Source organism: Colius striatus, chromosome 1, assembly GCF_028858725.1.
Source record: "Colius striatus isolate bColStr4 chromosome 1, bColStr4.1.hap1, whole genome shotgun sequence".
NCBI lineage: Eukaryota > Metazoa > Chordata > Aves > Coliiformes > Coliidae > Colius > Colius striatus.
The window spans coordinates 133,234,659-133,370,015 of NC_084759.1; the positions used below are offsets into that span (position 1 = coordinate 133,234,659).

General features: G+C 43.9%; 4 protein-coding genes and 1 pseudogene across 10 annotated transcripts; 3 read left to right on the forward strand and 2 right to left on the reverse strand.

Annotated features, from left to right (window-relative positions):
• The first annotated feature begins 3,471 nt into the window (after positions 1-3,471).
• On the forward strand, positions 3,472-8,357 carry LOC104561916 (C-type lectin domain family 4 member E). The gene is made up of 6 exons (XM_061988826.1): positions 3,472-3,633; positions 4,515-4,610; positions 5,627-5,719; positions 6,893-7,044; positions 7,254-7,384; positions 7,662-8,357. The coding sequence occupies exons 1-6, from the start codon at positions 3,594-3,596 to the stop codon at positions 7,819-7,821; spliced, it is 672 nt and encodes a 223-aa protein (XP_061844810.1). The 5' UTR covers positions 3,472-3,593; the 3' UTR covers positions 7,822-8,357.
• Positions 8,358-37,896: 29,539 nt separating this feature from the next.
• On the reverse strand, positions 37,897-49,346 carry LOC104562393 (TRPM8 channel-associated factor 2-like; annotated as a pseudogene).
• An 11,993-nt stretch (positions 49,347-61,339) lies between these two features.
• FKBP4 (FKBP prolyl isomerase 4) lies at positions 61,340-83,572 on the forward strand. Of its 2 annotated transcripts, none has more exons than XM_062007897.1 (10): positions 61,340-61,570; positions 64,523-64,667; positions 65,900-66,042; positions 70,244-70,364; positions 72,567-72,723; positions 73,638-73,728; positions 74,068-74,151; positions 74,841-75,026; positions 76,198-76,437; positions 82,912-83,572. In XM_062007897.1, exons 1-10 carry the CDS (start codon positions 61,487-61,489, stop codon positions 83,008-83,010), a joined length of 1,350 nt encoding a protein of 449 aa, XP_061863881.1. In that variant the 5' UTR covers positions 61,340-61,486; the 3' UTR covers positions 83,011-83,572. The 2 variants fall into 2 exon arrangements, with proteins under 2 accessions (XP_061863881.1, XP_061863886.1); XM_062007902.1 differs by lacking the exon at positions 61,340-61,570 and adding an exon at positions 62,014-62,098.
• A 2,378-nt stretch (positions 83,573-85,950) lies between these two features.
• On the forward strand, positions 85,951-100,780 carry ITFG2 (integrin alpha FG-GAP repeat containing 2). 4 transcript variants are annotated; one of them, XM_062007913.1, is made up of 12 exons: positions 85,951-86,112; positions 89,103-89,198; positions 89,628-89,669; positions 90,459-90,636; positions 90,952-91,091; positions 91,527-91,675; positions 92,562-92,656; positions 94,643-94,696; positions 96,358-96,449; positions 96,982-97,099; positions 97,684-97,857; positions 98,020-100,780. In XM_062007913.1, the coding sequence occupies exons 1-12, from the start codon at positions 86,017-86,019 to the stop codon at positions 98,166-98,168; spliced, it is 1,383 nt and encodes a 460-aa protein (XP_061863897.1). In that variant the 5' UTR covers positions 85,951-86,016; the 3' UTR covers positions 98,169-100,780. The 4 variants fall into 4 exon arrangements, with proteins under 4 accessions (XP_061863897.1, XP_061863904.1, XP_061863909.1 ...); XM_062007925.1 differs by lacking the exon at positions 85,951-86,112 and adding an exon at positions 86,463-87,059; XM_062007926.1 differs by lacking the exon at positions 85,951-86,112 and adding an exon at positions 86,463-86,579.
• Positions 100,781-101,652: 872 nt separating this feature from the next.
• NRIP2 (nuclear receptor interacting protein 2) lies at positions 101,653-120,577 on the reverse strand. 3 transcript variants are annotated; one of them, XR_009819771.1, is made up of 7 exons: positions 119,945-120,577; positions 114,638-114,814; positions 112,431-112,513; positions 111,846-111,973; positions 108,999-109,051; positions 108,065-108,216; positions 101,653-105,003 (listed from the first exon to the last, which is right to left on the reverse strand). XR_009819771.1 is itself a non-coding variant. In XM_010203022.2 (6 exons), the coding sequence occupies exons 1-6, from the start codon at positions 120,173-120,175 to the stop codon at positions 108,124-108,126; spliced, it is 765 nt and encodes a 254-aa protein (XP_010201324.1). In that variant the 5' UTR covers positions 120,176-120,577; the 3' UTR covers positions 101,653-108,123. The 3 variants fall into 3 exon arrangements, 1 of the variants encoding a protein (XP_010201324.1); XR_009819772.1 differs by having other exon boundaries at positions 101,653-102,246; positions 102,423-108,216; XM_010203022.2 differs by having other exon boundaries at positions 101,653-108,216.
• Between the last annotated feature and the right edge of the window lie 14,780 nt (positions 120,578-135,357).

Sequence of the window (135,357 nt, forward strand, 5' to 3'; positions counted from 1 at the left end):
AAGACTCTCTCCAGCTTGTTTGTCAGCCCTCTTTAAGTACTGGAAGGCTGCTGTAAGGTGTCCCCAGAGCCTTTTCTTCTCCAGGCTGAACAACCAAAACTTCACATAAAAGATGCTCCAGCCCCCTGAACATCTTCATGGCCTTCCTCTGGACTCACTCCTGTGGGAGAAGCAGTCCACATCCTCTTCCCTATAGGCACTATGGGGGGGGTCTCCTCCCAGAGTACATAGGGGTTTTGTTTGGGCAGAACCAGGATCAAATGGTGTTGCTGTGCCAAGATACAGCCTTATAGAACTACTGCAGTAGAAGTTGCATCCACCCAGTGAAAGTAAACTCTTAAGGACAACCTGGCTACACAATTCCATTGCACACAGCCAAAGCTCTAGAGAGGACTGGGCACAAGAAACCACTTCTAGGGATAGTGTATTTGTTCCCATGCTTGAAGATCTTGCCCCAGAAAGTAATAGGACCCTGTGCCAGGAGTCTGACCATGCTTGAACAAGTATGAGGAGCTGTCCCCAGTGGTGACATGACTGGGACCTTCAGTGCCACCCAAAGGAAGAAGTCCTCTTCCTACCTCAGAGCTGATCCCAGAGTCACCTGATGCAGTAGGTTCCCTTGGAAACCAACACCTCAGTGGGCCCTGTAAGAGCACATCTGCCCAGGCCAGACCATGCTGCAGGAGAAGTAGGGCTGCTGCTGCATATGATATCCCTTACTGAAGTGCACTTCCTGTTGAAATATGTGTGGCAGGTGCACCCACCCTGATAAGACCAGAACTTCTTGTGGTCTGGGGGTAGAGTGTCACCTGGCACATACACACCTTGGTCAAGTGCTAACTGCCACTCGTTATAACCAAGTTCTGTTCTTTTCAGTAGTTCAGAGTCAGGAGTCTCTGTCAATTCTGCACGGCCAGGTGCCACTCTCTTCTTCCAGCACACTGATCTGACATATATATCTGTGAAATAACTAAAGGTCACCCATGCACCTCTTCATAACTGAACCATGTAGAAAAGAGATGCGGATCTTTACTTAAAGAATTGTGGAAAGACACACAGGAAAACAGTGTGCTGGTGGTGTTCGTGCTGCAAGAAAGAGAAATAAGTTCCTGCCATTTTTAAAATATAAGATATTTGCAGTGGTCCCAGAGCCTTCTGCTGAGGAGGTAACCTCTTCCATCACTGGTCCCAGCTGCCTGGCACCAGGACTACTACAGAATTTCTGTGCAGGCCAGTGCAGAGTTTGGCTACCATCACTTCGAGACTCTTTATCCTAGAGTGGGACAGAGCTGTTAGTCACCTGAATGTTGTGAGGACAGCTGTTGATTTGCTGGGAACATTAACTTGGTTTGTGATACTGGAAATAATTTGCTGTCTCTCTGCTTCAGACCCTGTACACACCCCAAAATGAATTCATGTGAGAGTGCTCTCACGGATCTCCGTCTTGGTCAAACAGTCTGGACAGCAACAACTGATAAAATAGGAACGTGCATGTAAACAGCTGTGTGAATGAATGCCTGAAACTACCTGGGCATTTGCCCCAAACCCACTATTGTTAAAGCAGGACACAACCACCAGCCTAACAGTAACTAGGGAATTTATAAACGGCTTTTGAGATGGAGAAGAGTGAATCTGAAAAAAAAGTTTAGAAGCAGCAAGAACATTTTTAACAGAGAGAAGAGACAGAATTGGGAAGTTGCAGCTGACATCCAGTTTGACAGTTGCCCTGCAACTTCGGAACCTGTCTGTAACAGAACATTCTCCCTGTTGGACACAGTGAGTAGCCTGCATGCCTAACAATATGGGGTGCAACGTGTATAGACCTACAACTTCTGTGTGCATATGCGACCTTTCCCACTGCCCTGTGGGTTAGCAGTCTGTAGGAAGTGGCAGAAATACATGCAGACCCTACATATTCAGCAGGAAGTACATGATGATAGGGGATGCCCTACTTGCAAAAAAAGGGATGTGTTCTTCAGCCTGCACTTCCTGTGCTGGGGTGGGAGACAGGAAGTTGCACAAGCAATTACACAAATGTGTGTATATGTGGGGGTTATAGCCATTGGGGATTAGTTAATTAAGGATGTTTAGAAATGTGTAGGTGCCTATTAATATTTTGTGTTAAGCATTGTGCTTTATATACTGGATTGCTGATCCTGAATATACAGGTCATGGTTTGTCAGTTAATTATAAGATCATGAATAAATAGGTAAACCACTTAGATCCACCCTCATTAGATTTAAACCACAGGAACTGAGGCATTTTTTCCTTCTGACAGTTTTGTACACTCTATGTTCTCCATACTGAGGAGTCAAAGTCAGCTTCCTGCCCATATGCACAAAGCGAGTACATTTTAGAACAGCAACAATTAAAGTGCACTCTTACTTGGAGGCATCTGAGTGCAATTCAGTTCTCCTTCATGACAGCTGATAACATTGTAAAATGTCACTTGAGAATCTCTCACCATGCTGTGAATCCAAGTAGCTAGTGCCTTCTAGTAGCTCATACCTTCTACAACAATACCAGCAAGGACACGTAAGGACAACCTTTCCAATGCAGCAGAGCAATTGGGTGGTTCCAGCGCATCTGGAGCCTGTTGTGCATGAACTCAGAGGATATTTTCTACATACAGTTTAGGCCTGTCCTCATTTGTAACCATTCTTGTGCCCTGCTGTTTTGTGCTATTGCATTAGCTATCCCATCCCTTCCTCAGTCCATCCATACTTGCCTCTTCACAAGGAGAAATTGGCTGATGGAACATGGAAGAGCAAAGGCTGGGTACTCATCCCAGTCCAGTCAGAGTACAATGAGATCCCGTAGGGATTCTTGAATCTTAGGGACATTTTATCCTGCAGGGATTTGAATAAAGTCACTGAGCAGTGCTAGAATCACCATGTATGTCTTTTGGTAGTCACAACAAAAACACCCTTCAGAATCTGTAATGCACAAGGATTCTGGCATTGTCTAGTGATTCCTTCTGACCTTAAGCTCCATGACAGGTCCATCCTTTTTTTTCCTCAGCAATTAATTAAAAACAGTCTTGGCAAGTTCTTTGTTGTGCTCTGGGTTACTTGGGCTCATATTGGAACTTGACCAGACTCAGTCACGGATAAGCTTTCCTGCCAGTTTTTTACTCCATTTTGCAGAGGTTGTGATGAGTGGGTTTAGTCCTTGAGTAAAAAATGCCAACAGTGTAGGCATCTTCACACACATACTCACCAGGAAAGGACAAACACCAAAGAGGTAAGGCCAGTTGCATACTCTGTGAAGCTGCTTGAATATGTGCCAAAGGGAGTGATTTGAGCTAGAATGATGCTACTCTTCATCTGTTTTCATTTCCCTCTGTGAGTTTCTGTGTTGCAACAAGTATCTTGTGAAATGTTCTGCTAGAGAAATTATGAAAATTCCCGCATCTCCATGTGCTGTCGGAAACACCCAGGGTATGGCTTTATCTGCACACAAGATTAGAGACTGTGAATGCCTCTCACCAATGTGGGAGTTGCCCTAGTGCAGACCCCTGTGCAGGAGGAAGGCTGTATTCATGGCCACATTGGTAACGTGGGCTTTTGGAGAGGAGTGATACTGTGGCAGAGATGATGAATCACCAAGAGAGAGTCAGTCATGGAACTGCAGGTAACCACAAAGCCTTCCTTTCTGTCCTCCTGTAGAAGAAGGAGGAGGTGGGGGAAAATACAGGTCTGGGACAAATAACGGGTATGGTACAGTGGCTGGTCTCAGACCAGGAGAAGAGGCTTAAGACAAGAGCAAAGCAGCAGATGAGGGAACTGGGTAGTGTCTGGGCTGGGAGAAGGACCTCTTTCCCAAGAGTCAGGGGGAATGAAAGTCAAGGCAGACTATGGTCTGCCAATCCCTTCAGTGTTTTTTTTTTTTTTTTCTATAAATTATGGGACTGAAGACTACTATCATTATTGAGATAAAGCTGTTTGCATCAACCTAAGCATAAGTCACTGCTCCCATCTCTGAAACTCTTGGGAGAGCCTTCCCTTGGTTCTCTGTCATGGAAACACCAAAGTGCCTGTTTTGTCCTGTGGAAACAATCATTCCTTTGAGTGTATGCTACTACATAAAAGGGCTTGGGGGATAGAGCCAAAATAAAGGTAGCTGAGAGAAAGAAGCTCTAAAGAGACGTGAAGAGGAGGGAGGTATGGAAAGAGCATTCAGTGAACAACAGGGCTAATGGAGGGCAACAAGGGAGATGTGTTGACAAGAAAGGACGTGTGACAGAACAAAGAAAGGAGTGCAGTTTGGGAAAAGTATGGGTAAGATTTGTAATAAAAAGTGAAATGTAAGAGCAGCTTCAGGTCAGTCCCTGTCGTGCTCTACTGTGTAGGTTTGACCAATTGCTAGAAAGAAGCAGCAGGACCTGGTTACAGCAGGATCTTGTTACAGCACTAGTGAGGCTCCTCATTTCTTGGAACAAGGGTACCAGTAGGTTCTTGGGACCAGTAGATTCTGGGCTGGGTGATTCCCCATTCTTGCCTTGTGTTTTTCAGGACCAGCAGAAGAGAGAAGTTGCTCCTGGCTGAAACCCTGGGTCTTCTTTATTTCTGTCCTTGTGATCAAAACTGTCTTCGTCACTGTTTGCCTCGGTGGGTTCCAGGGTCTTTTAACTCCTCTGGGTTGAAAGGAGCAGTTGACTGCCTTTTGCAGGCAGGAAAAAAGTCCTAGTCTTTCTGCCAGCAAACAAATGCCCTTCACCAAAACAGCCTATTCTGCTGCCCCTCTCCTGCCTTTGTCAGGGAGTGAGGTCCTTTCCACAGTTAAGATTTGATCCCTGGCAGGGTCTTCCCAATGCTCCTCTCCCATTTGCCAGTCCTGGAGGAAACCTCTCAGTTTCTTCCCTTCCACTAAGAGCTGAGAAGTGTCGTGTCAGAGGGCATCTGAGTAGATTGTCCAAAGGCTGGCTGTTGAATGTTGGTTCTCATGACGTGATGTTTCTCCCAGAGCTCCCTGTAACAATGCTGCAGCCAAGAAGCCAGTGTGATGTCCTTGTAAATACTGGTACCAGGATGCCGATATTTTATTAGAGTGGGGGTGAGTCCATCAAAATGCTCCAGCTGCATCCCACCCACACTGACTGGACCAAGCAAAAGGGAAATCCTTTGTATGTACTGTCCTGGAGTGTTATATTGCTCTGTGATGACTCTTCGTGTTTCTTCTTAACTCCCTTGGGTGAGGCTTCAACATTCAAAAGTTCTACCCCTTCTTGATAAAGATAAAAGTGGTGCTCCAAAGCTGCAATGCCCAGGAAAATTAAGAGGGAATGTATATTTCACCTTTATTATCTACTGACTTCTTTGACCCTTTCCTGACCTTATCCTCAAAAGATGTCTAAGCTGGTTTTGTCAACTGAGAAAATGAGATTATAAATGAGAAGAGGTGAGAGGAGCTCATGCAATTAATGCCAGCTGAAAGGACGGAGTGACCAGCCGTGGGAGAAACAGCCACTATTTCTCATCTCCTTGTTCAACACAGATTTCAGAGCTTGTTAATTTAACAGAGTCTCTGTGGGGAATGTAAAACAGAAAGTGGAGGATAGGACAGGTTGCTTATGAATGAGGAAAGAATGACAGTGGCAGTTTCCTTCTTTTTATTCTTCTACCAGTTGTTTTCCTTCATGGAAGCTATGGCCAGTACAAGATTCTGATCCAGAATGCTACAGAGTGGCACTGTGTCCTCAACATATCTGCAGGCAAAGGTGAGTGATGCTGAGAACTTTATAAGCATCAGAAAACAGAAAATAATCCAACAACAACTAAAGCATAACCATAAAACCCCAAAATATAACCAACAGAAAACCACACAGAGTGGTACAATGATGAAGAGTCCGACCAGCCCTTTAAGACCATCCACTCTCCACTCCTCCCCTCTTCCCAGGCTCAGAGCTCTGATCCCGATGTCTTTATCTCCTCCCCTCCTGAACGGCTCATGGGGGCAGGGAATGGCAGTTTCAGTCAGTCTATTCCTGATAGCTTCTGCCTTTGTCTCTCCTCAGGGCAAGTGGGCTCCACACCAGTCCTCCCTGCACCTCACACACCCGGCAGCTCTGCATGGGCAGTTCCAATGTCTGTTCATCCCAAAGGCTGCAGCTCATCTCTGCCTCTTGTGTGAGTCTGCTCTGTGGCATGCAGGCTCTCCAGCACGGCCTGCACCATGGCCGCCTCCCCACACAGTCTCTCACCCATCCGGGTGCACTCACCCAGAGCTGCTGGTGGCTCTCAGTCCTGCCATGGCCCTGCATGGGTTGCAGGGGTACAGCCTGCGTTCTCAGCATGGCTTGCAGAGGAGTCTCTGGTTGGGTGCTCCTCCTTCCTTCCTCCTTCTCTGACTGCGGTCTGTGTGGTTGCCTCCATCTTGTATCCCTCTTACACCTCCTCCCAAGCACTTCAAATTCCCGGCCTTAAATAGTAATGGCAAGAAGCACCAGATTGGCCCAGCTGGGCCAGAGATGGTTCTGAACCTAAGAGCCAGGGGAAAGTCCAAGAACTCTTTACCAGGTCTTCACTGCAACCCCCTCCCTCTCTTAAAAAGTGGCTCCTTGCTAAACCATGGCAACCATGACATTTTTAATGTTTTCTTAATCCATCCACTTTCTGGCTGTAAAGTAGATCTCTAGGGAAACTTGACTAGTGTAAGGAACTGCCTTTGGTGGCAGCAAGGCTGTCAGAGCAGTTTACTGTACACGTCTCTCAGCCTTCATGAGTTGAGAGCTAAACACTTCTCTAATGGAAATGTTCCCAGAGGAATGGGAGCCAACTACCAAACAGAGGTTGCATGGACATGGCAGAAGAGATAGAGACTAAGACCCGGAACCCTACGGAGATGAAGAACAGCACATCTTGTTAAAAATCAGAATGTCTTTTACCCCCAGAGGAGGTCTGGGCATGCTGCCCGAAGGGATGGAGACGCTTTCAAGAAAAGTGCTATTATCTGTCCACTGATAAGATGCCCTGGGCTGAGAGTGAGCAGAACTGCAGCGGGATGGGCTCCCACCTGGTGGTGATCAACAGTGATGACGAGCAGGTACATGCAGGGCTGGAGAGGGGCACAGCAGCCAGGACATGGTGCCAGGCCCTTAAGGGGACTCGGAGCCCCCTTTGTCCTATGAGGGAGAGGGATGTCCTTCCTGCATTCCTTCAGCATGGCTCCCTCTGCCACCAGCCCCAGCCCATGGGGACTCCTGCTGCCTCCCTCTGCTTGGTCCTGCACCTCATAAACTGTGTTCTTTCCAGGAGTTCCTCTTCAACTGGGCAAAAGAAGTACCTACTAAGGCCTATGAAACAAAATACTACATAGGTTTAACTGCTTATGTAAATGGGCAATGGCAGTGGGTGGATCAGACACCATACAAGAAGGCAGCCATGTGAGTATCACAGGGGAGTGAAGAAGGTCCCATAATTCACACCTCTCAGTCCAAGTGATCAATACACTGTGTAAGGCAGGTACATGTCAGAGGAGGATTTCTGTCTCCACTGTCCTGTAGGTCAGTGAAAAACTTGACTGGTTTTCTAGTCTAAACTATGACTCCTGATATCTGTTACAGTAAACCTCCCCTTTCTCTTCCACAACTGTTTGAGATGACTTCAGCCCCACTGTCACATGTGCCAATGCATTCCCAATAGAAGATCTTTCCTTTACAGGTTCTGGAAGCCAGGGGAACCCAATTTACTCTTTGCAGAAAAATGTGCTGCAATTCACGTCAAGGGAAACAGAGATTCCAATACTTACAGTAACTGGAATAATGTTCTTTGCTTCACAAATTGCTATCGGATTTGTGAACTGACAGTCAAATTTGTCTGAAGAAGGAAATACCAGTTTGGATGAAGGATCTGAAAAAGTATCCTTGAGAAAGGGCAGCTCATGAAACAACTAATTGAAAGCTGGCCAGAGCTCAAACAAATGGTTTATTTTTGTGATGTAGGATGAGAAAGCCTGCCACAGAATCATGTCTCTGAAAGACCTGAGTTCCCAGCCTGTGCCCTTGCATCTCTTTCCAAGCTAGACATCAGTCCTGAATGAAATTGCTCAGGCTGATGTCAAGTACTCTCTGTGCTTCTTTTCATTTTTCTCCTTCACAAGATGGATTCCCTGATCCTCCAGTACTCTTCTTGTCTCCTTGTCCAGTTGGTATCTCAATGATGCAGTAAATACTCTCTCTCCATCATGAAAGGAGTCCCAGCCCTCTGCCATCCCAGCCTTCCTGCATGGAGGTTTTTAACATTTCAGTGTGTTTCACATCTGCAGGTAAAAGTGTTACTGTGAGTGTGCTGGACTGTCCAGGAGAAGGAACAACCTGGTGTTCATCTGCAGAGCATGTGAGAAAAGCTCTGAACACTTTTGGAGAATCATGTGTGAGAGAAGCAACAGAGCAGACTGTGTAGTTGTCAATACCAGTAACAGTTTGCCAAGCATGTAGCAGAAAGGAGATGGATTTTGGGGATCCTGCTGAGACATGTGGCAGGATTAAGCATGATAATGAAGGGGAGAGAAAGCAGGCAAATAGCACATGAAGGGCAAAGCCAGAGTCTCCCCAGGAGGGATTTCTAGTGTGAGAAAATGGTAGAAGACCCCAGTTAGTGCAAATCAGACACACAGAAGTCTTAAGCAAGTGCTCTGCTTCCCTCAGATTCATCAAACATCTGTCTATATATGCCTACCCTTTCATCAATGATATTCATACTCTGTAAGAACTGGGAGTTTCAGTTTGGGACTAAACTTACATTGCAAAAAATAAATTCTGAGTGATTTTTTTTTAATTCATCAAAAATCTGCGTATAAATTTGTGTCATTTCCATCTGAAGCAATGTACTTGACAGGTTTCTGGCTTAGCCATTGTACCAAAAGCTTGGCTGTTGCAAGGTCTTGGCTTTCTATTTTCTAAAGTGGCTCCAATATGACAGCAAACAAAAACATTGCAATGGACTTCTCTATTTCCCTCAACTCTGCAGCAGGGTTTTGTGGAAGAAAAAGGGGCACACAGAGAGTGACCAACATTTTACAAGAGGCTTTAGAGGCAGCTGCAGTTCTGGTTTCTGGGATGTGATGTGGGACAGGGCAAAACTCACACCAGAAGACTGGTTTGCAAGCAAATATAACTTGCTAGGAACAGTATCTATGCCCCAAATTTTCTGAGCAAGAGTTTTTGACATTTTTCTGAGCAAAGCTAATGCCCTGGACTAGTTCTCCCCAACAGCAGCACTCAGTGTTTAGGCATGGATGGACTCTGTACTCCTTAAGTGTCTATGCAGCTATAGAATAATGCAAAAGCCTTCCTCTTGATGTATTCAATACAGATTTATCTGAAAGAGATAACCTTCTCCAACAAATGAGAAACAGGTATTATGTCTCAAGTCTGTCTTGGTTCAGGAGGCAGCAGGTGTCATAGCAAGAGGCAAAGGTAAAGATATACAGCCTGATATAGCACTTTTCCCCTGCACGTTGAATCAGGAGGCTGAGTGGAAAAGACAAAATGTTTACTGGATAAGCATACTGCATTTGCAGTCCTCGTTTTCAGGTGGACATCCCAGCTACATCCCAACTGTCTGTCAGGACAAGACCACTCACCACTCCCTGGCACATTAGCTTTTCCTTTGGAAAGGAACTCAGGTCTGAGGGTAGGGAAGGAGCCACAGTGACATTCACTTCTGAGGACACATACACTGAAGACGTGGTCTGACTGTAGCAAAAAAAAAAAAAAAACCTGTCATGGTTCAAACTTAAGCTAGCTTCTGGTTTTCCTCAAGAAACCCTGTGACATCCAGTCATTGAAATGCTGTCTTCACCATGAAAAACATCGGAACACCCCTATTGGAGGGACAGCCTGGGAATACATCTCATTTCTCTGCATATTGCTATCCTTGTGGGAGAGGTGCTGGTGTGTCATGCTGGTTTTGTCCCTCATGCTCAGAGGTAGCTCAGGAAGAATGGGAGGTTGGTTTCCTTTCTGCTACTGCCAAGCACTATGTCCATTGATGACATCATCCTTCTCCCTTGTCTTGACACCAAAACCTCTGAGAATTCACAGTAGTCAGTACTGACAGTTGGGCAGTGGATGTGTAAAGCAGTCAGTGTTCACAATTCTGGTCAGAAATGTTTACATCTCTAAAAATCTCTGCATGCTGCTCTCTTCACGTTTAGTTCTGAAAGCTGATTCTTCTTACTTGTCTCTAATAAACAACGGTCTTTGCCAAGCCAAGTGAAGAAATAAAGTGAAATGTATGCATTTTTCAAGACAGCCACTGTCTTTTTTTAAAGGATTTTTCTGTAAAAATACCCTCCAAAGGTCTCTGATCACTTTTAAAGCAAAGCAGAGATTTCCCTCCTATTCTTGCTTTTTCTTTTATCTCACCTTAAATTCTTCCATGTTCCCTAACAACATTTGCTCTCCTTTTCTTTATGTTTCTTTGCACTTCTGCTGTCTCTCATACTGTTTTCTCCTATATTCCTTGGGTTTTTTTTTCTTTTTAATTTGGTTTCCTTTTACTTTTTTTTTTCAACACCACAGACGAGGAACGTACAATGTTGTTTGGGGAAATAAAAGAGAGAAATAGCATTTAAAGAAGCTCTGACACTGGAAGTACATCTGTTCTGTCTTTTAAAAGTTTATAAGAAAAGAGGAAAGAGAAGAGTACTTAATATGTGAAGTTTGCTATTCCTAGATACACTCATAATGAGATGTGACACTTAACCTAAACCTTTAATCTGCAGTGATTTCTTTTGATGGTACATGGGACATAACCTTTTTTCCTTTTCTCCAATCCACTACTGTGGGTAGGTCCTCACAGAACCAGTTACTAGATATACCCTTAGTAGGTCAGAAGGCAGTTCTTGCCCCAAAGAGCTTACAGTCTAAATGTGACAGAAAAAGTAAAGATGAAAAATAACAGACAATTGAAGTGAAACTGCTGTTTCTGACCTGTAAGTTGGACACAGGTATAAAGAAACCTCTCCTGTGGAAGGGCTTGTGTTAGGTAGGATAAGATTCTTACTGCACTGGAGTTGCTTCACCAGGAATCACTATTTGTACCATGCTGCAGTATGACATTGAAAGTAACCATCACTATTCCTGAGCCACTGACATCTTCTCAGCAAGTCACAGATCAGGGAATAGGATCTCCACACAATGGGAAGCAGAGCCCAGCAGGGTGTCTGTCTGAACTGAAACTCGCTTTGCATGAGTTTGTTTTCGTGGACATCCTTGCTGTGTCCCTTTTTTTGGTGGCTTGAATTGAATAGTGAGTTAATTTGGTACCTCCATTGGCTGCAAAATCCTCCTTGTACAGCTTACTTGTGTGAGGCTGGCCATGTTTGCTGTACAACTCTGTTACAAGAGTAAGTCTGGAACACAGAACCTTTAGAGACTGGGAAAGAGGAAGAAAAATACTGGAGTACTGCATTTATCATAGACATTTCCATGAGCAAAAACCCATTTAGGAGATATATTGATTCACTGCATCATCTGATCAGCTGGGGAAAGAAACAGCCAGCTGCTGGGAAAGGTTCTCCTTGACTGGCCAGCCCTAGGGCTTAAAGAAAGGAGTCAGATTCCTCTTCACTACACACGAAAAGGTCTCTGCCATAGATTCATTTCTGAGTCATTATCAACTATAATCTCAAACATATTTTAGTATTCAGAAAAGATTTCAATGAAGGCTTCCCGTCCAAATGCCTCCTGCAGCTATGAATCATAATAGAAACAATACAAAATACATGGATGGATGTTTAGAATTACAGAATCTTTACAAAATATTTACTCAATTCAGTTACTGAACATTTTATAAGGTATTTTTCTTTAATAAGTGTAGCTACCCAACATGTTCTAAATGCCTACTGAAGAATCAGAGTAGCTCTTTGACACCATCAGACTATTCAACAATATTAATGCAAACCCAAAACTCAAGTATCTATATAAGTGCTTTTCAACATGAAGGGCACTTCTGTGCTTAGCAGCTTGATTTTTGGTTTGTTTGTTTGTTTCTGTTTTTTTTACAGTTGTTACATTGTTCGAAACATGAGTGATATCAACAAATATCAACAGAGCTCTGCATACTTGTAAGTATGTATAATAATTACCAATGATCAGAAATCATTTCTGGCAATGCCCAAAGGCTGTGGTTTACCACTGCATCCCAAAAATGGTACATTCCACAGATCAATGACCTTTACACCATGCTAAGATCACAAATGACTTAAAACAAGTACATTTTTGAGGACTGCTTCAAACACTTTTCCCTGCAGCCCTGGATCTCCTGCTGAAGCGAGCTCCTCAGAGACAGACAAGGACTGACTGACTGACTAGCAGTTGTGCAGGTCTGCCCTGCTTGCCTCACTCAGGTATTGTAGGATGGCCTCCAGCTAGGCTACTGCAGCTGCCTCCTGGCTCCCTGTTCCTTGGAAAGTAGCTGGTCTCTGCTGTGCCCTTACAATGTCTATGGTACCAAAGACAAAATGTGAACTGGTATTTTTTTATTCTGTTTGTGAAGGCAGGTTCTTGTCAGTGTTTTTAGTAAAGCAGCTGTATACTACTGAAGAATATTCTACAGTTCACCTCAGCTTGAAATAGACTTCCTGGTGACAGCTACAGTTAGTAGTTCACTGCATTTGTGATCATTTCGTTTTGCTTTCTTATGCTGTTTGTAAAATCTTTTTTTTCAGACAAGGCAAGGATCTAACATACTCCTTAATATCTCCTGTGAGCTTCTCAATATTGCTGACTACCATATCCATTTTTAAAAATCATATTCCAGCAGCTTTTCATAGAAATTTACTGTCTTTAGTTCTTTTTCTTTCAGTGACAATTCAGTAGGCTCAATGGATCCTTCACTGGTTTCTTACAGCTCCAGAACAGTGCAGGGAGGGTACAGAGCCATTCACATATCTGGAATGGCACTACTCTCTATTTATTTCAGCAAGTGTGATAGAAACTGGAAGAGTTTTACATACTGGGTTCTGCCAGTGTGGCCTCTGGTGAACATAGCTCTCCATCACATTATGAGTATGTGCAGAGAGGGCTGCACATGAAGAGGAGCCACATAAATCAGTAATCCAGAAGTCCTTGTTTATAAGTGCAGCTTCACCCAGAGAACAGCAAGTGTTTCTTGAGGTATGTCCTCAGTTGCTGCAAACTCATTCAAAAAATCTGATTCACAGCACTTGTGAGTTGTCTGCATTCTCTACAGGTCAAGGGAAGGGAGAGCTAGTGGCTTAAAGTTACTTCTATCTGTAGACATTTGGAAGTCAGTTCTTCCCGTGCATCAGTAAAAATTACTGCAGAACAGCTACTTGTATCAGCAAAAAATACTGATTGGCCTGGGTCATACAGATGCCATGATTTGCTTACTAGGCTTACAGAGACAATACCGTACAAAACAAAGCAGCTTCTACTATCTACTCTCTGGCATGCACTGCCAGATGAACTGCTTGCTCATCCTTTATACCTCTACAAAACTGTTCATGACAATTACTTTACCTTTGCATCCCGAGTCTGAATTTTCAAAAAGAGTTGTCAGTAATGGTGATAACAAATGAGAAAAGTATAATACTCCCATGTTCCTTGTTAAGCTTGAGGGGCTAGCAGTTACAAAAATTAGCAACTGATATGGAGTCTAAATGCAGTCGTTGCAGAGTCACTGACAGAGTACAACTTCATTGTTAAATTCAGACCCATATGTGGCCATATGCAATGATAGGTTACTTTGATAAAATCCTTCTTATGTGAATGTATGCATGGAGAAGCATATACAGCACAGAAGCCTAGCACCTATACGTCATGGAATCATGAAATGGTTTGGGTTGGAAGGGACCTTCAACAGTCTTCTACTCTAACTCCTTGGCAACAAGCAAGGACATCTACAGCTAGATCAGGTTGTTCAAAGCCCTGTCCAAGGTGACCTGGAATGTTTCTAGGAATGGGGTATCTATCACCTCTCTGGGCAACCTCTTCCACTGTTTCAACACTCTCATGTTAAAAAAAAATATAAAATCTTTCTTATATCTAGACTAAATCTACCCTCCTTTACTTTAAAACCACTATCACTACAAGCCCTACTAAAAATTCTTTCCTCATGTTTCTTATAAGTCCCCTTTAAGTATTGAAAGGGAGACAATTATTAATTTTAGTTATATTTCACTAGTGATTATAATTAACTGGTTATTAATAACTGAAGTGCAAGTTGTTTACACTCATGACAGCCTTTCTTGAATTAGTCTGACTTGACTGACAGCAGCTACACTAGCTGAGTTGTGCTGCTAGAGTGGTGGCCTCGGCAGCTGATAAACTTACCAATTCAAATGGTAGAAAGTAGAGCTGAAAGCACACGCCAATCCTACTTAGAAAAGTGCAATACTTGAACAAAGAGTAATTGCAAATAATGGTGAGATTTGGTCTTTAGTAATCATAGAATTATAGAATCATAGAATGGTGGGGGTTGGAAGTGACCTCGAGAGATCATCTAGTACAACATCCCCTGCCAAAGGAGATCCACCTAGATCAAATCGCACACGAACATGTCCAGACAGGTTTTGAAAGACCTCCAAGGAAGGAGACTCCACAACCTCCCTGGGCAAGATTGTGCCAGGGCTCCCTCACCCTCACAGGAAAATAGTTTTTCCTTATGTTTAAATGGAACTTCTTGTCTTCCAGCTTCATCCCATTACCACTCATCCTGTTGCAAGATACAACAGAAAAAAAGGGATATCCCAACCTCCTGACATCCACCATTTATATACTGGTAAATATTAAGGAGATCCCCCCTCAGTCTCCTACAGACTAAACAGCCCCAGTTCCTGCAGCCTTTCCTCATAAGGAAGATGCTCCAGTCCCCTGATCATCTTGGTGGCCCTGCGCTGGACTCTCTCCAGCACATCCCTGTCCCTCTTGTGCTGAGGAGCCCAGAACTGGACACAGGACTCCAGATGAGGCCTCACCAAGGCAGAGTAGAAGGGGAGTAGAACCTCCCTTGAACTGCTGGCTACACTCTTCTTGATGCACCCCAGGATGTCATTGGCCTTCATGGCCACGAGGGCACATTGCTGGCTCATGGTTAGTTTATTGTCAATCAGCCCTCCCAGGTCTCTCTCTGCAGAGCTGCTCTCCAGCAGGTCAATCCCCAGCCTGAACTGGCACTTGTCCTTGTTGAACCTCATGAGGTTCCTCTCTGCCCAACTCTCAAGCTGCTTGAGATCCGGCTGAATGGCAGCACAGCCTTCTGGTGAATCAGCCAGTCCTCCCAGTTTAGTGTCATCAGGGAACTTGCTGAGGGTACACATCACAGACAAAGACAAAATGTTCTAGTTATTATACTTGCCATGAGATATCTGGACATCTGCTACCATCCTCCACAGCCTTGGAACAGTTGCTGGGATGACTGCCAGTCTGGCTATTGAATTCATCATTTTATTCCAGAAGAGCAGACTCTCTGGGTTGTGCATGCCATTGTATAGCTGCTGTCAGACTGTGTTGCACTCACTGAAAGCTGTACAGACATAAAGAAACATACTTGTTACACAGAATAAAGATTTATCATTAGTCTCATTAGTGCCTTGACAGGGTAATTACAATACAATATTCATACAAAAATATCAATCCAGTTAAAATCATACTAACATACATAACACAAATTACTTAAGTATCCCAATAATGATACAGTTAAAACTGATATACATGAGCTCTCCAGTATCTAACAATTTCCTCACTGTTGAGTCCTGATGTTCAGAAATGGTTTGCAGTGTGCCATCAATATCTGTTCTTTTGGTGTCAGTTCTTTGCTGGCAGGAATTCAGTAAAGGAAGAGAGAGGGGGTTTCTTCTTCCTCGATCTTAGGTCCTCTTGAAGTTATTTTTATATTTCTTAAACAATTTGTCTCTTACTGGCCCATGGATTATGTACACAATGACTACTTAGTAATGTTAGACCTCAACCATATCGGAAAAATATGTAGTCAATGTTAAGCTCTAGGAAACAGCTCTCCAGACTCTTTCCTGGCACATATAAATTTCTGAAGTTACACCTAAAAGAGACCTGTGGCCACTCAAGACAGTTACTGGTGAGTCTTGAGCTGTTAAATTAGTACAAGGTCTGTGGCTGACCTCTAGCAATAACAACAATGCATTTACTCTGCATCAGAAAAGATCAAACCACTTCCAGAACATTATGTATGGAGTACTGAAGAATTAGACAGACTCACTGTTTTACAAGGCTGTATGTTTAGGGACATGTTGTCTTGGCATAAGCAGTGTGGTCTTGTTGCCTCCCCACCTAACTGCCTCACCATTAGGATTGGTAACTGTCCATTCATGACCAGCATATCTCCTCTGGGGCTACACAGGTGTAGCAGGTTTCACATAACTCCATCTATCCAGACAGTGAAACTAACAAGCAGGGTAAAGCTGTGCTAACAGAATTTTTTAAAATCTGATCCTGCACTGGATGCCATCTTTAGTAAGGACTTTGTCAGAGTCTCCCACAGCATCCTCCTGGAGAAACTGGCTGCCCATGGTTTGGATGGCTGGGCCCAGATAGTGGTGGTGAATGAAGTTAAATCCAGTTGGTGGCCAGTCAGCAGTGGTGTTCCCCAGGACTTGGTGTTGGAGCCCGTTTTGTTTAGCATCTTTATCAATGATCTGGATGAGGGGATTGAGTGCACCCTCAGTAAGTTTGCTGATGACACCAAGCCGGGCAGTTGTGTAGATATGCTTGAAGGTAGGAAGGCTCTTCAGAGGGACTGAAGTGATAGGCCAAAGCCAATTGTATGAGGTTCAACAAGGTCAAGTGCACCTGGGCCACAACAGCTCCCAGAAGTGCTACAGGTCTAGGACAGAGTGGCTGGAAAGCTATCCAGCAGAAAAGGACCTGGGGTTGTAATTGACAGCCAGCTGAATATGAGCCAGTAGTGTGCCCAGGTGGCCAAGAAAGCCAATGGCATCCTGGCTTGTATCAGAAATAGTGTAGCCAGCAGGACCAAGAAAGTGACTGTCTCCATGTATTTGGCACTGGTGAGGCTGCACCTCAAGTACTGTGTTTAGTTCTGTGCCTCTCACTACCAGGAAAGACAATGAGGTGCTGCAGTATATCCAGACATGGGCAGCAAAGCTGGTGATGGCTGAGTGGCTGAGGGAACTGGGCAAATTTAGCTATTTTCAGCTGAACCAAAAGGCCTTAATGGCACCAAAGGACAATTTCACCTGGAGCTTTCACCCAGTCTCCTGCCCAGAGTCTCAGGGGCTCTATTTTGGCTCAGCCTGAGCCTCCACATGTTGCTGACGTGTCTGTCTCTAGAACTGTCTCTGGCCCTGCCTCTTGGTTGGCTCTCCGAAACTTCTTGTGGATATCCTTTCTGCAGGACGGGCCTTGCATGCATACACTACAGCTTGTCTCCAGTCCTGCCTCTGACCACTCTGCTTTTTGCTCCTGATTGGACTGCCTGATGGACCCTGGCTGATTGCCTGCCTTGCCTGAGATAGTTGAAGGACTCTGCCACCAGCATCCTGCTCTGCTTGCAGTATTCAGAGCCCATGAACCAGGCTGTGCCTGGTCCACGAGGGCACTGCCTGTGCTGCTGTCACCCTCAGCTCCAAGCTTGCTTGCTGTTCCCTCCCTCACACCACAAAGCCAACACCTTACATTACCATGGAGCCCTCCTCAGCACACAACTCTGGGGCACACAACAAAGGGCAGGTGGTTCATTCAAGGGACAAGTCTAGGCCCTACTCTCAGAAAACAGTGATTTTCATCTTGATCTAGCTGTGGCTAAATAATTTATCTTTTAAATATCTTTTATTCACTTAAGTAGACCTTTAAGTAGAAAGGTATAATTTGTTTCTGTGTGTCCCTTGCAGTACCCTGATGGTCTAAAAAGAATAATTATAGAAAAATGTCTATCAAATCCTAGTCTGAACCTCTTTGATGAGGTACATGTCTTTGCTTTCTAGACTAGTCAGTTAGCTGGCTTCAGTGAACACTGACATACCTGTTACTGTTTATTTTTAAGGTCAAAGTTTTGGTTTTTTTTTTTTTTTTTTACTTTCTATGCACATCTGAGGCTCCACATGAACTGCCAAACCAAAGATAATACGAATCATGTCAAACCAGATCTGTTAATTCCTCACTGAGATCATGCAGTCAAGGTTTTTTCCTTTCCACTGTTTGCTATACTGTTGAGCCTACAAAGCAGGAACAGGCAAAACCAGGCCACTGAAGGCAGCACAGCTTTACACCTGTCCTTATTTCATCTGGGATAAGGTTAATTTTCTTCTTAATAGCTGGTACAGGACTGTATTTTGGATTTAGTGTAAGAATCATGTCGATAACACAGGAAAGTTTCAGTTGTTGCTAAGTGGCAATTATCCTAAGTGAAGGATTTTTCCATTTCCCATGCTCTGCCAGCAAGGAGATGCACAAGAAGCTGGGAGGGAGTGTGGCCAGGAGAGCTGGCCCAGAATGGCCAAGGCAATACTCTGTACCACCAAATGTCATGCACAGTATATTAACTGCTGGGAATCGGTGTGAAGAGGTTGATCGCTGCTTGGGAATAGTCTGGGCATCAGTCAGTGCATGATGAGCAATTGCATGGTGCAGCACTTGTCTTTCCTTGGGTTTTGTTTCTGGTTTTGTTATATTCCTTATCATTACTACTCCTATTATTGTTATTTTTTTATTTTATTTAATCTGTACTTATCTCTTATCTTGGGGTTTTTTTCTGATTCTCCTCCCCGTCCCACTGGGAGGGAGAAGGAGTGAGCGAGCAGCTGTGAGGTGCCTAGTTGCTGGCTGTGGTTAAACCATGACACATTCACATGCATTTTAGTGCATGCTGGATGAGAAAGGTCCCACCTCAGTGGCATAAATGGACTTGGAATAAGCAGTGTCTTTGGCACTGCAGTTAGACAAGCTATCCAGAATAGGAGGATTAGAGAAAAAGGACAAAGTAGAGACCACAAACATCAGGGAAGTTGTGGAGTCTCCTTCTCTAGAGGTCTTCAAAACCCACCTAGACGCATTCCTGTGTGACCTGATCTAGGTGAACCTTCTTCTGCAGGGGAGTTGGACTAGATGATCTCTAAAGATCCCTTCTAACCCCTACCATTCTATGATTCTATGATCAGAGATAGCTTGCTATGGAGACTCTTACCTCCCTCTCCACCCCAGTGCTGCCTGTCAGAGAAGTGCACTCCTGGTCACATGCACCAACTAAGCCTGACAGGGTGCAACACGGTACCCACACACCACGTGGCCATCTCTGGAGTTGGATTTCCAGACATAGCCATGTGTGTCAGTTGGGAGAAATCAGTAGGAGGATGCTTTAGTTGAAATTTGCCCTGACATGCCAAATCATCTGTTACAGTTTAAGCCACTTGTCACCAAGTCTTTTATAATATATAGATGGCATTGGCCTACGCTACAGGAGTCAAGCATTTCCTTACAGACTACAGAAGTTTGGTAGGTGCCTGACTTACCCATGTCCCCTTCCACAGCCCAATGAGAGCCATGTCCTTCCCCTCTGAAGCTGCCACTATTTGATACATCCTTGAACATCTCATTCTAGGACATCTCAAAGCATAGCTAAAAATATACATCTCCATCACAGAGGTTTTCCCTCTGTTCTACAATATAAACAGAAATGAATTTTTTCTTCTGTACATCTGTTCCTCCACCGAGCAATTTAGTCTGTGGAGCTCATGACGTTGTTACTTTTTTCTGAGGTACTGTAGAAATTTCAGAGATCTGTTTCAGAAACAGATTTGTTGGGTGTACAGAAAAATGCTTCTTTACAAGATATCTTAAGATTAATCCATTGGATACACTTATGTTTTTGTGAGATTACTTCCTCTGTTTCACAGCCACATAAGAATGTTTATTTCAGTCTATGCACCATTCAAATACAATATTTAATCCCACACTGGTCATAGGATTTCTTTCACACTGGTCTAATCCTTGGAGTTAGGACCTGGATCACAGTTTAGATGTTGTACATCCCACACATATCTTTCACATTGTGCAGAAGCAGCAGTAGTGTTTGTTTGATTCTATATCTGGCATTGTATTTTCCCACTTAATAAATGGCAGTAGGCCATGCATCCCAGCTCTGTAGGTTTCAGGTACATTTTTCAACCTATTACCATGAGCTGGACCACGTTCAATTTTCCCTGGGTTTATTCATGGCAAATTTGGTGAGCCTAACCAATACCAAATGCTGTGCACCTGCAAGTCCTGTTGATGATATCCAACATAACTGTTATACATCTTGGTCATCCTGTTTATCTTTGGGCCTTCCATTGCCTACGAATCACCTCAATCACAGGTCACAGAATCTTAAGGGTTGGAAGGGACCTCTAATCTAGTCTAACCCCACCTTCCAGAGCAGGACCTCCTAGAGTAGGTCACATAAGAACTCATCCAGGTAGGCTTTGAATGACTTCAGAGATGGAGACTCAATTACACACTTGGGCAGCCTGTTCCAGTGATCTGTAACCCTCACAGTTATGTTACTCCTTATGTTTCTTTGGAATCTTTTATGCTCCAGCTTGTACCCATTGCCCCTTGTCCTGTTATTGGACATCACTGAGAAGAGCATGGCTCCATCCTCCTGACACCTGCCCTATGCATATTTACAAACCTTAATGAGGTCACCCCTCAGTCTCCTCTTCTCCAAGCTAAAGAGCCCCAGCTCCCTCAGCCTTTCATCATAAAGGACATCAATGCTCCACTCCCCTGCAGGTGGCCCTGCACTGAACTGTCTCCAGCAGCTCCCTGTCCTTCTTGAATTGAGGGGCCCAGAACTGGACACAATATTCCAGATGCGGTCTCACGAGGGCAGAATAGAGAGGTAGGCAATTTCAGCCTAAAAACAATGCTCTGATCTGGTATGATGATTACAGGGTAAGTAAGGCAGCTCCCTCAGAATAGCTCAAACATCTGCAGTCCCCTGCAGCCATTCTGTGATGAACTCTTGTCAGTGATGAACTCTTGTTAGCATGCATGTTTCTGTCTCACCCTGCACAAGCTTTAGCCAAGCAAATACTTGCAACTGTTAACCCGTACAGAGCTCTGTGCTATGGCAACTACTCATAAGCAGCCTCCAACTCATGACAGTTTAATGGTGGCTCTGGTTTACATGTAGCTGGAATTCTACCAGTAGATCTAGACTACACCACAGAAACAGTGCTTTTGCCACAGCCTGAATATTCAGTGTCATGCTTTGCCTCTGAAACACTGTAATGAGGAACCTTTTCTTCAGTGCATCAGCAATCAGAAAAGTTTCTTCTCCATTATATGACCTGAAATCATAGTCATAATAAAGTTCTCACTTTGAAGATCCTACATTTGCATGGTTAAATCTGGATTATCATGGTGAAGAACAAGGAATAATTCATTAAAATAATCCAGATCTATACATTTTCCTGCTGGGTTTTAAATGTCAAGTATGTCTGACCTGAAAACATCCACATATCTTGAATTAAGTCATGGTATATTTTATGGAAAGAAGCAACCAATATCTTAATAATGGAGGATCATAGTTTATACTTCAATGGCTACTTCCAATCTGATAAAGTATGTTTACACACATAACAAAATCCCTGGCTGACACACACATTATGCTTCATGATTAAGTCACTTCTTTTCACTTCTCTCTGCTATCAACTTATGTTGTGGCTTAACCCCAGGTAAGTACCACGTAGCTACTCATTTATTCCCTCACCACAATCCAGTGGGATAGGGAGAAGAACCAAAAACAAGTAAAACTCATGTATTGATATAAAAATGGTTTAATAATGTAAATTATAATGGAACTAATGACAACAATAACAAGAGAGAGAAAGAAAACCCAAGAAAGATAAATGATAAACAGTGCAATTGCTCACGACCCACTGAGCAAGTCTCAGACAGTTCCCAAGCAGTGGGAACCGGCCCCTCCTGGCCAACTCTTCCCAGTTTATATACTGGGTACGATATCCTATGGTACGAAATAGCCCTTTGGCTAGTTTGAGACGGCTATCCCAGCTGTGCTCACTCCCAGCTTCTCATGTCTCTCCAGCCTTTCTGCTGCCAGGGCATGAGAAGCTAAAAAATCCTTGACTTAGTATAAACACTTCTTAGCAACAGCTAAAAACATGAGTGCATTATCAAGATTATTCTCATACTAAACCCAAATCACAGCACTGTACCAACTACTAGGAACAAAAATAACCTCATCCTGGACAAAACCAGGACATCTTACTAAATCAATTTCATGTTTCATACTAAGGCAGACTGTCTTGGTTTAGGCCCATCAGGGAACAAAGACCACGATTAGCCTCAAGTACCGAAGAGGCTGAGAATTGCTCAAGGGCAGGGAGAGCTTAATTGCCGCTTCAGGTTCAGGACAAAACAGACCAGGCCACTCGGTTTGGGGAAGAAAACAGAAAATAATTTAATGCAACATCAACTAAAACATATCCCCAAAACCCAAAACATAACCAAAATGAAATAACACAGAGTAATGCATCAATGAAGAGTCCAACCAGTCTTTTTAAGAACACCTTCTTGCCACACCTCCCCTCTTCCCGGGCTCAGAGCCCTGATCCCGGTGTTTTTACCTCGTCCCCCCTTGAACGGTTTGGGGGGGGGGGGGGGTGTCAGTTAGTCTGTTCCCGATAGCTTCTGCTGTTTGTCCTTCCTCAGGACGGGTGAACTCCACGCCAGTCCTCCCTGCAAGTCCGTGGGGTACCTCACACGCACGGCAGACCTGCACGGGCTGCTCCGACGCGCACTTATTCCAAAGGCTGCAGCTCCTCTTTGCCTCTCGTGTGGGGTTGCTCTGAGGCACACAGGCTCTCCAACACGGCCTGGGCCATGGCCGTCTCCCCACACAGTCCCTCGCCTGTCCGGGCTCACTCACACGGAGCTGCTGGTAACTCTCGGTCCTGCCATGGATCTCCATAGGTTGTAGGGGCACAGCTTGCTTTCTCGTCACGGCTTGCAAAGGGGCCTCTGGTCTACTGCTTCTCCTTCCTTCCTCCTTCTCTGGCTGAAGGGTCCGCGTGGTGACCTCCATCTTGTATCACTCATACACCTCCCGCCTCGCATTTCAAATTCCCGTCCCCTAAATAGTGATCGCAGAGGCGCCAGATTGGCCCAGCCGGGCCAGAGGTGGGTGTGAACCCAGGAGCCGGGGGAGAGTCCGCAAACTCTTTACCAGGTCTTCACTGCAAAAGGAAAGGAACCACTTGTTCAGTAGGTCTTCCTGAGGCACATGCATAGCAATTACTATGATTCAGGCTTTACACTGTATATTTAAACCCATTCAATCTAGGCATTTGCATCTCCATATCTTGCTTCAGTCTCAAATGTTTACGTTAATTTACTTCAGTTATAGTTACAATCTGTGGGTCATTTGGTGGGTCTCATGGTTTTATTTTAGGTAATTTAGTAGGAGTTGCTATCCTTTGGCTCAGTCCGCTCTTTGATTTCTACACTACAATCCTGAATCCCTTCCATTTATATCTGCTCCAAGTTCATAGGTTCTATCTGACAAGCATTAAACTGTATAGTTTGTGGAGCCTCCCTGTTAGTTACATTTATCCATAGTTTAACCAAATACTACTGTCCCCATGATGCTGTCCCCTGGATTTCCAACAAACAATAGCCCATAATTACAATGATCTCCCTCATTTTCAACAATTAATGACATTTCTATTACTACCACCTCATCAGTTAGTAACATTAATGAGTGTCCTTGTTTCCATTGGATTCTTATTGTTCTTTAGTTTAAGACACAAGGGGTTTGTAGTCTGACATACGTGCCACTGCCCATCCTCGAGTGGAGAGTCCCATTAGTCCTCCGAGTCTGATGTAATAAATCCAGTCTTTTTTTTTTTTAAGCCGTTCTTACTGCTGTCTCAGTGGTCAGTAACACCTGGAACAGGCCTTGCCATTCGGGTTGCAGTTTGGTTCCTTTTCAGGACTTGCTCAGGATCTGCCCTTCAGGCTGGATGGTGTGGGCTGCAAACTCGAGAGATGTTGTTTGGGCCAAAAGCCTTTTTTCCTGAGGAAAGACAAAATAAAACCCCGGTATCTAATTCTTTTAATAAATATTTTTGGTTTAAAGAGCCTTAGGCCAGGTTCTCTCATCATTCACAAATCTGTTTGGCAACTGTGTACATTCCTACACATACATATTTTCTTAAAGCTAAATCACACTTTGCTTGCATACCCCAGTGACTTCCTTGATGTAAAATAGCCATTATTTCCCTCATAGCTTGTTCATTTAACATCTCTTTTCCTGTGAACACAGGAGTTGCCTTTGGTGCAGGTACCTAGGAGGTGAGATTATACATACTCACAATCTCATGGCTTAATGTTGCCTCTTTGGCTGCTTCATTGGCCAATCTATTTCCCCTGGCCCTAAAAGAATTCCATTTTTGATGCCCATTCACACAGACCACAGCAATCTCATTGGAAGTGATAAATTCTTTAATACTTGTTTAATTACTTCTCCATGTACTAATACTTTTCCCTTGCTATTGAGTAATCCTCTTCTCATGCCTTTCCAAAAGTTTATACCACTTCAGAGGCATACCTTGAATCAATATAAAATGTTCATCTTTTCCTTCTCACAGTTGTAAGGTTCTGTTTAAAGCATATAATTCACATGTCTGGGCTGACCAGGTATTTGGTGATCGCCCTGCTTCTTTTGGCTCTTGACTCATTCCTTCAATAATTGCATAGCCATTATGCCTTTTGCCTTGAATTACTCTCAAGGCCTGTATGTAAAGGTATTTCTTTCAATTCAGGTCACACTGATACTCTATTATATCCTAAACAATTGTGCTCAAAGTTTTCACATGTCATGACTCCCTTCCATAGGGAAGTGGATAGATTAAGGCATGGGCTGGTAATCAAGATTAAAGTTGAGAATATTGTCTTTTATATCATTATTCTAGAATGGGTTAGCCCTTTCAGCTTTTCGAGTTTTCACTTATTGGGAGGTATTTATTACTAACATCACGCCAAACTTTAGTTTTCTGCTTTCCTCTACTAAGAGGGCAGTGGCAGCTTTTGCCTGTACACAGTCTGGTCATCCCCTCAATATGGGATCCAGAAGTTTAGATATATGTTCTATTGGTTGTCATTCACCCCCCCCATTCTTAACACTCCCTTATCTACTGTGACAAACAAAACAAGCAGTTTACCTAAGGATGACAGTGCTAACACAGGAGTGGTGATTACACTTTGATTCCTAGATTGGCTTTTCTTCTCCTTCTGTCCAAGTTAAAACATTTGTCTCTTCATTTAGCAATTTTGAATCTAACCCATTTGTTTTCTGTGCATAAAAGTTTTACCCACAGAGGGCCACAGTCAATCACAAACATTTTCTTAATTTCTTTTTGTTTATTTATTGGCAAGAAGGGCAATTCCACAACTCCCTTTATTCTCTCTGGTTTCATTCTGTGTTTCCCTTCACAAATAAAATGTCCAAAATATCTAACTTCCTTTTTGACAGATTGCAATTTGGATTTTGGTACTTCTTGCTCTCCTAAAAAGTTTAATAATCAACAAAACAAACAAACAAACAAAAAATCTGTGGCTTCTTTTACCACACTGTTTTCTTTGCCCAAAATTAAAAAGTCAACAATATACTGAAGTAAAATAACATCAGAAGAAGGACTATAATATTTATTTGTTCTTATATTCTTTCTTAATCTTAATAACATCAGTTTAAACATAAGGAAAGAAAATCTCTCTCCTTTAATTCCCGAGAGTTTTATTTGTTGATAACTTTGCCCCATAGAGTATACAGTTTAACGAGATTCTGGCAGTTCCCGTGCCAGCCAAGAGGATCACCTCTTCTTCCTGGGATCCCACCTTTAGATTTATCAAGGGCTCCCAATTGGACTTCTAATTACAAAACCCCAGACCTCTCCATTCAATATCTTCAAAAGACAGTAATGACATCACCTTTTCTTTTTCCTTTGACTTGGGGCATTCTCTCTCAAAGTGCTCCGCTTCCCCACACTTAAAACATCCCGCTGGGGAGGAAAAATCTACATTGCCTGCCCAGGCTGTCCTTTACCGTCCCCCAACATTTCTTCCCCTGACTCCTTTCGTACCTCTTTCTTTGTTCCATTCAATACACTCCTGTCTTCCTTCACATTCCAATCACACATATCAAATTTCCAACCATTATCCAACAAACTCTATCCATTTGCCATAATCCCAGCCTAAACTCATTCTGAGGCTAAATTAAAATTTCATCCCACATTCCTGTGAATTATCTTTTCTTTCTCTTCAAACAAAGTAAGTTTCACATACATTTTAACATCAACTTTAGATTATACCCTGAACATCCAAAAAAAAATAACACACACTGACTTCCTCACACACACATAGTGTATCAAGGGGTCAAAAACCTTCCACAAAAACTCACTCACTGATTGCAAAACATTTTACACAAACACACTCCTCGTACATACAGTGCAGAGACCAGCTCTGCAGGCGCCTTTAGTTAAGAGCACATACACAATTCCTGCAGCTTAATTTTTTTCTTTTTCCTCTAATATTTATAGCATACAACCTGAACTGCAGCTTTTTTTGGTTACAGTCTGATAAGTGTTTAACTTATCAGAAAACAATTTGTTTTGAGATTGCAATATTACAATTTGACTTTAGAAATCTCATTGTCATTCTATATGAGTGTTTTAATAACACCTTCTCCTTTTGTTGGAGCTGGTTTCACTATGTTGTTAACAAACTCAATTCCTGTCTTCCTCAGCCCACAAGATCCTTTTCTATTTCAATAGACAATTTTAATTTTTCTTTTTTTCCTCATTCAGGAACGTTACGTTGAACTGATGCGTTTAGTTTATAAAACAATCCTCTCTGTGACACTACATTTGTTTTGTCAAATGACAGGGACAATGAGAAAGACACAGACATCAACAAAAAGACCAGGCCCACTTTACTCTCTACGTCAAAATGTCACAGAAAAGAAGACAATGCATTCAGCCAGCACAAAAAGTCCACTACGCTCTGAGCAACAACAACAACAAAAAAACAAAACAAAATGACAAAAGAAAACAACACACGTAATCATTTATATATTATGCAAGTTTTCAGGTGAGCTCACTCGATGTCAATAATTGGATGCTTGGAGGCAACAAAATCTAAGGTCCACAAACACTCATGCTGCCAAAATATGTTTCCTCATCTCTTTAGACCACATAAAACAACAGCACTGTATCCTGAGTACCCGACATGTCTTCTCAGCTTTCAACATCCTCCCAACGGACTATCTGGAGGAATGTTCCCGGGACCCTTTTCCTCATCCCTTTTACTTTCCTCAGGTCTGGCACTTCTATTTCCCATTCTGACTTCCCGAGACTTTTACTGTCACTCTGTGCTTTTGCTTCGTCCTTCTCCGGCTGTTTTCCTCACGGAACAACAGAACCGCGGATCCGGACTCTGCACTCACTTCGTACCTGTGGTATGTCTCAAGCACACACACGCACACAGAAAGTCTCTCAGAATGCCCCATCCAGGTAATACTTAATAGTCAATTTTCTTACCATGGATACCCGACCACCAAAGTAATACTTAATAGTCAATTTTCTTACCTTGGTCCGTGCACAGAGTTTCCTGGTCGATATGATTGTGCCTACTATTCCTATCCTTCCCCCTAGTGGTTCACTGGGTCTGCCTTTAAAACTTGGTCTCAGGATCCGGTCGGTCTCCTCTGGAACCCCTGTTGAAGATTCACAGGACCATTGAAATCAACGGGACGCGTCTTCCCATCCTTCAGCGACAGAGGTCCCCCAGGAAGACGACTTCATATCCCGGACGAGCCCCCAACTGTGAGAAACAAAACAAGCTTTCTCGCAAAAGACTCAGGTCAGACTCTGCAGTGAAGCACTTTTATTAAGCGTTCTTGCAAGAGCGGGTGTCCTAGCTAGTAGGCACACCCGATGGATACAACATTTGGCTTTTTATTCCCTATCCCGGCCACAAGGTCCCTCCCTTGTTTCTGCATTGATTATGTACTCCAAGATTTACAACTTCTCGAGGCGCCTAAAATCCTCCTCAGAGGATGTCTAGCTTTTGTATCTTATCGTGGATTCCCCCACAATCTTAAGATTTAAACTCTAATTACAAACAAACAGATAACAGTCTCATGGTTAGTCCACTGATTTATATTACACAGAGGCAGACAGCCGTCAAAATTCCTTAATTTCTTTCGGATTCTGCAAAAGCAACATCAATATTTCTCACAGTACCAACTACTAGAAACAAAAATAACCTCATCCTGGCCAAAACCAGGACACTAAATCAATTTCATGTTTCATACTCAGGCAGACAAATTTGAAGTAAAATAATGACTGAATTGTTTATAACTGAACAATATGAAACTGGGAAAGTTGAATATATTTATATGTAAAAAATTCAATGCATAATTATATTCCTACTTGGTTATCTTTATACACCTGGATACATACAAAAATGTATAAGAATGCTAAAACAATCACGTAAGTAAAACAAAAGTAAGACTGCCAGATTTAAGGATGCCATTCCACTTTAATACTGATTGCCCACCTCTGTTATATACTGAGTTTTTTCTTGGGAAGAAAAAAAAGCATCTTAGATGATATAAATTAAAAGCTGTGATCATGTATAAAGTCTCATAATTCCTACATTTAGTGTTTCTGATGGAAAAAATGGGGATCTAAAGTAACACATGCAATGGAAATAGCTTATTACAAAAATAAACTTGTAATGCTTGCTGTATATTTTACTTGCAGTATTTTACTCCCATTCTCATGTAACAGCCCCCTTTTTATCCTAAATATATTTATGAAAACCCACAAAACACAGAAGGCACGCAGCCTCAGACAGCAGTGACTTTGATAATTTGACTGATAAAAAGAGACTATGTTTGACAAAATTCAGGAGGATATACACAATACGTTAAAAAAGTTAGAATCAAATCACAGTGGACAGTGAGAAGAGTGAATGATCACAGCAAAATTCCATGTAACTGCATTAGAAAAAAATGCAAAAGTCAAGATGAAAAAATGGAATTGCATTTTATGACTAGCTGATTGAATTATTTCAGCTTCAGTTCTGACCCAAAGACTACTTAATGCACTCTGTATAGCAGACCTCCACTGATTTCAGAAGATTTAGAATCAGGCACTGTTGTTGCTGTTTAGTTCAAACATGTGAATGAACCGAATAAATTATGTTAAAAATAATGGTTACACCTTCAACAGGGTCTCTTTGGGCTTAACTGAAGGCTGCTCACTCAAAGTAGAGTTGTAACTTGAAAACAGAAGTAGCACAATAACTTTATTAAAAGGTAATCCTGTATGTCTCTTACTGGCTCCTCTCTTCACTATCCTGAACTTTTATCCCAGAGTAGGTGTCACCAAAGGTGAGAACTTCTCTAAAGAAGAGCCACTGTGTGATGCAATGTTCACACCAAACAGAATTGTTTCATAAAATATTGTGCAAAAACAACTGTATTTGCTTAAAGAAAAGAGCCATTTTGTATTTCAGAAGAGTCTTATTTAGTGAAATACTGTGACCCATTCAAACTTCAGTTCAGTCACATAGCTTGTGCCCACCACAGTTCCATCTCAGTCTAAAATCTGCAGCTGGCTTCTTTTCTTTCCCACGTAGCCTTAGGATATCAAGTATTAAACCACAGTAATTTTTTTTTATCCCACAGAACTCCCTCAACCATTAGTACCCCACTGTTCTGCCACAAAATCCAACTTCTGCTCAGCTCTGGCAGTAAGTAACTCATATTGAGTGTTTTCAAGTGTCATTCAGCCTCTCTAGCCATTATTCCCTATTCTCAGGTGCATTCAGCTTTCCTATTGTTGGAAGATTGAGTGGGAAGAACCTTCAGTTCCACAAGACAGATGCACATAGCACTGACCACCTGAGGAAAGTAGTCCAAAAACCATGTATGCCATTGTCGTACCACAAAGTTCACTTTCTTTCATGCCAAGGTGATGATCCATCTAACCTACCTTAAAGAGAAACGGAGACCTCCAAAGGGCAAATCCTCTGCACTATCTTAGGGAATGAATTGCCCTCTGCAGATGCCTGCTTCTCTGCATTGGTCCTAAAGGAAGCTTTGGGTGAGCAGCTTGGATTGAGATGCCTAACTTTCAGAGGTCAAACCAGTGCAGATGAATCTCATTTTAGCTAGGCTAAAGTTGCTGCCTGAGAATCAAAGGCTAAAATAATCAATACAAATAGTACAAATGTCTTTATTTTCTATACTACCAACAAAAAGAAATGCCATGTTTGAAAACAATTTACTGCGAGCTGGAAAGCTTTACAAAAGAAGTTGACAGTGTTGACATTTATTTCACACTTGCTCTTAAAGTATTGTGCTTCTATGTGTTCCTCCTAGTGTCTTGGCATATGTGGCACTTCATACAATTAGAAAAATCACCCTTAGCCTGGTAATAAAAGTATCAGATTTTTCTTGGGCTTCCAGTTCTTTACTAGCAGAGGGAGAATATAGCAATAGACTTGCCACTAAACGCAAGCCAACTGTAAAAGCGAAGCCATTAAGTCTATATGTAATTTCAAAACCCCACCAGTGAACCCACTCATAACTAGTTTATCAGAGCATGAAGATCTTTTGTTTCTGGTTTTATTTTTGCTAAGGTCAATGTGGCCTCCTCATTTATGTTGCCTTTTTTCCACTACAACTCCTGTTCAGACGATCTCAGGTGTGACCCAGGATTTTTCTAGGCTTCATGCTGAATTGCTCTGTGACTGCAGTCTGAGCTGCACTTTCACAGAATTTTTTAAGCATTTTGTGTGTTATTTTGCAGTCTGCCTCTGTGCTAACATTTTCTTCCTGTTGCTACAGCTGTATTTTGCCTTGCTCCTTTGATGGGCTACTCCAGCGGGCACCACAACTAGTGGGTAAGCAATTGCAGTATTCAGTCTAAATATTTTAGGCTGCATTTAGACCTGGTGTAAATTGTAGCATCTCCATTGGAATCCCTATGGTTGGACAAATGAGTCCAGAATCTAACGCGTCACCTTTTTCTTTTGTCTTTTTTTCTCTTAACTATTTACAGATCCATTTTTTTGTGCCATTCATTAAAAAAACCCTAACAGATCCTACCATATTTAGGGAACAGACCTGATAATATTTTTAGTATTTTTTTAATGGACATGAACTCAACTTTTTTCATAAACTCATTAGGGGTGAAATGTACTTCTGTAGATAGGGTCAGGTTTAAATCTTTATCACAGAATCACAGAATACTAGGGGTTGGAAGGGCCCTCTAGAGATGGTCTAGTCCAACCCCTCTCTTAAAACAGGTTAATCTCAATTAGGTTGCACAGGAATGTGTTCAGGAGGGTTTTGATAACTTCCAGAGTTAAATTTTCTTCTGAATCGTCAAGCCAGGGCCAAAACAGTATTGAAACACTGTCTAAGCTCCTGTGTCTATTTTACTGGAAAAACAAATCACACTTTACTGGGCATAGAGACATGAAAGTAGAACCACATACATAATCTGCACCTCCACAACAACTATTCCATTTATTACTGATACACACAAGAAATGTGTTGGGACTGGTATGTTATTAGGCTAAGCATTAGCATACTTGCCAGTCCGTGTAACATCCAAGCAACTATCAATGAGGTGGGAGAAATGTTAACTTCTGTTGTTCCTTGGAAAAAAATAGTCTGCTGTCTTGAACCAGTCTTCTCTGCTTCCTCATGCTGTCATATCAGCACGTATTTTTTTACCTTTGATGAGTCCACAAGTTAAATGATTACTATAATTACTGACTACAGTCAAGTAATCTCTTTAGTTTCCACTCTCCCATCTTGTATGGCATGTATCTTGCTGTCAGAGTAAGAGTGTCAGTGTAAGAGTGACAGCTACATCTTACAACTAACTTATTCACATAAACCTGGACATTGGGTCACACAGTCATACAATGTAGGGAGAAATGCACAGCATTCCAGTATCAGATATGTATCATATAAGCTGTATATAAGCATTATAAGGTCACTTTCATGATAGTAGGTGTGGATGTGAAAGTTCTGCATATTTAGAGCAATTAAAAATTAGGGATTTTAGAGTAACCAAAACCACAGCGAAAATCTCATATTGCTGAGATGGTAAGTGAAGAATATAATATTATGGAGGCTACCAGTTCCTTTAATGTTACATAGTCTACTGGTATTGTCCTTGAGACCACTCCAGTGACTGCTCCACTCTGAAAACTTCTATTTCATCAGATGAAGATTTTGCAGGAACTAAATCTACTTGGAATTACATTCCTCCTGAGGTGAAGAACCCCAAACAAAGCTCATTCATTATTTAACTCTTCAGAAGATGGCTTAGATAGCTGCTGATCACATAATTTTCTGTTGAATTTCTGTTGGGGTCAGCCTCCATTGAGAGCAAGAAGCTAAAGAATTCAGCATAAAGCTAAGAACTCAGCAACCTATCATGCAGTCCACAAGGATAAAAACATAGGCCATAGCTAGTATGACAATCAAGGCTTAACATTTTTCCTTCATTGTCTATAGGATCCCACTGGGTCCTGTTCCTAGCTGGGTAAAGACGACAGCTCCACAGACAGCTCTTTCTTGACAGGCCATCCCTGGGCTCTAAAAAATGGAGCCAAGTTCTTATTCACCTGCTAAGAAAACTTCTTTGCTCATAAGTTCATCCCAGAAGAGCTGTCTTTTGGAATGGTGAACATTTTCTGTTAGTCAGAAAAGAGCAATGAAATTCTCATTTCATTGGCATTATTTCTGTGTCATAAGCAATAGAAAGCTCCACAGGTTTTTGCAGTGCCTTTTAGAATGAATGAATTACAGCACTAGAGTACAAGCGAAATACACCTTCCCATGACACTGGTCTCCCAAAACAGAGATAATAGATGCACTGGGAGCAGCCTGCACTGTCAGCAAGATATCATACAAGCTGCTGCGTTGGGCATAGGAAAGCTTCTTGTGCAGTGAAAAAGCATCAGAGAAGACATTGACAGAAAATCCAGAATGAAGGAGCAAGAGAAGTAATCAGGAGACAGGAAGGAGAGATTATGAGCAAAAGTGGTTCAAACTGCTGTTGAATGAGTAATGGGTTTAAAGAGAGATGGAAAACCTACATCGCTGCTCAAGGTGAGGTTAATATGAAAAGTTGACTTGGAACAGTATCATGATAGGACGTAGAATGTCTACTCAATTTGCGTAGTTCTTTACCAAGGCATGACCTACATCTCACTTTCTGATACTAAACAGATTGATATTAAATTGCATTCCACAAATCCTCCATCATGCTGGAACAACTAAGCATGAGGTAGCACTTCTACATCACACAGAACAAACAGGCAGGTTATCTACCTTTGTTAATCCCCCATTGATATGGAAACTCCTGATGCTGAAACTATCAGACAAGGAGGTTGAGTGGAGGGTGAGAGACTAAGGGGCCTGGTCTTGTGCCAGGTCAAAAGCAGTAAGACACCTTATACTGGAGGAGGCTCCACAGTATGTTAGGTTATGTCTAAAGTGTAGAATGCAGGAGCACCTCCGGGACTGCTCACGTATCCATGACAAGACACTTCCCAACTCACTCCTTGTCACATCATGTCCACACTGAAAACTGTGTTTCCTCCTGTCACCAGTTTTCTATGGGAAGAAAAAACAGGTACTTGTGGGGGTCAGCTGTGGCATGTGGCACATCCTGGACAACTGGGTGAACCATCACTCTGGAGCATCCTGCAAGTGCTTCTTTTTCCTAGTCTAGACACAACCTTGGAGGTCTCTCTCTAAAGCAAGGAGTGAGAAGGTGGAGATAGAACAGTACAGACAGGAGTTTTGTTGCTCTATTTAGATCTGTAACTCTCTTGAGCCAATTTATTGATTTTCTAATTGTTTATAAAACAACTCTTCTTTTGCAAGAACTGTATTACAGATTTTAGTGATGATTCTGTAGAGGTAAAAAGGTACCCAGGCTGAACTCTGAGAGATGGCATGCTCCATCGGGTAATGGCAAGACCACACAACACCATGTTGCCAGGCAAGTGTAAGAACCAGACAGCAGTTGGACCTAAACAAGGCCTAAAGAAGGCTGAAGACTTCCTGAATTGAAGGAATGTGAAGAATATCTAGATGGCAGCCAAATGTGAGGGTCAAAGGAAAGTGGAGACTATTCCACAGAAAAAAAAAAAAAAAGAATCTATGTCTGTCTATAGACAGAATTGTAATTATTCTATTATGTCTCAGCAGCCCTATCAATAGCCAGACAGGAGATAGGAGATCCCAGCCTATAGGGTGTGGTGAGGCAGTGGCAAAACTAGTAAAGTAGTAGTAGGAAAATTTTCCCTTTTGAAACTTCCACTCCATATAACTATGTTGGTATTTGCTGCACCAGAGAAAAGAGACTGACTCTTCAGCTTGATGATTCGGGCACTTCTCTGGGATGTGGAAAAATCAGGATCGATACACCTCCAAGAAATTTTTTTTTGTTCATATAAGATGCAAAGGCTTCCAGACAAGGCAGTTGAGGGAGACTCACCTCACAAGAGGCAGTATCTTAAGCTGCCACAATGGACAGTTCACAAGTCAGGTTGAGTGCTCTCTCCATTAAACTGCTACTTGCTATGAGGATTAAGAGAAAGAAGGAAAGGAAAAATCTCTCTTGCATGCTTCACAAAAGAGTGCACTTGGCCAGGATTCATTATTTAGTCTTGACCACAATGAGAGATCCAGTTACATATACAGGAAGTCCTGGGACTTCTGGAGGACAGACTTTGGCCTGTTTAGGAGACTGGCTGACAGAGTCCCATGGGAGGCAGTCATAAATGGCAAAAGAATTGTGGAAGGATGGTGCAGGAGCAGGCTTGTCCCCATGTGCCAAAAGATGAGTTGGCAGGGAAGAAGACCCACCTGGCTGATCAGAGTGCTTTGGCTGGAACTCAGAGGGGGAAAAAAAAAAGTTTATGACCTCTGGAAGAAGGGGCAAGCCACTCAGGAGGACTACAAGGAGATTGTGAGGTCATGCTGGGAGAAAATTCCATGAGCCAAAGCCCAACTAGAACTTACTAAGGAGACTCTCTATCCTTTATTGGATGTGAAGGGGAACATAGTGATAAAGAATGAAGAAAAGTTTGAGGTACTTAATGCCACCTTTGCCTCAGTCTTTAACAGTAGGATAAACTGTTCTCAGAGTACCTAGTCCACTGAGCTGGAAAACAGGGATGAGGAGCAGAGTGAAACCCTCATAAACCAAGGGGTTAGTGACCTGCTCTACCACTTAGATACACACAAGTCCTTGGGGCCGATAGGATCCACCCAAGGGTACTAAGTGAGCTGGCAGAAGTGCTCACCAAGCCACTTTCCATCATTTATCAGCAATCCTGGCCCACCAGGGAGGTCCCAGTGGACTGGAGGTTGACAAATGTGACAAGAAGGGCTAGAAGGAGGATCTGAGAACTATGGGGGTCAGTCTGACCTCAGTGCCCGGGAAGGTTATGGAGTAGATCATCGGCACACATGGGACACATGTACGGCACACATGGGACAACCAGGTGATCAGACCTAGTCCACATGAGTTTATCAAAGGTAGCTCTTGCCTGACTAACCCAATTTTCTTCTATGACAAGGTGATCCACTTCATGGTTGAGAGGAATTTTGTGGATGTGGTCTACTGCTGTGAAGTTTTCGGCTCTTGGCCTAAAAATCAGACTCGAAGTCTGCAAACCAGGCTCAAAGCCTGAAACCAGGCTCGAAGCCTGAAAAATAAACCAGACTCGAAGTCTGCAAACCAGGCTCAAAGCCTGAAACCAGGCTTGAAGTCTGAAAACCAGGCTCGAAGCCTGAAACCAGGCTCGAAGCCTGAAAAACCAGCTCTAAGCCTACTTCGTGCGGCTATCAACCCAGGGTCTGATTCTCAGCTGGGTGGGAAGAAATCAGTCCTACTCAATGTGAGTGACAGCAGAAATCTTCACTTTATTAAAAGCAGGCTCTAACTTATATACCCAGCAGCTTCAAAGCTAGCTCAGCAACAGCAGCTAATAGATTACATTCTCATGTTAATCCTACTTGCGGTTTCTGCGATAAGCAAGCTCCCTCACATCTTCCCATCTTGTTTTTCTCCGAAGTTGTTTTCCACCTTGAGCTGTTAGCTCGTTAGCTGAAAACAGCCCGACCTTGAGGGAGCAGAAAGCGGCCTGCTGTCTGCGTGACAGCAACTGCTTTAACCGTGGCTCTGACTCTGGTCTTGATTGTGCATTAAATTCATATAACTAGAACTCAGACTGCCTTGCCCCATCAGGCCTAACATTATAACCTGGGATCCATGTCCATTCTCCCTTAACCATTCCTCCACAATCTACCTGGACTCTAGTAGAGCCTTTGACACTGTTTCCCATAGCCTTTTCTTGGAGAAACTGGCTGTACACAGCTTGCATGGATCTACTCCACATTAGGTGGAAAACTGTCTGGATGGCCAGGCCCAGAGAGTAGTGGTGAATGGAGTTAAATCCAGTTGTCAGTCAGTCAGCAGTGGTGTTCCCCAGGGCTCAGTGTTGGGGCCTGTTCTGTTTAACATCTTTATCAATGATTTGGATGAGGGGATTGAGTGCACCCTCAGTAAGTTTGCTGATGACACCAAGCTGGGCAGGTGTGTAGATCTGCTTGAAGGTAGGAAGGCTCTTCAGAGGGACTTGGACAGGCTGAAGTGATGGGCCAAGGCCAAATGTATGAGGTTCAACAGGGTCAAGTGCTGCGTCCTTCACCTGGGCCACAACAACTCCCAGCAGTGCTATAGGTCTAGAGCAGAGTGGCTGGAAAGCTGCCTGGCAGAAAAGGACCTGGGGGTTATTAATTGACAGTCAGCTGAATGTGAGCCAGCAGTGTGCCGAGGTGGCCAAGAAGACCAATGGCATCCTGGCTTGTATCAGAAATACTGTGGCCAGCAGGGACAAGGAAGCAATTGTCTCTCCGTGTTTGGCACTGGTGAGGCTGCATCTCGGGTACTGTGTTCAGATCTGGGCCCCTTACTAGCAGAGGGACTTTGAGCATGTCCAGACAGGCAACAAAGCTGATTAAGAGTCCAGAGAAGAAGTCCTGTGAGGAGTGACTGAGGGGACAAGTCTTGTTTAGCCTGGAGAATAGAAGACTGAGGGGAGACCTTATTGCTCTCTACAACCACTTGAAAAGGGATTATGAGAGGTGGGTGTTGGTCTCTTCTCCCAAGTGACAAGCAACCACACAAGAGGAAATGGGCTCAAGTTGTACCAGGTGAGGTTTATATGGGATACTTGGAAAAACTGATTCACTGAATGGGTTAACAAGCATTGGAACAGGCTGCCCAGGGAAGCAGCTGAATCACCATCCCTGGAGTTATTTAAAAGATATGTAGATATGGAGATTAGGGACATAGTTTAGTGGTGGATGTGGCAGTACTAACTTAATGGTTGGACTTGATGATCTTTAAAGGTCTTTTCAGATCAAAAGGACTGCATGATTCAAGGATAAGTTGAACCTGTCACCTTGCCACTTGATGAACTACACTGGCTCCACTCAGTGCATTCATTGATATGAACACTCCACTCTGCTATGTTTAGTGAAGAGGAGCCTAGCCATGTAACACATTAGGATACCACTAGAAGTCCTGCTCTTCTAGACACTTTACAATGCCAAGGAGTTTTATTGCCAACTAGTCCCAAGTTCCACAGGAAATCTGCAGAAGATTAAACATCTGTGTCCAAGTTTGATAATCTATTTCCCATGTTGTATAACAAGAAGTAGTCCTGTTTGTCTCCTAGGAGGAAGATTAATATATTGCACTAAACTCTCTCCCCAAATGGTTAAGCCCAAGTCTGGCAAAGGAAGACAGAACACATCAGCATCAGATGCTCTGTATACCTCTCTCGTACTTTCTAGTCCCAAGCATGATTACTATAGTCACCATGTTGCAGATTCTTCTGATACTGACTGCACTAAGAATAAACCCGCTTTTCCCAGTTACCTGCAGGTATGTCTCCAGAGCAGTCCACATCTTCCAGTTCTTTAGCTAAGCACCTTTCTTCAGATACTCTTTTATTCTTTCCTCACAACACTGTGACTTTTATGCGTCTGATGCCTGGGAATCCCCAACACCTTCTCATGAACATAGACAGACCAGAGGTTGCAGGTGGCCTCCATGGTATGAGGGGGAAACTCCCACACTTGCTGCTGTTGATTGTGTCCCAGCTCATAGGTAGGATCCCAAAGACCAGTAGTTTGCATGTGCTTCATGTCTAACATTTCCTTCACTGAATCTAGGTGGCCCATGATGGTGTAGCCAGCACTCATCTAGCCTGCAGGAAAAGATAGGTATCAATACACATTGTTAGTGCTCACCCCAGTGTCTTTTAGACATAAATTACTGTAATTTTTTTTCATTTCTCTAGTGCCTTTCCTCCATCTCACAATCCATGTGTTGCCATGAATAACAAATTTTTCCCTTTGTGAGATAATGAAATACTACAAGTTTCACCCTAAAAAATGTTCAAATAAGCAGTGTAAAAGTAGTACCGAACTATCAGTTAAACAGAGTTTTTCCTGCTTTCCCTTTTTATACATGAACATACACTCAGTGGGACCAAGGCTGAGATTTTAAGATGAGGGAAAAAGCCTTGCCATTGTCCAGAATACACCTGAGCTCTCACAAACTGAGCACAATTGCTACCAATCCAATCATGCAACAATGGGTAGTTCAGCACTCTGATAGACCTTGAGTCTTCCTATGTAGAGTGTGGATACTGCAGCCATTTACACTCACTACATAGGGAGCTTATTTAGCTGTCTTTGACTGAATACTATATTTGTAGACTACTCAAGTTGGAGAATATGAATGGCAACCTCCTTTTTGCAGGAGCTATTTAAGATGTGATTTTATATGATTTAGGATCAGCTCAGGCAGTGTGGCTTACTTGGCGGCAGAGTGGACGGTGAGGTGGATTGAGAGCTGGCTGATTAACAGAGCCCAGAGAGTGGTGATCAATGGCACAGAATTGAGTTGGAGGCCTGTGGCCAGTGGAGTTCCACAGGGATCGGTTCTAGGGCCAGTCTTGTTCAACATCTTCATCAATGACCTGGATGAGGGGACAGAGTGTACCCTCAGCAAGTTCACTGATGACACTAAACTGGGAGAACTGGCTGATTCACCAGAAGGCTGTGCTGCTGTTCAGCAGGAACAGCTTGAGAGTTGGACAGAGAGGGAATTTCATGAGGTTCAACAAGGACAAGTGCAGAGTCCTGCACCTGGGGAGGAACAACCGCATGCACCAGTACAGGCTGGGGATTGACCTGCTGGAGAGCAGCTCTGCAGAGAGTGATCTGGGAGTGCTGGTTGATAATAAACTAACCATGAGCCAGCAATGTGCCCTCGTGGCCAAGAAAGCCAATGGCATCCTGGGGTGCATCAAGAAGAGTGTGGCCAGCATGTTGAGGAAGGTTCTGCTCCCCCTCTACTGTGCCCTGGTGAGGCCTCATCTGGAGTCCTGTGTCCAGTTCTGGGCTTCCCAACTCAAGAGGGACAGGGATGTGCTGGAGAGAGTCCAGCGCAGGGCCACCAAGATGATCAGGGGACTGGAGCATCTTCCCTGTGAGGAAAGGCTGCAGGAACCCAGGTTGCTTAGTCTAGAGAAGAAAAGACTGTGGGGGGGGATTTCATTAATATTTACAAATATCTAAGTGGTGGGTGTCAGGAGGTTGGGGCATCCTTTGTTTCTGTTGTAGCTAGCAATAGGATGAGGGGTAATGGGATGAAGCTGGAACACAAGAAGTTCTATTTAAACACAAGAAAATAAAAATTTACTGTGAGGGTGACAGAGCACTGGCACAGGCTGCCCAGGAAGGCTGTGGAGTCTCATTCCTTGGAGGTCTTCAAAACCTGCCTGTGCTACCTGACCTAGGCAGACCTGCTTTGGCAGGGGGTTGGACTACATGATCTCTCAAGGTCCCTTCCAACCTCTACCATTCTGTGATTCTATCATCTCGAGTTCCCTCTGTTTTAATAAGAGTGATGTAAACATTTAGCAGCCACTGGCATCCAAAATGTTCAGGTCTAGAAACCATTTCATCCACCCAAAACAGAAGGGAAAAATATAGTTGCAGACTTTTTAAACTGGCATTTCATTAGGATAGCGAAACTTAACACCTCCAAGATGTGCAACAAATTCTTTCCATTGGCTTAGCAAAAGTTTAGGACATCAGAGTTCATGCCAAGCCCTTTTCTCATTGTGGGATGATGAATGTATCCAGTCTATTTTGAAAAACAATTTAACAAAATTTGCATTGCAAAGTTCCACATTTATCATATAATTTAGATCAAATGTACTCAGCTCAACAACTGGAAAAGCTGGGATTGGGGAGCACCAGCTACAAAACTACACACTCATGAGCTTTGACAGAGATGCCAGTTCTGCTCCATTGCTATCATCTCAGGTACATATGTTTTGAGGCTAAACTTTGCCCAGGTGGGCACAGATAAGTTTAACAATGGTAACTAAATGCATGATAACTGTTCTTTGGCTGTGGCAGGGAAAAAACAGTAATCAGGCCAGCTGTACTGACTCTGCAGTGCATTCAGGAGCAAGAATGAGAAACTTTATGTGAGTCAAAGTCAGTGTAGTCAGCAGCACTGCCTTGAAACACACCCAGGCAAAAGATTAACTGAATGAGATACCACCAGTTTTGAGGGCAGGGATGCATCTGAAAGAGTCAATACTTTTTTTTAAGCCCTGCCTTACCATGTTTCTATCCTGATGTAGTAGCTCACAATTATGCAAAGGTTACAGTTATTTAACACCTTACATATGTTGCCAGTCCAGTTTTAGCACAATAGCCTTGAAGGAACAGACATTGCTGCTAGGGGCCACTTTGTCTCTCTTGGCACCTGAGAAGGCCATGTGGCAATGTACCTACCACATGACATCTGTTACAATCCTCTCTGGCCTTGGGAATTTTGTTGGCATGGTTGCCAACTTGCTTATTGCCACCATGATCTTATTCCACAGGGTCAGCAGCGGCTGTGAGTTCTCCATGTGGCAGATGCTGTCAGATAGCACCATCAGGATGAGATTCTCAACAGCCAGTTCTGCCCAGGGAGCAGGCTAGTGCCAGATACAGGCCTTCAACTGGCTTTCACAGGTCTCTCCTGCATCAACAAGACAGAAAATTGGTTAAGCACAGCTCTGACTTTTGTGCACACTCCCAGACGCCAAGCTGGAGAAAGGGACCACAATCATCACATTCTCTTGGAAAACACTATGTGATAGTTGCATTACTGGTGGTGGTGGCTGTTAACTAGTTGATCCTCATCCTGTGCTTCAGAAATCCCCTCAGGCTCTTTAGCAAAAGTTTAGGATATCAGGGTTCATGCCAAGCCTTTTTCTCATTGTGGGATGATGAATTTATCCAGTCTATTTTGAAAAACAATTGAACAAAATTTGCATTGCAAAGTTCCACATTTATCATATAATTTAACTCTAGATCAAATGTACTCAGCTCACAATTAGAACTACCCAGCTTGAAGAACTGAGCTCTGACTGTCCCTTCTACTGTGATGGTCAGTTTCCCCAGGACACTCCTTGGTGGTACTAGGATGCAAATGAGACCACCCCAGTGGCAGGAAATAGTCTGTCTCTGGCAGGTAATATCACAGCTACATATTACCACTGGGGCTCTCTCAGCTCTGTGGCATGAGAGAGGTCATCCATGTGACACCTAATCTGTACCTGGCAAATAGAAGGGCAGGAACAGCTGATCAAAGGGCTCCAACTGTGACCTGGTAGACCCAAGGAAACACCCTGAGCTGCCTGCTGCAGCACTGGCCCTGCAGAGTTGCATGCAGAAGCAGACTTGTGACTCCAGTCTAGTTCAAGTTTTCAGCCTGTGGTGACTAGAAGCAGTAAATACAGTGAAAAAAGGCTGTTTAAGTTCATGCTATGCCTGTCTCAGACAGTCTTAAGAGCTGTACTCCCACTATTACTGGCTCAACTACATCCTTCACTAGCAGTTCAGTTCACTAGCAGTGACTTTTTTCACAGCACTGTATTTGCATGGATCATTCCTTCACCCTTCACCAACATCAAAGTCACATCCTGTAACACAGGAGTTGGAGAGATGTGATTGTTATTGGCTTCTTTTATCATGCCTATTACTCAGTCCTCATACAGTAAAACTGATAGCATGTGGCTACAGGATCAGACAGAAACAACTTTGTGTTTCAGCTGCAGGAAGCAAACTGCAAAAAGTATCCAAGCAGTTAAGCATTTATCTGCTTCATACTTCGCAGAGAACTTAATCCCAAGTAACTAGATTCTATCTGATCTGGATACATCTACATAAGCAATAGTGACGGCACTGTGAAAGTACTTTAAGACAGATCTGGAGAGACATAATGAAGTTTGGTGCATAGAAGGGACCAAGTACTTATTTTGGATCTCAAAATCACCTTGATCAGTTCTCCTTGCATGACAACAAAACAAATACAGCTGCCTTCAGGTGGCAGCCACACTCAATTATCCTGCCAACAAATAGAAGAAGAAGAATGAAACAGAAGACAATGAGAAACCAGGTAAAAAATTAGGCAATGCATTAGAAGTGCCACAGAGTGGCAGCATTAGGGAAAGACTTGAAAAGGCAGCAAAACTAGTAAGGATAAAACCCTTCTTGGTGCTGTTTGAGTGCTCACCTGACCAATACATAGGTATAAACAGAAGCCAAAATAGAGACAACTTACCTTTAGGCCAGCATTGACCACCAGGCAAGGGAATGTAATAACTGCTGTATGCCCTTCAGAGAAGTAGAGTCCTGTACTCCTCCAGGCTGTCTTACCTAAAAAGTAAGTGAAAATAGTCCTAAACAGTTGAGCACTTTTTTAGCTCAGTATTATGGACTCTGTAGATTTCAAGCTGCAACAGAAGAATCTTCCATCCTTTTCTTTTCCCTTGCTCCTACAGTCACAGAACTGTCTCACAATTTACCCAACTCATCAGAAATACAGTTTTATAGCAAAATGGTTGCAGCATGAACAAGATCATCACACCATTACCAAACAAGACCAATCAAATTTGAACTTCTTGAAACGCAAAGCTTAAATGTGTTTACTAGTACCTTCTAAAAATACGGAGAAAAAAAATAAAAAGAAAACCAAAATCCCAAACCCCAATGCCTCCTCCACTCATCCTCTTACCCTAAAGGCCTCATAAGAGGTGCATGCTGTGGTGGTACTAAACATGGTTAAAGTTATAATTCCCTAACCACTTTCTAAATAATATACCAACAGTGACATCACATTTTTCCTTACTGACTAGTCAACCACAATGACTGAAGTTATAAGAAAGCCTAAAAGTACTGTTCTGTACTAGGTGTAACTGTGAGTACCCTACCACACCACTACAATTCAGCAAGTTCCTGGACAAATCTTCCCATGGAAAAGCAAGTCTCCTCTGTAAACACTTGAGATACACAGTGCAAAATTCATCGAGCCCTACTCTACAGATCAGACACAATCCATTCCTTAGTTCTAACATAAAGTTTACTCAGCTGTATTTTAACACAAACAGCAAAAGTCCTACAAAGAGCTGAACTGTCATAAAGCACCCAACTTACAAACTTTCTTGCCCTTCAAGAAAGCAGGTCCAGTCTAGCAAAACCCAATCCAGGAAAAACACAAATTTGACCACATCACTATGTTCATAGAGTGGTTTGAGTTGGACAGGACCTTAAAGATCACTTAGTTCCAACCCCCCTGCCAGAGGCTAGGACACCTTTCACTAGATTAAGTTGCTGGAAGCCCCATCCAGCGTGGGGGCTGAACACTGCCAGGTACGGGACATCTACAACCCCTCTGGGCAACCTGTTCCAGTGACTCACTGCCCTCACAGTGAAGAACTTCTACCTTACATCTAATCTAAATTCACTGTCTTTCAGTTTGGAGCCATTACCCCTTGTCTTTTCACTACATGGCCTTGTAAAAAACTCTTTCTTGTAGTCCCTTTTAGGTACTGAAAGGCTCCTGTAAAGTGTCCCCAGGGCCTTCTCTTGTCCCGGCTGAACAACCAAAATTTCTCAGCCAGTCTTCGCAGGAAAGAAGCTCCAGCCCTGATCATCTTCCTGGCCCTCCTCTGGACTCACTCCATGTCCAACTTATGTAGGGAGTCCAAGCTGTACTCAGTACTACAAGTGGGGAGTAGTTCTTTCATCAATTCATGTCAGTTTTGCTGAATTTGCAACAAAAGCAGTTTTGAAATGGTGCTCAGGGTTTGCTAACATTTCCTTCTTGTTTATATGAAATCACACAAATTCTGAGTATTTATGGTCAAATAAAATACTGTGTTCAATCAAATACATTCAGTTTGGCTAACTCTAAAATTTTTTCCCCCTTTTATCCTGACTAATTAGTGCTAAAACCAGTGTGTGGTTATCCCACAGCTCTTCTCTCTGCATATCCTCCACACTCAGACATCACCACTCCAGAATAGTCTCCTTTATTGCATTTGAACAGTTTTAAAACAACTTCTCCCAATTATATTCAAACAGATACACACACAAAAAAAAATCTGTCCAGAGCACAATATACAAATAATGGAATTTAACCTATGGTTAAAACATGTCAACTGTGAGCAGGAATATCAGCAAGGTTGTATAGATAAAAAGCCTACCAAAGCTCAGACAAATCATTCAAGTGTCATTACCAAACACCTTGGCATCAGTCAGATGTCAGTCCAAGAAGTTCGCACCATGCTTCCAGCTTCTTGTTTTCACCCTCAAAAACAGACTTTCACACCATCAATTTTTCTGACATAACAAGTTGTGAGACAGCACTATAATGCAGGCTGAAACTATTTAGATTAAAAAAATAAACATTTGTTCCTAACTCCTACCTCTTTGTATAACTATGGCAACAACTTGCCCTACAGAGCTCACCGTTTCTCACATAAACTTTCTTGCCAAAACCATTGTGCTGTGCCAGTACCTCTGAAACCCCTCTGTTATGTGGTTCTTCTCCCCCAAGCAGCTGTGCACCAATTGTGAGGATGCAGGATTTTCACAGGGTGTTAAAAAAGCGCAGAAATCAGGGCTAGCCACTAAAGGAGCTCACCCGCCATTACACAGGGGTCAGCCTTCTCACAAACCCACAGTGAAATTGCACGTGTGCCCATGTTCAGACATACACAGACACATGCACACTGAGGACAGACATTCCACCAATCCAAGCAATAGAATGCCTTGAGAGGAAGGGAGATACACTCCTCACCTGGGTTTGTACCGTCATTTTCCACAGTGACTGGGAGGTCATAGACCCCAGCTGCAGATTTCTGCACTAGGGCTGAACTACCCGTCATGGTGAGGGACAGGTCAGTTGCCATGCAGAGAAGAACTGCCTTTTTGGAGTTGTTCTTGACAGGGCAGTGCATGCTGACTTGTGGGATCCCATTTCTCTGAAGCACTTTGGTCAGGATGTGGTGGAGCAAAGTATATGCCGGGCAGTCATCATCTGGGATGTGCAGAAAGGCACTGCAGCCTTGTTCTAGCCTTTGCAGCCAGTCCTTCAGGGGGGCTTAAGCTCCTCACACTTCTGTACATGCCTGTTGAAGACCACAAGCGCCTTGTGGAAGTGGTAGTGCTCCTCAGATCCCATGGTCGGGTGCTTACCTACCTGGACATTCTGCCCCAGTATGCTCAGCCCAAGGCAGTTCAGCATCTTGTTGCCTGGGTATTCTGCCATAGCAGCTTTGCTGTGGTTCTGGGAAGCCCAGTACCAGGCCTGGCCTCCAATCAGTAAGCGGTCTCCCTCTGCCACAAAAGCATGAACCCTCTCTGCCTCTCAGTTGCTATAAGTGCAGCTCTGCCTCTCAGTTGCTATAAGAAGTACACACTGATGTCATCTGTCGGCTGTGACACCTGCAACTTCACCTCTTCCTGAGAGAGGAGGCTGCACAATTTCTTCAGTCTGGCATCCACACTCACCAGCCCCCTTTAGTCAGCATCCAGCCAGCAGACAGCATTGAGCAGGAATGGGGCCAACTTTGGGGAGAACAGTTGGCTCTCGTGGGTTGCCACTGCCAACACAACCTTGGCCATAGCGTGCTGCAGCTATGAAGCAGTGCTGTGAGCTATCCAGGCAGAGCAGGAAGGAGAGTTCACCATGCACCAGCAAGATGGAGGGTATGCCTCCTGTCACCAAATCCAGCTCTGACACACCACGCAGGAGAAACTCAGCATCAAGGCTGAGGTTGGTCTGGTGCCTGCAGAACCAAGAGGTCCAGGTTAGTCCCTATCCCAGAACCCTTTGCACAAAAAAGACATCTTGTCTATCCCTGTCTCATTCCAATACATCATATCATCAGTTATTTCATGTAAAAATAAATCCATGCTTCATTTTTCTCCTGTCAAAGCCTCAGTCTCTGCAGACAAGCAAATCTGTAAGAATTTCAGCATTCTTTAAAAAAACAGAATGAAGTGATCAAAACGAAGTTTATAGACCTTTGAGGAGCAGCTTCAAATCTAAACACATTGCAGAAACTCAAAACTCAGGAAACTTTTCACAAGTTTTAATCTCCAGGTTTAAATTGCAAATGATGTGGGAATTGGCACATCTCCTACAACAGAAACTTTCTGCATTTACCTCATCCTAGTCATTATCAATCGGGCAAGCCCAAAAGGATTCTCCATGTTTTCTCCCAACCTCGGTTACTGTTGAGAACTGAAGATAGCTAGGCCAGACGGACTAGATGGACAGGCAGACACACAGCTAGACAAATGATGAGTGACTAGAAGTTGAATCAGGGCTCTAACACATAGTCCTCACATTGCCACTAGTTGGTCTCCACAATATAAAGAGATTATACTGTGCATTATACTCGTATCTCTATTTAACTCCTGCATTTCACGCTGCTGAAAGACATGTTGAATTACTATCATTTGCTTTGTTTACATTTTTTCCTGGTTCAGCCAAACACAGTTTATCCCCCAACACCTGGAAAGAATCTGTTGTTATGTGACCACTGCAGACAATAAAAATAAATGATGCTGCCCTTCTGCATGCCCACAGGGCAGGAATCAAGTTTACAGCTCTCATTTGGTTATTACTTTACTGAGGCTCTTTGTCACACAAAGTAAGTACCCAGGCATATGTCGCAGCACCTGCTCCAGGCGGTAGTTTGGTTATCTGGGGGTTAAGCACAGGCCAGCAAGAAGGCCCAGATTTACAGAGCTCTTATGTGGCATGGAACTTAGGTATCTAAATTTCTCTGTGGGTCTGGATCCAATCAAAACCACCATGAGAACACCCTAAACAAGGTATAATTCACCCTTAGTTACCATGTAAAGGCTTGTCAACTGCTACTTAATTTTTCTCTGCTGAATTCTCCATCCCTCTCTCTTCCACTCACTGTGCATGAGGCAGTGGGCACATGCCCATGTAATGCAGGTGAGAACAAGAACTAATTGCCAATTTTTAAGTAACTTTGTTAGCTGTGTCGTAAGCACTTTGCTGAATCAGCAGCAGAGCTTTCCATTACCTTTACCAGAAAACAAACTGAGTATACAAAAAGTATCAAATCCAATTATTTGTTCAAATGCATTGGAAATGTAGTATTATATATCCACAAGGAAATATCTGTGAAGGAAAGAGTTGCAGGGAATTTTACAGTAATTGTTGCAGCTTTTGTGCCTGTGAAATGAAGCTGCCACCCAGGGGAAGCACAGCAGCACTTGTGCTCCTCAGAGCTGCTGCAACTTGTGTCACTTGGCAGAAACTGGCAGGAGACACAGGCTGGCACACCCACTGGCAAAGGGAGGTGGAGGAAAATGGCAGAACAATGCCTAGGACTCCATTGCCTGGTTGGATGTGCAAAACAAATCACAGTAGCCCAGAGTTTTACACCTGCTGCCCCAGGATCCAAAGGGCCACAATGGAATTCCAAACAAACTGGGAACGCAGAGATTTTCTGACCACAGCCCTGTCAGAAGCTGAGAAAGGAGGTGACACCTAGCCTGTCTCCTCAGCTCTTTGATGGCTGCAGGGTTGCACTTTTGGGAGATTAATTTCTGCAAATAATAGGATAAACAGGTTTAGCAGCTACCAGGCAGAGGCTGGCCCAGAGGGCCGCTCTCCTCATTTCCTTCCCCTTGACTTAATTCCCTGGACTTGACCCAGCTGCCCTAGAAGCAGTTAAAGACATAATTTTTTCCAATTGTAAAGAGCAGGAAGGTCTCCCTTAAACGCCAAGACAACAGTTGCATCCAGCTATTAAAGCACCAGCATTCTTCATCATCCTCCTCTCTTCTTAAGAACTTTCTATAAAAATCTGCATAACCCAATTGGCTGTTTAAATAGAGAGCAAGTCAGATACTCATGGGACAAATAATGGGATTTTGGGAATCTTCTTGGCAACTCTGAAGGTGCCTTTCTCCAGAGTGTTTCCTGTAAAGTACACTCCAGCCATGCTGGTCACCTGGTTCCCAGGGAATTCAAAGGGCATCTTCTCTTCAGACTAGCCCAGTGCCAGGCCTGGCCACCAATGAGCAGCCCTCCACCTCCCCTTTACAAAACCAACCAGGTCTTTTGCCTGCGTGCTGTCATAGCTGTCCATACAGTACACCCATAGGGTGAGGCTGAGCTCTGCCCCAGCCTTTACTTTGGTGCCAGCCCTGAACAGCAGCTGGGAGAGGGAATCCAAATGAGGATGGACCCCAACCAGGGCCTCAGGGGAAGGCTTGAGCCACTCCACAGCATTTCTGAGGAACTGGGAAAACTTGCAGTCCTTCAAGATTCCTTCATGGGAAACAACCATCATCCGACCCTTCCCATACTGTGAAATAGCAATCAGAACCTGCTTCTCAGAGCTCACAAGCACAGGGTAGGCATCCTCTCCAACAAGCAGCAGCTCACAAGGAACAAAACCGCTAGTGAATTCCCATGGCCCAACACCATTCACTAACAGCTGATAGGTAGCAGAAGGTTTCATGTTCAGGTCACTCCTATCTGGCAGAGAGAAGACCAACATTCATTATAGTATGGCTCAGCAATAAAGAAAAACTGTAACAACCCTGTGGAGTAATTTCTTTGTTAGCCAGTGAGAACTCCAGACAAACAGAAATCATTTACCAAAGGCACATCTGTATGCACAACTTTTTTCAGGGAATTGATTTCCCTGTTTAGCTTTGTGATCACATTATTTACCATTTAGACAAGAAGTGACAAGTATGTCAAGATGATGGAGGAAAAGAAAGTCACTGTTTCAACAAATTCTGACATGCATTATGGAAGAGAAGAAGGAAATAAAGATATTCACTTTCTCATTAATAATAATCTGGAGAGGGAGAGAAAGGCTCCAGGAATTTTACTGGGAAATTGCGTGGTAGAGGTAGTTTACATGGAAACAGCTAGAAAGACGTTATCAACACAACACATAGCAAAATTCAAACATGCAGACTTTAGTTCCTAATTGGATATGTACAGAGCTACAGACAATTGCTGCAAGATAGTATTCCAAAGCTGTACTTTGCTACCTCCATTTAGGCACTATAAGCCTGATTAGTATTAGCAGGTGCTGTGAGGGGGAGGAGAATTGGCAGAACAGGTGGAGACAACCAGCTCCCCTGGAATAACTTGGTTTAAGCCACAGAGTAAGTAGGAGAGAAAATCTGAGCACAGGAGATTCTAGTTCTCTGATGTGCCACATGACTTTAAAAAAATAATTCCCCTTTTCTATAGCTTTGTTTCACCTGTTTTCCCATTTACAAAGTAAGGAGAGTGGTACTGACCTTGACTGCAAAGCCCTTTGAGGTCTATGGTTGACAGACCTCTATTTAGGCTCCCTCTGTTTGAAAGTTCAGCTTAGCTCTTCACCACAATTCTCTTTTGCTGAGCTGAGGCAGCTGTGATCATGCAAACAAGAATATTTTGAGGCGGAGAGCATGACCCAGTCCCACTCAGTTCTTATAATTCAGGATTCACAAGGTTGACTTAAAAGTGCCTATGCCTATGGCAAGGGAGGAAGTTACTCCAAGGCATGCCTGGCCCCTTCCCTGGCAGCATCCCATGTTGACCCAGGAGCTGCAGTCTCTGTTCTTCACATGCATTTCACATTGGGCTGTCCTGAAAGCAATCCCTTAGCATGCAAACATGGGAAAATGGGGAAATCCTGGAGAAGCGGCATCCTTGATTTATATTTGTCACAAGCTCAGAAATCAAGAACAGAATCGAGTTGGAGGCCTGTGGCCAGTGGAGTTCCATAGGGATTGGTTCTGGGGCCAGTCTTATTTATCATCTTCATCAGTGCCCTGGATGAAGGGACAGAGTGTACTCTCAGTAAGGTTGCTGATGACACCAAACTGGGAGGACTGGCTGATTCACCAGAAGGCTGTGCTGCCAATCAGCAGGATCTCGACTGGCTTGAGAGTTGGGCAGAGAAAAACATCATGAGGTTCAACAAGTGCAGGGTCCTGCACCTGGGGAGGAACAACCCCCTGCACCAGTACAGGCTGGGGATTGACTTGCTGGAGAGCAGCTCTGCAGAGAGAGACTTGGGAGTGCTGATTGACAATAAACTAACCATGAGCCAGCAATGTTCCCTCATGGCCAAGAGGCCAATGGCATCATAAGATGTACCAAGAAGAGTGTAGCCAGCAGGTGGAGGGAGGTTCTCTCTATTCTGCCCTGGTGAGGCTTCATCTGGAGTCCCGTGTCCAGTTCTGGGCTCCCCAGCTCAAGAGGGACAGGGAACTTCTGGAGAGTCCAGCACAGGGCCACCAAGATGATCACAGGACTGAAGGATCTTCCTTATGAGGAAAGGCTGCAGGACCTGGGGCTGTTGAGCCTACAGAAGAGGAGACTCTCATTAATACAAACACTTAAAAGGTGCATGTCAAGAGGATGGGACAACACTTTTTTCTATAGCGGCCAGTGACAGAACAAGTAGTAATGTACAAAAGCTGGAACACAAGAAGTTCCACTTCAACGTACGGAAAATCTATTTTACTGTGAGAGTGAGGGAGCCCTGGCACAGGCTGCCCAGGGAGGTTGTGGAGTCTCCCCCTCTGGAGGTCTTCAAAACCCATCTTGGTATGTTCCTGTGTGACCTGATCTAGGTGGACCTGTTTTAGCAGGGGGATTGGACTAGACAATCTTTAGAGGTTCCTTCCAATCCCTACCATTCTGTGATTATGTGAAAGGTTCTTTTTCTGGTGGCTCCTGTGGATTTGATATTAACATGGATATGTACTGACCATGGTGTAGGGGAGAGGAAAAACGGGTGGATAGGTTTCAGATAGTTTCTACCTGAGGACTACCCTTCAGGACTAGGTTTCCAGTAAATTCAGCAAAACAACTCTTACTTCTTAGCCCCCACCCTTCTTATCACAGAATAAGAAGGACCCATAAAAGGATGAGGTGCTCCCTGGCATTTGTCCAGAACTAAGCACAGTTTTCTTTGGGAGGATTTAACTCTCTTAACTGAATGCTATTATCATCACATAACAGAATTCCCAACAAAGGGATGTGGTGCAAAGGAAAGGAGTACACCTTGGTCCACTCAGGAAGAATATCCATGGGAGACAGATGACCTGGAAAGGCTCTAAGGGTAAATGAGGGAATAGACACTGTGTGTCAAGTGCTCAGTCTCAGATTGAGTCTTCAAGGTTCCTGTAAAGCCTGTGAGAATCTCCAAGAGTAGAAAGTATGGGATTGCAATATATGAGAGTCACTGGAGTGGATCACTTGTTAAGAACACAGGCAGCAAGAGAGAAATAATTACTAGGGATTTGGCTGCTCTTCCTAAATGGATGGGACTCTTAGGGTTTCCAGTCTTTCCTCATTTTAAGATCTACAGTTTAGCTGCTCACACAGCAATGAAGCACCAAATACGCTGCAAAATCTATAAGCAGTAAAGAATTGATAGCTCTTGCTTTTGCACATGCTTATGAAAAATTGAGCAAGGAGAGGAATGCTGACATTTGGCATTTGCTGAAGAGACAAAAGAGTATTATATTATGTCAGTTCATAATCAATAAGGTTTTAAACTGAAAAGGGTAGATTTAGATTGGATATAAGAAAATTATTAATATGAGGGTGGTGAGACACTGGAATGAGTTATCCAGAGAAGCCATGGATGCCTCATCAGTAAGTGTTAAAAGTCATGTTGGTTGGGGCTTTGAGTAACCCGACCCAGTGACACATAACCCAGCAGGCGAGGAAGGTTGGACTACATTATCATTGAAAGTCCCTTCCTGTAGGAAATTGGCCAGAGTCAAGACATACACCCAATGTGAGTTAAAATTCTTGCTCCCTTTACTGCTGTGGTACACGGCTATTTATACAATTCATGGCTATTCATACGACCCAGGAAAGCGTTCTGATTGGTTGCAATGCCTTGTCCACGTGCCCCAACTACTAAGCCCACTGGCTAAAACATGGAGATCATGCTTCTTGTTGTAACATTGTGAACTGCCATATTCTAAGTCGATTCAAGGACTTTCAACCATTTTGAGGCCTGGATTGTTCAAGCCCTCAACCAGGCCATGACCTCTATTAACCATTCTTCTACAATTCCCCCTTTTTTCTTTTGCACAATCCAAGCCTGTTTAGAACTTGCAATACAAACTTCTTAGCACACGGCATTATACAACTTAATATACAAAGTCCAACCAGTACAACAATTAAAACCAACAATCCTGTTTTCAGTAAGCTTGCCAACCATCCTCCTAGACCCAACCAACTTGTGAGTGTCTATTCCAAAAAATCCCGCGTCTTCCTTAATCTTTTGACTATAAGTTGTTGTATCTGCTGGTGGATGGCTTTTGAATGGTTGCTAAGATCCATACAGCACATACCAACAAAATGCTCGCAACCGTGGCCATGAGCTAACAATAAAAAATCAATGGCAGCCCTATTTTGCAAGACAGTATGTTGAGTAGAAGAGAGATCATTGGCCCATCCTGAAAGGATTCTACTAGTACAATTAGCTTGTTTTACAACCCAGCAAGATAATTTTTCTATGTTTCTGTGAGCTCTAGCTGCAGCAACATCTGGTGCAAGAATAGAGGAAAATTCTATTCCACAATTCTAAGTTATCATCACACTCAGCAGTGATGGTTTATGCCACATCTCTTTTCCATCGTGTTGGGTGAGTAACATTAGGGTGATGATGAGGTAGGGCTAAGCTCAGTTACAATTAAGCTCAGTTGTACATGGGCCTCCTGTCAGGTGCAACGGTATCCCAGCCCATGCTCGATTTCCACATATCAAAAAATACCCCGGAGGAAATCACCGTGGAAGGCTTGTTACTGAGGTTACCTTGGTTTTCGTTATTTCACATCAAAAATCCCATCTGCTTTTGTTCCCTATGGGGTATACCAGTGCTGGAATCGCAGGCTTGGTCTGGTGACTAGTTTTATCTAATTTTTGAGACACATTAAAAAGGATACAACGAGATGCGTTTAATGAATCCAACAACTCAAACTGTTGAGGTTCGGGGCCAACAGGCAACGCATCATCCCAAAGGCATCTGCTGGGGTCATGTTCGGTTTTGTTAAAACGAACCCCGGTTGCTTGAACAAAACCCTTCCGTGTGACATTGTTTACAGGCACCCCTACCAAACATGTTACAAAAGGAGTACTCAGTGTAGCAAGGCTAGCACAAAAGGTGGTGGTATTCAGGGTACAGGCCAAAGAGACCCCGATATTCTGCCGCGGGTCGAAGAGTCCCAGGGTAGCATCACACTGTGCCACACTAAGAAAACATGCAATACTCAACATATAAACCTCTGTCTTGCTCAGTCCTTTGCGCCACATTTTCTCACTGGTCATCGTCCAACAGTAGGTGCAGGATCGTGATCCTTCAATACTTCATACAGCACTTCATACACCCCCCCCCGCCACTAGTGGTTATTTGCGTGTCCCCTACTGGTATGCCATCCACTATTCCCATATCTTGCATCTTTAATTCTACTTCTGCAAACAACTTGTCAGATGGTCGCCGTTTTTGTGATTTTTTTCCTGGGATTTAACATCGGTCGGAGGAGCAGGAAGTAGACATTCCTCATCAGAAGCAGAGTCCATATCAGGACTTCCCTCTGCCTGGCTGGTATTTGCCCCCACTGCCTCTGCAACCTCCTCAGCAGAGTTTTTTTACCAGGACAATTATGCCTTTAGCAGTTCGGGAGGAGTCATTATCAAAAACTCGGGTGGAATCAGAGGTTGGTGAAACTTCAGCCCCCAGCATTTTAGTAGCAGCCATCGCCATTTTCTTTTCAGATACGATTTGTTCCAGATTGTTAATAATTTCCCTCCAGGTGCCCCCAAGTTCTTTAGCTGTCTTATCGCCTTCAATTGTAGCGTCCCATAACGAGTTTCCAATCTCTCGCCACTCTGATGTGCTAAATAAGAGTTGGGGCTTTTTTAGGTGTCCTTTCTCCTTTGCCCATCGGCAGAGCTCACGAGCTTTTTTGTGCTCACACTCGTCTCTCGCCTAGCAAGTGTACTTCAAAGTTATACGGGATATTCCTATCAAGAAAGGCAGTGTCTACATTGCAAGAGCAAGTGAGTGCTGGAGCTGGCTTAAGCATGGAAGTAACTGACTGAGCTGATGTTAAGACAGTAATGTGCTCAGGCTCTGCACTGCTGGAGGACCAAAACTCAGTCTTTGTCAGTGTATGCTCACATATATACAGCATCCAGGATAACATGAGAATGGACTCAAATTTGTGTTAGCCTGAAGATGGAGACAAGGATTCTTGGGGCTTAACATCTCAGGTATGTTCTGTATGCTGCTCCATCCTTTCCAACATCTGTGAAAACATAAGCACCATGAAGCCACTGGTGGAGTAGGCTAATGCAGTAAGCCATGAAATTTAAAGATCAAGCCATGTGCAAGAAACATGGTGAGATGAAGCAATAAATTCTAGTGCAATAGCTTGCACGCAAAAGAGAATACGACACTTAACCTTGGATAACAGCCTTTCATAAAGACCTGCTCAGAACAGTGATAAAATAAGGCACCTAGATCATAGAATCAAATAATATCTCAAGTTGGAAGGGAACTCTTAAGGATCATCAAGTTCAACTCCCTGCTCCTTGCAGGATGATCCACAACCAAAGAATACAATGAACAGCATTGTCCATATGCTTCTTTAACTCTGACAGGCTGGGTGCCATGACCACTTGCCTGGGGAGCCTGTTGCAGTGAGCAACCACTGCTCAGTGAAGAACCTTTTCCTAATGTCCAATGTGAACTTCCCCTGACATAGCTGGAGAAGTGGGATGGGGAAATGGAAGGTAGCCAAGCAAGAAAGCTTGCATGCAAAAGACAAAGTCAGACAAAATACAACACAAAAAGTCTTTCTAATGTTATATTAAAAAAGACAAAAAAACAAAGCAAAATACTTCAAAGGGAAATAGAGCCAAAGAAAAAGCAGATTAGGTTGTAAATTAATGACAACTCCAAAATTAGGTCAAGAAAGCAATTATCAAAGGAAGTTACTGTATTTTTTTTACAATTATATTAGAAAACAGACTGAAACCAAATAAAAACTAAACCTATATTTTTTAATGCAAATGCAACAGAATCAATCAGGCAATCGACATTTGTAATTACTGTTGTTGGTGTTATTTTCATATGGCACTTTAAAGCAGTAGCTTGCAAAAACGCTGCAATTTCGAAGCCTAGTAGAATATTGCTGGGTTTTAAGGTAAAAAAAACAAAAAAAAGGAACTGCCCATCCTTTCTGGTGATGCCAACATATACACATTAGGGTACGCTCACTGGCTAACAGTATGCAAAGAAATACAAAATCTGATATCTGTCCAGAAATTTTAACCGCTTTTAAAGATAAGGCAAGGGAAGAACAAAATTAAAACAGATGACAACATTTGTCTGGGTATTTTAAAATAACTTTGTATCTGGAAAGGTAACTAACATCTTAATGACTTTTACTATCTTCCTATGAACTGAAAGTTAAGACAAACTGATCAGAAGAGATGTCTATAGAAAAAGTGCTGTTTAGTCTTCTTTAAAATCTACATCTGTGATCTAAAAAGGACAGACCATATCACATAAATGAAGTTAAACAATAATACAAAGGAATATGAAGAATAAATCACAACTTTACTAAAACGTGTTATTGTAAAAATGCTAACTTACCTAAATGCAAGCCCTACAGTCTGTGGCTTTAGCAAACTGCTGGCATCTGTTGGTGAACGTGGAGCACAGCAGCTCAGAAATCTTTGGGAACTGCAGGTAAAGAGCCAGCCCTTTTTCATGCTACGCAGGAGAGGCTGTGCCTCATTTGCATGCCTGCTTTATAACAGCTCAGATCACTTCCCTTCAAATGTTGCTAGGTTTAAAAGCAGAGGACGAGCATAATAGCACTGTTTTCATTTGAAAAAAAAAAAAAAACAAAAACAGAGAAGTCTAACACTCTTAGCATGTGAGCCATGCCAATCTACTATGGTCTGCACCAACATAGTAAAGGATAAGGAAAAATGTTTTCCCTTATAAACTAAAAGGACAACGCAGGATTTGTTTTGCTATATACTTACTACCAGGGAGCAAGGGAAAGCAGAAACAGTGGGACAGCTAACTGAAGCTGAGAATGAAGAACAAGCAGGCTGTAACTCGGCCCATCACAGATCTGTCACAAAGGCTAACACTGTAGTGCTAAGACAGGTGAAGGTTTGTGCCCTACTGTGGACTTAAAGAGTAGCACCACTTATTGCAACAAAAAAAGGCCAATTCACATAAACTGAACATTGTTTCATCCTTATTGTGCACCACTGTATTTTATAATGTAACAAGCAGAAGTATGACAAGCTATCCCTGATCTTTTAAACCATATTCTTCCCCAACTCAGTTCAAGTGTGACATATCACCACAGGTGCATACAAGCAATCACTCAGAAGAAATATATGCCAAGTAAAAAAACTGAACAAGTTTACTTAGCTGTTACTGCAGCTAGATATTCACAACCAATGTTTTAAGGCCTTATTTCAAATAACATGAGTGCACAAATTATCGCTCTCACTCATGCCCAGTATCAGTTTCCCCAGGAATGCCCTCATCATACTCCAGTCATGCTGGGCTAAATCTTGTCTTCCCTGGCAGTTGTTATCAGGGGCATTCACTGCTGATGATCCCCCTGTCAGCTGGTAGTGAATCTGAGTTCACAGTGTGGCTTCCGTTTTTATTCCTTTCTTATGCTCCATGCTTGTCCCTCTCGAGTCGATCAACCTGAATGTAGTGCTCACAGATGAACTTTAATTCAGTTCATGTTCTAATCGCAAATGAATATTCAGGGTAATTTCCTTTTTTTATATTGTTTGCTATTATCTCACATTGCCATCTTTGAGCTTGTACAGACCTGCACTCCTCACTTCTTACCCCAGTTCATGTGAGCCTGAAGTGCCAGCTTGGTCCAAACAACTAGGCAAGTGAACTTCTAGAACATAGTCTGGCATGGTTGGGCTTCAGCCAACCTACACAGCACAGTGGGTCAAGTCATAACATATCCAGGAAATTGACCCTCTGACAGCACTCCAAACATCCATCTTTCTTGATGAGCTAGGCCACCCCGAGTCACAAAATCAGAGAATGGTAGGTGTTGGAAGTGACCTTTAGAGATCATCTAGTCTAATCCCCCCGCTAAAACAGATTCACTTTGCAGAAATATGTCCAGGTGGGTTTTGAAAGCCTCCAGAGAGGGAGATTCCACAACCTCTCCGGGCAGTCTGTGCCAGGGCTCCCTCACCCTCAAACAAAAGTTTCTCCTCAAATGGAACTTCCTGTATTCCAACTTGTGTCCAATATCCCCTCTACAGAAAAAAGACTCATCACATCCCCTCAATACCCACTCTTTGAGTAAGATTTGGATAAGCATTGATAAGGTCTCCTCTCAGTCTTCTTCAGGCTAAAAAGTCCCAGGTTTCATAGCTTTTCCTCATAGGAGAAATGCCCCAGTCCCTTGACCACCTTGCTGGCCCTATGCTGGACTCTCTCCAGAAGTTCCCTGTCCCTCTTGAGCTAAAACTGGACACAGTACTCCAGATGAGGCTTCACCAGGGCAGAGTAGAGGGGGAGGAGAATCTCCCTCCATGTTGGCCACACTCTTCTTAATACCCCCCCAGGATGCCACTGGCCTTCTTGGACATGAGGGCACATCACTGTGTGCCATTGATCACCACCCTCATTCAGCCAGCTCTCGATCCACCTCACCATCCACTCATCCAGCCCATACTGCCTGAGCTTTCCTAGGAGGATACATCCTGCCCTTCCTGTGTAGGACCTGTCAAAAAAGCTACATCTGAGCTATGTTGCCCTATGTCCAGTGCTTGTAATCTCTACCAAGTCTTCACATAGAACTATTCATAAATCTAGCATGTTGCAGACCAGTTTTAGATGGGCTTCATGTCCTCGGAGGCTGTACCAGACTCCTGCTGCACAGTTGTTTTTCAGGACATTTTACTGCTCAGGCCATTCTCTGCTGTTTTAGGAAATCATCTCGCTTGTTTTTTGCTCTGCCTGAAAGCTACAGCCAAAATTTTAATTTTTAACTCTCCTAAGTGTACTCAGCAAGCTCTGAAATCTTTGTATTGTCCCCACTTTAGCTACTATCTTTAGTAAGTTTCAAAATTCTACCATGTATTTTCTGAAAACAGGTCTCACATAACACTAAGGCTCCTTTCAAATGCTATGGATCTATAAATGTCCCTTTAGAGACTCAAAAGACAGGAGAGTCTTTTGGCCTGCCTTCCACCCATACATACCCTAGCAAAAGCATAATGACATTGACAGCATGTAAAATACTCACTCCCTTTTTTCTCCTATCTCTGCCCCCATTTTCATAAAGACCTCCACATACAGGCGGCTTTCAACTTTTATCTGTTGCACCCTAAGGGAGGCCCTTAAACTCTAAGTGATCTTTGAAAAGTTACTAAGGGACATAGCCTGCAGCATTAGGTTTAAATTACTTATGCAGGAGTTTGTACTGCTACACTGGAAATGCGAATGGCTGAAAAAAATATCAGATAAATAACATCTCTAAGGGATATCCATTAAAAGATCTTATTTCCTTTTACTATTTTTCACTTTCCTAAACTTGGTTATAGCGTATTTGGCAGCTGTAGAGAATATGGCACCATTTCTACAGACTGCAATTTGGAAACGCAGATTATGAAGTATAGAACATGCCGCTGAAAAAGTACTAGTTCTGAACAGAAACTTCATTGCTAAACATAAGGCAGATGACCAGCAAAAATCTATTTTATACCAACATATATTTGGTTTATTATCATAAAATCTAGGCGAAGAGAGGTCAGACACAATGAATGGGGAGTGCGGAGAATTTGTATGTTAGTGCTTACTGGAGATTATTAACTCAGTAGCATACAGATTCAAAAGTATTTCTGATGTTTTTACTGTGCCTCCCCTAGCAAGACCTGCTAGACCAGAACGAGCTTAGATGCTTCTCTCAGTGTTTCTCAGTGTATCAGGGTCTGTGGTCTATGTGCTGAACTAGCTTTGTACCTCCTACAGATTTAATTTGCAATAAAATAACTTATCCACATTAAACTGCAAATTGACTGCAGCTAGAATCTTCCAGACCAAATGCACCCAGAAACCACAACTGTTTCTTTCTTTTTCCACCTTCCCCCTACTTACTGAATTTGAAAGTGCAATAAAGTTTATGTTTGCTTGAGGTTGAAAAACATGCTCTTTTGCAGGGGAAAGCTGTAGATTCCACACTGTACATTCACTTGCTAAAGCAACTACTGGTTCTTTACTGAGGCTCATTTACAACTATTTTCCTTTGGCATCGTCAGACCAACCTAAGGCTGCTAGAGTCATTGTACACTGTGTACAGATGCAGCTTTATACTGGCACAGACAGTTGCCTGCTGATCTGGGACAGATGCAACATGCATAAGCAACGAGCAATCACACACAGCTACCAAACTTTTGACAACCTTTCCAGAAATCTGATTTAGAGGCTGACTTAGAGGTCTGCATTGCATGGGCCCATGCCCTCTGGAGCACTGGACACCAGCCTGGGAGCCTCTTTCCTTTTACTTTTAGTGATTGTTACCGAAGGATCAAACATCATGCTGAACATGCAAAAGCAGAAGGCATCCACTTAAGGAGGCACGTCTCCTCAGCTGCTCAGAGGCTACGTGCAGTACGCCTGCAGCTGCACAGTGCCAGCAGTTTTTCAGAGCTGACAGTACAGAGCACCTACAGCAGGCAGGAGGGGCCACTGTGCAGCAGGTCTGTGGGAAAAGAGAAGGGAAAGCTCTAAAAGGCAGTGGGAAGGTGTCATGAGGAGATGGCATCTGATGAAGGAAGTCTGCAAACCTGGGGGGAAAGGGTGGCCAGCCCAGGTAACTGTAGCATTAATGGCTTCTAGCGGAATGTCAGTCACATTCACTACTTTGCTTTAAAGTCCAAAATGACAGACAAGATCCTAATCTGATTTTACATAACTGAAACTTTCAAATTATTTGGTCAGAAGTAGCACACAGCCCATGAGATTTGTACAGATGCCAAGCAAGTACAGAACCTAGTCTGCTAATGCCTCTACATTTACACTAATGCTTTTCATATTCAGAGGGGCCATCTCTTTTTATTGATTCATCCCAAAGTATTCTAGCAGTGCTGAGGCACTGAATGCTGCTACTTACCCCAATGGATGTGGACAAGCAAGCCACTCTGTCCTAAGAAGTCTTCACCTTTTCTGGTCCATGGTAACAAATCGCTTTCAAGCACACATTTTCTAACGGAAGCCCCAGCCCGACAAGCCTCAGTTGCTCTGGCTACAAGCTAGCTGCCACGAAGTTGCTTCCGTGTCTGTTTCTATGACCCTTCTTGCAATCGTTTACAAACCTGTGGTGGGTGAAAAAGAAAATAAGTCCACATCTGCAAAAGACAGGCAAGATGAAAGCGGCAGAAGGGTTGGTTTTACCCTAAGGGCAACTCATAGTAAAACTTTTCCAGGGCAGAGCGCAGGGGCTTCTCCTAGCTGCCTGAAACCCCTGCATCACCTGCAAGAGGTGGGCGCACCGGCACCGCGAAAGGACACTCGCCCGTAACTAAGCCGTTCGCGCCGGCCATGTAACGCCACTAGGCACCTGCCGTCTCCCGCCCCGCCGGCTACGGCCTCTCTACCCCCAGGGGCGACGCGCACTTTCACCCCTGCCCCTGGCACGGCTAAGCACTCTGCCGCAGCCCGCCTGCCTCTCTAGAAACTTCTCGGGCCCTCCCTCTCCTCTCCCCTCCCCTTCCCTTCCTCCGCCCCGCCGACCGGGGGCTGGCACTGTGGCGACAGCAGGAGAGGGTGACGCGCGGCGGACGGCTCCGGCAGCGCTGTTCGGACTCACAGGCTGAGCCAGGCGCTAACCCCAGCCCGGCGGGAGACTGGCCCCAGCCCCTTGAGGCAGTAGCAGCAGCGAGTGGGATGACGGCAGAGGAGATGAAAACGGACGGGGCTCCCACGGAAGGGGCGGACATCACCCCTAAGCTAGATGAGGGCGTCCTCAAGGTATCTGGCGACTGCGGGCGGGCGGCTGCTTCCCATCCCCAAGCACTGACTCGGAAGCTGCGGGAAGGGCGTCCGTGATCCGGCGGTGAGGACCGATCCCTCCTCGCCTGCGAACGGGCGCTGCTCTCAGCGCTGTGCCTCCACCACAGCACAGTTTGCTCTGCAGGGAAAAAGGACAAGGCCGCTACTGGGCCGCCCCGCGCTGCCCTCGCAATTGAACATGAGCGGTAGCGCGCGCGCGTTTGCGGAGCTGGGGAGCGTGAGTCCGCCTCGGCCACGCACGCGCCGCCCGTCCGCCCGCTGGGGCTCTCACGCGGGGGCGGCGCGCGGCTGGCGGCGGCGCGGGGCTGGCGGCGGCACGCGCCCGTCGGCCAGGCAGGGGCCCGGCCTGCCCGCCGCTAACCCACGGTGCTGCGGCGGGGACGAGCGCTTCTCGCGGCCTCCAGGCGCTTGCCCGGGGCCGGGAGGGGCGGGCCGGGCTCTGCGGCTGGGTCGCATGGTGCGGTTCTATTTGCACGGCTTGTTTTGGTTTGTATTTTTGGTTTTGGTTTTTTTTTTTTTTGGGGGGGGGGAGGTCGGGGTCCTCCCCCTAGCACGTGCTCAGGGGGCTGTGAAAGATGTTGCCTCGGCAGAGCGCTTGCGTGTGGTACACGGTAGCGGGTGTAGAACGGTGGCATGCTGCCGGCTTTGGCCCATCTTTAGGGGTCTGAACGTGGGGCACTCCATCTTGGTACGAGCAGCCTCTCAGACGTGAGATGGTGCATTGCACACGTGGGCCTGATGCAAAGGCAGCCGGCAGCAGGAAAGGTTGCCTATGGGTTCACCTTCGGTTGTAAAACGTCTGCCGGGCTGCAGGTGAGGCGGCTGGCTGCGGGGCTGGCTGTGGCGTGCGCCGTGCCAGGAGGATGCAGCTAGACTGGTTTCTTCCCTTTGTACCAGGAACTGGGTGATAAGGGCAGAAGAATTTATACCGTGAGGGGCAGTTGCAGTAGCTTCATCTGACAGGTATTTTTTTCTCTATGTCTCTAGAAACTTCTTTAGTATCTTTTAAAAACTTGAACGATAGCTGGAAACGTTTCTTAACCGCGGAGTAGTTTCAGAGTCAGTGTTCAGAAGAAGAAAAGCACAACCATAGCAAAGGCAGAATTAGGGTTTTAAGCTTTTGAGCCTTCTAGCTCTAAATTCTGGATTTGCCGTGGTGGTGCCATCAGCGATTTCAGGGAGAAAGGTGAAGATTGATTGGCTTCTGTACGCTGTTTTCCTGTGTTTCCGCCTAATATGGTTTGGTTGAGTTACAGTTTTTTCGACCTAGCACAGTGTCAGCTTAGAGTTCTTACCTGCATGGCTGCCCAGGAAGCTGCCTGTGGGTCTTTTGCATCTCAGATACCTGAGCCATGGTAAAAGGCACTGAGTGTCTGCCTGCTCCCTGCATTACATGCAGCAATTATTTGAAAGTGACTTAAGATTGATTGCTTTAAAAATCACTGGTTTGAATGCACTTTTTTATTTCTGTGTGTTGGTGCATCTCTATATCTGTCTAAGCATGGTGTTGTTTCGATTGGTTACCAGTTCCACAATATTTTCACTTGCCTCTCTTCCTTTTTCTCTGTGAGAGAGGTGGTTTGCATTTTTGCCTGCCTTTGGAGAGAGATCAATAGGTTATGTCTGTAATGCTAATAACTACTGTAGCACTGAAGTGCAATTTTTTTAAAATGGAGCTCTTGAGGTGCTTTCAGCAGATGTGGTCCACATGGCCTCAGCTTTGGGTGGAGGATGCTGGCATTTCAGTTGTATAGTCACTTACAGTTATGGTGGGAGGCATATTAGGAGTTAGACAGTGGTTGATTTCAATAAGTTGAAATTTAAGGAGGAGACTCCCAAGGGTCAACTTCCTTCAGCGAAAGACATGGTTGGTATAGAAGCATGAGATTTTTATAACTATTCTTTAAAGCTCTCCATATTTCTGGATAATTGCCCTTGAATAAATGTTTATGTTGTATGAATGGTACGTTTTCCAGGTCTCTCTAGAGGCAAGAAAATAGGGTCCTTCAATTGCTTCCCTTTTGCCTAGCTGAAGTAACATAGCTAGTAGCTTTGATTTGGGACTAGATGGTTTAAAACGGCATTGGAAAAACCCCAAATTTGAATTTAACAAATCCTGTTATGGACAAGGCTATGAAGCCTTGGCCTGGGAGATATGTCAGTATTTTTCTCTATTTTTACCTACGTTTCAAATTAACACTAGAGAGATTGGCCAATCCTGCTTTTTGTATAACATAGGTTTAATTGATACTTGTCTTGCTAGCTGGGCTGGGGAACCTCTTGAAAAGAAAAATCCTTACAGCTGTATTTGATATCTGGGTGCTGGCAATCTGTGTCAGAGTTGTGGGGAGACAAAATTAACGTGATATAATAATTCCTAAGTGTTACTGAGTTGGATACTAGAACAAACCTTCATTGGATCAAGATTCTGTTAACTTTTGTTAAACTGTCTCGTTCAAGTCAAGTAAATCTCAGATTACATGTTAGCATAGGCTTGACATGGAAAGAACAAGCTTGCATTCTTCTTTAAATGCTTTGCCTAGAACATCAAACTCAGGGATAATTAATGGCATGGTGATGAGGAAGGTACTTGAATAAAACAAATCCACCATGCTTAATGGTATATGTGATTAAGTTTGAAAAACATTTATAATCTTATTGAGGAAAGGCAAGTGCCACTGCTAACTGTAGATCTGGTACAAACTGTTGCCAGTGAAGTTCCTGAATCACACAGAAGTTCCTGAATCTTGAGGTTCCTGCCTTTGCAACACTGCTTATCTCTAGACAGAATAGCCAATCCATTCCCAGATAACTGAAGTAAACCTGTAAGTGCATCTAAGTAAATGGAATTACTGTCCAACAGGTAGACTTAATTTTCTTAATCTCAATGTTGCTTACTGTTTTTCTCAGGTTGTGAAGAGAGAAGGCAGTGGGACAGAGTCTCCGATGATAGGTGATAAAGTGACTGTTCATTACACCGGATGGCTTCTTGATGGCACAAAATTTGACTCCAGCCTGGACAGGCGAGACAAATTTTCATTTGTCTTGGGAAAAGGTAGTAATGTCTTGTATTTGACATTGATCAGTTTTGGTAATAATAGAGATGGGATTTCCTTGCCATGTGTGGCTCCTTTGCACATTCAAGTTGCTACTTAAACTTATTTTCACAGCTTAATGATTATTCTTTTGGAATGGCCCAGTCAGAACATCTGCTTTGAGATTTTTCTGAAGGAGAAAACTGTAGCCTCTTGATGGGTCCTGCTGAAGAATTCACAAGCCCTCCAACAATGCATTCCTGAAGCATAGTGGTAAAGGGTAGCAAAATTGCCAGAACGTGCATTTTGATGGTTGTTTTTTTGCCGAGACTTAAATTCAGGAGTACTTAATTAAGCCCGGAAACTGGGACAAGGTCCACAGGGTCAGTTATCAGCTGCAGCATGATGAAATGTACTCCCTTTTTCTCTAGTTCCCAAATTAACCCAAATGTGAGTCTTGAAGCAGTGCCTCTCTTCATTATCAAAAGCCTTCATTTTTTGAATGCAAAAATCTTGTGTTCCAGCAAATCTTATTACTCAATCTGATTTCTTTCCCTGGCAGTTCTTTATCTGCTGGTTTTTTTATTGGAGAGATAAGTTCTGAGAGTACTGAAATTTGAGGTGATATGAAGTATACCTGTCAATACAAGACTGCCTGGTTGAGTTGAAAGGAGCAACAAGTAGGAGAGCTTGAGTAAGAGATAGTATTTTGTTACTTGAGCTTCCTTTTCAGTTTTGGCTTTAGAAGGAATACTACTTCTGCCTCCTTCTCCTTTTCTGTTACAAGTACGTGTAACATTTAGTTACCGTTCATGCTGCACTTTGCCAACTGATAAAGTACAGAGAGAAAAGGCTGTTGTTTTGGATTGTTTTCAAAATATGAGCAGGCAATCTCTCACCCTAAGATCTTCCTCTTTGAAGAGTTTATTGTTATTTCCTTGTGCTTGAGGCTGTGCTAAGAGCTACAGACCATGTTGCTGTTCAGATGACTTGTATTCTCTGTAGGTGAGGAATTAAGAAGAGGAAAAGATTCACTACATCTAGAGTGAAGAAATTTAGCTAAATTTGTGTCTCTGGGTAACTTTATAATTTGATTAGGTTTAACACTGATTACATAGAAAAACCATAGTGACCATAAGTCTCTCTGTATTTGTGCTCGCTCTTAGCTTTGGTGATGCTCCTCAGTTTCACAGTTGATCATGCCTTTCATGTATGCCTAGCCAATCATGTGATTGAAATTTGGCTTGTGTAGGTGAGGTTATCAAAGCATGGGACATTGCTGTGGCGACTATGAAGGTTGGAGAGATCTGTCGGATTACATGTAAACCAGAATATGCCTATGGCTCAGCTGGAAGCCCCCCAAAAATACCTGCCAATGCTACGCTGATTTTTGAGGTAGGTGAGAGACTGTCACTAAAACTATACACTTGAAAAAAAATAAATTGTATTTCACTGAAGAAAGTGTATGATTTAAGACCCTTTCAGAACAAGAACGTTAAGTTTTCTAAAGAGAAATAATATGGTCAATTAGGATATTGTGGGCAAAGCATAAAGTTCTGATCTGCCTGCTACTGATCTGCAATGGCTCAGCTTTCTGTATTTTGGAGTTTTTAAAATACTTGAATGTTTTTCAGGATTCATAGATTTAATTTTACAGTTATGGAATGATTCACTGTACAAGAATGCAAGTTGAGAGGGCAGACTCTGTGACAGACTCTGAAGTAGTTGGAAAAGGTCAGACTGGCATGACCACTTCGTAAGACTCAAAGTAATAATACTGTGTTAAACATTATAAATAGCAATTAATGTCTTCAAGAAGATATCTTCCATACTTTTTTTTTGTTTTCCTTGCAGCATTACCACAGTCTTGAATGAGCTATTTGGGGAAGAAAAGAGATAATTACTCCATATAAACTGCTAGAGTATAACATCTGTTTGAGCAGCCCTGTAGCCATGAACTCTTTTCTATAGAGCTGAACCTTTAAGCACAGAAGAACAGTTTGGATTCAAGTTGCTTGTTGGTCACCAATCTGTCTGGATCCAAGCTACATTGATCAATCTTACCAACATAGAAAATAATTTGTACACACATGGTCCCTATTGACAGATCAGCAGTCTTGAGTTTGGTGTCTGGGTAATGCTAGTTTTAAAATTCACATGGTCAGTTGATCTCCTTTGGATGTGAACAGCACAGTCAGTTAGCACAGGTATTTCTTAACCTCACCAGCAGTGGACATAATTTGTTTCCTAGTGATCTTTAGGCATCAACCCCTGCCTGCTTCCCAAAAGGGACTGAAAATAGCAGTTATCTCTTGTGTATTATTTCAGTAGTGAGAATGATTGCTCACAATGATGAAACTCATGTTTGACTTTCCCATAGAGGGTGATATTAAAGCTGTTACTGAAGCATGCTCTGACAAACAGTGTTTTGGAGGGATAGATTTTTCTTATTGTTGAAACAGTTTGGTTTTCCAAGGAGTACTTTGAAATCCGTTCCACTTGAGAGAAGGCAGATACAATGTGGTAGTTTTGTTTGTTGTGTTTTTTTCTTAATCATTCTAAAATACATAATCAATAGAATGGACTCCCACGTTGGGAGCATGAGGAAAGTTTTTAAACTCTCATGATTGCTATAGGGTTGAATAGTTTATATAATATCTGAAGAAGGTAAAAACAACTCATAGAGTAGGGACTAAAAGCCTGTTCAGATTTTAGTGGAAACAATGAGTATCTGTTATAAAGGGTAAATAAAACATAGTTAGGTATTGTATTTGTATTACATTTGGATAGTTTATTTGCATTTCCTTTTTTCCACGAACTTCTGAATAATAGCATTAAAGATGTATTTTATGCAGCAGGATTCAAAAAAACACTACCAGCAAGTATTATCTGAGTCCACTAAGGGACAAGGACATGTTCATTTCAAGTACAATGTTTCTGCCATTGACTGTTAAAAAGAAGTATCTTGTAAAGCTGTTCGTAAACAGCATTTATGTAATATATGTCTTAAGTCTGAAGATACTCATGGCTTATATGTGTCAGATGAGACTACTGCATCCTGGAGTGCTGTGTACTTTGCACAAATGCAAGTGATAATAAATGTAATATAGGACAGGATTGAAGAGGAAGTTAAAAACACCAACTGTGTTCTGACATGATGATTGATATGCAAACTTTTTTCCTCTACTCCACCTTTTTCTTCTCCCTTTTGGTTGAGGGAAAAGAAAAGCAAAAAGGACTTGAGTGTAGCAATTACCGCTTTTTACTGTCCATGTACAGTGTTTCAAGGCACAAGACCTTCTATTTTGGCTGCACAATAAAAGCATTCTTTAGGGCTACAGAAGATGCTGCATCGTTGTCCTGCAACAAGAGTTAATATTTAACCTTTTGATAAACAAAAGCAGTAACTGCAAGATGCTGTTTGTTTCATCAGAATACTACTGAGTCTGTCAGATACAGGAGTTGAGATTATTCGCTTCCCACTAGTGAAAAACTAGCTTTTTCTTAATGATCCCAGTCTGACCCCCTCCATCTTCTAGGTACTGTCTAAGTAAAAGTAGTATTTCATTCATGACTGTTTATATCCCCTAAGGCCTGCCTCAGCAGTAATGTTTGAGGAGAAAAGGAAGAAAGAAAAGCACTGAAGCTACCTATGGTGGTTTGGTGATTCCATAATAAAATGGCCTGCAGATGACAGACTACAACAAACAAACGGTGTCCTGAATTGAGGGAATTGGGTGGAACTTAGATCCAGAAAAGTTTTCCTAAGTTTTATGAAGTAGGAGTAATTTTTTACTAGTGTGACCCTCAGATGTAAGTCTTGTAAACTTTCTGCTTCTTTAGTCTGGCTACTATGTTTCCTTTTCATAATTTAAAACAATGTAAGCATGCTTCCTTTGCAAGTACCATCACCACCCCAAAATTTTGTACATCGCCTTAAAAAAAGTACACTTTAAAATTATGTTAAAAGATTTTGTAGCTTTGTTATTACTGCATCAGCATTTGGTCATGACCTGAAGTAATGGGTCTCTTACGATTTGGGGTGATTTTGTTTTTTTCACTTCCTCATGATGACTTTTGCTGAGCAATATAAATTCTTCCATAGGATACCGTTGTTGAGGTTAAAAAACAAGAAAGAATGATGAGACCTGTGTTGTCATCAAGTTCTGGAATGATTTAACAAGTCCAGAATATTATTTATTATTAGATATCCATCCAAAGTACAAAGTAGACTTTCTACTGGTGAGTTTTGCATTCTGGGTATCTTAAGTCCAGTGTCATGAACCTCCACAGGTACTTAGTCTGAACAATGCTGATGATAGTGGCTTGCTCTTTTGTGCTGTTTTTACTACCGCATTACTCAATCACAGGATAACAAAAGATTTTTTTTCGTAATTTGGTAGCAGAAACAGCAAATTTCTTATGTGACTAGATTATTTTTCCATCTTGTCATACATAGTACTCTCTTCAATCTGTGATTTGCGTTAGAGACTTATGAGGGCATGTGAAGAAGATTCAGGCTGGATAGTTACCTCCTATGTTAATACCAGCTGTTGAAAATTCTAAACAATTTTTTTGTGGCAACCAATTTAGATTGAAGGTGGGCCAGATCATGGTTTGTTGTTCTATCATTCTCCTGGAAATAAGTTTTTGTTAAATGATCACACAATACACAGGGGAAAGTGTAACAATAAGAGGAGAACTCTGTATTAAGGCATGCAAGGGAGAATGACACAGAAGTTTTGAAAGTAGTTGTGTGACATGAGTAGGAGGACGAAGAAATATAAGGAGAATAGCTCAAGTCTGAAAAGATACTCTTGAATTTGTTTCAGTATTGGAGAACAAGCATTTGGAATCAGTTTGGGCTCCATTCCAAGCACTCCAAAAGTTGATCTGAATTTGACCATAGATGGAAGTAAAGGTATAATCAAGACTTAAGGATGAAGATTGCATCTTCATATTTTAATTTTCTTGCTGCTTTTGTCCTTGCATTACTTGCAAACCTCCCTGGCTCTTGGATGCATTGACACTACTGGTAATTCTCAACTCTAGAGTAAGAGGATGTGGCAGCTACTGCTGAGTGTGATAGCACTGCAAAGTGGCGGTTGAGAGTGTACTTTTCTTCGTGGTTTAATGTGTTCAAAAGGTATTTTACCTCATATTTTTAAAAAACCAAAAAAACCCAAAAAACAAAACCCAAAATTTCAAGCCCAAAAGCCACTGTAGACATTAGCAACAAATACTATTAAAGAAGCCAGCAGAATCTTTTTTTTGCAGTACTCCCTAACCATTGTGTCTCATACAAGCTTCATTCAGAAGCCAGTTTCATAGTCCTTTCAATTAAAGGATCTAATTTGTAGTATGGAGAGACCCAAGAATGCTGTCAAGAAAAGCCATAAAGACGTGGATATAATCTGAAGCTCTTTTCAGCAGGTTTTTACTGAGTACAACAGGCTTGGGTGTCTAATGTCTTACAGGACATCAACTAAGATAATGGCTTCCTGAGAAGCTATAATTTCAAAGATCTTTGGCGGATTGATTTACTTAATTCATGTGATGAGGTTAAATGCAATACTTTTTTTTTTTCACTCCACAGATAGAACTTTTTGAGTTCAAGGGAGAGGACCTCACTGATGATGAAGATGGTGGCATCATCCGAAGAATCCGTAAAAAAGGGGAAGGCTACTCCAAGCCCAATGAGGGTGCACTTGTAGAGAGTATGTTACACAAATAGTAAATGAGTTTACCATGTGGGAGGACAGAGACTTTTTCCCAATCCTTACCCTGAGAGAGAGGAGTTACATAGCTTCTCTTCCCTTTACCCAACTAGTTTAACCTAGAGAAAGGTTTTGTTCTCTTATTTCTAGTGGGGTTTACATTTTCTAGCAGCAGCTGTGTTCTCTATATATTCTGAATCGGATGAAGAGGAACCTCAGGAGGTTCAACAGGGCAAGTGCAGAGTTCTGCACATGGAGAGCGGCAACCCCATGTGCCAGTGCAGGCTGGGGATTGACTGGAGAGTAGCTCCACAGAGGGACCTGGTTGATAACAAACTAAATATGAGACAACAGTGTGCCCTCGTGGTCAAATAGGCCAATGACATCCTGAGGAATGTTCTCCCCGGTGAGGCTGTATGTAGAGTCATGTGTCCAGTTCTGAGTTCCGCAGTTCAAGAGTTCATAGAGAACTCCTGGAAAGGAGTCCATTGGAAGGCTATGAGGATAATGAGGGGACTGGAACATCTATCTTGTGAGGAAATGTCGTGGTTTAGGCCCATCAGGGAACAAAGGCCACGATTAGTACTGAAGAGGCTGAGGATTGCTCAAGGGCAGGGAGGGCTTAATTGCCGCTTAAGGTTCAGGACAAAACAGACCAGGCTACTCGGTTTGGGGAAGAAAACAGAAAATAATTTAATGCAACATCAACTAAAACATACCCCCAAAAACCCAAAACATAACCAAAATGAAACAACACAGAGTAATACATCAATGAAGAGTCCAACCAGCCTTTTTAAGAACACCTTCTTGCCACACCTCCCCTCTTCCCAGGCTCAGAGCCCTGATCCCGGTGTTTTTACCTTGCCCCCCCCCCGAACGGTTCGGGGGGGCAGGCAGTGGGGGTTTCAGTTAGCCTGTTCCCAATAGCTTCTGCCGTTTGTCCTTCCTCAGGACGGGTGAACTCCACACCAGTTCCCTGCAAGTCCGTGGGGTAACTCACACGCATGGCAGACCTGCACGGGCTGCTCCGACGCGCACTTATTCCAAAGGCTGCAGCTCCTCTCTGCCTCTCGTGTGGGGCTGCTCTGTGGCACACAGGCTCTCCAACACTGCCTGGGCCACGGCCGTCTCCCCACACAGTCCCTCACCCGTCCGGGCTCACTCACATGGAGCTGCTGGTGGCTCTCAGTCCTGCCATGGATCTCCATAGGTTTCAGGGGCACAGCTTGTATTCTCACCACGGCTTGCAGAAGGGTCTCCGGTCTACTGCTTCTCCTTCCTTCCTCCTTCTCTGGCTGAAGGGTCCGCGTGGTCGCCTCCATCTTGTATCACTCTTACACCTCCTGCCTCGCATTTCAAATTCCCGTCCCCTAAATAGTGATCGCAGAGGCGCCAGATTGGCCCAGCGGGGCCGGAGGTGGGTGTGAACCCAGGAGCCGGGGGAGAGTCCGTAAACTCTTTACCGGGTCTTCACTGCAACCCGCTCCCCCTGTTACTAAGCCAAAAGCTGCTCCTTGCTAAACCAGAACAGGAAAGGCTGACAGGCCCAGAGCAGACTGAGGGGAATCTTACCAATACTTATAAATACTTACAGGGCAGGTGTTGAGAGCATGGGGTGAGTCTTTTTTCTGTCATGCCCATTGTCAAGACAAGGGGTAATGGGCATTAGCTGTAACACAGGAAGTTCCACTTGAAAATGAAACTTTTTTCCTGTGAGGATGAGGGAGCCCTGGCACAGGCTGCCCAGAGAGGTTGTGGAATCTCATCTGGAGGTTTTGAAAACCCACCTGGATACGTTCCTGTGTGACCTGATCAAGGCGGACCTGCTTTAGCAGAGGGTTGGACTAGATGATCTCTAAAGGTCTCTTCCAACCCCTACCATTCTCTGATTCTGTAATCTGATCACAAAAAGTAATTGAGTCTGATAACGTATTTTGATTTTCCGAGGAATAAGAGAGCAATTTCTTTATTCTGTTACTTGTTTAAGTGGAAAAAAAAAAAAACACATAAATGAACAAATTATTAAGTTCAGCAAAAGTTCTGTTTCCTACTGATAGCTACCATATATGGGTAGCTGGTAAAAGAGAAAAGACTGTTTAGGAGGAAGCTTTGGCGCTGCTTATGTTACCTGTGCTACCTGCCCCATACCATACATAGATGTCTTATGATTTTTCTCTAGATTGTTCTGTTTTTTGTTCCCAGTCCAGTTTGAAGGCCGATATGGAGATCATGTTTTTGACACGCGGGAATTGCGATTTGAGATTGGAGAAGGTGACAACTATGATCTTCCTCATGGTCTGGAGAAAGCAATTCAAAAAATGGAGAAATCAGAGGAGTCTGTGTTCTATCTCAAACCCAAGTATGCTGTTTCTGTTCTTTTGATATTTGGAAGGGCTTACACTGAGCATCTGGCAAGAATGAAGCGTTTCATTATAATGCTTTGTAGCTTTTTTCAGTGCTGTAGTAGAAACTTCATTGGTCAAAGTTTAATATATGAGAAATATGAAGCTAAGTTATCTTTGCCAATTGGTTGTGAAGTAGGAGCACTCCAGAAGAAATTTACTTAAGGCTCTATAGTGTTGATCTTGGTAAATATTAAAGAAAATATCATTGCTCTGTTGTTTTTGTGGTCTCTTTTAACAAACAAAACTGTACAGCAATGCATAATAAGATCCCTAAAGAACAGCCTCAGAATAGGAAAAGAGCTGATGAACCTTCTGAGCAGTCTGATGTGAACAGATAGCTAGTCCTTAGGTAATATGGTTCTTTAAGAAATCATTTGTCGGAAAAAAACATTTCACTAGTATTCTGGAAGCCTTGTGGAAAAAGACCTTCAAGATTACTGTGAGTTTGAAGGCAAAGTTATATTCAAACTTTGGACCATTATTAGAACTCCCAGAGACTAAGAATAGCTAACTGAGATGTATAACAGACCAATACTCTAGCCTTAAACAGCTTTGGATATTAGCAGAATTTTCTCTTAATAGTAAGAACACATCTGAAACAAGTGGAGTTTGTACTGGTTGTTTCTGTTAAACTGTAATTAATTTCAAGCTTTAAGTTGGTTTTTTTCTTTTTTTGACTGGAGCCAAACCTGAGTAGTACCCAGAATTTTTCAAGCCTTTATGTCTTGTACTAGCTTTCTGGGCATCCCAGATTTGCATGGGTTTTTTTGCCTCCATCTTCTTCCTAGGTAGTGAATATGGCTGACTGGATAGTTTTGGAACTCTCTTTTTTTTTGTTTATTTGTTTTCCACACCCACAATCTTACAGCTACGGTTTTGGAAGTGCTGGGAAGGAGAAATTTCAGATCCCTCCAGGTGCAGAGCTACAATATGAAGTGAAACTCAAAAGCTTCGAAAAGGTAGGAATAAGAAATGGAGATACAAAGAGGTTGGGAGATGGGGGAAGAAGTCTGAGAACAGCTTAAACAAGGATGATGGAATCCTTGAACATTAATCTGAAACAAGGAAGCCACTGTTGTCAGAGATGGTGACACACTGGGAGCTCTTTGCTGAATTGTCCTTCTTACTGTATCCCTGATCACTGCCATCAGTGTCTCTGCTCTAGCCTAATTTCCAGTAGCAGTGCAAAACTCTGCTTAGCCAAACCTCTGTCTAGCATACTGTTAGTAGGAAGCAGCGTAGCCACTTGGTTTCACCAGAAATGGTGTCATTGACTTGAACTATTCCCTTTCGGCTAGGCTAAGGAGTCTTGGGAAATGAACACAGATGAGAAGCTGGAACAAAGCTGCATTGTGAAGGAGAGAGGCACTCAGTACTTCAAGGTAAACTGCAGTCCCTGAGTAATAATAGCCCCCATGTTATTAGCCAATAATGATTCTATGATCATAACTTTTGTCATTTCAGAGTAGTGTTCATGGTATTCTTTGTGATGTTTTACAAAGAGGACTGGAGGGGAAGGTGTCTTTAAAAATCCTCAGTTAAGAGCACACAAAGAACTAACTCTGCAGGAAGTTAGTTCTCTCTGCCAGAACTATTGGCTGTATCTAGAGATAACTTTGGGGCATACATGTAATCTGCAAGGTTAGAATATTTAAGTTCCCACTGTGGGATAGTGCTGTGAATAAGAAATTTCCTTTGGGTAGAGATCTGTGGGGAAGCAGTTTTGAACACTTTGACCCCTAAAGGCGAGACTTTTTCATTATCTTCATGACATAGGAGTAGTTGTATTCTTTTGAAAATCCCAGTTTTCTTGTTTTATATCAAAAATTGAACATAAGTAGTTGAGAGTGAAGTATCAATGTTGATAGTGGGGGAAACACTAGGTATTTCTGAAGATTTTTTCTGATCCTATGAAGGAATGGCTTTCAGAAGTAGTATATTTTTGCTGGTAGAAGCTATGTTCTGATGGAATTGTATTTTTGAGATCTGTTTCTCGAGGTAAAGTAGAAGGGGCAAGAGGAAGATAAAAGTTACTGTGAGCTATGTGATAACTGAACTGCCTTGTTTACAGGAGGGGAAATACAAACAGGCAGCATTACAGTATAAGAAGATTGTGTCATGGCTGATGCATGAATCGGGACTCTCTGATGAGGATGATGCGAAAGCCAAAAGCTTGAGGCTTGCTGCCCACCTTAATCTAGCCATGTGCCATCTCAAGCTGAAGGAGTTCTCCCAGGCTTTAGAGAACTGTGACAAGGTAGTAATGTTGCAATTGCAAATGAACTTACCTACACAGGAATGCAGATAAGCAGGCACTTCTTTATTATGCAGCGCTAGGGAACACGGAGGATATGTCCTCCAATTATGCTCCTATGTTAGTTACAATTTTCAAGGGTTTTATACATTTTAAACAAAGAATTATATTTGCCAACAAAAGCATGCATGAAATGTCCATCTTTTAATTTGTCCTTTATCTCGATTGGTTCCTAACTACTATAAAATTTCTTAGTATCATAGTGATTGGTTAAATGTTGATAGAAAGATATCAGTCCACTTACCCCATCCACCTATATTGGCAACAGCTAAGTTTTTCCTAAAAGACACCTGTGCCAGGTATTTTGTGATTATGAGGTATAGAAGACTATAGTAACAATAGTTATTGTATTAATTACTTGTTTCATAGTTTGGCACACATCACTGCTAAAGGTCGTGTCGCGATGACAGAGGAATCAGACCATGAAGGGCCACCTGCCAAACACTATGAAGAAAAATCACTTTTTTGCAACTCTTGCAGTTTTTGCAATTTAAAGGAGTACTTAATCGTTAAGTGATTAACGATTATTACGTTATTAACGATAATAATATTAACGATATTTGCAAGTGCTTAGCTAGTTGGTGTGGTGTTAGGTTATTAACTAAAATAATCTTGTATCTGCAATGGTAAGAGTTTATTTATTCTTAAGCTGCATAAGCAGTCTTACAGTTTATCTCTTGATTTTGACAGTTTCAGGGTTCCAGGTCGTGTGGTGTTTGGCCTTTCTTATCATGATTATTATTCTTTGAATGTCTTTTAATAACTTGCTGCTACATTGAGCATATCAAAGTGTTTCTAAATTAGAAACAGTGAGATATGGTGAAGGTGGTCATGTTGGCAAAGGTTCTTCAAAGAGCTGGAATAGAGATAGAAGACTAAATTTTAGACTTGCTGGTTCTCTGTCAAGTAGCCTACTATATTCAGTCCTCTTTATACGTGGTTCTACTGTATTCAGCTCACTTTATCACTAAGCTCTGACAATACTCTGAAATCTCCATCAGCAGGTACAGTTTCTGTCAGTCTCTGGTGATTGGACTGCGTATTATTTTGAAGAAAGAAAAAATATTCCTGAATGTAGTCTTGGTTTGTTTGATTTTGGTTTTTTTTAATGCAGGCACTTGAGTTGGATAGCAACAATGAAAAAGGCCTTTTCCGGCGTGGAGAAGCACACTTGGCGGTCAATGATTTTGAACTGGCCCGAGGGGATTTCCAGAAAGTGATACAACTTTATCCAAGTAACAAAGCTGCCAAAGTGCAACTGGTAACTTGTCAAAAAAAAATACGGGAGCAGCATGAGAAAGACAAAAAGATGTATGCCAACATGTTCCAAAGGCTTGCAGACAAAGACTTCAAGGTAAGTAACACTACTTCAGAACAGTAGAGATGATGTCACGTGTTAAGATAAGGAGTAGTGTTTCAGGTATTCAGTTTACTTCTTAGTACGGATAAATAATAGTGAGAGAACACTCAAGTAGCTTCCTCTGGTGGGGGGAAAAAGTGGAAATAGCCAACAGTCAAAGTGATTAGGTTGTCTTGTTTGAAGAAGACAACTATCAGTACCAAGCTTTGCACAGAGTGCTTTTAATATTTCAACTGATTCTGCAATAGACTGGTGTTAATCAGAAAGCAATTCAAGTGATGATCTCTAAAGATGTTACAGCCCTACCATTCTATGATTCTGTGATGAGATGCAAACATGATAAATGTTCAAGAACCAAAAAAACCCTGTTCTCTTTAAACTGATGATTCTAAAGACGAGTCTGTTCTGATGCCTAGGTAGGCCTGTCTGCTGAGGCCTTATGTCTATCATACAGATGGCAGTAACAAACATCTTGTTTCTCATGTAGATATGAAGTTGTAATTCATGCTCTCCATCTCCTGTGTCACAGGTGGATTATGGAGTGTCAGAATTCAGGCTGTCAGAAGATTGATTATTCTACTGTGTTTTTTCTGCTCAGCTTTCACTGAGAATTCTAGTAAATAGCAATTCAGTTACCAACAGAAAAATTTGAATGCAGGTTATAAAAAGACTAGCTAGCAAGAAACATTCCAAGTTACTGATGATAATAACATATTCATAAAATTGTTCTGATTGTTTTCCTTAAATCTGATGGTCCAGAAAGACTAGGTAAAACACTAACTTCCAAGGCAAATAAGGGATTTATATCAGGCTCATTTTCTCAGTAGCATTGGAGAGTGCAGAAGCTTGTATCTTGAGAGGTTATTTTCGCACATCCTTCTGTCTACTTTCCCAGAATATGCATGGAGAATCTAAAAAATTACAGTTCATTTTATTGCAGTTTCCTGTGGTTAACTGTGTCAGTCAGTCTGTCCAGGGGCCCACTGTCCTCAAATGAGCATATCCTGACAATTCAGCCATCTCAAAGTGTCAGCTGACAATTTCTTACAGGAAACACTTCACAAAACTCTGCGCTTCCCACTCCCAATCATTCAATATGAAATATATCTGTAAAACAGTTTATCTTCCAGAGACAATGGGAGATGGGAGATGTATTCCATTCTTACTGTGTCATTTAGTAAGCATCGGGTAAGAGCTGCTGAATGGGCAAGCTATTCTGACTTTTTGATTGTGTTGAAGTTTCTTTCCTGTCTTCAAAGAGTAGCAGTAGTTTTGTGGATTTGGTTCTGCTTTTCATGGGAGGAGTGCAAACAATCACATAATGCAGACTTTCCCTACAGATTCTGCAAGGAAGGTGGCTTTGTCCATGCAGTTATGTGTCTGACTAAAAGCAGCCTGAACAGTCCTTGCTTATTGGAGTCTGGAGGAAAGGATTTTGTCCCTTTAGACATTGTCACATACAACCACACAGTACCTTAATTTTTGGTAGGCTTTGACAAAATATCTCGGGAAGATAACGGATACAGCAACTAAAATAGTATTCTTTCACTGTTGGCCATCTTCACTTTTGAAAGCCAGCCATGTCAGGCTCTACTGTGCAGATTCCTTTCACCTACCAGAGCTGCTGAGAATCTGTCTTCCTTCACTTAGGTGTGGGGCATAGCAAAATCAACTGTTCAGAAAGGAAGTTATACCCACTAAAAGTACAAATGGGCTGCCTTCATGCTTTCCAAAATGTATACTTCCACCCCTCAGACAAACAGTTGATAGAGTTGTGTTCTTGGCAAAAGGTAGACTCTCAGTCTTTACACTGCAGACTGGTATACTGCAGAGGCACGGCAGTTCCAATTTTCCAATCTATTAATAGAATTGGCTTATACAGTCATAGAATCACTTAGGTTGGAAAGACCTTTAACATAATTGAATCCACCCATTAACCTAATACTACCAAGTCCACTACTAAACCATAGAATGGTTTGAGTTGGAAGGGACCTTAAAGATCATCTAGTTCTAAGCCCACTGCCATGGACAGGGATGTCTTTCACTAGACTAGGTTGCTCAAAGCCCTGTCCAGTCTGGCTTTGAACACTACCAGGGAGGAGGCATCCATAAGCTCTCTTGGCAACCTGTCCCAGTGCCTCACTACCCTCACAGGGAAGAGCTTCTTCCTAATACCTAATCTAAATCTACCTTCTTTCAGTTTGGAGCTATCATCACCCTTGGCCTATCACTACATGCCCTTGTAAAAAGTCCCTCTCCAGCTTTCTTGTAGGCCCTCTTCAGGTACTAGAATGCTGCTGTAAGGTGTCCTCAGAGCCTTCTCTTCTCCAGGCTAGAACAGCTTCAACTCTCTCTGTCTGTCTTGACAGAAGAGATGCTCCAGCCCTCTGATCATTTTTGTGGCCTTCGTCTGGACTCACTCCAACAGGTCCATGTCCTTATGTTGGAGGCCCAAGAGCTAGATGCAGTAGTTCAGGTGGGATCTTACCAGAGCAGAGTAGAGGGGGAGAATTGCCTCCCTCAACCTGCTGGCCACACTTTTGTTGCAGCTGAGAATACAACTGGCTTTCTGGGCTGCAAACGCATACTGCTGTCTTTACATTTAGTTTTTCATCCACCAACACCCAGGTTCTTCGCCGTGGGGCAGCTCTCAACCCACTCATTGCCCGCCCTGTACTTTACTTTGTGGTTGCCCCAATCCATGTGCAAGGCCTTGCATTTGGCCTTGCTGAACTTCATGAGGTTTGCACAGGCCCACCTTTTTCAAGCCTATCAAGGTCTCTCTGGATGGCCCTTTTTCTCCAGTGCATTGACCACACCACACAGCTTCATGTCATCAGCAAACTTGATGAGGGTGCACTCAATCCATGCTCATGTTGCCAACAAAGATGTTAAACAGCACCGGTCCCAGTATTCTCCTCCGAGGAGCTCAGATGTTTCTAAGTGCCAGAGTTACACATCATAAATACCTCCAGGCATGGTGACTCATCAGATTCCCTGGGGCAACCTGTTCCAGTGCTGGATAACCCTTTTGGAGAAGAAATTCTTCCTAATACCCAGTCTGAAGTTCCTGTGATACAACTTGAAGTTGTTCCTTCTCATCCTGTCACCTGCTGCTCGGGAGAACAGACCAGTTCAGCCTTCTTTCAGGCAGTTGTAAAGAGTTAAGATCTCCCCTCAACCTTCTTTTCTCCAGGCTAAACAACCTCAGTTCCCTCAGGCAGTCCTTGAAAGACTTGTTGTCTATTCCCTTCACCAGCTTTTGTTGCCCTTCTGTAGACGTGCCTCAACACTTCAGTGTTCCTCTTTGTAGTGAGGGGCTCAAAACTGAGTATTGAGTATTCTTTAAAGAATCTCAAAACACGGTATTAGAGGTGCACCCTCATCAGTGTTGAGTACAGAGGGATGATCACTTCCCTGGTCCTGCCAGGGGCACACTATTTCTGATAGAGGCCAAAACGCCATTGGCCTGGTTCATTCATCTCTGTAATTAGGTAATCTTGGGAACATGCATATGTTTATATTGGTCTTTTGGAGCCATCAAATTGATGTGGTTTTATATGAAAAAGGATCCATAGAACTGTAAACAAAGGACTCCACAGGTCAGTCTTGGGGACTTTTTTTGCAAGAAAACATGTTTTCCTGTTAATTAACTTAGCATGTCGCCTTAACTAGAGTAGTTCCCGAATTACTTGTGGCAAGAGAGACTTCTGCAGAAATTTTTCTGGTTGCTAAAAAGGCAGCTTGGACTGTAGTCCTGAAGTTCCTGACATCAGCGTACCTTATGGTCTGTTGAAGTTCAGCAGCCACTCTTGCATCAATTCAAATAGTTGACATATATTAAATGTCAATTTTTAAAGGTTAGGGTGTTTATCACTTAAGCATGGGATTGCTAGCAGATTTTCTGTGCAGAGGAGACTTCACTCCTTTGTGCTTCACAGAACACTGCTAAGGGTGAAAGGTTGCGTTTTGATGCCTGAATGTTCTTTGGCTGTGTTTTTTTGTTGCAGCTAAGTTGACATAAAACTTTAGTTTAAGGATTCTGCCCTTTCTTCTGCTCTTAGTCCCCTCTCACAACAGTGCATGCTTATGTCCTTGTTCTTGTCTGGTTTTCATCTAACACCATAACCAAACAGATAGTTCAGGGTGCTAGGCTGACCAGTGTGTTGTGGTTTGGCCCAGCTAGCACAGCAGCACCACAACAGTCTCTCGCTCAGTGCCTCCATTCACCCTCACCCTTGTTAGGATGGCAGAGGCCCCAGCGAAATGGGAGTAAAAAGATAAGCCAAGTTGTTGTGGAATAAGACAAGGGCAGGGAGGGCTTTCTGCCAGTTACAGTTCTGGGCAAAACAGACTCCAGTACTCAACTTAGAGAGGAAAGTAGGAAAGTTTATTCTACAAGAAACAGAGCAGAATAAAAGCAAAAAGGGAGGAGGATGATGAGAAAATTACAACCAGCACTTGAAGATCTCCGTCCCCCATCCCTCCTTTCTTCCTGGGCCCAGCTCACTGCTCCCAATATCTCTACCTCCTCCCCACTCAACAGCTCAGGGGGGCAGGGAATGGGGGATGTGGTCAGTCTCTCACAGATGGGCTCTGCCACTTCTTTTTGCTCAGATGAGGATGACTCCGTGCATTCTTCCCCTGCTCCAACATGGGGTTCCTCCCCCAGGACACAGTCCTTAGCAAACTTCTCTGGTGTGGGTTGTTCGTAGCAGGTGCGGCTTCTGTCAATACAGGGTCCCTCACGTGGGACGCAGTCCTTGGTGAATATCTCTGGTGTGGATTCTTTGCCACAGTTGCAGTTTCAGCAGTTATAGGGTCCCTCTCTAAGGAAAAGGCCTCTTCTGAGCCTAAGTTTAATGATCTGCTTTGTCGTGGGTTCCTTCCCACAGTTACAGCTGTGGATATTGGGTCCCTTCCTCAGGACATGGCCTGCTCCAACCATAGTGATAAAGGGTCCCTCCCTCTGGACACTGCCTCTTCCAGCCATAGTTTGAAAAAAGAAAATCACTGCCCTTGGCTTGGGGTCTGTAGTGAAGTGATTGAGTCCCTCCCACAGGACACGGCCTCCTCTGGCCATAGTCACTGTCCCTGGCTCGGGGCCTTTAATGAAGTGAGTCGCTGCCCCTGGTCCAGGGTCAGCTTTAGCAACATGAGTCTCTGCCCACGATACAGAGTCATTATCAAAATGAGTCTCTACTGCCAATGCAGGGTCTTTAAAAAAATGCAAATAAATCTCAGCGTTACCAGTCCTCTCCGTAGAATGCAGGGGAGTCTGCGCCAGCATACCTCCTCCTCTCCTTCATCATTGACCTTGGAGTCCACATGGTTGTTTCTCTCACTGTTCCTACTCTTTGTACCACCACCAGCCAGAAGAAGGAAGAAACAAGAAGAAGGAGGAAGAAGCCTCCTCTTCTGGCTCACTTAAAAAGTGATCATGAAGGCATCTAATTGGCTCAGCCCCAGAAGTGGGGGAGAGTTTTGAGCAACTACTCAGAGCTGGGGAGAGTTTTGAGCAACTACTGACAAGAGCCATCTTTACAGCCCCTTCCCCCTTACCAGAAAAGCCTGTCATGTCAAACCATGATACAGTGGAATAGCAATTTCATTGCACCATTGTAGGCACAGATGTGACTTGGACCAGCCAGCTTGAATAAAGATGGTAGGGACAAGGTAATGCAGCTGCAAGCTACTTCCAATTATCAGAAACAGGTGCTGCAAGTTAATCAGTTGGGCCCTGGGGGGATGATCACACCATCTTTGAGCAGGACAAGGCATTTCTACCTCCCGTTACTGTGTTTGAAAATTATTGCAAGGTCAGGATGTTCTGGTTATGTCCTATTGTCAAAACTGTTTTCAGACCCTTAGCATATGGTCCTCTGCCTTTTACACCTTTTAATGTGGACTGGAAGATAGAGCAAGGAGAGGGCTTTTAGAGCAGACAGCTTGTAAGCTTAGATTTTCTTCTAGCTAAACAGAGGGCATAGAAGTGACAGTTGTTGAAGTCAGTCTTCATGAAAGTAGTTGTCCAACAAAGATAATTTCTTCTATCTTGAGTCCAAGTGCGCCTCTTAAAAGTTGGTGGTGGGGGGCATGGTATGGCTGTTGCTGAAATTGAATCACATTGAAAAGGAAGCAGTTTTCTGTGGAAGCTTCCTAAATAATTTTGGTTTGTGGGAGAAGACTTTCTGAAGTGTTATGTGGTGAGTGTGTGCATACCGTGCTACGAATCATAACCATCTAACACCAATAGTATTTCTCAGCATCCTCTGAACTGCTTCTGGTTTCTTAGATGCAGAAAAAAAATGCAAAGAAATTTTAAGCTTCTCTTGGCCAAAGGTCCTAGTATCTTAATTCAGTCTTGCAGAGAGACCGGATACAATCAAATAATGTCTGTGGTGTTGTTTGCAAATGCTGAAGATTTTGTATAACAAAGAAATGTATTTTCTTTGTTCCTCTGTTTAGTCATCTTCTACTCTTCAGACCAGCCACCCTGAAGATGCAGAAATGAAAGCTGAGCAGAATGGAGTTGAAGATAAATTTGAAGTTGACACAGAAGCATAAAACCAAACCCTATTCCATTTGTTTTGTAAATGACAGAATTTCCAGTGAATTAGACCTTTATTTTTCTACCTATTTGGACAGTGGCTTCAGGGGAGCAGAGGCTGAAGTCACCCTGCCACGGTCAGTTACAGCTTTGTGTGTCTGTTGGAGAAGCTGAGTGGCAGCATAAATCTGGTTTAATTCTAGGGACTTTATTCATTCAGCCACTTACTGTTTGGGTTCTGTCTGGATTTACTCTGCTTGGTTTATTTGCATTTTGCCATTGGTGTTTGTCCCTTTCTGGTTTCAGCTTATTTTAATCCCAAGTTCTCCTTCCTAAATTTATTTCCTTGGTTTCTTTCAAATAATCAGCCTTGTCCAGGAGTCCTCACATGGGACTTGAGAACAAATTGGCGCTCCCGGTTTTTCTCCCTTGGGATTGCCCTCTCTTCTACTGTTCAGTAGGGAGTCCCTTTCACTAAGTGTTATAACCTTTCTTGTATGCCTCCTCTTGCAAGTTGCTGAAGGTGAAGACTGTGAAGTCACAGCTTAAGTAATAAAGCTCCAGTTAAACTCAAGAAAACATCTTTTTGTGGGTTTTTGTTGGAATTTGCACAAAATTAAGAGAATTTATTGTCCTTTGGTCATTCAGCACTTTCTCATCCATATAGAGTATCTGATGACTTTTTCATGTTACTCATTCATTGCTGTAGAAAGTTCCCACAATAATCAATACAGTATTTACCCACATATCTGCAAAAGGATGAAGTACATTGCTGAAAATTGTACAAAAAGCAAGTTTGCAACTTATACATACTTTTCAGTTTGTATTGGTACCTTCATCTTCACCTTCCACATTGTAAAACCGGACCAGAAAAAAAGAAAGAACATTTATTTATACCTGAAAGTGAATAGCTTTGAGGACAAAAGAAGTGATAATGCTTTAACACGTTATAACTACCTCTACATGTACATCATAATGAACTACAGACTTGTGAAAAATTTAAATGTCTGCTATCCCCAGCTCTCAAAAAAAGCTTGATATACCTGCATTCTTTCTGCAGTGTGGTGTGCACCTTTTTTGAGGGGTGGGTCTTCTTTGGGGTTTTGTGAGGGCTTTTTGTTGGGATGTTCTTTTTGTTTGTCTGCAGGTATGGAATACAGTACTCAAATTCACCACTGTTTGTCCTGTTAGTGTTAAACTCAGCATCTCCACTCTCCTGTTCTGATACTCTCTAGCAGCAGGGACACTTGTGTTTGCTCTGCGATAATCTATTACTTTTAGACATGAAAATGGATTTTTTTTTCAGTGAGAAAGATGTCTTTGTGTGGCACAGGCTGGAGTTGTGTGCATATTGTAGAGAGTATCCTTGTTTTAACACGAATGACATCTGAAATCTTAATTTGAATTCCTGGTCTCCTTTGCTGAGACATAAGTACTAAGAAGCACTTAATCAATGGGGGGTTACCAGTAGCTGCCCCTGCAGGAGTGACATCTTGAGTCTCATCTTGAGCTGTAAATGTCTGTGTACTGTCATGAAAGTGGGATAGCCGTTGTAACATGGTGTCTTGCCCTCAGGGCTAAAACAAGAAGTTCCCCATTTGCTGTGAGGCTGGAGTCAGCTTTGGGAGCTGTGACCAGCATCACTCTGCTCTGTGAGGCATAGCAATGCCTGAAGCTGCAGTGAGGTGGGGAAGAATAGAAGGGGCAAGATGAAGTGCTGAGTAGGTTGTGCATGTGTCAGGAAACAATGATTTGATTTGCTTAGGAATGTCTTGGCCTTGCCGGGTAATGCAGAGGCTTTTCATGAGTTCTGACTCTGAATAGTACCAGCCCTGTGCAGGTGAAAACTTTCACCTTGTACCAAAGCATGCTACAACAAGGTGTGGAGAATGTCTGTTACCTAAGTTGCAAGAAGGGATTTCTGCACACAGAAGAGTAAGGGCAGCCAGAAAGCCAAGTGGGAGTTCTTTTTCTCCAGCACAGAAATAACTTGATTTGTTGGGCTGCTGGAAATGTAATCTCCTGTGACTGAAACTGTTGTGGCTGTGGAAGTATGGGTAGGGGCAAGTTCTAATGAGAAATTTCTAGTTCTTGAAGTTTTCAAAAATCTCCCATAGAGATGACAGCTCTTCATGTTTTTTAAAGAAAAAGGTGTGACTACTCCTATCGAGCATCTAAAAAGGTCTTGGAGTCTATGGCAGATAAGTGTGAGGTATCTTGAAAGTACTATTTTTCCCCTCATTGTTACTACATAGCAAACTCTGACATGTTGAAGAATGTAAATCTACTAAGGACACTAAACACGCCCCGTTCCAATAGCTGAAAGTAGGTTCTGTGCTGTCTTTAAAAATGGGTTCAGTTCAGATGGGTATACAGGTGTTTTGTAAGTGAAATCATGCATGTGAACTTCCAATATAAACTTACATTGTGTCCTTATAAGAAAAATGCTTAAAATAAGCGATGATACCAACTTTATAAACCACATGTATCTGCCCTCTCTCACTTTATAATTCCTTCATCCTGTGTGGTATTTTTGTAATAGTTGTACAGCATCTTTGAAGTAACAGACATGTCCTGGTTCATTCTCACCTGTGAACGTAAAAACAACTGAACTTTGCCCAACCTGCAACCGAACTACGAAGGAGCCCCACCGTGCTGTCAGGTATATGACCATGCCTTTGGTTCTGACTGGGCATTGAAGCAGCTCGTTTGCAGAAGGCGCTAGCGATGCGGTTTCACTGTTCGGAGAAGCCAAACCGTGTAAAACCGCAGCCTCGCTCCTGGTTTCAGGTGTGGCCCTGCCGCTCGGCCGTTGGCCAGGAGGAGCAGCCGTAGGTTCGGCAGCCCAGTCCGCAGAGGCAGCAGGCACATTTCCCAGCCAAGGCTCCCCTGCGCCGCGGCCCCGGGCGGGGCTCGCGGGAGCCCCGCCTTCCCCGGACGTCATTCCGCTCTGGGCTTCCGTGCCCCGGCAGCGTTCGGAGCTGCGGAGCCGTCGTTCCGTCCCAGCAGCCGGCGGTGGCGGGATGCGGTCCGTCAGCTACGTGCAGTGCGTGGCGCTCGACTTCGGCGGCAGCCTCTTTCCACATGCCATCTGCCTGGGGGATGCCGACAACGACACGGTCCAGAGGCGGGGAGTGGCCGGCGGGGCGGGTTCGGTCGGGAAGCGACGGTTCCGCGGGCGGGGTGCGGGGCCCGGTGTGGGCGGCGAGCTGGGGCAGGCAGCCACCGTGACTTGGGGGGCTGCCGCGCGGGGCCCATTCGAGGCGGGGAAGCTGTGCGTGCACGGTCTAGGGAGCAGCCGCAGGCCGCTGCCGGAGACGAGCAGCCGCAGAGCGAGGGGCAGCCCTCGCAGGCTGAAGCGACGGACGCTGAATCGGCGCCGGGGCGAAGCGCCGAGAAAGAGGATGGCGCTGCAGCAGAGCGGGTGCCGCGAGGAAGGGCTGGGGCTCCCGTCTCCAGGGCACTCGGAGCTCGACGTGCGCTCCAGAAGCGCGGCGGCCGGATCAAACGGCCTCAGAGACCTCTTACAAGGCCAGTGTCTCGGTGATTCTGGGTCGCAGCTGGTCAGTGCTTCCATTAGCGTTAGGTATGCCGCTCACCTTTGAGTGAGGTACGACTACTAGGAAGGTTAACTTTTGGTCTGTCAGCGTGGTGGGGATGTAAGAGGTGTGGGTGACTTGCGGAAACAAACTCTATCACTCAAAGAGTTATAAAGAAGGTATGTTTATTCGGCGCCGGGCGCGCGCACGGGGGATCGCTCCACCACAACCGTGCGCACCCGACTCGGCAACTTGCTTGACTTATATTTGTTACAGAGTTACAAAATCATATGATGACGTTATCCGCCTAGACAAAGACACAACCTGTCCCCGATTTCGCATGTAAATTAGGTCTTTTCTTCCTTGCATTTGCGTGATGTCTCCCGGTGATGGTCTTTGGGGCCTTGGGAGATGATGGCTGATAAGTCCTGAGGCTTTCTCACCCCTGATCCTTGCACAACTTGAGATATCACTTGGTCCCTTGCAGAACCGGTTTCTGCCCTAAAGGAAGTTGGAGGAGCCCGGAGGTATTGTGTGAGGAGATAAGCGTGACCTTTTTACAGCTTGTGTAAATTTTGTCCTGTCTGAAAAATAAGCTTTATACTATTGCGATAAGTTAGTATAAGGTTTATTAGTACATGTTAGTATAAAGCTCTACATCATGGGGAAAGGCTTTGCTGGGGCACAGTGGATAATAAACAGGGTAGGCCCAAGTTTCAATGTCTCTTGACTAGTATGATGGATGTATGTACATCAGCAGTGTTGCTTTCAGCCCCACAAATGGTTGTTTCTGATGCATCTGGTTTGTCTATAACTAGGAAGAGTTTGTCTTAACCAGATACGTGCAAACTGACCCTTCTCAACAGTCAAATTTACTTACAGCCTTACCCAGCTTTCCTAAAAAGTTTCATGGCTAGCAATGACTTAGATGATCAAAGCCACATTTCCTCATAGGAAGTTATCTTAGGTGGGGTAATGTGTGCAGGCAGTTATGAAATGCATAGAGTTAAAGTATACAGAGGTATGATCCAGAAAATGGGATAGTAGGAGTAGGCTAGTCAACAGAGCTGGTTGATAATTTTTAGCAATCTTCTCTAGAGTAATATTTGCCATTCTGAAAGACCTTTACCACTCCATCACTGAGACTGAACATCCAGTGTAAGTATTCTTGCAGCCTCTTTCTAGATGATTAAGTTTTCCTCATTGTCATCTCTTGCTCAGGTGATTCAAGAAAGATCAAGTAAATCTAGACTGGGATGGAAAATGGGTAGTGGTGATGATTAGCAGAGCAGGATGTTAAAACAGTTCCTGATGCAACTCTGAAACAATGGCTAGAGAAGCAGGGGGTAATGGGATGTTGCTCTGTCATGGTTTAGGCTAATCAGGGAACTAAAGACCATGATTAGCCTCAAGTACCAAAGACCTGAGAATTGCCAAAGGGCAGGGAACTTAATTGCCATTTATGGTCCAGGACAAAATAGACCAGGCTACTGGCTTGGAGAAGAAAACAGAAAATAATCCAACAACAACTAAAGCATAACCATAAAACCCCAAAACATAACCAACAGAAAACCACACAGAGTGGTACAATGATGAAGAGTCCGACCAGCCCTTTAAGACCATCCACTCTCCACTCCTCCCCTCTTCCCAGGCTCAGAGCTCTGATCCCGATGTCTTTATCTCCTCCCCTGCTGAACAGCTCAGGGGGGCAGGGAATGGGGGTTTCAGTCAGTCTATTCCTGATAGCTTCTGCAGTTTGTCTCTCCTCAGGGCAGGTGGGCTCTGCACCAGTCCTCCCTGCACCTCCACGGGATCCTTCACACATCTGACAGCCATGTACGGGCTGCTCTGATGTGTGTTCATCCAAAAAGCTGTGGCTCCTCTCTGCCTCTCATGTGGGTCTGCTCTGCGGCATGCAGGCTCTCCAGCACGGCCTGCACCATGGGCGCCTCCTCACACAGTCTCTCCCATCTGGGCAGTCACCTGGAGCTGCTGGTGGCTCTCAATCCTGCCATTTGCCCTCCATGGGTTGCAAGGGCACAGCTGCATTCTTGCCACAAGTTGCAGAGGAGTGTCTGGTCTGGTGCTCCTCCTTCCTTCCTCCTTCTCTGACTGTGGAGCCCATGTGGTCACCTCCATCTTGTACCACTCTTACACCTCCTCCTAAGCACTTCAAATTCCTGGCCTTAAATAGTTATGGCAGAGGTGCCAGATTGGCCCAGCCGGGCCAGAGGTGGGTCTGAACCCAGGAGCCAGGGCAAAGTCCAAGAACTCTTTACTGGGTCTTCACTGCAACCCACTCCCCGTTACCAAGCAAAAGCTGCTCCTTGCTAAACCATGACACGCTCAAAGGAGACATTCTCTGCCTGTTTTATCTGTGAGACTAAAATTAGGGCTTTTATTTTTTTCCCCAGACCACGTCTATTGATTTGAAGCTGCCACTTTGTGTCTCGTTTTGCATTGCTGCTTCTTCCCCCAGAGTAATTTTTAGATATGAGTTCTGCAATTATTGCTATGTGAGAATACTGTGACTGTGAATCTACTCTTACTAACCCAAATCTCTTGTACAGCTCAACGAGCTTGTGGTGGGAGACACTAATGGGAAACTCTATGTTTACAAGAATGATGACAGCAAACCCTGGGCTGTACGATCTTGCCAAGGAATGGTCAGTTCTTGACAAAATTTTTAAAGCGTTGAGCCTGTTGGTATATGTGTGCAGCTAGGTATCCTTGACCATTGTTTAGGAAAATGTAGGCCAGAGGCAAATGGCAGACAGAACTGATTCTGATGCCTTTCATGGAGTTATGCAAGACCCTGCTTTTGCCCACAGCGAACCTCATGGCCTGGAAGTGATGAGTAAAGTACTGACCAAACACAGGAACTGGGTTTCTGTCCCACTTTGAACCTAATACTGTGCCCTGTGGATTTTGTCCCAGGGTTTTGGGCAGTTGAGTGGCAGACTTTGTCCTTGAAAAGGCTGTTTTGAGTTCAAGAGACAGCTAATAGTAATAGAGAGGAGAGGAATAGGCAGAGGCTTATCCCGAAGAGCTGGTTTATGTTGCTTTCTCATGTATGACCTTCTTTTCTGTTGCAGCTCACATGTGTTGGTGTGGGAGATGTATGCAATAAAGGAAAGGTGAGACTAGCCAAACCCTTCTCATCTGTATCTGTAGGGTATGTAGGAGGTGCTTAGGAGATTAGGCTCATGTCAGATCCTGAGTATGAAGGAGGGCAGGTTGTGGGTGCTTTCTCTCCAGGATCTGTCCTTGCTTTTGAAGTTTTAGCACTGCAGTTTTAAAACTGTGCAGTGAGCACAGCAATCCATCCTATCTTTAGAAAGCATTATTGATTTCTGTGTTCACTTGTGTGAGCATCACAAGAGTTTGGTCATTTGAGGGTTGCCCCTTTTCCTCAGTGGCTTTTGCCCTGCTCTGTGTTGTTCCCTGCTGTGGGTCATGGCCCTTCTACTACTTGGTTGAGTGCATTTGAGGTCATCTAAACAAGACTGAGCCACAGAATAGTCTAGACTCCAAATTCTACTGTGTGTAATATGACTCCTTTTGCTGTGGGTTGCAGTGTCTGGAGGTTAAGCTGGGACCACTGAGTCCAAAAGTCCCAGTTTAGGCACCCTGCCTTAAAATAATGTAGCTATATTTACTCCAGGAAAGAGCAGAGCTGGGTGAGCATTAAGCTATGTGTTGTGGAGACTGCAGGCACACATCAGCTTTATATCCTAGTCTGACAAGGATGAACAAGAAGTTTGGACCCTGAATAGTTTGTATGCTGGCCAAACCCCTTCTCCTGTTCCCCCTGTAGCAATTGTTGATATTGATGATAACCTTGTACTTTTCCTCACCATGCTGTGGGACAGCTTCTGCGGTTTCTAAAAGAGGAAAAATCAAAGAGTTTTTCTCATCCTTTTTAGAATCTCGTGGTTGCAGTGAGTGCAGAAGGATGGTTTCATCTTTTTGACCTGACTTCTCCTACTTCAAAACACTCAGATGCTTCAGGTCACCATGAGTTGGCAGCACCGGAAGAGCAGAAGCCAGCGTTCAAGCAGCACATTCCTGCCAACACCAAGGTCATGCTGATCAATGACATTGGTGAGCTGGGAAGCTGGTATAGGAGGAGTGCAGGGTGATGGAGATTTTGGGTATGAGGTAGTGAGTGAGAAAGTATGTGGGGCTCACAGAAGGAAATTGTTTCTTGATGAAACAGTTGGTCTAACAAAGAACAGCCAAGTGATGCAGGAGAGAAGCAGGAACTTAAGGATTTTTCCTGAAGTGCAAATTCTCATTCCAGGATTGGGATACTTAGGGATGTTATCTGATAGAAATCCAACACAGTGGTTTCTGAATGTTGGGGATCTCAGGCTATAAAAGCCTGAGACCCCATCTGTTGCTTTATGTTCCCTGCAGATGGAGATGGGAAGTGTGAGTTGGTGGTGGGCTACACTGACAGAGTGGTACGTGCCTTCCGCTGGGATGACTTGTCAGAGAATTCAGACCATGTCTCTGGGCGGCTGCTCCTGTTGAAGAAATGGCTGCTAGAAGGTCAGGTAAGAAAACAGGATGTCCAGAGCAGAACTTATCATACAGTCCCCGAGAGTGGCTCTCCCAAGGGAAGAAGCACAAAATCTCAGTCCTCTGAACAGAGCAGTTGTGTTGATGGCTTGGAAGGAAATTTGCCCAGTCATTTTCCTGTACACGCAGAGCAACTGGTGAGTTGGTCTGGGAAACAGTCAGTTGGTCTCACCCAACTTGAGAGCATTAATGGAAAATACTAGTGCTGTTCTGAAGTAGCTTTTGGTAGGGAAACAAAGCCTTTTCCTGTGACTTGGAAATTTTGCTTCCAGCTGAGTTTGTTCAGCTCCTGCTCAGCTCTTATCAGATCTGCCATATTCGAGTTTAGGTACTAGGAGCACAGTGAACCCTTCTGAGGTGTTTAAAGTACTCAGTTCGATTCTATCTATGTTTCTCCTCTGCCTGTATAGGTGGACAGCCTGTCTGTGAACCCGGGCCCTGAGGGCTCACCGGAGCTGATGGTGTCTCAGCCAGGCTGCGGTTACGCCGTTCTGCTGTGCACCTGGGACTCTGAGCAGCAGGCCGTGGCTGAGGGAAGAGACAGCGCTGCCCCAAGCAGGTGAAGAGCGTTACTGCATGGAGTAGATGAGGTGCTGCTGCCACTGCCGATCACCGAGGCCAGCACCACGCCACACTCCAGGGCTCAAGGGAAGTGCTGTCACTTGTCCTTCCTGCAGGGCACCCAGGCTTCCATGAGAACTCTTCGGGTCTCCGTCACCAAGATGAATACCCTGCTTTCCTTGTATCCCACCGTGTTTTCTTGGGCTGTGTAACGAGAGTGGCAAAACCAGCTCACTGAGGGAGATGGTACTGGGGGCTAAGGCAGGGAAATTGGTAACCTGCATCCTACAAAGCAAGAGTAGTGGGCAATCTGGAAACCTGTCTAATAGTTTTAGCAACTGAAAGGCTGAACCAAGCCCAGTTAGTGTGAAGCCCAGGAGGACACTTTCGGTTAATTCACTCGTTTTTTCCAGATGAAGTAATCAGAGGTTTTCCTAACAAGGTGCCTGGCAGACTGTGCTGTAACTCACAGCTGGAGCAATCAGGATGAGCAGGGAGGCTATTGTCCTTGGCACTGGAGTGACCCTTGTGGGGAATTCAGATCCTTCTCTGGTGTTGTGTGAGACTTGAAGGCAGATCCTGAAGACTTCAGCAGGAGGAAAGCTAGACAAGTCTTCTTGATGTCTTAGAGACCTTAGTGGAATGGTACCCACCTAGCTGGAAGCCAGGCCCAGGCACAAACCCTGACCAGCCTGTTCAACCCCAGGCAGGTGCTTCCTGGGTGAAAAGCAGACAGGCTTTATGTGAAAATGATGATTAAAATTATCTTCCAGTTTCTGAATTTGTAGAATGACTTTGGAGTACACTGCTCTTGAGGTTGTTCTGACACAGTCCCAGACATTGTTGCCTAACCTTTCCCTGATGTCTATCTCTCTTTTCCCTAGTGAGGCCCCTATTCGGGATGTTATTCTACACCAAACATCTGGACGGATTCACAACAAGAATGTTTCCACTCATCTAATTGGTAGCATTGGCCGAGGTGAGAGATAAGGAGCTTGGAGTCTCTGTCCCAACAGCTGCACTTATAGGTTTTCAGTACATCAATCCAGCATGAAATCAGTTTTCCTGTGGTTGAAAAGTTAACAATGTGAATCAGCTGCAAGAACAGAGGGAACTTGGCTTCTGTTAGCTAGCTTCCAAAGAAAGATAGCTGGATAATTTTATTTGAACTTTTTATAGCCTTTGTCCTTTCCTAGGTAGCTCTTACTCTTCACCTAGTACAACAGTTTTTCTGCATCCTCCACCAGCCTGCATTTAGTCATCCTGAATGGCTACTGTGCCTTGCTCGTGCAGATGTCTTTGGTCTGTGCTTTTGCAGGACTGCAGCTTATGCCCTCTCCTTGTTCCATGGATGCCTCTCTTTCTTTTCAGTTTTTATTCTTGCTTTTGTTCCTTTCAGATTTGATTCCCAACACCTGGCAGCTATACTGTTCCTTCACCTATGTAGTCTCTAGAGCTGCTTCCATATGTAGTTTACATCACTGTTCTCTGTCTCCTTCCAGCTCACGTTCAGCTGTCATATCTATACCCTTCACAACTGCTGGCCTCCCTCAGCCACACTGCTGTTATGTCCAGACTTTTCTTACACACTGCCACTATTTCCCTTGTATAACTGCTCTTGTGCCTGGTGGAACTGCTGAACGGTGTTTTGATACCTACAGAGAATAAGCAGCTTTCATTCTCCCTTGGAGCATAATACAGTAAGGCAGAAAATTCCCAGTGCAGATCACTTTTTCTTGTCTGCAGCTGGCTGGAATCCAGCTGTTTCCTCTGTCCAAGTACTACCCCCTGCAGTGCTGCATGAGAGCAATTTAAGCCATCCAGTGTAATTAGAGAAAGGAGAGAAGAGCAATCCACTGAAACCCTTTCTCTTCCCTTTCCTCAGAGTACCCCTTCTTCCCATTTCCTAAGCTTGTTACATTTTCAGCATCTCAGTGCTGCTGTGAGCAACGTGGCTGACAAAGTGTGAAGTCAGTTATTTCACTATGTATGAAGCCTTACAGCTAATGAGAGGTGTCTGTGAAAAATGAAGATATGCAGAATAAGGGATGAAGAAGAGGTTATGAAAAGCCTGCCAATGCCGGACTATGAGTAGTGAAACAACTGGAGAGTGCCATGCTGACCAGTTTGTCAGATCTGACTGCAGATCTTTTGGATTAGAGCCTGTCTGATCCTCTAGAGAGGGTACTGCTTGCAGGTAGTTCACAGCTGTATTAGCATAGCCCAGGAAAGCCAGGGCATGAAGGCACATGTCTAATCTGCTCATAAAGCAAGGGCTGGCTAGCTAGCATCTGACCAGTGTTTGACAAGAGGATCACAGCTTCTGAGCAGTTTCACTGTATTGAAGGCAATAGCGTTGGTGGCATGATCTCCACAGACTCATTCAGGAGTTGCCATGGAAGTGCTTTTGTGCTAATGCCACTGACTGAAGCTTTGTCCTTCTGGTGGGACCTCTCTTCTTTAACCCTGCATCTTCCCAAAATAGCTGAAGGCCATGTTCCCATCCTTGAAAGAAACAGGGTACAGTTGTGTAATACAGTTGTGTTTGGCTCCAGCTGTTCTTCATTTTGTCCCTTGACAAAACAGGTTCTGTCTGGTTTTGTGTATTTCTGGAGAGGATGTGATGCAGTCCACTAGAATCAGAACTGTCGTGGGCCTCCATGTGCACATATGGTACAGACAGATTTCTAGGAGCAGCCAGTAGAGCCAGACATGTCTTTATCAGTGCAAACCCTTTGGTCTTGGGATTTGAGATGCCAATGCCCTACAAATAAAAGCCATTATGAAGTGTGATTGGTTGCAAGAATCTGCAGTTATCTGTGAAGCGAAGTGTCAAGGCTGGGCAAAAAAGGAGGCAAGATGGATCGCCTTGGTTTGAATGTTTTGGGTTTTTTTTTTTTTCCAGAGGAGGAGGGGGCAGCTTTTATAAAACAACATCAACTTAATCCTCTTCTGCACTTTACAGGCTGCTCCAGTGAGAATAATGGCTCAGGTCTCTTTGCTCTCTGTACTCTGGATGGTAAGTCCTATCATTTTCCTGGAAGAAAGGCCTGGGGGACAGCCAAGACCTGTCTCTAATTCAAAGAAGGGAACCAGGGGTTTAGTGCTTTTGGCTTTGAAAGAAGGGGGAGCTGATCTTCAGAAACACTTCCTGGCTCAGGCAAGAGAAATTGATTCAAGGTTCCTTCTTGTGACATTTTACATGAAGTTGTGAAAGTTAAGACGTGAGCCAAGGTACGAGTTGTCACTCTGAGCAAGTTCCCCATAAACCAGGGTTGTGATACCACGCCTGTAGCTGAGGATATAATGAACTATATTAAAGCTGAGCCTGTCTTTCTATTCATTTATTAATTGGGTCTGATACTACACAGGCTTGCATTCTCCAGGAAACCTATTGTGTTTTCTGTCTGTTACTAGCATTTGCCTCTCCCTTGGTACAGCATGTTCATCTGTGAGTTTCAAAGCATGTTAAAAATGTTAAGTACCTGTATGATTCCGTGGCCTCTGAGGGTAGAAGTTTTAAAGCCATGCTGCAGCAAGCAGCTGGACAAATGAAGAGGTTAGGTGACTGGCCCAAAGGCACACTGAAAGCTTGAGACTAGTACTTTCTAGAAAGGTGAGACTAGAACTTCATCTGCCATCTCCTAAATTGCCTATCTACCCAGTGGTCAAACAACTGTTTGACATGCCAATTCAACAGCAATATTCATGTAGACAGGGGAGCCTCTTAAATCACAGCAGAGATGAGTCTTTGTACTTGAAGGGACTTGAGTTGTTTCCAAAAGCAGTAAGGAAATGGATGGTGGAACTTGAGTGTTGGTAGAGAGAAGCTAATCTCACGCAGGCCTGGAGCCAGGTTCTTTTGCTGTGTCCTTGAGTGAAAAGTGATAGGACAGGCTGCAAGAGGACTGAACTCAATGAGCTAAACATGGGATTTCTGTCCAAAAAACACCAGTGTGGAGACAAGGTGTGGTGCTTCTCTCTTCCCAGATAGACAGCCTGGCCTCTTTGGGCCAGATGTCCACCTGCCCAGTGATATCCTAGGGAATTTCTGATTATTATTTGGGCCTAAGCTCTGAAGCTTCTGCATCTCACAAGGCTTCTTGCCTCACTATGATTCACTTACAAGCCTTACTGAGGCTGGAGGGTGTTACTGTGAGGATAGATTCATGGTTATATTCCCCTCTCATGGCCACCCTCACTCCTCCACCACCCAGTACTGTCACAGGATCTCTGAATGACAGAAAAATTATATGTGAGGTAAGTCTTCAGCATGGTTTTAGCAGCCAGGAGGCTCTCAGCTAGAACTTACCAACAAGCTGTCCTGAGATCCCAAGAGCTATGAGACATGGAGAGTAGCTTCTAGTTTACTCATTGTTTGCTGTGAGATCTGGTGATGTACTGTAATTTTGGAGCCTATTTTGGGCAGTTTTCTTCTTAAGAGCACAATCCACTTTAGCAGGGCAGCTGCCATTTTTCCTCACTGTTTCCATATACTGATGATAAGTTAACTGACTGTTGTCCTCAGAGCTGAGACTGTTATGTGTTATCAGCTGCAGTCTGTGCCATGGGCCCAGCCTGCAGACCTTAAATGTTGAAGGAGTGTGCAGAGTGTTAGCAAACATGTTGCATCTTATTAATATTTTTCAAGACAATCTTTATGTCTCTTTTTCCCTTCAGGAACATTAAAACTCATGGAGGGAGCAGACAAGTTGCTCTGGTCTGTGCAGGTTGATCATCAGCTGTTTGCTCTGGAAAAGCTGGATGTTACTGTGAGTGTCTGTGAGTAGGGCTGGGAGGGACGAAGACAAAAATTCAACACAGCTTTGTGTATATGAATTTTGGAAGGGCAGAGGGAGTATGACTCAGCTGGGAAAGACTGGGATTATCTCAGGATGACAGACAGAGTATGTCCTCTGACATCCTCTGACTGTGCTGGTACATGGTGGACTGATCTCAGTCTGTACACCTGCAAGGGGGTTGAGCTGTGTCTGCCAGTTTGACCTAGTGAGCCCAGCATCCTGCTATGAACTTTTTTGTCCCCCAGCTGCTCTTTTACCTCAGTGCAAAGTTGAATGGTTTTGCACACTGCTAATACCCCAGTTGTATCACAAGAGTTTGTAGACACAAGGATTGTGATAGAGGAGAGATGATCTCCAAGTGCAAAAAGGCTGGACAAGACATCCAAAAGTGACCTCTTGTTCAGATGTTATTGTTCTGTCTCTGAGAAAGCACGAAAGATTCTTGACTGCCTCTGGGAATAGTTGATATCCATGTTGTTATGCAGTCTTATGGTTCCTGCAGGGCAATGGGCATGAGGAGGTGATTGCCTGTGCATGGGATGGGCAGACATACATCATCGACCACAATCGGACTGTTGCCAGATTTCAAGCAGATGAGAATGTCAGTGCATTCTGTGCAGGTGAGGAACAAAGCCAGCCATCACAGCATTTCTCCCTCAAAGCTACTACTCCCCTCTGAGAGACTTTCAATCCTTTGTCTGCAGTGGGGAATAATTGCCCTGTGTCTATACTGCAGAAGGCCCAGCTAGTCTTTCCTCTGGTGGCATCTGGGAAAAACAGGAGTGAGAGCAGATGATGCCAAGGTTTGTGATGATTTTGGATTTTTCTCCTGTCAATTTTGAGAGTGCTACAGTGGTCTCGTCTTCTCCAATGTTTTTTTGATTTGCAGACTTGTAAGCAGTTCTCACATGGAGATAAGGAGCCCCACGGAACCAGCCTGAGCCTCAGTTTCGCTCAGTCCTCTCTCTCAAACCTGCAAGAAGCAGCTTGCAAATCCCCAAGCTCTATGCATTAATAAGTTTAGAGACACTTTCTAGGATTGTCTCAAAGTGTCTTCATGTACCCAAGTTCATGTCTGTGTCCCTCACCCTGGGTGCTTGCTGCCTTCTGCTGACAGCTTTGGTACCTCTTCATGTGACATTACCTATCCATTTTCTCCATCCTTTCAGAAATAGTCAGATCTCTACACTTTTGCTTTCTGCAGGACTGTATGCGTGCAAAGGTGGAAGCAATAGCCCCTGCCTGGTTTATGTCAGCTTCAATCAGAAGATTTACATCTACTGGGATGTGCAGCTGGAGAGAATGGAGTCTACCAACCTGTTGAAAATCCTGGATTGTGACCCAGAGTTTGGAAGTCTCCTCCAGCAGCTGGGTGTGGGTGAGTGCAGAAAGGGTGAAGGATGTACAGGAAAAAAAGAGGAAGGGCTGCTGGCAGGTGACATGATGGGAACTGGAGTTCCAGGTACTTCTTGAGGAAGATGGTTTTTCATAGGTGCTAGTTGAGAGCCCCTAACAACTGCCTTTCTCTCTTTTTCCATAGAAAGAGACAACGTTTCTGCTGTCAAAGATCTGATTTACAAAACGCTGTATTTTCCTGAGAAACAGCAGCAGAACAGCCCCTCCCAGTGTCAGGACCATGCTGGAACAGATTCCTCTGCCCACTGCACTGTCACCCAGAATGCCTTATAACAAGTCAAATGGAGACTGACTTCTTTAATACTAGCACAAACTCTCCTCCAACTGGAATCAGGCATGAAGATGAGACTGTTCTTTTCCTATCTCTGTTAAAGCTTCCAGACAGCAAAGGGTGTACAGGCTGAATTCTGTCATGGGATGTGCTTGGCTGTAGGCTTGAGTGAAAATGGTGAATTGATTTGCTTTTAGCTGAGGAAGCTACCAGAACAGCAAGAATGCAGGGTCCTGCTCATTGGCCTTGTGTTGCCAGTCTTCTCTGCTAGCTAACATGCTTTATGGGTGACTGTGAAAAGGCTCTGAAGACACAGATGGAGAAGAACAGTTGAGCTCAGCCTCCGTTTTGGGCTATTCTTAGAACTGCTCTGGTGATTCCTCCTGAGTTCTGAGAAAGATCACAGTGCAAGAACTGTGGATGGAGGAGTTGAGTTAGGGAGCAGGCAGGGGTTTTCTCTCCCATTTAGATGTGTGTTTAAAGTAGACCCAAGCGTTTTTTTTCCTTTGCTTTGCTACTGCCAGTTTCTTACAAGCCACCTCCTGTTCTGAAGGACTGGAGATGTGAGGAAAAAACACAACTTGCACTGATATGATATTGAGAGGTAACAGCTCCAGTGAACCCCATCTGTACTTGAGAGGTATTGCTTGTCTCCATCTTCTTGGGCAGAGTTGTTGAGGGATCTTGTGGTTAAGGTAACCTAACAAATACATTTACCAAGGTCTTGTTGCTAAGGTAACATGTCCCTGTCAGGTGTGGTATGTAACTCTTGCAGTTTGATCCCTATGTGATTCAAAAGAATACTTACTTAATAGGTATTTGAGTTATTTGCAAGTGTTTAGCTAATTGATTCAGCTATTACTAGGTGATTAACAAGTGCTTGACTACTTATTGTGATAAGTTGTTAACTAAAATAATTGTATATCTGCAACAGAGTGATCACAGAGATGACTGTGACTTGGCAAAGCAGCTGTAAACTGGGCAATAAGAGGGATCTGTGGGAGCTTGGCCATTCCATAATAAGTGGTGGAAATGTCACTCTTTGCTCTTGTGATGGTCAGTGCCATGCTATTTTGAGCTCTGCACAACTGAAAGAGGTGGACTGGAGGTGATATTCCACTTTCTGGTATGCAGAGTCTGGAAAAGGCCATGACTCATATGCAAAGGCTCAGGCAGGAACCTTTCCACATGCCGCTGGTGCTTTTCCCTATCTCAGATTGCCCCTTGCCTGACTCAGCTTATTAGGATAGGAGCAGCTAGCTCACCTGCTGTTTTGTATCTACTGTTTTCTCTCACTTGTGTGATGTTTTATTGGACATGCATAATGGAAGGAGGTGTCCCTTAACCTTCGTGGCCGCCTGAGTCAGAACAAATACAATGCAATGATCTCTCTTTGAAAACATTTAAAAATCCTGCAGGCTTTTGAAGACCTGCTGTTTCGTACTCTGCAAAACATGCAAGGGCAGCCCTAACTCGGAGAAAGAACATATGGAGTCTTGCCCTTGGGTCAAAAGGGCTGTTGTTGAAGTAGCTCTGTGCTATAAAAGGGCAGGATCTTTACATAATTTTCTTTGCAATTTCCATCTGGAGATCTATACAAGCTTTTTAGAGGACAGATTTTGTCCTCTGTGTGTGCTAGCAGTGAAATGGTATGACCTGCTCTATACCAGCTGGCTTGCTTCTTGGTCCACCCCACCTTCTGACTCTGTAACTACAGTGGGGAGTTTTTCACATTTTAATGACCTCAATGAGAAGCATTTTAAAAATGTTTCCCTGTCATACTAAGTGTTTGTGCACAACTGAGGCCTTCAAGCAGAAGCTCTCAAGTCATAGTAGTGCTTCAGTAAGTGGTGTTCAGAGCAGCAGGATTTGAGTTTGTCAGCTATGGAGACCTGATAGTGTAGACACCATCTACAGATGGGCTAAAGCAAGGAGTTGTGAAACTTGTCAGCTCTGGACTGTAACCTCAAGAAATTGCCAACTTTCATGATGCTGAGATGTCCAGCCACCCATCCCAGCAGGCAATCATCATTGCTTCTGGCAAATTAGTCTGTGACCCCTTGGGCTCTCAGCAATCTCATAGTCCTTTCCTAATGAAGATGAGTCTTGTTGGGGCTATCAACTAATTCACAGTATATTGGTTCTTGCTACTTCCAGGTTTCTGTTTAACAAAACCTAAAGCTGCTCCTTCCAGTGGCCAGAACAAGTAAGGATTCTCTTTTCTCCCTTCAGGTTGTGAGAAATATTGATGTTGCTTTTGCAGAATTAGAAGGAAATTAAGAAAAGGAATTCCGACTGGTATCTGCCTCTGTGTAATGTAAATCAGTGGACTGACCATAAGACTGTTATCTGTTTGTTTGTAATGTTAACTAGAGTTTTAAATCTCAGGACTGTGGGGAATGGGTGATAATATACAAAAATCAGACATCCCCTGAGGGGATTGTAGGTGCCTTGAGAAGTTGTAAACTTTGGAGTACCTAATCAATGGGGAAACAAGGGAGGGACCTTGCAGCCAGGATAGGGAATAAGCCGAATATTGTACCTGTCAGGTGTGCCTACTAGCTAGGACACCCGCTCTTGCAAGAACGCTTAATAAAAGTGCTTCACTGCAGAATCTGACCTGAGTCAGATTGTTTTGTTTCTCACAAGGTGAAATAACAGCAGTCGTTATTTTTATCTTCTCCCCATGGGGCCCCGCTGAGCTGGGGAGAAGCAGGTGTCCCTACAGGTGGGATGAACACTTTGGTTTCACTGTATTCTGGGATAGCCCTGTTGCTACCTGATTGTAGTCTTGCACTTCAACATTAGTGGAACTGACACAAAGAGGGACCACGGTGTAGCAGGACTCTGAATAAGTTTGCAGAAGCGTACAACAGAAATGGTGATGTAGCAGTGTCCCTGAACAGACCTGTGTCTTGGCATCCTGGACACATACTGCAGTTCCTCATCTATTTGAGATTGTGTATTTTCTTGTCCTGCTCCTCTTCTGACCCCTCTGCTCCCTCCTAATTCTGTGGCTTCTGTCTCCTCCACTGGAGACAGAAACAGAATCGTTGCAAGCAACAAAAAACAGTAACGCCCAAGTTTTCAGTCATGGCTCACCCAAGCTGGCATGTGTTCTGTTGCAGTTGGTGGGCTCTTCTGCTGTGTGTGCTTTGACAAAAACAGATGGAGTCCTAACACAGCTTGTACCTGCCATGGCCCCACTCAACATTGGTTTGTAATTGTTTGGCTTTGGAGGGGCATGTGCTCTCCACAGAAGTGCTCTCTCTCAGTCCACTGCTGGGACCCCAGAAGTTCACACATTAATTCCCTGGAGCATTTTATTTGTCTGAGTTTAGTAAATTGAGTCTAGTAATCTTGTAGCTGGGTATTGCAGGCTGTTGCAGTGCTGCTGTGTTGTAATTCCTTCTTAAGGCCTAACAGGAAAACAGGATTGTCTACGCTCATAAAAGAGAACAACTGGATGCTATCTGTCCATGCCAAATATAAACCTTTATTAGCAACACAAGCACAAGGGTGATACAAATGGTTGTATGACCAGAACTGCATTATGCAAAACAAACTTTGTCCTACAGGTCAAATTATTTCCAAGGAAGGTCAAGTTGATCCACTGTTGGACCAGTTGTTGAGAAGAAACACAAAAGGGTTGATGAGGGAAAGATGACATTTTCCAAAGAAATATCTTTTAAAAAATATGGGGCGAACCCAATGCGAATGTTGGACAGGGCAACCTGTGCAACCTTAGCCCTCTTCTCTTGGAACAAGGATAACATTGCTGTATGCTGTGCAAACCCAGGCATGCTGTATTATGGAAAGCAGAGATGAGAAGATACGGACACTACAGATCATTCTCCAAAACTCTTCGGCTCTTAACACCATTTGAGAGGGAAAATAGTGACATTTGAGGGTTTCCCCTGACAGTTTTAAGTTGCTTACAGCATATAATAACTTGCAGATGCATTTTGCTCCTGTGCCCTTTGTGCACAAAGGAAAATGAAAATTGTCTACAGAAGAATTTTGACTTCTGTACTGTACCTTGGCCAAAGGATGACTTTCCTTCTATCTTCTTGCCCTCAACTGCAAAGTGACAATTAATAGACTGGTTACAATTAATACTTCTTGAAGTCAATACTTCAGGCTACTTCTACTGTCAATGATTTTGTGTGAAGCATATATCTACTCAGAGGAAGAACCACGTAGGCTCTGTCTCTGGACTGATGGAATTACGTTATGTTTTCATTGTAAGTGATTACCTGTTTGTCCTTGCCAGCCAACACAAGCCACAGAGCTGGAATTAGAAGTTATTTGCTGCATCCTGTGCAGTAGCAGATTGGCATTCTTCCTCGTGCCAGGAAGCCTTTTGACAAGTCAGGATATGTATATCTTAGTGCCAGCACACAGCAAGTGAGGACATTCGCAGGCACTGGGTGCATTCACAGATTCATGGTTTTGTTTCTGACACTCAGTTTACTAGCACAAAAATAAAGGGAGGAGGTTGCCTTATTTTCCTGAGACATAATAAACCTGCTCAGCAGCCTTGCCCTCATTTTTATGACCTCTTTGCTGAATGTAGTTATTTCTATAACTCTTCAGGTATATCCTGGCAGTTGCCAGTGGAGCCTCTTGAAAGGATGACTGACTGCAAGCATGTGGGTAGCTCAGTGGTCTTCAGCTCCATAACTCACCTGCTCATAGTAAAAGAAGTAGTAAAAGAATGGAAGGCCATTCAAAAGAAAGTAACCCCAAGCTTCTGGAAATGGGCTTGGTTATGGCTTTGACAGAGTGCATGTTCTCAGGATAGATTCACCTCTTGCATGTAGGCCTTGGAAGTGGCCTCAGAAGTCCATCTCCCCATCCACTGGCAGGTTCAGCCGTACGTATCTTGCACCTGACATGTGGTACTTGCTTCTCTGTTCCACAGAGTTGCTGTCACATGCTTCCCTGCAGACTGTTTCATGGCTGTTGTGTCCACTCTACTAGAAAGCAGCCCTGGTAGGAGCTGACCACCAAGGTGGTTGAGAGAGATTATCCCTAAAATAATGACATTCCAATGTGTGTATTGAAGGGATGGGCCTCATCATGAGGAAGACAGTGTTGGACACATACAAGATGTGTGTATGTCCTGCTCTGAGGTGGCAGTTTGTGCTAAATTTCTACTTTCCATATGGAAGTACTAGCACGTTTTGATCTCCAGTAGAAGAGACCTTCAGATAGCTACTTCCTTTCCCTTGTCCCCCGAAAGCAATAGAGATGACTGGAATTGCGTGTAGGAAAGTCTATCTGTATAATACACTTTTCCAAAAGAAACTACCATTGAGACAGTCTTCAGCTTTGCCAACCCACTTAAAAATTACTTGCTGGGCTCCCTAATGTAGGAAGAACTTAAAAATTACCATGCTTATAGATGGGGTTGAGTTTGTTTCTTTGAGATATTACAAGTCCTGGTTTATAATCATATCTTCTAAAGCCAGGATTCCTATCTTTCACAGTGGAAACGGAAATTCCCATGCAATGACACAAAAATGCTGATCTTTGAAGAAAACATCAGTTTGGGCAAAAATTCAGAATACATGTGTTAAGGTCAGTAACAACATGTCCTTTAATGCCAAGGAAATCTGGGAGTCAGAAGTTCTGTTTGATGATGAGAAAACCAGGTACTGACATGATAGGAGTAGACTGTGATTTGGAGAGTAAGTCAAACTGAGGTGTCAGCCCTGGTGTTAAAGCCTGCAGGTCTCATTTAGGTATATAAATGGGTTTTTTTCTGTTAAGCCCTGCTTGCTTGAGGAGGAGGTTTCAGGATAACTTCTGGCAACAGATTACTCAGTGTCTGGGTGGAAGAGACCTTCACTGGGTGGACCTGCATGTCCAACTAACATGGACAGGGGGAAGGTGAAAAACATGTCTTCTGGAGTTGACTTCAGAGCTGAAAGGAAGAGCACTCGCATGCTAATTTAGTGCTTGCTTGGAAACATGGTCTCTGTGACTGACAAGTATCATAGTCTACATTTATGCCTGCAATTGTTAACAGCTGGTGAGATAGTGGCACACTATCTTGTTAACAGCTGGCAAGAGGAAGGGCTGGCAAGATAGTGGCACAACGTGAAAAGTATTAGCAACCAGGGTACAGGAAAGTGTTACCTAAAAAAGAAAGAATTCCTTCTGGAAGAAGCAATTTTGTCACTTACCAATATGGAAGAATAAATGATTCACCTAGGGGATGGAAGGGTGGTTGTAAAGATGGATTCATATTGCAGAGAACACAGAGACAGATAAAGATGATGATTTTCACCTACACATTCAGGTGCACGTTAGTAGGCAGAGGAAGATGAACTATTGGTAATTTGAGAAATGGGGCATGTGAATCACAGAAAGGCTTCAGAAGGACTTGAGAATGTTCTGAAGGTGACCAAAAGCAGAGTTATCTCAAGACTGATGTGTAAGGACAGCAGCTGGTGAATTCCATCAGCAGATGGTGTGCGAGTATCTGCAGGGCTGTGACAGGCACTAATATAAATAGAATTGTTAACTCAAAGTCATGCCAGTTTTCTGTAGGATCCCATTCAGCATCCTTTAAATCCCTGGAAAGATTCCTGTTGGCTTCAGTTTTAGTTTAGGAAGACTCCTGCTTGCCTACACCCTTACCCTAGCCTAAGCCCCGCTTCAAAACAGATACCTGCCAGACAGAGATTTCACTCGGAGAGATTTCACTCGGAGATGGCAGGACTGAAAGCTGTTGGTGGCCTTCTCCTTCCCTTGGCAGCCACTTGTGGGCGCTGGCAAAGCCTGGCAAAAGCTTGGAGGGAACTCTGGCACTCTGGAGGGAAGCAGGACCTGTCAGGGTCAGGTAGCTGGAGTTACCAGTGTAGGGTTAGGGATTATGTTTAATTAAATGGGTAGGGGTCTAGAGTCAGGAGTTAGAAATACGATTAGGGGGTTAGGTTTTGGAATTAGGTTTAGTAGGTTAGAATAACTGGCTTAGAGTTACATGGTTAGATTGAGTGAGTAAGGATTAGGGGCCAGGGGTTAGGATTAGTGGTTATAGTCAGGGTTAGCATTAAGGTTTACTGTTAGTGTTGGGCTTTGTGGTTTCATTTCATGGGTTAGCTTTAGGTTTAGTTTAGGGTAGTGTTAGGGGTGAGTGATCATAGAATCATAGAATGGTAGGGATTGCAAAGGAGCTTTAGAAATCATCTAGTCCAACCGTCAAATGTGGGGCTGATAGGGGTTAGCTGTAAGGGACTGGGACAGATTTATGGTTAGGGTCAGGCGATTAGGTTTAAGGTTGGTGTTAGGGTTAAAGGTTACAGTTAGGGCTAGGGGTTAGAGTTAGGGTCAGTGTATAGACTTAGGGTTATAGTTTAGGGGTTTGGCTTAGTGGTAGAGTTATAGGTTTGTTTCAGTGCTAGGGTTAGGTTTAGGGTTAGGAGTTACTGTTAGGTTTAGGATCTGTGATTATGGTTATGGTTACAAGGTTAGAGTTTGAGGGGCTGGGGGTTAGATTTAGATTGTTGCATTTAGAGTTTAGGGCTTAGGGTTAGGTTTTGGGGTTAGGGATTATAGTTAGCATTATGTTTAGGATTAGGTTTATGTTTTGGACTTAAGGTTAGGTGGGGTTTGAGGTTAGGGATTATGTTTAGAGGTTAGTGTTTAGGATTGGGGTATAGGATCAGTGTTAGGGTTTAGGGTCAGGGTTAGACTTAGGGTTTGGGTTAGAGCTAGCTTTATTGTTTAGTCTTTTTTTTTAATAGATCATAAAAATCCATGAATAATAAGACTTATAATTGGCATGGTATCTATCAATTTTAACAGATTATTTACTATTGTTCCACATGCCATTTTTGGAGGGCAATGAGAGTTGGAAACTAGTTGAGTTGCTGCACATAGGAACAGGTGTTTCATCTATTGCAAACAAGATCTTTTCATCAGAGCTGACTCAGGTACCCCTTAGAATCAATAGGGTTGGAAAAGACCTTTAAGATCATCAAGTCCAATCACTAACCTCACACTGCCAGGCCCATCACTAAACTAACCCATGTCCCTCAGCACCTCATCCACGTGTCTTTTAAGTATCTCCAGGGATGGTGACTCGATCATCTCCCTGGGCAGCTGTTCTTAACAGCCATCTCAGTTAAAAAGTTCATCCTAATGTCCACTCTAAACTGCCCCTTGAACCCATTTCCTCGTATCCTAATAATTCGTTACTAAAGAGAAGAGATGACTCCCACCTCACTACAACTCCCCTTCAGGTAGAAAGATTCCATCTGCTAGACAGCATGGTTTAGTCAAGGTCTGCATTAAAGACCCCTGGGTTCAAGAAGCCAGTCAAATATGTAAGTATTAGAAATCCAGGAGTACTCTGGAAGATAGGCTCATTTAGTAAACATGTATCTGACATAAGGAGAGAACTGGTGGTGACATTCAGTAGATTCATGGAAAGCAGTTCAGGCAGATAGAAATAATCAGATACACAAGTAGAAGAATGGAAAAGACACCAAGGAACAGATCAGAAGCTGCAACAATATGACCCAACAATAAAAGACACAAGCCTGATACTGCCTGTAGAAGGACCAGAAGCCAGTCACACCAACACTGGTAAGTGCATCCCAAATCCTATCATCCAGGCTGTACTCTGCTGTCCTTAGCATGTGTTAAACTACAGCATTTAGCATCTGGTTTAGGAAGAAAAAAAACACTGGTGTTTAATCCAGGAAGACAGGCAAAATGGGGATGTCATGACATTCTAAGGGTGAATAAAAGGACATTGTGCAGACTTTAGGCAGTGAATCAGTAATTGTGAGGCATGGAACAAGCCCTGACCTGGTGCATCTTTCCTAGAGCTATTAAAGAATAGACTATGTATTTATCATACAGCTATACTCTAGGATGCAAATAAAAAATAAAACCCAACAATTAAGTGACTTAATCATCATCCCAGGTGAGTTCACAGTTCTCTGACCTGAGCTGATACTACAAGGAAGTCTAGTTCTTGTTTCATGCAGGATTAGCAAAATTGATGGGCTGTGAGATGCCAGGACTTGAGGCTGAGGTACCTGTGTCTAATCACGAGATTTCAAATTGAAAGAAAGGAGCTGACAGAGCAGAAGACTCTGAGTGCTGTAATTCCTCACAGCCTTTAAACTGAGTGGCCAGGATCTCTAATGATGCAGCAGAGGTGACAGGAATGTAGCTCTAGCAGCTGGCATGCAGAGAGGAGAGCCCTAGTCAGAAGAACAGGGCATGCAAGGCCAGTTACTATGTGTAACATCAAGAGATGATAAGCATTGCCATTCCTACTATATAACTTAGTGGCTAAGTGGCAAAGCCAGACCCCTGTGATTGTCCACCATATTCTAGGTGCCTATGCTCAGCATTTCTGCAAAGTTTTCATAGAATTAAGAACTCTAAAAGTATTCTTGTTTCAAGGTTTTTCCAAGAAAATACTTCTGCTGAGACAGCAAAAAACAACTAAATTCAACTTTCCAGAGGACGGGTGAGGGGACTGGCCACAGAGCCCTTCCCACAAAGGAACAGGAGAGGAGTCAAAGCAATGAAAGAGGAAACATTTGCAGCAATCTTTGGAGGCTTCTGGAGAAACTGCTATCCTTCTGTCCACAGAACAACTGGAGGTTGTTCACAAAGACTCTTTTGTCTCATGAACAAGGGTATTGTAAAAATAAGCCGTTAAAAGGGTATGGTGAATTTAATACAGAAGCAGAAATTAGAGTAACTGGACATTGATAAAAACAAAATGCCCACTGGCATATGGGGACAAGCAAAGGGTCCACTGAAAGGAGGGATATCTCTCAAGATGAGGCACTACCAGCCTTTTTCTCACTCCCCAGTGAATGCCTCAGCCTAGAACTCAGCAAGGTTAGGGGCATGTGAGCCTCACCCTCGTGTCTGTCTCATGGCAGCTGTCTCCTCAGCCCCAAGCATGGGGAATGCAACCAGTCACTGACCAGGCTCTTCGGAGGCATGTAGAAAAGGCAGCTCTTGACTCAGTGCTTTAAACCTCAGGACTCCTTCCTCCAAGTCGATGCAACACTAAAGAAGGGGAGAGACAGTTACCTGCTTGACATTTCAGAAAACAAATCTCATGATGTTTATGACTGAGGAAAACCTGTGTAACCACCAAACAACCATGCTTTGGGTTTGTAGAGACCTTACATTTCTGCTCACTGTCCTTCATGCTGCCTTTTTACTCCTATCCCCTTCAACTTTCCAAACCCTTCATAAGGCCATTCCCCTCCCTTCTTATGATTCCCTCTGAGGGAGCCCTCACATTCACTCTGCCATTCAGCCCAATGCATTTCCTGCTTTTTGAAACTGACTCGTGGCTACAACTGACAGGTAGGAGCAAGCTTGCTTGGCCATATTCTGAGCCACCCAAGAGCTGGGCTCAGCAGAGCACTAACCCTGAGCTGAGCTGATAAAAATAGAGGAATCTTTCCACTCATGTTGAGCTAGTGTTGGACACTGAATGTGATGACACAGCTTCATTTGGCTCAAAGCAAGGGCAGAGCTTGTTCATATCTGCCTTCAAAAGGCAACACGGATATAACTTGTGATACAGTGTGCCTTGTCTTGTCTTGTCTCCTCTTCAGTTTCCTTTTCCTGTTTGCAGCTTGTTTGGTCAGAAATACAAAGAATGGGAGATGTGATAGTGTTAATATTGGGTGATTCCATTCATAAAACCTTTTAAGCTGTACAACAAGCTTTGCAAGCCCTGAGAGACCTGCATGAAAGTATTTCTGATGCTTAAAACAACCAAATCTTTGAATACTTCTTGAGAGGAGCCCTGCGATAAGCAAGAAGCTGTTCCTTACCTTGAGAGACAGCAGAGTCTGGAGACCAATGCAAAACTCCAGCAATTCATCATCTGAGAAGAGAAAAAAGATTGATCAGCCTTGAGACTATATATACTGCCCCTCTGAAGAAAGTGTGCCTTTCCTGTAAGAGGATGTGGAATATGAGAACACCTGGTTCATAAAGTTAGGTGGTTGTGGTCTATTCAGTATAAAGTAAAAAAGAAAAAAAACAACCAAACCCCCCAAAAAACCAAAACATGGAAAGTGATGAATTAAAAACAAAGACATTAACAAGCAGATGGGAACAGTGGCAATTAAAAACCATTCTTCTGCTACTGACTAAAGAGCCACTTAAGCACAGCAGGGTCAATGTGAACTTCATAGCTGCTAAGAGGAGGGCACCATGATTATCCTGAGTATTATATTTCAGGGAATTTGTGGGGTTGTTTGAAACTTGTCATGAGATATCAGTACGGGCTTGTGCGATCCTGTAAAACTTACCGTGGGACGTGTAGGGGAAGAGACACAGGCAGGCAAGCAGCAGGCTGCATCAGGGAAGAACAAGCATGGAAAGATGGAGAGGAGAGGGGATAAAGGGACCAGTCACATGCAAGCAAGCTGTTGGTCTGTTCATTTGTCTGATTGAACCCAGTGTCTGAGGGTCACAATTTCTTTGATCTTTTATTAATTTTTTTTTTTTTTTTTTCCTATGTAACTGTTATTCTACATGACTGCTGCAAGTCTTCAGCATCAGCAGGTGTAGAAGATGCCATGGGTTAACAGGCTGTAGATGTCAGCAACCAGAGGGTCTGGCATGCAAGAGTTGCTAGTAACTGAAGGGACCACAGGCCATAAGGCTTGTAGATCTATGTAAGCAATTGGAGAAGAGGACATAGCTCAGATGTACCAGCAAGTAGAGACACCAGAATGCATGAGAAGTCTGGGTGCTGGTAACTGGGAAAGAGAGCACAGACCATAGGGCTTAGATACCTGGGTGCTGGGAACTGGAGTAATTGCAGTGTGTGCTGCAAGGTCTATGTTCCAGTAACTGGAGAAGGACTATGGGTCACGGACCTTCTAGGTCTAGGTGCCAGCAGCTGGAGAGCTCTAGGTACCAGTTCTGACCAGGGTCACAAGAACCTTAGAGTTATAAACCAAGTGCAACTGAAGAAGGCAGGGCATACATGTGAGAAGTCTAAATGCCACTAACTAGAAACACTTGGCTATATTTATATCTCCTCAGTTAATTTAATCCTATATACTCATGGGTTTGTATGCATAACTAGCTAGCAAACTTCAGTTTGGTCTAGGCAGTGAGTAGGAGGAAACCTGCATCTGGAAAGACAAGACATGGGTCAGTGGCTAGGTAAGGAGTCCAGGGTCCAAACATGGATGTAAGACAGGCCTAGAAGCTATGCTGTATTTGAACACTCTGTGAATATGAGTGTACCTGTGAATCTAGAGACTAAGGACATGCAGGCTTCTCCTAGTGAACAGTCACTTCAATCCTGGTCAGCCAGAGAGGAAGGCCAGGACTGCGCTATCTGTACTGGAGTTTGCTGGAAAAAGCTCTGCTCTGTGGTAATCTACATGGCTTGTGGTAATCTGCTTGTCTGTGTCCTCTGTACAAACCTCTCAGGAATGTATGTTCAACCTTGCTACTGTCCAAACCTGGCACTAAGAATATGCAATGGACTGGAGGAGAGTGACCTCTTGGGTCATCCATATGGTCTTCAGTGTTAAGTCCTGGAGTCTACAGGATTCAGTAGCCACTAATAACATATTAACACTTCCCATGTCTCCTGGATGCCTGTATGATCTGCAACCAGTGGCTTTATTTTATAGCTGAATTATAAGCACATAATCAAAAGCACCGTGTGCACAAGGAGATGTAAGTCACAGCTGTAGCAATTCTGCCTACAGGAAGCTGTTTCCACATCCTAGGAAAATGGATGGGTGCTACTGGGCTAAATTCCCCTGTGCTGGTACCAGTACAGACTCCTCATGCAGGGCAAGAGAAAGTAGACGGGGAAACCAGGGAGGAAGAGTGAGGAAGTGTGGAAGAGGAGAAAGCTCTTTCTAGATGACTAGGAAAGAGCAAAGAGAGACACAAAAAGAGAGAACAAGGGAGGCCTTGGAAGACGCAAATAGTACTCATCAAAGATGAGGAGACAGATAAAGGCAAGAGGGTAAAGCTCTAAGACTACAGGGAGAAAGAACAGGGGGAAAAAAAAGGCAACTATGTTTTCAGTATATGCACAGCTTGATGTAAATGCAGAACATGCGGCCTTTCTGCTGTTTTCTGAGTATGCTTCAGTGTCCATTGACTTGACCTTGTCTCCTATGGCTCCTGCCTTCAAAGGGTCCTGCCTAAGGACACTGAGGGAGACTCAGCACTCTGGGGCTACTAGGTTCTTCCAGGGTGCTCCCTGCAGCAGAGGCAGATGTGTACACAAAGGAATACTCTGGGCAATGAGCCTGTTAGTTTTATTGATGACTTCCATCCAGCCAATGACATCAGTGCTTCTTCAGTAGGAGAACATAGGGCATCAGGCAGTCTGGATAATTTTAAGAAAGGTCCATTTTAGAAGGAAATGAGAATTTTCCATATCCTATGTTCAGACCAAAAAGCACCTAATTTCTCCCAACTTTTGACACCTTCTGTCTTCTCTGTACTCTTCCTATGCCATTTATCTTTGGTTACATTGAGGGTATTCACAGTGCATAATCATCTTGGCCAGCAGTAAAGGTGACATCACCAACCCCCCACTACATTACGCTTTTCCCAGTGATCCTTTTAAATGCCCATGGCAGGGCAAGAGGGACACAGGAAAACTGGGGGAGAGGAGGGGCTAGCACTCTCACCTACAACCAGTGCTGAACACAGCACTGTCTCCTGGCCAAATTGCAACTCCATCTGTTCTACTCGGCCAACAACGCTGCGGATGGAAAGAGAGGGGTCTCCACAGTCCACAGCAGACACTTCTTCCAGCCTGTGGGACACAAGAGGTGTTATTGCCTCAAGCGGAGGAAGAGGAGGAAAACCAGGACTTCTCAGTGATGGCAGTACTTCTCAGTCTCATTGGAAACAGGCCCACAAGAGAAGGAATCTCTTTTTCATAGAGCATATCTCAAGGCAGATTCCACAAACAAACTCATAAGGTGCTGTCCATTTGGGTTCCTCAGCTCTGACGCTAACCATCAGTTAGGCCACTTTGCCCTGCAGTACATACAGCCAGAATGACACAGCTCTGCCTCCTAGTCTGGAGTCTTCACCAGTGCTCCTGATGTCTTGCCCTATAGTGCACCCTCTGCATCTTCTCCTAAACAGCCATCTGCACATGCAAAATTACTAGTAATTATCACTGAGGCTAGGAATCAAAAGTGTCTAGGTTCTTGAAATTTGTTTTCTTTTAGCCACCCTTCCTTTTCTACTGTGCCAAGACTTACCCAAGCTGGTTTAAACAGCTCCTGGAGATGAGATTTGGTAGACATCCAGTGTTAACTGTTGCTTCCAATACCTGACCTTGGCACTAGAAAAAACAACAACAGATAATTACTTTGGATTCAAAATTGGCATTCCCACTCCTCCAACAGTGGTGACAATCCCTTAGACTGTCCGTAGCAACACAGGCAAAGATACGGCAGCAGTCACTTTTAGGCAGTAGTCAGAAGGTAGGTGGCACATCCAAAACAATGGTGGTCTCCCCAGTGCTCCGCAAACCTCTGCCAAGGACTTGGTTTTGAATTTGTCTTCTTTAATTCACATTTGATTGCCCAGTAACTTTAATAGCTTTTACTTAGCAGTATTGCAGTCAAGACATGGGTAAGCAGTGAATTTGTTCACAAAACCCACATGGACTTTATTAGCAGAGCAATAATTGATACAACAAAGGCTTCTAAAGGAATAGAAGTATGTATTATGGCCTATATAAGTTTTGTCTCTCCATCTCTTCTGGTGTCACAGGGAATAATATTACAGGGCTAGACGTCTGTTCTCAGTTGAAGAATTTCCAGAAGCTGTCTATGGGAGAGGCAGGAGCACCCACAACAAGCATCTCTGAGAAAAGCTTGAATTTAAGACAGCTCCCAAGGTAACTGAGACATCCAAATGACTGCTGAATCCAAGAAACAACCTAAGAGGTGTCTATTTTGTGTGGGGCTTACGTGAAGTTCCTAGACAGCTCTTTAAACCATTCTATGATTCTATGATATGAACAGTACAATATTCACAGCTGGTGTCATCTAACAAAGGGAGAGACTGTATGCCCTGCACCCAAGTCATCTCCGCATGATCTTACTGGAACAGGCCCCAGTGCCTTGCCCACTTCATTTCTTCACCCCTTTGCACTTGAGAGGGAACAGGAGATGTGGTTGCCATCTGTTTTCTGTCCCCTCTGCACAGAGATCCTTAATGGCAGGTCAGAGGTGCTGAAGTAACAGCAGGTCTCAGATATGGTAGAAGTCTGAAAGAATGGGGTCATCAAAGACACCAATAAGAGTTATGTTCAGGAAAAGAAATTAGAAGCAGGACTGAGTAAAGGAATTGGAAAAGATGGAGTAACTGCCATCTACAAAATAAGGTTTGCAGCTACCTATACTGCTGTGGCTTAATTACTTAAGTGGCCCGGAAATTAAAACTTATATTAAAACTTAAAACTTGACTCAAAATCAGCATTGTTCACCAACTAAGGGAAGGTATAAAATCAAGAAGGCTTATGGGGTAGATACAGCTGCTGCTGCTATTTGAGGAATCCACAACACAGCAATTCCCTGCAAATACCATGGAGTGTGGAGCAGAGTGGAGGCTCTGCGGTTAGACTCTGTGGTGATACATGGCAATGAGATGGTCCTCTAGAACTGACAAACAGCACTTTTGGTACCCTGAGCCAATGGTCAATCAAATCTTGACAAAATGCCGTCCTTCGTGCAAATTTTGCTCATTATAATACCAAAACACACCTCCATCCCAACGGCCTCCAAGGTGCGACCACTCCTCCTTGAGTGTGCATGCTGAACTTTTTTGTAAGCTATACCTTTCAATGTGAGGCAAGACAATTTCACACCTATTGTAATAAAGGTATTTATGACTAAAGTCACTCAACCTCCACCTCGATGGTAAAAGAAGGTATAAAATGGTTAAAGAAAACGGGGGTGTTGGGGGAAGATACCATCATGAACAAGTCAGGGAAGCTCCCTCTCAGACTGCCTCTAAGTCCTGGGATCAGCCAATGGACTGAGCCTCTCTTCCTCCCCTCTTGGGATGCCTTGGGTGAGACTTAAACTAAGTACTTCTGCAGGAAACTTAGAAATCTCTCTAGAGAGATTAAAACAAACTAGGGGCATCTGTCTTCAAGTGATAAAGAGACATTCATCCTGTATGCAGTTATGAAATACCCCATATCACGAGAAAGCTGGTCTTCAAAGGAAGAAGATGTAATTTATCTTCACATACAGACAACTAGAGTACACGTGGCAGAAAGACTTTCCTCTGTCTATTGGAAGAACTGAATCCAAACTCTAGAAGTCACGCAGGAAATCTATCTGGATGCAGCTGGCTTTGCAATTAATAACACGGCCCTTGGTAGTGGGGCAGCTGGAACTCACTGAGCACTTGCCATCACAGTGAAATCAGCAGCTCTATGTTGTTGCCTTACCTGGCACTGTATTAGCAGGGATGAAGTCTCTTTTCTCCTGTCCTCTCCCTTTTCCATCTTTTCATCTCGGTCTTTTGCCAGCGGAGATTGAACCCATGCAGCCTGAACCCTGGTCTCGCCTCGCAGCTTGTTCAGGTTGCCTTCCAAGAGGCGCCGCTGGACCACACTATGTGGCTGCTGTCTCCATCACAAAGAAAGAGAAATCCCAGCTAAGTATGGAGCTAAGGACAAGGACATTTGCTAGCCCAGGGAAACAGATTGCAAATGCTTGACCCAATTGATCATCCTGATGGAAGACAGGCTTATCCCAAAAAACTTTCTTGAACACCAGTACTTTTTCTATAGCCACTAAGGTGATATTAAAGTGTCAGGATGTCTGTGACAGGCAGGTCTCGGATTCAATTCTTGGAGGCCAAGAACATGCATGATGCATGGCCTTCCCTCACAAATCCATTCCTTCAGCTAAACATGCACTTGCAATACACTGCCTGATGGGTGTGTGCTGGCATTGAACCATCGGGAAACACCATGTGTGTGAGGAGGTTGGGGCATCCCTTTTTGTATTTTATTTAGCAAAAGGACAAGGGATAATGGGATGAAGCTGGAACACAAAAAGTTCAATTTAAACATAACAAAAAACTATTTTACTGTGATGGTGATGGAGCCCTGGTACAGGCTGCCCAGGGAAGGTGTGGAGTCTCCTTCTCTGGAGGTCTTCAAGACCTGTCTGGACACACTCCTATGCAACCTGATCTAGGTGAACCTGCTTCTGCAGGGTTGTTGGACTAGATGATCTCTAAAGGTCCCTTCCAACCCCTACCATTCTATGATTTTATGATCTAGATGTGGGTAACAAGCCAAGTCTACAGAAATTTTAGTTACAAGGAGTTATTTGTAGTGAAGTGGGAAGCTTCCCTTGCATACAAAACTAAAACTAGCTTCTAATGTTTTTTTCTGTTTCTGCACCCCTCCATACAAACTGATACTATTTTGACTCCCTTCCTAGCTGGGGGAGCATCTATGAAGACTTATGCTGTTCATAGCTAGAAGCAAGCACCATCAGCCAGACCAATAGCTGAAAGAACTTTATTCCCATCCCATGTATCTCATATTTCTTATTCTTACTTCTGGGCAGAAGGGGAGGTACACCAAGAGGGAAGAAAAACTGGGAAAAACTTATTGTCGCAACATTGCACGCACACAGAGGAAGGTGTTGCTTTGGAAAAAAACTCCTTTTGTCATCAGCTTGGTGCTCTAGATTTTGCCTCATGTTGATCCAGTGTCTTCAGTTTCTGCACCGCCATTGAAACAACAATGGGCAGCATCAATGAAGTAGGCCTGTTGGAGCTAGCTTTGTCCATTCTCCATATATGCTGCTCCACGGTCCTGCTGCAGGAGGGAAGCTGCTCAGAACTGACAATAGCATTCTCAGTAACAACTGCCTATGTGAAGAAAGGCAAAGAATCTAAAGGAGCTATAGTGCTACAGCATAAACTGTTGCTTTTATCTTTCTGAAAAAAAAAAAAAACCAAATCAAACAAAAAACTTCCAGATACTACAGAAGTTTGATGCAGGATATTTTCAATGTGCATTCCAAACACCTGAATTAGACCAGATCTGCTGATGAGCTGGGCTCTATTAACCCTACAGGTTCACACTAGCTTTATGCTTGTTCAGAGGACTGAGGCCAGGGAATTGTGTAAACTGCAACTTGAAGTATGCTGACTTGTCAGTTTTGCCCAATGATTGGAGCAGGACAGCTGTTACTGGCTCTTTGCACTCAGCATCACTCTTTGCAAGGTGCTGAGTCCCTCATGCCTCTGTTTCCCTGCCACTCACGGGGCAAGAGTCAGATCATTCACATGCTGCATGAGAGACACTGTCGCAGTTGAAAAAGTGAGGTAAAAATATCCCTCTGCTCCTGGTCTTTTCCCAGACTACTGTGTAAGCCCACATCACAGGTGGCGTACTTTACTCCCTAAATACTCTGAGTACAGTGCCAGTTTGGCTGCCAGCTAACATCTGAGCCGTGGGAAAAGGGTAGGAAACCAACAGCAGTCTCTAAATTCCCATCCTCCTTCCTGTCTCCTCTCACAATCTGGCATGCAAAGGACCTTTCTTCTCTCCCACAACCTTTCCCACAGAAAGAGCAGGCCTTTTGCAGATGCAACCTCTGTCTCCTTCTTGATGCTCAGACTGGGAAGAGGGCAAGCACTCATAGGGAGCAGCTGAGCCTTGGGACTGTGGAGGCATCTGGTTCAAGAGCAGAGTCCCGGGGCCTGCTCTGTCTTCTGTCGTACCAGTGAGATGGAGAAGTGGAGACTGCTGTCTCTCTTGGAATGTTAAGAAACAAGGAGATGAAGAGGAAGGTGAGAGAGGACTTGAAGTGAATTGTGGTCAGAGGAGGCCCTCTCAGGATTCTTAGAAGGGTTGGAGCAGGTTTCCAGTGCAACTCACTACGTTTAGGCTCTCCAACGTGAAATCTGAAGGCTTTGCTTTGATTAGTGGTGTGAGCTGGAGATCTTGATTTTTGGGCAGGGATAAGACAGATCTTTCAGACCTTCTTGGTACTTTCAAACTCTTTTAGCTCATGCAGCTACTTTTTTTTTTTTTTTTTAAATAAAAATATCATGCTTTTAGTTGTTATAAAACAGGAAATCTGAGGTCTCCACTGAAATATATAATTACTCATTGTTGGAGATGTGATGGGCCCATCAAATCCTGGACACTGATGGATGTCTTGCATAGGTTAAACACACATCCAGAATAAACAGAAGAGAGTGACAAAAAGTAATAGCCTGACTTTGACTGTGTAAGAAAATACGTAGTTTTAAATTACGTGAGACCTTGCTCTAAATTGGGGGCTGACACAGCTGGAGTTTCTGGCACTGCCAATGTACATATGTTTTGGGGAATTAAACTATCCTCCCAGTATAAGTGCTATGGGAGTGTTTTGCACTTTCTACAAGATCAACTTCTCAGCACTTCCTGCTGCTGCTTTGTTTTCAACCCTGAACTCCTGTCCTCTCGGAGGGAGACAGATAAATTTTGGAAACACAGAAGTTTTGCATGGGGCTGGCAGAGTGCCTGAAAGCACATTTGGGACTCTAATTCACAGCCCCCAAAACATCACAGCAACATCACAGTGGCTGATCCAGTTGCAGGGACTGATTAATTGCTCTTGGAAATCTAAAGCCTAGTTCTTCTCTTGCTCCCAGGTAAACCAGAAATTAAGGTACTGTAGCTACTGACTCCAGGTATGGCACTATGTGTGTGAACTTTGCACAGGTGCTACTCTTTATTTTGTGCCTTCTAAACACCTGTGCAAAATGTCTGTGTCAGAAAAGATATTATGCTTTATTCACTGCTCCCTAGCTCCACAGTAAAAATGTTTCAGCCACTCTGTCACAGACCAAGCATAAACTATCCAGTGACCAGCAGTGATTCCACCTGCATTCAAGGAAGTCTGCCTGGAATGGTTAATTTGACAGGGAGAGTTGTCCATAGCAAGCCATTAGGAAAGGTCTGTCTTGCTACAGCAAGCATTTGAGACTTCAGAGAGCCAGTCTCTGGAGGCCAAGACTGACACCCATTTTGTGCAGAATTCCTACAGAGGCCTCTGGCTGGCACCGCAGTTTTCATTTTGAGGCATGGTGTGACAAGAGTCAATTCCAAAGCAAGGCAGGTTTCTAACACACACTTTTATGTATGTTAGACTCAAAAGTCGCTCCTTCCCATTCCCCACCAAAAGCTGCACAAGGAAGAGCTCACGGTGTATCTGTCTATCCTTTCCTGAGGAGATGTTTCAGTCACAGTGCTGCAGGGCATCAAGGGCCCTGTTAGCTCACTCCCGCCTTGCGAGCCTGAACCTGGCCCTCCAGGGTCTGGTATGGCCAGACCTCCTTCCCCACCCTGTTCCTCACTAAAATAACAGTTATGTGACTCCTTTCTTGTACTTCAGACAGCGACTGTGTTCAGGGCCACAGACCTGCTTACAGCCATGTATGTGGATGTAAGGGCTGCCAGAGCATGAAGTGACAGCTCAGGGTGACTTTGAGAAGGCACCCTTGACCCTGCTGAGCCAAGGACTCTCAGCAGCAGCTGAGGCAACTGCAGGCAGGGTGGCAGGAGCAGGAGAGTGCACCAGCACGGGAACATGGCACCAATCCCTTGTCTGCACACAGCAGTGCCGCTGCACCCAAAGGTTTTGGCAATGAGGGTAAGCCCTGATCAGGCCTGGCACCTGGGCCCCTGCCTGTCCCACAGGCAGATGCCCCTGTGTGCAGCAGTGTCTCACTGCTGGCATCTGCGGGGCCTGCCACAGCAGCTGGGAAAAAAACAGGAGACACACATCTGAGCATCTGTGGTGTTGCTGCAATGGTCTGAGGATACAGAGGGAAGCATAGGCTGCAGGGAGGGGCACAATCTTTTATGATACTTGCTGGTACAGATGGAGCAAGTGGTTGTGCACCCATCACTGGATAGAACCAGGCTCTCTCTTGGGAAAATGGTTTAGACCTCTGCATCCTTGAGCACCTAAAAGACCACAGTGGACAGGAGAAGTCAGCAAAATTGCCAGAGCAAGGAGGAGATGCATGCATTTAAGCCAGTAAGAAGTCCTGTGGGAAACTGCTTCCAGCCTTGAGGAAGTCCCTCTAGACCACAGACTGCCCAGGCTCCTGGAATGGATCTCCTCCCTGATGCCTCTTGCTCCACTCTCCACAGGGAGTTGTCCATAGGCCTCCTGTGCCTCCTCTCCAAAGGTGGTATCCACAAGTGCTGGCCACTGTAGCTGCCTGCATGCCTGCCTAGCAGTTCTGCCCTGTGCTTGCATCTCAGGATATCCAGAGAGTGAGGGAAAATAAAGTAATGCACAAAGGTGACAGGGTCAAACACATGGTTTCATGAACTTCCCTCCCTGCTGAGTCCAGGAAGGAGCCTGCTTTTGAGCTGGATCATGCAGGAGTACACGGAGGCTTTCAGAGACATCCCACATGGAAATATACATCAGATGAGCACATACATATGTATTGGGTGAGTGAAAAACTGGATTCTGGAGAGTCCTTGCAGTTAATGTCTGCCCACCTCTGAGTGGAGTTTGGCCCCTATAGGGATGCATGGGAAGATGAATGCAAAAAAATGAACAATTCAGTCTTTCCCCTCACCCTGACCTCCTCTTAGCCGATGCTGAAAGAAAATTTCATCTTTGCCAAACCCATGACCCTTTCACAAAGCCTGACAGCAGTTCCCAATTGAGATGAAAGCTATTAGGAAGACTCCCTCCCAAAAGAGTCCCACTGGACTCACCAGATCCTTGGAGGTGCCAAGCCTTGTCAAGCCATCCAAGGGCAGCAGGTCAGCAGAGTCCTTGTGCACAAACTGGGTGGCCTGTTTAAGACGCCTCTTCTGTTGCAGAATAGCTTTGTTCCTCAGCTCCACCTCACCCTTCTGCCGCTCCAGGTCAGGAGTACCCTCGCTCTGCTTTTCTTCCTGGTCTGCTTGCCCCAGTGGCAGGGGACAGCTCTTCCTTGTGCTCATGGTCCTTAAAACAGAACAGGTCCTTCTTGGTGTGCCGGGGTGTTCCCTGAACTCCTCTCCTGGTGTTTACCCTCGTGAGGCTGCTTCAGTCTCAGACCTCCTTTCCCACAACTCTCCTTCTCTCCCTTTCGCTACCTTTCTTCCTGCTCTCTTAGTTATAAATCACCCATCTCTGAAGCATCTCTGTGCCTTTTTCTCCTTCTGTTCTCTCCACTCCTCTGGTGACCCTCTGCTCCCCACCTCTTCCTCAGCTGCAACTCTGCCTCCTCCAGCTGGTGGGTCCCTGTCGTAACAGAAAAAAAGCCTCACGTCAGAAACCAATTTCCATAAATTACAGCTGAGCCGGCAGGATGCTCCAGCTGGAAAAATCCCGCAGCAGCAGGACGGCCCTGCTGTCAGGAACTGAACTCATCCCCCCCCCTCCACCACCCCCGGCTGTGCGTGCGCACGCGTGTCTGCGGGACTGTGTGTGCGTGTGCAGCTGCCCGCTACCGCCCCACGCCGGGGAGACCGTAACTCTGTGCAGTTCCGTGTCTGTGCTGGAGGGGCTTTGACGCACCTCCGGGAATCTGTAAATACCACCGACGACATAGATCGGCCAAGGAGATGGTACAGTGCCTTGGTAAACAGGAGACAGCATCTGCCTGAAGGCTGCTGGCAGGCCTGCAGAGGGGCATGCAGATGGAATAGGCTGCACTGAAGGATTTTACTGTTGAGCCTGAATGACATGCAGGTTTCTGCTTCCAGCCAGGTCAAATGTATTGGGTCTGACTCAGCTCTCAATTTCACCGTTTTCCATCTAGAGCAATCCTCCCAAAGTTGCAGAAGCTTAAAATCAGTGGCTTGTTAATACCAGTGGAACTGACTCCGTTTTGACACTGAGAGGATGCCAACACCACTGCAGTGCAGGATGCCTAGACCAGGGCAGACATGCCTCCCCTCAGGAGAGAGGACAAGGCAGAGTTCATTTTTTTCAACTTTCTGCCTCTACATTGCCTATAAGTTTCAACTTGGACTGAAGCTGCTTTATTTTGAGCCCTTTTGACTGTTGAATGCACTGCCACTGTAAGCCCCAGTTCTGGCATCATGTACTGAGGACTAAACTCAGTTTTATTCAGCTACGGAGCTGAAGGTGGCATTGAATGTCATCTGGGGCTGAAACAGTTTTCATATTTGATACAGAAGGAATACCAGCAACAGACTGTGAAAGTTACAGCAAAAGAAGTCTTTCTGGTTGCTCCTTTTTTTCCCAGCTTACTAGTATGTAACATTCCAACATTACTGATACCAATTATCTCTATGTTCAAGATTGTATTTAAAATACAACACTAAGTTGTAATTTAAAGAGTTAAAGTACAACACTAAGGGGCAGAACACAAAGCAGGACCATGACCCTGGATTTCAGGGTAGCCTACTTTGGCCTCTTCAAAGATCTACTTGGACGAATTTCATGGGATATGATTCTAGAAGGTAGAAGTGCCAATGAGAGCTGGTCAGTCTTCAAGCATCACTTTGTCCAAGCCCAGGATCAGTGTGTCCCTATGCGCAAGAAAGGAGGAAAAGGAGGTAGGAGGCCTCCATGGATGAGCAAGGATCTGTTGGGACAACTCAGGCAGAAAGCAGCCATCTATGAGAGGTGGAAACAAGGGCTAGCTTCTTGGGAAGAGTATAGGAACATTGCCAGGGCATGCAAGGGTGCAACTAGGAAGGCTAGAGCCCTTCTAGAATTAAATTTAGCCAGGGATGTTAAAGACAGTAATAAGGCATTTTTCAAGTACATCAATAGCAGAAAGATGGTGAGAGGTAATGTGGGCCCACTGCTAAATGCTGAGGGTGCCCTGGTGTCTGAGGATGCAGAGAAGGCTGAAGTAGTGAATGCCTTCTTTGCTTCAGTCTTGACGGACAAGGCTGAGCCTCGGGAAGCCCAGTCTGTCAAGGATAACGGGATGGCCAGGACAGCAGAGGACTTGCCCTGGGTGGAAGAGGAAGAGGTTAAAGACTTGTTGGCCACGCTTAAGGCTCATAAGTCAATGGGTCCCGATGGGATGCATCCTAAAGTGCTGAGGGAGCTGGCTGATGTGATTGCTAAGCCTCTCTTTATAATTTTTGAACAATCATGGAGGACAGGTGAAGTGCCTGAGGACGGGAGAAAGGCCAATGTCATGCCAGTCTTCAAAAAGGGCAAGAAGAATGACCTAGGAAACTACAGGCCGGTCAGCCTCACCTCCATCCCTGGAAAAATGATGGAACAACTCATCCTAAATGTTATCACTGAACATATGAAGGATAAGATGGTTATCAGGGGAAGTCAACATGGCTTCACCAAGGGGAAATTCTGTTTGACTAACCTGATATGCTTCTATGAGTGCATAACCGGCTGGCTAGATGAGGGGAGAGCAGTGGATGTCATCTACCTTGACTTCAGCAAGGCTTTTGACACTATCTCCCACAACGTCCTCATCAGAAAGCTCAGGCAGTGTGGCTTCGATGACTGGACAGTGAGGTGGGTCAAGAGCTGGCTGCATGACAGAGCCCAGAGGCTGGGGATCAATTACACAGAGTCGAATTGGAGGCCTGTGGCCAGTGGAGTTCCACAGGGATCAATTCTGGGGCCAGTCTTGTTCAACATCTTCATCAACGACCTGGATGAGGGGCCAGAGTGTACCCTCAGCAAGTTCGGTAAGGACACCAAACTGGGAGGACTGGTTGATTCCCCAGAAGGCTGTGCTGCCATTCATCAGGATCTCGACTGGCTTGAGAGTTGGGCAGAGAGGAACCTCATGAGGTTCAACAAGAACAAGTGCAGAGTCCTGCATCTGGGAAGGAACAACCCCCTGCACCAGTACAGGCTGGGAGTCAAAGTGCTGAAGAGCAGCTCTGCAGACAGAGACCTGGGAATCCTGATTGATAATAAGCTAAATATGAGCCAGCAATGTGCCCTCGTGGCCAAGAAGGCCAATGGCATCCTGGGATGCATCAAGAAGAGTGTGGCCAGCAGGTCGAAGGAGGTTCTTCTCCCCCTCTACTCTGCCCTGGTGAGGCCTCATCTGGAGTCCTGTGTCCAGTTCTGGGCTCAGCACAAGAGGGACAGGGATGTGCTGGAGAGAGTCCAGCGCAGGGCCACCAAGATGATCAGGGGACTAGAACATCTTTCATATGAGGAAAGGCTGCAGGAACTGGGGCTGCTTAGTCTGGAGAAGAGGAGATTGAGGGGTGATCTTATTAACATTTATAAATATCTACAGGGTGGCTGTCAGGAGGTTGGGACATCCCTCTTTTCTGTAGTAGATAGTAACAGGACAAGGGGTAATGGGATGAAGCTGGAACACAAAAAGTTCCACTTAAACATAAAAAACTACTTCACTGTGAGGGTGATGGAGCAGTGGAACAGGCTGCCCAGAGGGGTTGTGGAGTCTCCTTCCTTGGAGGTCTTCAAGACCCACCTGGACATGTTCCTATGCCACATGATCTAGGTGAACCTGTTTCTGCATGGGGATTGGACTAGATGATCTCTAAAAGTCCCTTCCAACCCCTACCATTCTCTGATTCTATGATTCTAAGTTTACAATGTTAGGAAGTCAACGGTCCATGTATAAGGGTGAGTCCAGTCAGCTGCTGTGAGACCTCAGTGTGGTCACAGAAACTACTAAAAAGTTGGCCTTGGTTTACCTTTTACTCCCTGCTAATCATCACAGTGTTAGCATTTCTTTTGGGATCTTTGGTTCTCAAATGTTAGAAGGAAAGCTGGCCATTTTTAGAGTAATTCTAAAATTCGAAGAGGTTAACCTTTTTGTTCCCAGGATGCTAACTGTTTTGTACAAGGTAATGTGGCTCCCACAGCACCAACTTGCAGCTGTTTTCAACTGCCCATGTCTCTCTGCAACCCAAATGAAGAACAGAGTTTAAATAATGGATTCTTTAAATAAGCCACAGGGCAGCTGTGTTCCCATGGTCTTCTTCTCATGCCTCTAGGTTGTCATGGTTCGTGATTTAAACACACTTTTGACCTCTTGTGGCCTCACTGAGCATCCTCTGATTATTGTTATTGAGTCTTTTAACTATCCCCATAAACTGAATCATGTACCTCTAACTCAGGGCCAAGAGGCATTTCCCTTCCTGCTGACTGTGAATATCCTCAGAACAGATCTTAAAACTGCAAAGTAGAACAGAACATCCCAGGACCAGATCCCCTACAGTTTCTGCCTTGAAAGCTACGGGCAGAGTTACACAATTTCTGATGAGATCATCTCCCAACTTGAATGTGCATGTGTGGCCATGAAGAGGAGAGCGTGCTTGTATTTCCCAGTCCCAGTTCCTCCTTGCAGCTAGCCACCTTTTATTATTTCTTCTGGCACTGTAGTTTGCAAAGCCCAATCAAAATTGGTTTGCCTTGCAGCGATGCTGAAGCCATTGCTTGAGTAATCCCACTTTAGGATGAGACCAGCTAATCCTGACCCTAATTCACACAATATTTCTCCCCTCTTGCCTCAAAGGACAGAATTATTCAAATCTTAACTAAAGCTTTCTCCTTTCTTTCATCCATTCTGCTCCAAAGAGCAGATCACTTAACTCTTTATGTCAGTTCCCAGATCTGGCAAAAAAAAACCCCAACTTTGATGGAAGTGGAGACAGCAAAGATGATTTCTTCTCCTTTCAGGGGCATCCTGGGTTCTGGGTCACCATTCGTTTCTATGCAGCTATTACTTTTTTTGCTCTTAAACAGAGATCATTTACCAAGTAGGTTAGTTGCTTTCAGGTTTTGGGGTTTTTTTCTTTTTGTAATGGACACTCTTAAAGGTTTTCTAATGGAGAAACAGACCACAGTGGAGCAATTTAATACTGTGGCTAAGACTTTCCCAATCATCTTTTGTAGGCCCTGGAAAATAGTATTGACTCACCAACAGCCTGTGTTAGAAGAATAAAACTGATTTAGTTAAGAACATTCATACACAACCCCATACATTGAAAAATTATTTTCTTTCTTTAATCCACCATATACAATAATTGTAACCCATTATACCTCACTATTCCCCACCCTCCATGCTCCCTCAGGCATGACGGCAGAATGGGACAGGGCAGGACAGGGGAGGGTGAGTGGGAGAGGAGAAGCATTATTCATGTTTGGCTCCTGGATTGATGGCCCTGATAATTGTCCCCATACCATTGCTGGGGCTTCCCACAGTGGCCTAGGGGGTCCTAGGGGTGAGTGGGGGGGTAGGCTCACTTCCATACTTTCCTCTTCTAGAGGTGGAACCAATGGAATTATAAAATTATCACCTCCAAAGAATCTTCTGGTATTTTCCTCTACAGGTGGACCTGATGGTACTATAAAGTCATCATCTCCAAAAAAATCTCTTAGCATATACTGGGAAGGCAGATGGCATAGCATTTTCTGCTTTCATGGCAGCAGCTGCAGGCTGCTCAGCTTGTAGTTGTTGTAGAACGGATGATACCAGTTTACACAGCCCAATTGCATCGTTCAGTGTGTTTTCTAGATTTTTCCAATGCCTTATTTCATATGTGTCCTGTGGGGAGGCAAAGAAACCTACATTCTGTCCCCATCTTACAAGTCTTAGCAAAATCTCTCTTTCATGGTTTAATCCTTTCTTAGAAAGGATATCCTGGAGGGTGTTGATTGGGTTTTCCTCTTTGCCTACTGCTTTTCCCATTATACCAGTCTAGACCACTCACTTGCCTTTTCAGATGTATTTTAGTGAGGGATCCGAGCTATTTTCTTCCGAAGGTTCTAATTCAACAAATTTAGCTGGTCATGTCAGGGTCACCAAGTGGTGTAATGGGGCAAGTAATATTCATCCAAAGATGTAGAGAAGGTAGGTAGTCCACACACAGAGACATACACAAGCAAAGCAGTGCAACCAATAGAGTTGACTCAAAGCCAGCCTTTGTTTGCTAGCTACTTCTTTGTTTGCTAGCTACTTCCTTATATGCTGCTTCTGCCCCTGTGATCGCCCAGGGCCCAGTTGATTAACTTGCAGCACCGGTTTCTGATAATTGGAAGTAGCTTGCCAGCTGCATTATCTTGTCCCTACCATCTTTATTCAAGCTGAGGAAGTATCTGGCTGGTCCAAGTCATGTTTGTACCTACAACCAGCTGAAAATGCTATCTCAGTTTGGTAGCGCAAGCCTCAAGCATCTGTAAAAGTGTCCAAAGGTATAGCATCTAGGAGTTTCCTTGTGGTGGCTGTCATGGTTTAGGCCCAGCCAGGAACAAATAACTACAAGGAGCCACTCACTCATTCCTCCCACTCCTGACAGGACAGGGAAGAGAAAAGTAACCAAGGGCCTTTGGAAATTCCTAAGGACAGGGAGGGCTCACTCACTACTTCTGGTCTCAGGCAAAACCAGACAGGACTACTTGACTTGGGGAAGAAAACAAAGCTTAATTTCACCCCCCTACCAACCAAAACCATAATAAACAGAAAACAACACAGAATGTGACAGTGATGAAGAGCATAACCAGCCCTTTCAGACCACCTTCCTTGCTCCCCTCTCTTCTTTCTGGGATCAGACATCTCATCTCAGTATCTTTACCTCCTCCTCCAGTGGCGCAGGGAACAAGGTATACAGTCAGTCCTCTTCCAATGGCTCCTGCCACTTGTCTCTCCTCAAGGCAGATGGTCTCCTTGCTGGTCCTCTCTGTTTCAGCACAGGGTCCCTCACAGGCCAGGCAGCCCTGCGTGGGCCACTCCAACGTGCATTCATCCAGAGGACTGCACTCCTCTCCACCTCCTGTGTGGGTCTCTGGGGCTCACAGACACTCCAGCACGGTCTGCGCCATGGCCGCCTCCTCACACAGTCTCCTGCGTGTCCAGCCACAATCATCTCCCGTGGCATGGGGTCCTCAGCAGTCATTCTCCCTGGCATGGGGTCCCCAACAATCACCCTCCCTGGCATGGGGTCCTCACTAGATTCATGTATTCCTTCTGTCACAGCGTCCTCTCAGAGCTGCGGGCAACCATCAGTCCTGCCAGTGCCCTCCATGGGTTGCAGGGGCACAGCTGCTATCTCACTGTGAGCTGCAGTAGGATCTCAGGTCTGCTGCTCTTCCTCCCTTCCTCCCTCACTGCAGGATCCATGTGATCACCTCCCTCTTGTCTCACTCCTTACACCTCTTGCACTTCAGATTTTTCTTCTTAAACATAGACAACAGAGGCTTCAGACTGGATCAGTTGGGCCAGAGGTGGGTGCAACTCAGAGCCAGGGGAAAGTTTCGAGAAGTCCTTACAGGGGCCACCACTGCAGCCCCTCCCACTGTTACCAAGCCATGCAAACCCATCATAGTGGCCCAGCACAGCATCACTATGAGACAACTTTATGCATATCCTCATGCATTTTCACAGCCTGTGCACAACTCATGGATGTACAGATGGTGCAGAGTAGAGATGAGAGGACAAACCTTTCTCAGGCAAACTATGCATTCTTCCTTCTCCACTTCCCTCTCTAAAAAAAACAGGTCTTTGGAAAAAAAAGGCTTCCTCTGCTTTGAATTCCCTCCAGTTTGTCTTTCTATTCTCCAAATAATAAGTAACAAGTTATAGTATTTATATCTGTGAATGTATCTGTCAAATTTCCTTCAGATAAATGTCATTTCAAATGTATGCACTGTTTTAGCTGAGCTGCTGGACAGCAAACTGTGTCCTGATGGTAAGGTCAGTCAGAAAGAATAGTTTGCTTAAGTAGGTAATTTAGAGTCATCTGCCATAGGGGTTAAACTTACTAAAACACGGTGACAAACCTGGAACGATGTTGTCCAGTATAAAATCCTCCTGCTGTATAAATATTGCTTTTAATGATTTGTGTCCTGTCTGTATTCATTTCACTGCTTGAGCTAAGCTGCATACAAAGGAGCCTTTTCTATTTGGTTAGGATAGTTGGCACTGACACAGAGCAGTTGCTGATCAGGTAGCAGGCAATATGAAGTTCCCCATTCCATTACGTGGCTGCATGAACTAAATTACATGACTTTGACTTTATTTCCACAATGGGGAAATAATATCCAATTTTAACTGTCTTCTTCATCCTAGAACTTCTCTGTGCCCATAAATATGTTTAAAGTAGAGAATAATATATGTTAGGAACGTGATTAAGCAATAAAAGTATGCAAGAGTCTGAGATGAAGGATAGTTAGACCTATTGGCACAATACATGGAAATGTGCAGTTTCAAAGATGTGTCCTCTGTGTCTCTCTGGACAGAGTCTCTATATCCTGCCATAATGATAATGAAATTATTAAGACATCTTTCAGAGGATGTTCTCAAAGTTGAATACTCAAATGCTAAACCCCAGTGCTGTTAGAGTTGCCTCAAAAGGCTTAATTTTGTATGCATATGTGTGGGCTTGCTACTAAAAGCACTTATAGAGTCTTGGCAAGGTGCTTTTGAGTCTATGGGCTTCTGTCGAAACTTTTTATTTTTTCATATCAAACAACAACAGAAGTAAACAAATAAAACAACTACCTATACACTGTTTGTCTGTGCTTAGCTAGCTGTAGAATCACAGCAGATCTTATCTTGCTCAAAATGAAACACAGATGTAGTTGTCAGAAGGTAAAGAATTTTTCCATTGGCTGTCCTTGCCTTCAGTCTCCTTTTCTTTGGGGACAGGTAGAGTTCTCCAACAGACACTCTGAAAAACTTTCCTATCAGCACTTGCTAGGTGTTGTGCCACGTTTGCTGTCATGTTTGTTTGCAAATGGCTTCCTTTTTATCTTAAAGCAGCTGAAGATCAGCCAAATTCTTCAGCAGTATAACTTGCTGAAATTAACTATAATCACTTTAACCAGTGTCATGGTTTAGCAAGGAGCTGTTTTTGCTTGGTAACAGGAGGAGCGGGTTGCAGTGAAGACCTAGTGAAGAGTTTCTGGGCTCTCCCCTGGCTCCTGGGTTCAGACCCACCTCCAGTACGGCTGGGCCAATCTGGTGTCTCTGCGATCACTATTAGGGAGGGAATTTGAAGTGCTGGTAGGAGGTGTAAGAGTGATACAAGATGGAGGCCACCATGTGGACCCCACAATCAGAGAAGGAGGAAGGAAGGAGCAGCACTAGTCCAGAGACCCCTCTACAAGCCATTGCCAAGGCAAGTGGTTGAGTCACCTCTGTGTATATTTAAACGGCATGTAGATGTGGTGCTCAGTGACACAGTTTAGTGGTGGTCTTGGCAGTGTTAGGTTGACAGTTGGACTTGATCTTAAAAGTCTTTTCCAACTAAAACAATTCTGTGATTCTATGTCTTCTGACCCCTGCTTCCATTTGGCTCTTTGAGTTACAAAAGAACTGCTGTTCCCATGCTCAGCTGCTGGCAGTTTTGAAGAGCAAGATCAGAAAGAAGTCTCCATACACCCCAGCAGGTCTGTGCTGCAGCATATTCTGTACCGAACAAATCTCTTCTCAGGTTGTAATTGCCAACTGTCTCAGCTAAGGATATGGAATAGATTTTTTAAAGAATGTTTATAACAGCCAAAACCTGGCAAATTTTCATTCAGCTCATACATCAAAGCCAAGAAGGACACCCTGACAACTCTATCCACAACACAAGGAGGTCCTGGATCTTTTTAACAAAAATTTTACCTTTTTTTTTTTTTTTACTTTCTTTTTTTCCTAAGTAAACATGCATATGCTGTTATTCATAGAAGTCACTGGGCTGTTTCAACTGAGTTTCCTATGTTCCCTGTCCCTTCCTTGACCAGTAGAACAATAATAGCTCTACCTGAGACATATTCTGTATGGATATTTTCTGCTCAAACAATTCAGCACAGTAGTACAGAAGGAGCTTTGTGTACACAGTGCATAAATGATGACAGGAGGATAGAGGGAAGTATTATCACCCCAAGGTTTTGATGGATAACAATGTTGGTTAAACAATGCAGTTTTATTTTAAATTGTTAAGTATTGGGTTCCTTTGGTTTCTCAGCCTTTAGGCTGTACTCATAGACTGTATCACCCAGCTGTTCTTTGCATTCTTGATATCTCGGCCTAGGCATGATTTGAATGACAACTGAGATTATATCATGATCTCCTGACTACAGAAATCAAGATTTTAATAGAAACAGCAAACGAAAACTGAAATTAAGCTATGGGAAATGGCAAAACAGTTCTTAGCCAGCAGTGTGCCACTCCTGTGGGTGTGCCTAGCAGAGTACAGACTGTCACGCACTAATAAGCTACAGGGTGGAGCTCCAGAGATCAGACCATTCTGTGGTATTGATATTATTTGCAGTTACTTGGAAAAGCATCTTGATACTGAAAGCACCTTCAGTCATCCCACAAGTTGCAAGTAATGTGCTTCATGGTTGTCAGTTTTGCTATATTCCTGACCTTTCTCCCTCTCTTATCACCTTATACTAAATACACCAAATACTGTTAATTGTCCAGAATTTCAGCTCCATTATAATTTGATTTAATAAAAGAATGATAAATGGCTTTTTAAGCAGAAAAACAGAGTTATTAAGACATGTAGAAAGTGAGAGGGAGGGCTGAAAGGGAGCGGGTGAAGGTCTACAAAGAGCAGGCCTATGTACACCAAAGTGATCTAACAGGTGGATTGGAGTTTGGAAGATGGGAATCCTCCTGGTCTGCATGTAAAGGTTCAGGGCTGTGGAGGGAAATGTAGCCTCCCTGCTCTCCTGGGAGACTATTTCCAACAGAAACTTTACAAATGTGAAAGCCCTATTCAGAAGCCTGGCAGGACTACTTATGGCCTGACACATGGAGCACCATGGCTTTTCCCAGCATACAAGTCCTAATCTGTAGCATGCCCCTGTCAGAAAGGGGAGAAGGACTCTGAACAAAGATGAAATAGGGTGTGTCAGGGAACCTGAGAAAGAGAGGACTGAGTGTGTCTAAATGGAGAGACAGCAGTAGCACAGGTTATGCATGGACACTTCCAGCCTACAATAAGTACCCCTAAGAGAATGACAGAGTTTGTGACAACCAATACTTGTAATAAAGTTTCATGTACTTTTGACTTGTCAATGTGTGAAGCAATTCCTCCTCTAGTTACCTCTCTGTGTGTAACAACAGCTAAGCAGGCAAAACTTTAACTGCCACAAAAAGCTTCTCTAAAGTGAAGCTTAAAGTGGAAAATGCATGTTGATAATTAAGGACTGATTATGCTGCAAGAGTCATATAACTGCCCTTAAGTTGAGTGTTTCAGGGCTTAACAATGTAGATCCATTATTTGGAGTAGAAATTGCAGCTGGAATTTCATACCGTTCCACAGTCTAAAATAACTTTGTGCACAGACAAAATCTCAGAATTCAGAATAAAAATCCGTAAGTAATCTAAATATATTACTCCACGAGTAAAGCATAGAGTTGAGATAAAAGACCCTATTGGCAGCAACCTCCTATCTATCCATGAGAAAGTAATAGAGACCAACAGCAGGGAACATCAGCCATTGATGTCTGGCTGGAGTGTAATAATCATTTATGCTGACTGTTTTGCTTGACTTTCTTACATAATGTAATTAAATGTTTCTATTTCTAGTTAGGATATATTTAAAAAAAGCTGAAAAAAGGTAGCAAATGTGGAGGATAAATAATTCTGGTCATACATCATCTATGCAAACAGTATATCAGCATGCTCTATATAATTACTTCCCACAGATTTTGAGGTGTGAATAGAATCTGCTTGGCATAATCTTTTGCTTTTATTGATAAACTCTGTACCAGAGTATTTATCATCTTTATTTTTGCAAGAAAAGTTTTAACTGAGACTCAAGGTCAAATGTGTCACAATAATTGTATAAGCGATTCAGATTCGTGGCCTTAATGTTCTAAAACTCTGCTTATATCAAACCAAGGAACCACTCTGCGATGAGCAGTGAAGCAGACACTTTCTTCTTAATCTCCAGCAGCTAATACTTTGTTATACCCTGAATAATTTTTTTATCCAGTTGTAACTCAACTCTGCTGGGAAAAGGGAAGGAAGGAGAGGCTATTTCTGATCAACAAAAAGCTCACATTTTTCAAGCTCTGAATCCATAACATATCTTAACAAAAAAGTCAGGTATTTTACTAAAAAAGAAATTTCCACTTTTGTTTAGAGCTAGAATACCCTCTGGTAGAAATGAAGGCCTGACACCTTCATAAAAATATTGCTGGTTTCTAGAACAGTCTCTTCCACATGGGGAAGGGCTCAAGTTCTTCCTCCACCAGCCAACTTGTGAAACCAACTCATGTCTTGGAGCATCCAGTTCTTTTCAGCTGACAAAATGGAGCAGTAGGAATCCCACTCAACCAGGGAAGGACAGTTGCCTTCCCCTTTGCATCTGTTGTAATTCTTGTCAGGTATAGAGCAGATTTTCAGAGTACTGGAGCAACTGTGGCACTTGCTTGCTCCTGCTACATTTGTGTGTCCCAGTTCCCTGAAAAATATATCTTAATGTTTTCTTTCAGTGACTAGAGAGCATTACATGGCATTCTCTGTTATCAGAAATCAAGGACAGTCTTGGGATGTTCCTGCACATTACTCAGAGATGTCCTGGGGAGTGCTACAAAGAGTGTGAAGAACTGTTCATGAGCTACAAGAAGTTAATGAGAAGAATCATAGAATCACAGAATGGTAGGGGTTGGAAGGGGCCTTTAGAGATCATCTAGTCCAACACTCTTGCCAGAGCAGGTCCACCTAGATCAGGTCACACAGGAATGCAACCAGGCAGGTTTTGAAGACTACAGAGAAGGAGACTCCACAACATCGCTGGGCAGCCTGTCCCGGTGCTCTGTTCCCCTCACAGTAAAATATTTTTTTCTTATATTTAAATGGAAGATTAAGAAGTATAGCTCTGCTCTTAATGAAGAAGGATGGATGGAGGCATCCTCCATCTTACAAGATCACACTGCTACACTATAATCCAAATACTGAGCCTGCAGAGAGGCAGGCCTTCTAACCTCTTTTCTTCATCTATATACATCTCCTCTGTTCTGAGCTGCCCTCTTTGTTCTGCTTTCAAACACGCAGCTCTTCAATGCTTTGCTCCATTACAAAGCCCTGTGCTGCAAAGACCTCCTGTTTTCTGTGAATGTCCAGCTTGACAGTGCCCTGACACCCCATCCCAAATATCAGAAGTAAGATCTTTATTGACAAAGCCTTAACCATGTTCCCTCATTCTTTCTTCCAAAGTACTTTTCACCTCCTGCTATTCATGTCACGTGGCAACCAAGTGTTTTACCTGGCTACAACTGTAATATCTTTTGAGAGACACTTTTTGATAACATTGTCAAACTGCTTCACTGATGTCTTTCACTGAGCCAGCATGACCTGATATATCTCATGTTACTCATAAAGCAGACTAAAGCTTCAAGTAAGCACCTCATATCAGCAGTAAGGATGGCAGTATGTGGTGGGGCTACTGCAGGGAGGACATCAGAATTCTTTTAGATGGAGACAGTAGTAAGCCTTGCACCTCCACTTGCTAACAAGCAGGAAGAATTGGTAGAAAGTCCTGTACAATGTCCAGAAAACCTGTGTGTGGATACAGATATGAATTGGACCGGCCAGATACTTCCTCAATTTGAATAAAGATGGTAGGGACAAGTTAATGCAGCTGGCAAGTTGCTTCCAATTATCAGAAACAGGTGCTGCAGGTTAATCAGTTGAGCCCTGGGTTATCACATGGGTGGAAGTATCTAGCAAACTAAGGGTGGCCTGGAGTTGACCTTGCTGGTTGCACTATGTTGCATGGATATGTCTTTGTGCATACATTTCCTAGCTTTTCTACATCTTTAAATGAGCATCACTCGCATTGATCATAACACCTCTGATTTTAAAGTGTACAGTTACACACTGAAAGGAGTTGCAGAGGGAGACACTGGCAAAGAGCATGGCTTTTTTTTCTATGGAAATACTGCTGCTGCTGTTGTGTTGTGCAAGAGCTGTGCTGTCCTAAAGCAAAGATGTAACAGGAGCAGGTCATTTCTGGAGGAGTTATCAATATTTTTTATTATTGGATTATGCTGTTGTGTTATCTGTTCTGTCTGTGACAATACTTGGGACTTTATATCTCATGATGCAATTGCCTATATGCTTCCACTTGTCTGTGTTCACTGTATACAGTGCCCCAGACTCCCTGAACTTCAGTGTGCACTCTGTACCTAGACAGAGTGCTGTTGCCATGCTTTACTGGTGCCCTGTTGTCTTCTGGTCTGTGTCTGGTGTGGTCTCCCTAGTATTTTTTTACCAGCTCCTGACAGAAGGCAACTGTTCTTCCTCAAGGGAAGTCTCAATGCTGTCTCCTGATAATGAGGATGTGGACTGGGGCAAGATCATGCCCAACAGTCCTTCAGTGCAGGTTCAACTGGACTGAGCTGAACACACAGCAATTTCAGGCTGTTTCTTGCTGTTTGAAAACTGTATCTGTCTAAAGGCATAGGTGGTTCAGTGTTCTGTTCTCAGAGAGATGTACTTCTCTTTCTTTGACTGAGATAATTCCTGCAGAGCAGACTGACAGCAGTATCAGAGCTCAGATCTGAGCATTGAATGTATGCTCTTGCATAATGGAGCCGATAATCGGCTTGTGCTCAAGAAGTTCTCATCCAAGATGACTGCAGAAGAATTTATGTACTATTCAGTTAACTCCCTGCTCTGCCAGTGTACCTCAGGTTCAATACCTGACTCCCTGTGAACAAAAATAACATCTTTAGTGTTGTTTCTCACATAACATTTTACTTCTGCCTGGCAGCTCCATCATCTTGTTTCTCTAGTCTTTGTTTCATGACAAACATTTTCAAAATTTAATACTCTTGCCTTGCATCTTTGCTTCTACTGTTCACACCATCACCTCACTGAACATATCTCCAGCACTTGCCCAAAAGTACAAGTGTTTGACTTCTAGCTGTGGTACTTGTTTGCCACTTCACTGTTGAGAAATGGCATCCTTGAACAGCTCAGTTGCTCAAATATAGGATACCTACGTAAAGAGCTGCAGCTTAATCTAACATCCTCCAAACAGCTCCTTCTGTGAGCAATTAGAGGCACAGCTTCCTGCTTCCCTGCCTCATGCTGTGCTTATCTGCCTTCCAACACCTGATCATTTAACATTTAATCTTGTGGATCTGTGGGTTAGGCCTGGGATATTAAGAGCAAGTGTCCTTCTTCCTTTGTGACAAGACATGTGAAATTTCTTACTGCTAAAGATGCAATATGCGTGACTTCTACACTCAAACA

Excerpts from the sequence above, each read along its gene's own strand:
- LOC104561916 (XM_061988826.1), top strand. The coding sequence starts at position 3,594 with ATGATGAATCACCAAGAGAGAGTCAGTCATGGAACTGCAG. Across the intron at positions 3,634-4,514 it reads AGTCAGTCATGGAACTGCAG|GACCAGCAGAAGAGAGAAGT; the intron begins GTAACCACAAAG and ends TGTGTTTTTCAG. Across the intron at positions 4,611-5,626 it reads CTTCGTCACTGTTTGCCTCG|TTGTTTTCCTTCATGGAAGC; the intron begins GTGGGTTCCAGG and ends TTCTTCTACCAG.
- FKBP4 (XM_062007897.1), top strand. The coding sequence starts at position 61,487 with ATGACGGCAGAGGAGATGAAAACGGACGGGGCTCCCACGGAAGGGGCG. Across the intron at positions 66,043-70,243 it reads ATGCTACGCTGATTTTTGAG|ATAGAACTTTTTGAGTTCAA; the intron begins GTAGGTGAGAGA and ends TTCACTCCACAG. Across the intron at positions 76,438-82,911 it reads TTGCAGACAAAGACTTCAAG|TCATCTTCTACTCTTCAGAC; the intron begins GTAAGTAACACT and ends TCCTCTGTTTAG.
- ITFG2 (XM_062007913.1), top strand. The coding sequence starts at position 86,017 with ATGCGGTCCGTCAGCTACGTGCAGTGCGTGGCGCTCGACTTCGGCGGC. Across the intron at positions 91,092-91,526 it reads AATGGCTGCTAGAAGGTCAG|GTGGACAGCCTGTCTGTGAA; the intron begins GTAAGAAAACAG and ends CTGCCTGTATAG. Across the intron at positions 96,450-96,981 it reads TGGAAAAGCTGGATGTTACT|GGCAATGGGCATGAGGAGGT; the intron begins GTGAGTGTCTGT and ends TGGTTCCTGCAG.
- NRIP2 (XM_010203022.2), bottom strand. The coding sequence starts at position 120,175 with ATGAGCACAAGGAAGAGCTGTCCCCTGCCACTGGGGCAAGCAGACCAG. Across the intron at positions 112,514-114,637 it reads CCCTGCTAATACAGTGCCAG|TGCCAAGGTCAGGTATTGGA; the intron begins GTAAGGCAACAA and ends TGTTTTTTCTAG. Across the intron at positions 109,052-111,845 it reads GTGTTCAGCACTGGTTGTAG|ATGATGAATTGCTGGAGTTT; the intron begins GTGAGAGTGCTA and ends TTCTCTTCTCAG.